Consider the following 122182-nt stretch of genomic DNA (forward strand, 5'->3'; position numbering starts at 1 on the left):
AGTTGCCAGGGAACAGCCACCAACAATCAAAATGTCAATGGCAAGGACAATAACTCCAAAAAAAATTAACGATCAACTCTGAATTGTTATAGGGTTAATGAGCACAAAATACTATACTATCTGTGCAATTAGACTTTAAAATTGGTTAGGACTATTAAACTTTCTAGAACCCCAAACGTTTCCGTCTATTTTAATCCATGTCCAAATACAAATGCCGATGCGGTAGTCAGTGGACATGCGCATACATTGCACTTCCGAGGCGAGAACGCGTGGGAGCGAGAAGTCGAGAGTGCGAGAACACGGGAAAATACTTAAAGGCGAGAAGGCGTGGGAGCAAGAAGTCGTGGATCTTCAAAGGCGAGAAGGCGGGGGAGCGAGAAGTCGAGGACGAGAGTGCTAGAACGGGAGGATTTTCAAAGTCGAGAACGCGAGGAGGCGAGATCTCTTGCATTCTTGCCCTGTTTCCACGCGTTCTCGCACTCGACTTCTCGCTTCCTCCCGTTTTCGCGACGACAAGTCGAGATTATGAAATGGCCGCAATAGGCTTCTATAATTCATTAGGCGAGCCGTAGATATTCAATTTGCCCTCCTGTTTTTATGTAGTGTGATATTTCCGTGTCTTTGGTACAGTGTGCTTCAGCGCCGCCATTTCGAAAATGAACCTCCATATCTTTAGACAAGCTACGCGAATAATCGTTAAATTGATAACTTTTACTGGAACGCTCTATCGATTTGTAAAGGTTTCACATTCATCACCATACACACAAGTATGCCTTATTCCGTTTAGTAATAAAACATCTCACCGTTTTATAAACGTAAACATTGTTGTCTTTAACGCGTCTCCCTCCCTAGGGTGGGTGGATTGCCGAATGGTTAGAACATGCGCGCTGTATCATAAGGTCTATCATTAAGTCAACTGGCGTGGTTTCGAATCCCCCGTTGTACGTGGCAAGGAGTGGGGTCGCCTGTCCAACCTCGTGGATTTTCTCTCCGGGTTGGTCCCGAAATGACCTAGTTTGTGTCGAGTGGACGTTAAACCCCATCTCTCGCTCCTTCCGAAATTTCAAACGCCCTTGAACTTACCCTTATATCATTGAGCAATGTATTAATTTCGATTTTTTTTTCAAATATTTAATTTAAACAACTACGGAATTGGATTAATTCATATGTGATTTGATAATATTAAAAAATATTCATAAACTTATTGGTGTAAGCAGCACTTCCTGTAAAGCGGTAAAACGACACAGGAAGGAAGATAAACATGCAGTATTTATTTTTTGACGTACATTATCACAATTGTCGACATATCAGGCGGTGGATCTTAAACATGCATTATGCAAGAGCTAAATCTGCCTATTGCAGGTATTTCTTTAGGCTTCAAATGTTATCAAAATTATTAATTAGACATTAACTTATCCAGACCATAATAAACTCTCGTTAGCCTACGATATTTAATGGATTTGAATACATTTTGTGATGGATAATTTAACGCAGAATTGGATAATCGCACCAAAATTAGTAATGACGTTCCAGACTAAAATGGAAACTCTAATTTTCTCGGTTCAGAGTGAAACAATTTGAAATTTTTAGCATATTCTGTTTGCATTATCTATATTTTAACTATACTAATCAGCAAAAGAAACGTCAGGTTGGTATGTTACTCTGAATAGACGCATTGCATAAAACTTGCCAAATGTTTTATTGTATATTTGTGACCACATCTCCAACTTTACCTGAGCAATAAGGCTCCTTCCCAAATACAGAATTGAACCCAGGAAATGTTCTCAAAAACGCAACCTGGCTTCTGAGATGGTAATGTGTTCTCCATGATTTTCATGTAACTCATGATGCACGTTCTGTTCACCGGGATCGGCCCTATAAAATACACCCCCATACCTGGTTGATTCATTCACAATACAACTTCAGCAGCATGCCACGACTCACGACAGCTCAGAGAAACTCGCCGCTTGGAAGACTCGACGCTGGCCACACTGCCCAAGTCGTTGCCAATCACTTCCAGGTCAATGTTCGGACCATCTACAGGCTTCAGCAACGCTTTCGGGTCATCAACATCACGGATAATCGCCCCCGAACTGGTAGACCAAGGGTTACCACAAGGCGACAAGACCGCCATGTTGTGCAACAGCACGTGCAGAATCCCTGCACACAGGCATCTGAGACAGCACATCAGACAAGGGGAAGATACGCAAGACCCATCAGTACCGATACAGTGCACCGACGTCTCACCAGAGAGAATATCCATTGCCGTGGACCGATCCTCGCCCCTCGCCATAGACGTTCTTTTCTGTAGGTCTATGTAACTTTGTACGCAACTGATAGGGCACGTGGTTAATAAAGTATTGTCATGGCTTCTATCTGACTTGTGCTATTCTGCTGTCCGCGCCTCAAATGGGCTCACAACCTTTCTGACTACTACAATGGCATAACGAAACATGGTGGCTGGTTATCAACTATTTCTGATTGCAGTAAGATACATTTTAAACACATAGTTGTCGTTATTTATCTGTGTGAGCGTCGTTTAGTCGTATTCGACTACCGGCGAATGTTCGAGAAGCGTGTTGACATTTCTGAAAGTCTGACGTCATTCAATATTTTTTCCGCCGTTCTATTTCTGCATATTTGTATGTTCAGTAGTGATAGTATCCTCTAAAATGGCAGAATCGGATAATCCTGTCGAAGGGGGAAAATAATGATCAACGTGGTCCAGTTGTCAATGTTCCACCCATAGGCGTACGAGCCAGGGGGGCAGGGGGGGGGGGGGGCAGCTGCCCCCCTAATTTCGGGCAAGCTGACTTTTCGGGCAGAAGGGTAAAGTGAATAAAATTGTTTTATTTCATCTACTTGGCAAAATAAAGTGCCCGAAATCTAATAAAACATTAATTTTACGGGCTGGAATAGCAGTAAAACGCGTTTGCGGCCGTCAAATATTCCAAAATTTTCTTCGGGGGTCCATAAAAGGTCAGTTCTGCTGCTTCACTTCTCGAAGAAAACCGGCGCCGCTGTCTGTAAACCTGAAATTTTTTCGAGCATTTCTAGTTTTTCTTCCCTAACTGTCATTGAGCCCTAATAAAACACTAATTTTACTTTTCTTTTAATTGAATACCACAAATTTGTACTGAGTTGACTATGGATTAAAACATTTTGTCTGGAGCCACTCTACTTTGTGCGATTATTATTTGCGAATGCAGCTGCAACGTTCTGATTGGATGGTTGGAATTCAGAATGGGATTTCGGTTACAAAACCATTGACTACTTTTGGAGTTGCTTACACGGGCTAGAATAGCCGAAAACGCATTTGCGGTGGTTAGGCCCCGAGGGTGACTCCCCATACCCCGCGACGATTGATTGGTTGTTTGGAATTCGGGTCAGCCAGGTAGGCTATATTGGACCAAATTGAAGTTGCTGTATGCACAGACTGGAATAGCAGGAAAACGCGTATGCGGCTGTTAAATTTTCAAAATTTTCTCCAAACGGTCCCGTCTCCGTGGACTGTAAACGATTGATCTTTTGATTGGAATTCGAGTCAGCCATCTTAATTAGGCTATATTAGACCACTTTGAAGTTGCTTTGTTGACTGGCCGAAATAGCAGAAAATTATGTTTGCAGCCGTCAAATATTCAAGAATTTTCTTGGGGGGGGGGGGGGGGAGGGGGTACAATACAGGGGGAGCTCTCTGCTTCTTCGCCTCTCGAGGAAGATTGGCGCCACTGTCTGTACACCCGAAATTTTTTCGGGCATTTCGGGTTCTGCCCCCCTAACTGTCATCGAGCCCGTACGCCTATGGTTCCACCGCCGTCAAAATTGTTTTAAGGAGATAACTCAGTTGAGAATTGGAAGTTATATAAACAAACATGATCAAATTACCCAATCGTTGCAGGTTTACAACACCTGTCTGAAGAATATAAGAAAGCACTTTTTTTCTGCATAACTTAGGCAGAGAAGCACTGCTAATCTACAACTCATTTGAATATACTCCAAATGAAAATCAAAACAGTATAGCTGTTATTCTGAGAAAGTTTGATGAGCATATTATTGGTTTGAATAATGAAACTTATGAGCGATTTGTGTTCAACAATAGAAACCAGGAATCTGGCGAGTCAATAGACAATTATATAACTGTGTTAAAAAGTCTCATGAAATCTTGTAACTTTTGTAATTGTTTATCTGATAGTCTTCTTAGTGACAGGATTGTTTTTGGCGTGCTCGATAAAAAATATGCGTAAACGTTTATTACAAGAGAACAATCTCACACTTAGATCATGTATTGACATCTGTAGAGGTCAAGAAGCCTCAAGTCAACACATGAAAACTATTTCTGATGTTGCAGCATTAGAGATTAATAAAGTGTAGGATGGATCCACTAAACCAAAATTACCATCTAAACAAAAGTCATCTCATTCTAATCTCAAAGAAAATTCTTCAAGACATAACTTTCCGATCAAATGATAATGAACCTTACCAAAATTAATTACAACATTATGTTTTTGTAAAAAAATCTAAACCTAATATGATATGAGGTGACAATCTTGGTACTATATAAAATACAACATCAAACATGAACATTATCAATAATTAATTCTAACAAAACTTTTCCAGTGATAGGAATCTTTATATCATTTGCAGTAAAAACATGTTTTCTTATATCAGATGACAGCGTTTACATCATTAATAGTGACAGGTATATAATTTCCAAGCAGATTACCAACAGTGGAAATTTCACCAATCATTTCCACATTTTCACAATCTCTGGCAACCGGGGAACTATTGACAATCTTCGCGTTTTCCGATTTCCTTTTACTTGATCTGTCTCGACAGTGACGAGAAATATGATTAAGTCCACCACAGTATGACATGTGACATCTTCTCGTACATTGTTATTGCCGTCTTCAATTCTTCCCCGTCCCTGTGTGAGTCTATAACATGTCTTAGCTGAATGTCCGACCCTGTCAAAGATTTGACATATGACCTGTCCTTTACGCTCAAAAAATCGAACAGCATCAATATGATTAGACCGCGACTGCGACATTTCCTCCACTTGTGACTTTAAAGTTGACACTTGTGACGCCAACTCCCTGTAGCCTGAGACTGCAACAGAGCTGGGTCGAGACTGACGACTCGTACACAAGACGCGCCTGTTGGACTGCAGCACTAATCGTTTGGGGCCGACTTTGAATCACAGGCGCCCTAAGAATAGGGTTCAAACCTTGTTCAGATTTGTTGAGTCGCGAGCACATGAAATTTATGTCAAAAATCTAAGTTTCTAAGTTCTCTTGATCTCGCATGGTTCGACACAATATCTGTTGTTCAATCAACCATGAACTAGCTGTGTGTCTCGCAATAAAATGTTCCATAAAATGGTGATAGAGACGAGCAGAATTTAATTTCACCTGTTCCGGCAAATCCATTGAACCACAGCAGCGCTTCTCCCCAGAGTAACAACATTATTGCAGCATCGATTCTTTCATTTCGGATACTTTGTAAAACGGCCTCGAATCGGTTCAGCCACATTCGAGCATCTTCATTTGGCGTTCCAACAAAAACAAAACAAAAAACCAAAAAAAACCCAAACAAACTCTCAATCTTTATATTTCCACCGGTAGTCATTTTGTTATCACTCAAACCAGCGGTGGCCTCACAAAAAATAGCAAAATTTATGAAACCTTCGGGTTTCCACCATAACCTTCGGCATTTCCACCATAACGGAATTTCCACCATAACCATCGGCATTTCCACATAACCTTCGGCATTTCCACCATATGTTACGACCACAGGGTTCTATCCACAGGGCCCACACTTTCGTAACTCGTAGGGATGTTACAGGTTTACTGGAACCAGAGAATAATGATATAAAACATGATAACAGTTCATCCCCATCTTTATTAGCGTTTACTCCACGTGCTCCCCAAAATACAAGAGACTTGATAACCTCGACTAACAAGGGAGGTTACTACAATAATAGACTTAGGTAATCAAACCAATATATTCACACCGCGTTAATATTTAAAGGAGAGCGAACCATAACAATAAATGTAAACCAGAACTAAACTATACAAGGCGTGTCGACTTGACTTCGCTACAGTACCTATTGTTCTTCAATCTTAGGTCAAAGACAAACTAAATGAATTAGTTAAGTCTGGTGTTTTAGGTATTCAAGAATCACTAACACCCTGGAACAGTAAGATGCTGATTGAAACACAGAAATCTGGAGAACTTTGTGTTTGTTTAGATCCTCGTCCTGTGAATAAGGCTCTGTTACGTGAAAGATGTCAACTTCCTGTGCTTGATGACGTTTTACATCAATTATCTTCTGGTGATCAACCTTCTGGTGAAAATTGGTTCGAGTATTTTCCAAGTTAGATTTCTCTAACGGATGCTGGCATTGTGCCTTGGATGAAGAAACAAGTCTTCTGACAACATTCCAGACCCAATATGGTCGTTATACGTGGTTAAGGTTACCTTTTGGTACTAACGTTAGTTTTGAAATCTTCCAGAAACGTTTAACTACTGCGTTAGCTGGTTTAACTGGTATTTCAAACATTGCTGATGACATTGTAGTATATGGTCAGTTCGAACCTGATGAAGCTGCTAATTCTAATCATGCCAGAAATCTTAAGAATCTTTTATTAAGATGTCGTAAAATAAACATTCAGATCAACAAAAACAAGTGTGATTTTCGTAAATCTGAAATTACATTCCTAGGTCATGTTATATCTAGTGATGGTGTCATGGTCTATCCTTTGAAAGTGAGAGTCATAACTGAAAAAGTCAGACGTTATTGTGGTCTTATAAACTATCTGTCAAGATTTCTGCCAGTGTTGTCTGAAGTCATTGAACCTATTCGCAAACTTATGCATATAGACGATTCCTGAAATTGGTCAACAGATCAAGACCAAGCTTTTGCTCAACTGACACATTTAGTCACTACAACTCCTGTGTTAGCATATTTTAACCCATAACAATGTGATGCTAGTCTGCATGGCATTGGAAGTGTTCTACTGCAGCATGGAAAATCAATCGCTTATGCAAGTCGGTCGTTAACTGAAACTGAAGTTCGATACGCACAAATCGAAAAAGAAATGTTTGCGATAGTATACTCCCTTGAAAAATGTCACCAGTATACATTCGGACGGTTAACACGCGTTATTTCTGATAATCGACCATTAGAATCGATCGTGAAAAAGCCTATGTCTCAAGTACCTCGTTGTTTACGGGGTATACTCTTGCGTGCTACAGCTTATTCAAAGTTTCGTATCTAAAAGGTTCTGATATGCTTATCGCAGATCTTCTATCACGATCATTTTAAATGACCCCTCTGAAAGTGAAAGTAGTAACTTTGAATCTGTTAATACCACTGATTACCTTCCTATGAGACCTGAAAGATTCAACAAAATCGTTGAAGCTACCAAAAATGATAATGTGTTACAATTATTGTCTGATATTACCTTAATTGACTGACCTTCTGAGAAATCTCAGTTACCTTAAGAACTTTATCCATATTTTAGTTTTCGAGATGAACTTACTGTTGAAGATGGCGTAATTTACAAAGGCAACTGTGTATTCATTCCTGTAATTCTCAGATCTGAATTTAAGAAACAAGCGCATATGTCACACATTGGTATTAATGGCTGTCTAAGGAGAGCTCGAGAATGTGTGTTCTGGCCTGGTATGTCCAGCGATATTAAACAACTTGTATCATCATGTGAAATTTGTCATCAATACGAAATCTCACAGCAAAAAGAAACTCTTATTAGTCACAAGATACCTTTTCGCACATGGCAAAAAGTAGGAGTAGATCTGTTTGAACTTGATGAACTCAGTTACTTAATTACGACTGATTATTATAGTAATTTCTTCGAAATACACCGTCTTGTGAATACTAGAACATCTGCAGTCATCTGTAATACCATGCGAGCTGGTTTCTGACAATGGTCCCCAGTTTTCGCCGTTCGAATTTAAATAAACATTTTTCTAAACTTTGTGATTTTGTGCACACAACAAACAGTCCTTACAATAGTCCCCCAAACGGAAAAATTGAAAGTTCGGTTAAAATAACCATACTTTTAATACGTAAAGCCAAAGACTCTAATGATGATCAATATACTGCGCTACTTGATTTACGTAATACTCCTGCTCAACGTTTTCTCAACCGTCGTACTCGCGGTTTACTACCCGTGAATTCGTCTATGTTGCAACCTACTATTAGTTCACATCGTGATTTTTGTTGAGTTACAGAATCAAAAACAAAGACAAGCTAAATATTATAATCGTTCTGCCAAGGATCTTTCAGTATTACATTCAGGCGATGTAGTTCGTATTAAACCCTTTCGCTTAGGTGATAATTTGAAACAAAAGGCAACGGGTTCAACGTGTAAAAGGTAATTTCCCGGCTATAAATGACCATAAATTATTACTTTCACAGATGAACATCCGAATCGTGTATCTATATTTAGCAAGTTAACTAAGTGCACCCTAAACCTTCCTGTAATGTGAACAGTAAGTTGTTGACACATTAGTGATTAATTCATCACAATTCCAAAACACTACGAGAAGGTTTAGAGTCTGTACACAGTCTATACATCAGTATCTGGTGTGTCCACCGCGAGTGTTAATAACAGCAGCGCAGCTTCTGTACATGGAGTGAACCAGACGATTGATGAACGCCATTGGCACCTGGAACCAAAGTCTCAGAAAAGCCTGGCGCAATTCATCGGCTGTGTTTGGTCTCGGTACGACGTTATTAAGTCTCCTCTGATTTTCATCCCAAAGATGTTCAATCGGGTTTAAGTCCTGACTAATGGCTTGCCAGTGCATAAAGTTGACACTGTTCTGCTGTATTAAGTCCCGAGTAACTCTGGCGGTGTGGGCACGGGCGTTGTCATGCTGGAAACCGTTGTTTCGATGAAGTGCGAAATGTGGTATGACGTGGAGTCTGAGAGCTTGATCGATTTAGCGCACTGCTGTGATGCCGCCTCCTCTCCCTGGACCAAGATCTTAGAACGCCACAGGACCCACTCCCTGGTTCAGGCCGATTCCACCCCAAACTATAATGCTTGGACCTCCCCAGGAGTCTCGTTCCATGACACACTGGTCAAAATAACGCTGGCCAAGTCGACGCTATATTCTGGTCCTGCCATCTGCAGTTGATACGCAATACCGACTCTCATCTGTGAACAGAACAGTTCTCCATTGCCCGTGTCTCCAGTTCTGGTGTTGTTGGGCAAACGGTAGACGTTCACGTCGATGGCAAGGGGTGAGGATCGGTCCACGGTAAAGTCTACGGCAGTGGATGTTCTCTCTGGTGAGACTTCGGTGCACTGTATCGGTACTGATGGGTCTTCCGTGTGTTCCCACTGTCTGACGTGCTGTCTCAGATGCCTGTGTGAAGGGATTCTACACGTGCTATCGCACAAATTGGCGGTCTTGTCGCCTTGTGGTAATCATTGGTCTACCAGTTCGGGGGCGATCATCCGTGGTGTTGGTGGCCAGCCTCGAGTCTTCCAAGCGCCTGGTTCCTCTGAGCTGTCGTAAGTCGTTGCATGCTGCTGATGTTGTAGTGTGAATGATTCAACCAGGTATGGGGGTATATTTTACAGGGCTGATCCCGGTGAAAAACACGTGCAGCATTAGTTATATGAAAATCATGGAGAACACATTACCATCTCAGAAGTCAGATTGCGTTTTTGAGAACATTTCCTGGGTTCAACTCTGTGTTTGGGAAGTGGCCTTATTGCTCAGGTAAAGCTGGAGATGTGGTCACAAATATACAATAAAAACATTTGGCAAGTTTTATGCAATGCGTCTATTCAGAGTAACATACCAACCTGACGTTTCTTTTGCTGCTTAGTATAGAACACCATACAAAGTAGTTATCAATCATATTATACTATACGAACGGTTGATGTTCGACGGTTATTATTGTTGTCAAAGAATCGAGTTTTGTGTTGTTTTTTGCACCTTTTAAGAAGCCTGCGTTATAGTTCATGGCCGCTGCTATCAGCCAATTGAAACAAAAGGCAACGGGTTCAACGTGTAAAAGGGAATTTCCCGGCTATAAATGACCATAAATTATTACTTTCACAGATTAACATCCGAACCGTGTATCTATATTTAGCAAGTTAAATAAGTGCGCTGTCGTTCATCGCCCAGCTATAAAAATGACAAATTTATTTATAAGCAAATAAAAATGAATTGCTGAAACTGTTTATCACGGATTCTGTTTCATATTAAATTAGAAAGGGATTAAATAAACAAAACAAAAACATAAGTTTAGTTTTCAGCGCATTAAAATTAATGCTAATATTAAGTACTACAAAACCTGTCCTGAAATTTGAATATTTACTCAGCAAGAAATACCGAAATATCCCATTAAGTTTAAGGAACAAATATCAGAATTTCGTTTTGAAGCGATTATTAGGTATTTTTTTTTATTCTGAACTGAGATAATGGAGACGGGATTTATTCTGGATAAATTTCAAAGAGATTGTATGTAACTTCAGTAAAACTTCAGTTGATACTGTTTTGGACATGGTCGATATTATTTAAATGTTATATAAATTATTATGTAGACATTTAATTCACATGACAAACCCACATAAACTCTCTTTAGACACAAAGAAATAATATACATCAAACTATTTGCTGTTAGGCTGTATTAAAAAATTTCAAAATTATTGCAGAATCGGATTTAAAGACAATAAAGAATATAGAATTTTGTACCCATTTTAATACGAGCATATATTATACCATTGAAGCTGTAATTTTATGTTTTCTCGACCGCTGATGATAAGAAAGTGTAGTACAGGGTTGTTCAGGACGATAAGATAAACTTTTGTGGTTGCTACGCTGAGAAGATGGGTGCCCAATGGTTTAACTTGTGCGCTTAGATCATATTGTGTAGTATTGAGTCAAGTGGCATGGTCTAGATTCTCAGCGTGTACGTGACAATGAGTAGGGTCGCCTGTCCAGCCTCGTAGGGGATCTTCGGTTTCTTCCAATTGATAAAGCCTCGAAAGCGAATTATTGAAATAAAATTAAACTCTCTCTCTCCTGAACAGCCACCGTGCTGACCTATGTCTCTGTACGCATCAATCCTTTTCAAAGGTCTCTATGTTAAAATTATAATATTTGAAATGTCTTTAGCCAGTTCTATAACATTGTCCTTTAATGTCCGGTGCGAATTATTACTTATCCATACTGCATTTTAAGTCATCAAGATTAGTGTTGACGTATAGCTCGGGTTATCGTCCTATCTGAACGACTGCACTCTCTTCTAGTCAAGACCCTCCGTCATGCACCACTGCCATGAAAGATCCTGAGTAACATTCCGCAACAAGCACAATATGACGCATGGTATTTGATCAAATACAGATGCAATTAAAGTAAATCGCTCGTATGCCTTGCTCCATTTTTACCATTTCCCACTTAGTCCCATTATTGAATGACCATTTTAAATTCGTAAATGCGTTACTATTATAATAAAATCGAATGTGTATACTGAGACGAAATGAGGGCGCACAACTGTTTTGTCAAGAAGTACTGGCAAGATATAAATGCAGATGAAATGTAAATTTAGACTGGGCATTTGCCGACACAAGAAATGACAATAACAACTGAACTTTACAGTGAAACGTTCAAAAGACAACAATGGTTCATGATTAGACCACCTAGCATACAATCCACCAGGTCGTAGTCGGTTACATACAGGGTCAGCACTGATGAGCCCTCGCAGTTTCACTAGTACGGGAAGCCGGTAGCGTGCGATCTTGGCGGACACGGTCCTGAAAATCCCCATTCTGTCGCATAGAGGAGGAGATAAGCCGCTCAAAGACTGATTGTGGTATACTTCTCCAATCTCATCCCAGTGCATCTGTTATGGGTTTTGGCACAATGGCGCGTTCTCAATGTTCAGGAGTCAACACTGGATAATACTGTTCTTGTGCTTACCACACAGCTTAACCTGAATAAAAATCGCTAAAATATATCTCTTTAATCTAGGCTAAAATTATCAATTAAAAATAATCGCATCAAAATTGTAAAATGATAGATAATTTTATAATAGATATATATAGCCTAACCTTTTCACAGAAAAGTTGACTTGAAATAGTTGACGTTTGTGAAACCAACCCACGTGCTGACATTTAGCCTAAATAAGAAAATGGTATTGACGATTTTATGATAGATAGAAATATCTTTATTCACATAATTACTCATTTAATGATAAAAGTTAAAGGGATTTCTTAACATATGCGAATGGCGAGTCTGAGAATGTAAGTCCCTTGTTCTTTCTCTTTTGGAATGCTTTTTTCTGGGTGTTCAGGTTTGAGGAAGAACGCATGGAAGATTGGTCCTGTCCTCTCCTTCCTTCTATCTCCCCCCTCCTTTCTTTCTCTTTTCTTTTTTCCTTTTTTCTTTATAGGCTTAGGCCCACCTGTCATGGACAGGTGGACAGGTGGGCCCAGTCCGGCACTGGGTGGCTGTTCGGGAGAGGGAGAAGGAGAGAGAGAGAGAGAGAGAGAGAGAGAGAGGGGGGGCGCCATTTCTGGACTAAAATATCAATTGGATAGACCCTACGAGGTTGGACAGGCGACCCTACTCATTGTCATGTACAAGCTTGGAATCTAGACCATGCCTGTTGACTCAATAACACACAGTGGTCTAAGCGCACGAGTTAAACCATTGGGCACCCATCTTCTAGGCGTAGCAACCAAAACTGGATTATTTATCTTATCGTCCTGAACAACCCTGTACTACACTTTCTTATCATCAGCGGTTGAGAAAACATAAAATTACAGCTTCAATGGTATAATATATACTCGTATTAAAATGGGTACAAAATTCTATATTCTTTATTGTCTTTAAATCCGATTCTGCAATAATTTTGAAATTTTTTAATACAGCCTAACAGCAAATAGTTTGATGTATATTATTTCCTTATGTGTCAGCGGCTGAGAAAACATAAAATTACAGCTTCAACGGCATAATATACTCTTAAAAAAAGTAGGGGATATTTAGAAACAATATAAAACTGCGGAAATGCACTCCTGTTTTGATTAGAGGTGACCAGTGTATGTGAATAACAGGCCAATTGACTACATATGAACATAAACAGTTCCTATGGGCGGCTTATCTGACGGCCCCATTTCACTCGCAAAGGTATACACTGTCAAAAGTGAAAATGGACGTTTTGTCTTAATAATGAGTAATTGTTCCACCAATCCTCAGACATTCAGCAATTCGTCGTGGCATGGTCCTAATCAACCGTCAAAGCACGATTTGGGGCAATCTGACCCACTCCTCTTGTAGTGCCACGGCCAATTCTGGCAGTGTTGTCGGTTGACGTTGACATCGACAAACACGTCTCCCGATCATGTCCCAGGCATGCTCTATAGGGGAAAAGTCAGGACTCATGGCTGACCAAAGCATATGGACAATATGGTGACGTTGGAGGTAGTCATTCACGACACGAGCGCGGTGGGCACGGGCATTATCATCTTGAAAGATGAAACGTCAACCTCCACGTTGAACAAAGGGCAGAACTATCGGTGCCAGGATGTGGTCACGGTAGTACACACCAGTGACCCTTCCTTGAACAATATGCAAGTCCGTTTTGCCAGTCATGGTGATTCCTCCTCACACCATAACAGACCGACGCTCATTTGCACCCCTCCAAACGCGAGCACGCCTATCGGTGAAATCCAGAGTAAATCTTGACTCATCTGAGAACATTACACGCGCCCATCGACGATTACCCCAATTTCTACGCTGCCTACACCATTGATGCCTGTTTGTCATGTGATGGCGAGTTAATGGAGGCACAATAAGCGGTCGTCGCGCATGCAAATGAGCTACATGTAGTCGATTTCTAATCGTCTGGGGTGTAACTCGAATTTCTGTTACTTGGTACAAGTTTACAGAAAGCTGATTAGCCGTTTCTCCTCGATTTCGCAGGACCTGTGTACGGATGTATCGATCCTGGGCTTGTGTAGTGGCCCTAGGACGACCTGAACGACGTCTATCATCAGCATTGTGTGTTTGTTGGTACCGGTCCCACAATCTGCTGATCACAGACTGTGACACATTAAGCATGTCGGCTACTGCTCGCTGTGTAGAACCCATTTGAAGCATGCCAATAGCACGTAGACGTTCGTCATGTTGAAGACGTCTCATTGCAAATTAAACGTAACACACCAATGCAAAGATACGTTAAACAGTATATCGTATGCAAGAACCGATAGGAAAGCAAACATGGATAGGATAAACCAACACGCGGTAGTTTTCATCAACCCTTCCTTGAAGTGTCACATTTGACAATGAACCCCTCCCATGTGTATGGATGGCGCTATTGCGTGTCGCACGAGCAGCTCAGTGGTTCTGTTGGGGCGATAAGTTCTTCACCTGTGAACATACTCTCAAAGCATGTCAAGTGTCCATGACTATTTATCATATCACAACCTGCATCGGTATTTACATTTCAATATCCCCTACTTTTTTTTAAAATGAGTACCATAAATCTGAAAAACGTTGATGTCCTAACAAAATTCTATATTCTTTATTGCCTTTAAATCCGATTCTGCAATAATTCTGATTTTGTTTTTGTTTTTACTGAAGTTACATACAATCTCTTTGAAACAGAATCCGTGATAAGCAGTTTCAGCAATTCATTTTTATTTGCTTATAAATAAATTTTTCATTTTTTATAGCTGGGGGATGAATTACAGCGCACTTATTTAACTTGCTAAATATAGATACACTGTTCGAATGTTAATCTGTGAAAGTAATAATTTATGGTCATTTATAGCCGGGAAATTCCCTTTTACACGTTGAACCCGTTGCCTTTTGTTTCAATTGGCTGATAGCAGCGGCCATGAACTATGACGCAGGCTTCGTAAAAGGTGCATAAAGCAACACAAAACTGATATCTTGAGTGACAGATTGCCCCAGAGAAAATAAACTCGACTCTTTGACAACAATAATAACCGTCGAACATCAACCGTTCATATAGTAAAATATGATTGATAACTACTTCGTATGGTGTTCTATTTTAGTACTCTTCGCGTGTAATGTGTTGCTTTTTAAATGTAAAGGGCAGGGCGAGAGAGAGAGAGAGAGAGAGAGAGAGAGAGATGCGGTTTAACGTCCACTCGACACAAACTAGGTCATTTCAGGACTAACATATGGTTCAATTTTATTTCAATAATTCGCTTGCGCGTAGGGGTCTTTAGCAGTGGGGGGAAACCCACGAGGTTGGACAGGCGACCCTACTCCTTGTCACGTACAACCGGGGATTCGAAACCACTCAATCATGACAGGCAGTATGATACAGCACGCACGTGCTGACCATTCGGTCATGGCAGGGTAAAGTGTCTTTAGCAGGAATTAAACCGGGGGACGCGCAGAAAACCCACGAGGTCGGACAGGCGACCCTACTCCTTGTCACGTACAAGCGGGGATTCGAAACCAAGCCACTAGACTCAATGAAAGACCTTCTGATCCAACGCACACGCGTTAACCATTCGACCAACCCAACCCCCAAATTTTGCCCAGACTGTGGCGCTACGGCCTACACTTATATCGAATTCCACTTGCCAAGGGTTCTTTTACGTGCACGCCAATATATATACGGGACCTCGGCTTTCCGTCTCAATCGAACGACTGCTATACGCTGGCCCTTACCAGAACTTCTGTCCTGCACCACTGACAAGGGGGAACCACGCCAGAAAATCCTAATGAATTAAAATTTCTCGGTCAACAACGGGATCGATCGAACACTTGTATTAGTTTTCAACGAATTCCATAATAACCCACAAATGATCTGCCCATTGTTATTAAACGAGGCCAATCCTCTAACGGCAACATTTACTAAATTGGCCGTCAAGGAAGACTAGACGACATTTTCCTTGAAGCCAAGCTGAAAAATCCCGAGCAACGTTCTTGGCCAACATCGGGATCGAACCCGGTACCTGTTGGTTTGTGAGCATACATTTTTGTTTATAAATAATGTCTATATAAAACTGAAGATATAAAACATATAAAATAACGAAGTCTCCCTAATGCTGGTCTTGCACAGTTTCGCAAATTGTGGAGCTTGGCAGTTGGAATTCGATATAAGTGTAGGTCGTAGTGCCACAGTCTGGGCAAAATTTGGGGTTGGGTGGCCGAATGGTTAACGCGTGTGCGTTAGATCAGATTCGAAGGTCTGTCATTGAGTCAAGTGGCGTGGTTTCGAATCTCCGCTTGTACGTGACAAGGAGTAGGGTCACCTGTCCAACCTTGTGGGTTTTCTACGGATCCCCCGGTTTAATTCATCCCACTCCTAAAGACCCCTACGCACAAGAGAATAATGGAAATAAAACTGAACCATGTTTTAGTTCCGAAATGACCTACTTTGTTCCGAGTGGACGTCAACCCCCATTTCTCTCTCTCTCTCTGGACAAAATGTTCCTTATGGCACACCGTATGGCGTATGCCCGTCTTCGTTATCTCACTCATTTCATTTATTTATCTAAATGTTCACATCTTATTGCCATACTATACGTGTTGTAAATATTTATTTTACGAAGTATCACTAGTCTCTCTTGCGTCAATGAAGTCGTGTTAAAATTTCTGTATTGCGAGGTATGTTAATTGTAGATTTAATAGTACGACAATACCAACAAAACAACTTGGGTACACTATAAAAGTCACGCACTGAATCGGTCTGCTATATCACTTCGTTGGAAGAGGACGTTAAATAAAGCTATTTCACACACACTCAGTCTATTTAGGACAAGTTAATTAGAACCTTAAACCGCCCCACCATTTCCTTCCCTTGTCATTTAGTTACTGAATGACTCAATCCATAGCTCTATTTATCGAATCTACTACTTCATAACGAGCTTTCTCAACAAAGCATTAAACTAACACTTCAAATATAATTTTAAATACCTGCTTCAAAATCTGCAGACCTTTTATATTCAAACATCAAGTTTTAAGTCTAAGCTTATGTTATGGCTATGACATTTACATTATTCCACCAAACTAAACTGTATTTCTTTTTTGTACAGTGCTTGAACCGAGGACCCCATCTCTGGCTGTACCCGTCCTAAAATTGTAATGGATGTGCTCGAGAAAATTTTAAAACAGATAAAACAAAGAGAGAGAAAAATGTTTTGTTTTTTTTTGTTATTTCATTAATTCACTAAAGTCCACCCGACACAAACTATGTCATTTCGCGACTAACATGTGGTTCAATTTGATCTCAATAATTCGCTTGCGTGTAGGGGTCTTTAGCAGTGGAAGGAATCCGGGGATCGAGAGAAAATCCATGAGGTTGGACAGGCGACACTGCTATGTGTCACGTACAAACGGAAAACACCCATCTATTGTCCATGTTTAACCGAAACTAATTAATAACATGCCTATTAATGTCAGAAACTTCCAAATAATTTCATAATAACCAATTTCTCCTGTACCAGACATTTAATGGTGCTAATGATTCTGTGCAGTGTTTAATGATGAAAATAACTATAATAATTATTGGCAGTTTTATCCAATTCAAATCAACATGGTTCCCAGGATGTTCAACGGAGAACTTGCGATTGGATCGTAGCTACTTAAACTTGCCTAAAGCCTAGCTCACAATCCGTACGTGCTACTACGGGCAGTCTACGGGGGGAATTTTAGTAAATTTTACGCATCACTTGCGTGTGATCGTCACTGAAGAAGATCGCCTACTGGCCGTAGAGACTTTTGGTCCTGCACAAACCAAATTTTCGCCCGGCTTCTTGCGGCTGCACTGCGAACTACCAAATCCTACGACCCGTGCGTGTCAAAACATGTACAACGGGTTGTGAGTTGGATGTATGTTTTCTTGAGACGTACCACCACGAAAGAAAGTGAATTTAGAATAACTTTACAATAACCATTTTTTTAACAGGAAATTTAATGGAGCTATTTATTTTATAAAATTGACAATATAATGATTATCGCGTTACTATGAATGTTGAAAAAATTGGTGATTAACTCTACCCGTGCAACGTGTGGTAACACATTAGTTAATAAATAGTATGAATTCCTTTTAACAAGGACGGACAGGGGGACAGAGGTTTTTTCCCCGTGACTGTAAATGGTGCCTTTTAGAGCATGTCCTCAGTAGCAAACCTCCAGAGATAGCAAACCTTATGCTTCTCGCTTAAGCGAAAATTTAGCGTGGGCCGATACTTTTTCGACAAGGATTCAGTTGGACGGTTCCTGAAAATACAGGGCGAGTGTAACGTGACCTACGTTCGGAGCTGAACTACCAGAAGAGATGCCGTCGACACAACGCGTTTGTGTGTACGCGTACAAGCAATTCCTAGCAGACTGGTAGGACATTTTGTGATTCCGCGACAGGAGGTTAAGGCCGACCTCTGACTCAGTCGCTCAACCAACGGGCAGCGAGACGTCAGACGCAGAGAATACAACTGTGTTGAAAGGATTCCTCGCCGCATCAAGACCTATTTTCATTCCGTTTGTTTGAAAGCTCAATCAATTAAACCCGCGAAAACACGCCCCAAGAAAAATGCCTCCAGGACAAGAGACACGTGGTTTCACAGTGGTAATGCGAAAGCCTTGTTTTAATATTGCTCAAGATAACTGGCTTTTAAGTTCACATGAAGTATAGTTATACGTGTGACCCCACATCATATTGTTTGCCAATATAACGCATTAATTATGGCGTCTATAACACATGCATTGTTTACTTTGTACGTAGTAATATAAACTGGTCCATGCAGAATTTGGGCCTTTTAGTCATTTTACGCCTCCGGGTAATATTTTATGTATCCATTTACACTAAATGGGAAGTATTGTTTTCATCCAGATATACCCCAAACACCTTTATTATTTAAACCAAAATATTGATTTAAAATTTAATGTTCAGAAGAAAAAAAAAGTTCATATCGAGGACTGATGTCCTCCACATCAGTGCTACCTTTAGCTGATACGGTTAAACATGTAGATCAAGGTTGGCATTCGTTGTTTGATTCACGGTTATGAACGAACTGACCTATTCTGCCGCAGTGCAACCAATACAGCTGTCATAAGCACACATGTTCTTAAATAATTAGCTGACAACATTTGTCATAAACTTAAAGCTATTTCATAAATTCACTTTAAAAAAAAAAAAAAAAAAAAAAAAACATTCTTAACATTTTCCTGGTTTATTTGAACTGATACACCTTTTAACGTGAATTAGTTCATAGTGGCAAGCGAATTATTGAGATCAAATTGAACCACATATGTTAGTCGCGAAATGACATAGTTTGTGTCGGGTGGACTTTAGTGAATTAATGAAATAACAAAAAAAAAAACAAAACATTTTTCTCTCTCTTTGTTTTATCTGTTTTAAATTTTTCTCGAGCACATCCATTACAATTTTAGGACGGGTACAGCCAGAGATGGGGTCCTCGGTTCAAGCACTGTACAAAAAAGAAATACAGTTTAGTTTGGTGGAATAATGTAAATGTCATAGCCATAACATAAGCTTAGACTTAAAACTTGATGTTTGAATATAAAAGGTCTTCAGATTTTGAAGCAGGTATTGAAAATTATATTTGAAGTGTTAGTTTAATGCTTTGTTGAGAAAGCTCGTTATGAAGTAGTAGATTCGATAAATAGAGCTATTTAATTAACTTGTCCTAAATAGACTGAGTGTGTGTGAAATAGCTTAATTTAACGTCCTCTTCCAACGAAGTGATATAGCAGACCGATTCAGTGCGTGACTTTTATAGTGTACCCAAGTTGTTTTGTTGGTATTGTCGTACTATTAAATCTACAATTAACACACCTCGCAATACAGAAATTTTAACACGACTTCATTGACGCAAGAGAGACTAGTGATACTTCGTAAAATAAATATTTACAACACGTATAGTATGGCAATAAGATGTGAACATTTAGATAAATAAATGAAATGAGTGAGATAACGAAGACGGGCATACGCCATACGGTGTGCCATAAGGAACATTTTGTCCAGAGAGAGAGAGAGAAATGGGGGTTGACGTCCACTCGGAACAAAGTAGGTCATTTCGGAACTAAAACATGGTTCAGTTTTATTTCCATTATTCTCTTGTGCGTAGGGGTCTTTAGCAGTGGGATGAATTAAACCGGGGGATCCGTAGAAAACCCACAAGGTTGGACAGGTGACCCTACTCCTTGTCACGTACAAGCGGAGATTCGAAACCACGCCACTTGACTCAATGACAGACCTTCGAATCTGATCTAACGCACACGCGTTAACCATTCGGCCACCCAACCCCAAATTTTGCCCAGACTGTGGCACTACGACCTACACTTATATCGAATTCCAACTGCCAAGCTCCACAATTTGCGAAACTGTGCAAGACCAGCATTAGGGAGACTTCGTTATTTTATATGTTTTATATCTTCAGTTTTATATAGACATTATTTATAAACAAAAATGTATGCTCACAAACCAACAGGTACCGGGTTCGATCCCGATGTTGGCCAAGAACGTTGCTCGGGATTTTTCAGCTTGGCTTCAAGGAAAATGTCGTCTAGTCTTCCTTGACGGCCAATTTAGTAAATGTTGCCGTTAGAGGATTGGCCTCGTTTAATAACAATGGGCAGATCATTTGTGGGTTATTATGGAATTCGTTGAAAACTAATACAAGTGTTCGATCGATCCCGTTGTTGACCGAGAAATTTTAATTCATTAGGATTTTCTGGCGTGGTTCCCCCTTGTCAGTGGTGCAGGACAGAAGTTCTGGTAAGGGCCAGCGTATAGCCAGTCGTTCGATTGAGACGGAAAGCCGAGGTCCCGTATATATATTGGCGTGCACGTAAAAGAACCCTTGGCAGGTGGAATTCGATATAAGTGTAGGCCGTAGCGCCACAGTCTGGGCAAAATTTGGGGGTTGGGTTGGTCGAATGGTTAACGCGTGTGCGTTGGATCAGAAGGTCTTTCATTGAATCAAGTGGCTTGGTTTCGAATCCCCGCTTGTACGTGACAAGGAGTAGGGTCGCCTGTCCGACCTCGTGGGTTTTCTGCGCGTCCCCCGGTTTAATTCCTGCTAAAGACACTTTACCCTGCCATGACCGAATGGTCAGCACGTGCGTGCTGTATCATACTGCCTGTCATTGAGTGGTTTCGAATCCCCGGTTGTACGTGACAAGGAGTAGGGTCGCCTGTCCAACCTCGTGGGTTTCCCCCCACTGCTAAAGACCCCTACGCGCAAGCGAATTATTGAAATAAAATTGAACCATATGTTAGTCCTGAAATGACCTAAGTTGTGTCGAGTCGACGTTAAACCGCATCTCTCTCTCTCTCTCTCTCTCTCTCTCTCTCGCCCTGCCCTTTACATTAGGTACAGCTATGAAAGTTGTCACAGAAAAAAATATAGCTCCTTTCCTAGTGGATATTGATCCTATTAAATTGACCAAGGTATTTATATTAATTCAGATTAATAATCAAATTGATGAAATAGATTTACTGTATTGCATCACATACACTATTGTTGGATCACTTGGAAAAATTCACAATTGAAAAAAAAATGTGTGCAAATATCACTTGCTTTTCTCCCATTACATGTAAAACTGTCTTCAACTGCAAAGTGAAAAAATAAAATTGAACAAAAATCATTAATTGCATATAAAATTTACTTTCTTCCAGATTCAAGAATGTTGTACTAATGCTGTACTGTTAAATGCTAAAGGTGAACCCCGAGGTGGAGGAGCAGCAGCTGCACCCAAAATGTCTGAACCAAAAGTTGTTAAACCCAATAGTGCTAAAGTTACCAAGGTATTATTTGTTACTAATGTTGGAAATAGAATTTCTAATAAAAATCTAAAATTCTGGTTTTATTAGTTGAAATCAAATATGACATCTTTGAATTGGGTTAAGGTATTGAATTGAAAGTGATGCTAAAGCTGGATAGTTTACATTCAAACTAAAAAAATTGAAGTGAGATGGACATTTTAAATTTCAAACTAAGTCAAATAGGTCTAGTAGTTATTTTACGGTAAAATAGATGTACGGAATACAAAATGGCATTACCAAGAGAAAATGTTTGAAATTGCTTTTACAGAACATTTCAGATCCAATATTAATTCCACTATATTATTTATATCTTTCAATGAAGCAGACGAGAAGATACAGGGTTTGTTTTAATACATCTGTGTATTTCTAGAAGCAGTGTGTTCATATTTTCATTTAAAGCTTAATGTTCACATATTGTATTGTGCCAGTGTTATAGATGTGTTATATGTATAAGGCTATTGAATTTAATATTAACTGGGTGGGGTCGAACACAATGTTTTGTAGAACCTCTCCCCTGTTCCCCCATCTACGAATTAATATGTATTTTATTCACACCTCCAGCAATAGAATTGTAAATAATAACAGAGCATTTTTTTCAAAATTTCCATAACCCAACCACCAAATCATTTTATAAAATGACGATCCCATGTACCCAGTTAATTTTAAATTGCCTTTGATATTGTGGTTTATTTGTTAGATATTTTACTGAAGAAAATATAGAATCCAGATAAGAAAAATCCAGCATTCTAGCTGTGTCATCAAAGATCTGGACATTGCAGTTATAAGAGAACAATTGCTGTAACTGATTTGTTAAGAAAGTGCATAAATTTGAATTTTTGACATACAACATTTAGGCTAACAGAAATGACATCATCTCTGCGATCATTCAATTTCCTACCTGACTACTGGAAGTTCTGTATGTTAAATTTTGGATCAAGATTTTTAGTGGAATGAGATAAAGCAAAACTTTCTGTATTTTCTTTGGTAAAATATTGTAAGCATATACATGGTTTTCTTTCACATTTGTTTATTTATTTGTTGTGTTTTCAGCCTCCAGAATCTAAACCACCAGTACGTACTCTTTATGTTCTTTAGTTATTTTTGTAAAATATTATATTGCAATCTGATTAAAACACAGATCCTATTTCGTTTCGTTTTTATAGTTCAAAATTTCATTTAACTTGTCTTTACTACACTTTTATCTGGAAGAGTTGTTATCATAATCATTGACGTATTCAGAATAATGTGAGCTATTAGCCAATGAAACGGTCGGTTACGGCAAGCTTTAGGCGTGATTTGCATGCAACTGTGGGTAATCCACTAGTAACACATCAATGCTGATTGGTTAATCAAATGTCTGACGTCATAGGGTCAAAAGCCGCTCGTATGACCTCTTACGCGACCTATCGCTACAACCGGCCAGATCTTCATGTAGTGTAGGCCATCGAAAGTATAAAAAAAACGAAACGAAATATAGATCTGTATTTTAATCAGATTGATTATATTGTGTATCTCACAAATGAAATCTGTGGATCACTGACAGCAATTTAGTTATTGTGCTTATATGTGTTCACTGCCATACAGTGGAAGTAAAGAAGAAGTTATCGAAAATGCATTATCTGTAAGTTTTATATGTGTAGTTCTATTTTAAAGTAATTGATACAGCAAAGAGTACATACTGTCTACTATCAATTTTGTGCTCTGGTTTTAATGCTTGATACCTTTTACCTTTAACTGGTGCTTTCTTTTTACCTCCCTGTAGATAATATTATTATATATATCTTTTATTAAGAATTGCATGTGAAATTTATCTGTAAACTTTTATCAGAAAGAAGTGGACAGGGGGTTGAATATCCACTCAACAGGACTAAGCACGCGGACTCAAATCACTTTCATTTTCTCTTATCTAGTGACAGTCAATTCATTTTTTGAATTGTCAGATATCCTTCCACATTCACATATAACAACTTTTGGTCTTTGAAGGAATTATTAGTGGGCAGAAATTCGCCAGTGTATATGTTATCACTTGTCACTCCAGTCAGTTATATAGAAGGATAACTTGTGTTTTCCTTTTGCGTTCGTCACTTCCGTTTTTTTTAATCATCATAACGCATCTATCGTAGAAATGATCTCTGTATTGTCATTTAAATCCCCCATGTCATTTCATTTCAAATGTTTCAATTATTGAAGATGGAGGAAATAAGCTTTATCTTAGTTCTAGAATTAACAACTATCATAGAATTTAGAAATACATGAGTAAGTGCTAGTGGACGTGTGTATAAATAAAGGTTATATCTACTATGTGTTACTTACAGCACTAGGTTTAGAAGCCGGTTTAGAGCCGGTGTCAGACTAGTGAAAATACAAAACAACATTACATAAGTGCATTATAACATAAAATAGGTGACCCATTAGCATTTGATAAATCTACATGATGTATCAATAAGTATAATTCCTGTCTAACTTTGACTGCTTATAGTCTACTGGCTAATCCTATAGTTTGTTTCACCTCCTTTTTCCTACTTCCTGTTTAAATAAATACATTTTAGTCGGTTTAGAATGAATTTTGTTCCAGGTTAATTTTGCTGTAAATTTTACACAGTAAATCAAACCATTGTTAACCAATCGTTATTTGGCACATAAAATGCTGTTCTGTTCAGTCCAACAGAGCTGGTATTGGAAGTTAAAAAAAGGGGGGGGTACATGAGTTGCTAATGATGGTTTCAGATAGGCTTGTTAATTAGATGTGCCAACATCTATAAGGATTCAAGAATAATAATTTAAAAATAACTGTATGGCAGTGAACACATATAAGCACAATAACTAAATTGCTGTCAGTGATCCACAGATTTCATTTGTGAGATACACAATATAATCAATCTGATTAAAATACAGATCTATATTTCGTTTCGTTTTTTTTTATACTTTCGATGGCCTACACTACATGAAGATCTGGCCGGTTGTAGCGATAGGTCGCGTAAGAGGTCATACGAGCGGCTTTTGACCCTATGACGTCAGACATTTGATTAACCAATCAGCATTGATGTGTTACTAGTGGATTACCCACAGTTGCATGCAAATCACGCCTAAAGCTTGCCGTAACCGACCGTTTCATTGGCTAATAGCTCACATTATTCTGAATACGTCAATGATTATGATAACAACTCTTCCAGATAAAAGTGTAGTAAAGACAAGTTAAATGAAATTTTGAACTATAAAAACGAAACGAAATAGGATCTGTGTTTTAATCAGATTGCAATAGAATATTTTACAAAAATAACTAAAGAACATAAAGAGTACGTACTGGTGGTTTAGATTCTGGAGGCTGAAAACACAACAAATAAATAAACAAATGTGAAAGAAAACCATGTATATGCTTACAATATTTTACCAAAGAAAATACAGAAAGTTTTGCTTTATCTCATTCCACTAAAAATCTTGATCCAAAATTTAACATACAGAACTTCCAGTAGTCAGGTAGGAAATTGAATGATCGCAGAGATGATGTCATTTCTGTTAGCCTAAATGTTGTATGTCAAAAATTCAAATTTATGTACTTTCTTAACAAATCAGTTACAGCAATTGTTCTCTTATAACTACAATGTCCAGATCTTTGATGACACAGCTAGAATGCTGGATTTTTCTTATCTGGATTCTATATTTTTTACAGTAAAATATCTAACAAATAAACCACAATATCAAAGGCAATTTAAAATTAACTGGGTACATGGGATCGTCATTTTATAAAATGATTTGGTGGTTGGGTTATGGAAATTTTGAAAAAAAAATGCTCTGTTATTATTTACAATTCTATTGCTGGAGGGTGAATAAAATACATATTAATTCGTAGATGGGGGAATAGGGGAGAGGTTCTACAAAACATTGTGTTCGACCCCACCCAGTTAATATTAAATTCAGTAGCCTTATACATATAACACATCTATAACACTGGCACCATACAATATGTGAACATTAAGCTTTAAATGAAAATATGAACACACTGCTTCTAGAAATACACAGATGTATTAAAACAAACCCCGTATCTTCTCGTCTGCTTCATTGAAAGATATAATAATATAGTGGAATTAATATTGGATCTGAAATGTTCTGTAAAAGCAATTTCAAACATTTTCTCTTGGCAATGTCATTTTGTATTCCGTACATCTATTTTACCGTAAAATAACTACTAGACCTAATTTGACTTAGTTTGAAATTTAAAATGTCCATCCCACTTCAATTTTTTTAGTTTGAATGTAAACTATCCAGCTTTAGCATCACTTTCAATTCAATACCTTAACCCAATTCAAAGATGTCATATTTGATTTCAACTAATAAAACCAGAATTTTAGATTTTTATTAGAAATTCTATTTCCAACATTAGTAACAAATAATACCTTGGTAACTTTAGCACTATTGGGTTTAACAACTTTTGGTTCAGACATTTTGGGTGCAGCTGCTGCTCCTCCACCTCGGGGTTCACCTTTAGCATTTAACAGTACAGCATTAGTACAACATTCTTGAATCTGGAAGAAAGTAAATTTTATATGCAATTAATGATTTTTGTTCAATTTTATTTTTTCACTTTGCAGTTGAAGACAGTTTTACATGTAATGGGAGAAAAGCAAGTGATATTTGCACACATTTTTTTTTCAATTGTGAATTTTTCCAAGTGATCCAACAATAGTGTATGTGATGCAATACAGTAAATCTATTTCATCAATTTGATTATTAATCTGAATTAATATAAATACCTTGGTCAATTTAATAGGATCAATATCCACTAGGAAAGGAGCTATATTTTTTTCTGTGACAACTTTCATAGCTGTACCTAATGCTTGAAATGATGCTTCTCTCACTTCCCCTGTAGTATCATTTACAGTCTGGAAATACAATTACTTATTATTTCCTATCTTTACAAAATTCAATAACAATAGAAAGGCATATACAGAAATGAATTAGGGTTTAACATCCTACTTTTATGCACCGACTGGGCTAATGAAGATGGGCATACACCATGCAGTATGCTATAAGGGATGGAAATATTGCCCAGACAGTGGAGCTGTTGCTTACTCTTATACCGAATTTCAATTGTCAAGGGGTTTTGGTTTTTTTTACGTTAACACCAATGTGTACATGGGACCTCGGTTTTTTTTTGTATACAATCGAACAATAAATTTTGAATGTGTGTAAACGAACGGTAAACAAAATTGTACATAGGTTTTACTGTCTAAAATAATTTCAAAATAAATTCCCCCACATCATTAATTTTCCTGTCCGTCCCAGCAATTACATAGAGCACATGCAACATTAACTTACAAACTCTGTGAAACAACATGAACTAACTAAATGTCAAACCCCATAAACAGCTTCCAACAAATTTTCTATATTTCAGCAAAGTCTAAAAGTTTATTAAATAATAGAAAGATAGTTATTTTACCTTTAGTAAACTGGTGCAAAATATTTTTAACATCTTTTTGGGTAGACTAGATTGAGTACATCTACAGAAACAACGACCTAGTAATAATGCTGTCTCAGCTCGAATTTGTGGATTTTTATTTTCTAATGCAGCCACAGCATGTTCAGTCATCACCTCTAAATTAGTCTGGAATTAATCAAATTAATAAACTTAAAAATGAAGTTTAACATACTACTTTTCTGCTGCGACTGGGCTACAACTAATGAAGACGGGCATACACCATACAGTATTTTTGAGGAAATTTTGCCTGGAAAGCTGCACTACAGCCTACTTTTATATAGAAATCCAAGTACCAAGGGTTCTTTTACGTGCAGGACGATGTGTACACGTGATGGTTTTTTTGTTCAATCTGAACAACTATATGTTGTCACTGTGCTGCATCACCGACAAGGGGGAACCATGCCAGAACATCCCGATGAACTTCTAGGCCAACACAGGATATAATTATTTGAATTCTGATAGCCACACTATGCTAAAGTGTTCTATAGATATAAGATAAATACTTACGGTAAGATACACAGCATCACTAGCTTCTCTTAAAGCTGCTACTACTGTTGGTTTCTTCTCTTTAAATTTATCTATTATAGTTGACATACTCTATATTTAATAAATATTTCATTCTTTTAAAATATATGATCTACATTATAAACATTGTATTTTAAACTTTAAAGAACAGCTAATAGCAGCAATTTAATTTTCAGCTATATTCTCAATATCTTACTGAGCAATACAAAGTAAAATCATCATTTTTGAGAAATAATGTCTAATGCAAATCTCCATCAATTAGTTCGTTAGTTACTGAATAAAATTGAAAGTAATAAAATAGTGATTGTCATTAGAATACATTTTATGTCATTTGAAAAGCATATAACCAAATCAAGGCAGTCCTTCATCCACTAATAGACTGTGACCCCTGCAAAAAATCATTTACTCGTCGACTGTGACCCCCAAAAACTTTAAAATTTAATTTATTCTCACATTAGCTGCATATGGTGCAAACTTTTTTCGAAGACCTTTAGCAATACCAGCTAGGCATTTTCCTGCAAGGGCTACCAACATAACATTGGTATCTTTAGCAATAACCTGAAACATAAAACAATGTTGTTAAATTTGAATATAGTGTTGTCCTTTGTGATTAGTATATTTTCCTCAACGATATCAAAGTGTTTCAACGGTACGTAGTTTCAGTTTGTTTGACTGGGCAACAAATATAAATAGGTGTTAAATATATTTCACCAAAAACAACGAAATTAAAATTATAATATAAAGTATGATAGCTGTTATATAATGATAAATTATTGAATAAATTGTCTTGTGACCATCGAGTATTGGTATCCATCCGATAGTCCTACTCAAATGTCCCCATTTATTCACTATAGTCACTAACACTGTAACCCGGGTATCATTTAATCTTGTGTATTTAGCACTAATTTCTTTCACATTCATTTAATATCAAATCTTTGTTTAAAAATTTGCAAAAATCATTTAAAATCATCCAAAATCATCTAATTTGTACTTGTGTCCAATTTAAAGCTGACTGATTAATTTTGATATTGAGTGTCCAATTTATAAGTGACAAAATTTGTTACTGTAAGTCAAAACACGCAAAATTGACATTTTTCAACCTATAATTATGAAATTAATAAAAAGATCAGGTACATAAAATTATATCAAACCAAACAATAAGATATCGGCTTTCAAAATCAGTTAAAATATTACAAAAGATTAAATAGGGACTATTTGAGATTAAGTTAAATAAAGGTTACAAATTAAAAAAAACAACAAACCAGCGGCTGCCAGGCAGGATACGCCCACATTTTCGAGAGATGGATAGAGAACAAGCTAAAAACACGATTTTTCGTACAATCAGGGGCCACAATTCAGGAAGTTACGGTCCAATATTCGCGAATATCGAAAGGAACTGAGATCTTTGGGTTATAAACTTACATTTCAAGTTTCAACAAAATCGGATAAAAATTGTGACCTCTATAGGGTCCACAACCTTGATATACCATATTTTTACGCTATTTGAGAACGAACGGCGGCCATTTTGTCTGTCAATTTTGGGCCGATTTTCACGAAATTCGAACTCGGCCATCCTTAGGGTGTAACGGTGATATAATAAAACGTTTTTTTAAATCGGATAAAAATTATGACCTCTATAGGGTCCACAAGCTAAAAACGTGATTTTTTGTACAATCAGGGGCCATAATTCAGGAAGTTACGGTCTGATATGCGCGAATATCGAAATGAACAGAGATCTTTGGGTTATCAACTTACATTTCAAGTTTCAACAAAATCGGATAAAAATTGTGACCTCTATAGTGTCCACAAGCTAAAAATGTGATTTTTCGTACAAACAGGGGCCATAATCCATGAAGTTTCGATCCGATACATGCCAATATCGAAAGCAGCCGAGATATTTTGGAGATAAACCTATATTTCAAGTTTCGTCAAAATCGGATAAGAATTGTGACCTGTAGAGTGTCCACAAACAATTGTGGACGGACGGACAGGGGCGACGGCATAATACGTCCACATGAAAATGTGGGCGTATAAAAACACTTTCTTCCAACGCGAGCAATGGAGTTGTGACACCTATTTGAATGGACCTTTTATTACCTTTAGAACACATTTGAGTAATGGAGCAAAATCTCCATTTTCGATCTTAGGATTATCAGCAAGCCTCTGTAAAGCTTCTAAAGCTTCTTTTCTTTCTTGCCATTTCTTGGCTTCCTACAATAAAAAAACAACAAAAAAACAGATATTAACACTTATGGCATATTTTATTATAAAGTGTACCAGTGGGTATTAAACAAACGTAACAGTTTTTTTTTTTTTTTAGAAAAAGGAAAGAACTATTAAATATTTTTTCTTATCTTCAAAATCAGCACATAAAAAAAACCATATAAAATACTTAACAGCAGGTTTATTGATGCATTTTTTGATTAAAATAAATTACAAATATTTTAAGATAGACATTTTTCCCATCATTTCCAAGATTTTAGAATATTTTGAAATAACATTTATTTTAATTTGTTTTTGCATAATTATAATGGTTAGTGTGTCTTCTTTAAAACAGACATAAAAATATACTGATGAGAAAAAAACGATCTGAAAATTGATTTGTTCAAACCTCAGTTAAAAATTGACTGGTTTGTCCATCCACTACATATATTTGTCTTGTCTTGTCACAATTGTGGACGGACGGACAGACAGGGGCGACGGCATAATACGTCCACATGAAAATGAGGACGTATAAATACTAAATAGTATATATCCTTCAATAACATTAGCACATGCTTTTAAAATAATGTTTTGTACGATTTTAAAGTTAAAGCTTGCTCCATTGCGTATAAAAACAATAATTCCAGTTATTTATAAAATGTCCATGTCTGTCCTTATGTAACATTAACAAAATTTGCATTTTCAGTAAATGTCTGAATTTTAGGATATCAAAATATATGATTTTATATTAATCGTACATTCTTATTAATATGCTTTATTTTTCATATAAAACTGTCAGTGACTAATTACATTAACACTATATAGAAATTTTCTTCAAATTGTAGAGCTAATGTTACAAATTTGCCAATGCACTTAAGAGCGTGTCCGCGAGAAAACCATGCAGAAGGTGCTAAGGCTTCAATCACAGATTTTGACCAAATTTGGTTTATAAGTTGGGATAGTCCCAAAACACATAAATGTGCAATATCAGATAAATCTTTCAAATCCTGCCTGAGAAAACTGAAAAAATATTTTTCATATGGTGAAATTACCAAAATCTGTCTTTTCTCAAATACCAACTTTGGCAAGTCCTTACACCTTTACTATACGTAGCAGAGAGACCAAACTCACACAGTTTGTAGATGACTCACTGCTGTTACCACAAAATTAACTTCAGACGATTCTGGCGAACGAGATCTACATATAGGGACTATATGTATCAAAGCCTGTCTAAATTCCCCATTTTTCGTCACCCAAAGTTTGACGCCCTATAGCTACTTCTTTCCTGGGGTGGGTTTAAAAAATTTATGCTCACGTGAACAAGCAACCTCACAACATTTGATACAAAAAATAAAAATGACCGGAATCGACTTGACAAAAACTAGGTAAAGGAAACAATAACCCATGAAATTAACCTTTAATTTCCCTATTTTGGAGATATTTAACCGTAGCAGATAAAAAAAACCTAACAATTTATTTTCCTTTTCATTCATATGGTGTTTACTACCAGCCCTAAAATACATTAGTATCTGTTTTATAAAAATGTCTTGAAAAAAAAAATACTTTCAAAGGCCTCTAATCGTTCATGGCTCATCTGGCGCCAACGGGAATTGGCTTCTGCAGTTGTCCAGTTGTGCTCAATTGCCGATTGATAGTTCATAATTTCGATTGTCAAGTACCATTGCACGATAAGAAACAAATTTCTGCCATATTATCGGTAAACGTAGATATGGCGGGTATTGTATAACCTGTAAGACATTTCACTTATATTGGCGACTCAAAGTGTATCGATAGATGGTTCAATTGGAAAATAATTGGAAAATAATGATCGCGACGCAAACAGATAAAACATCCCCCTTTCTTCGCCAACAAATCCCTTCTGGCTTGAATATAAGTAATATTCTTACAGGAGTTGAATGCATGTCGTCTATGACAGTAAGTACAAGTTGGTAGGGATTGATTGATTATAAATAGGGCTGCAGACGTAGAATAGTTATTATTCGGAGGTTTGCGCAGGTTTGTGAACTGGCGACGTCTCTCCTTTGCTGACAATTCATGTTTGATGAGTCCAATCAAATGATCCAGATTCCAATCCTCTTCAGATATTTCCCGGCTAATAATTAGTAGCAATTCACGTGCCAATGTGTGGGTAATTATGTTTGACAACACCAAGTGTCCTCAGGCTCCTAACATTGGCTTCAATAGTGTCAAACAATTGACGAATATCTCTCAGATTGTTCATATCTGTAACCGGGTGCAATTCATCAAAATGTTCATATGGCGATTTACAATCTGCGGGCGGTTACCATATCGTCTCTGCAAAATAAAAATTGCTTCAGAATGATTAAGAGAAGTCAAAGGAAATCCGGATACGGCTAAATTTAAGTAGTTAAACTTATCGATATCTGAAAGATTTTAAATATGATGGATGGCTGTAGTAAATGAATCCCAGAATGTCTGTCACTTGGGTGGATCTTCTCGAAACTTCTTTGAGTCTAGTTTGGATAAAATTATGTGGATTGACTGATTAAAGTATGAGACTGATGCAGGTGTGAGGTTGACTGGTGTCAAGTTTACGGCTACAGGGTTAGCACTAAAAGATGGTGGGTTTACAGTTGATTGGGCTGTGGAATTTTGGGTTGTATCTTGCTTGTCAACTGGATCATGGGTGGATGAAGTAGATTGGTTACTTGAATTAGTTGACATTGGATCGATTCCAATAACTGGATGTGTAACAAGGTTGGCCTGGTCTTGCTGACTGTCTGGTAATGGGTGTTGGGCTAGGCAACTTCAATAATTCGAGCATAGTCTGTAGTCTAATTGACATTAATTCAACATTTTCCTTTAGTCCCACTGACTGTTCTATCTCATGCTCTATTTCTGCCTAATCTTTAAAATTCAAAACTTGATCTCCGAAATTCATATATGTCTGTAATTTACCATGACTTGTTTGGTTTGGGATAAATTAATGACATGTTCGCAAATCTCATCTTGCTTGAATCGGGAAATCGGGATACTCAACAGCCGATCTGCTCTCGACAAGGAATTATTGACAGATAAACGATAACCCGAACGTTGCTTTAAAATCCTTCTTTGTGTGTGTGTGGGGGGGGGGGGGGGCGTGATGTTTGGTTTGTTTGTCGAATCCATTTGTGACTCGACTGTGTGTGAAAATTGAACATTTAGTTATCGGTTTGTTCAGCAAAGTCAAAAATAGAAGAAACTTACCAAGTTTTGTGGATTTCTTTGGATTTTTCCGTGAGTTACATTAGAATCGGTTCGTTTCGTCGGACCATGTAGGATATTTACCTTATATTGGATAAAATAGCACGTGGATTTTATGACTTTATTTAATGGCTGACACTTTTACAACTACTCATCTATCGGATCTTTTCTAATTATATAGAATTTTAGTAGTGACATTCGCGACTATAACTTTGGGACAAGACCGATTTTGAAAGACTAGAGAGCAACAGTACCGGCAGCAACCGGAGATTGATTTTCAAAGACTAGAGAGCAACAGTACTGGCAGCAACCGGAGACGACAGAAAACGAAAAATAAACAATACAATAATATTTAATTCACCGACATAATCCACTCAACATCTAAGCCATTCGGTGGCCAAGAGAGTTTTTTATGGGCTTGTTATGGGAATGAAAGACTAAATATTAGTTTATATAACATGAATTCAGAAAAAAAGACCTGCAATAGGTAGATTTAGCGCTTACTTAATGTCGCTTTAATTGAGTTTCATAAACTCGTTACACATGGAAACTGCAAAGACTGAATATCCTGTTAATTATTTATCTCCACACTATAATCCATCTTAAAAAGAGACATTATATACATGTAATATAACATTTTTAAAAACAAAAAAAACAGCTTTTGAGATATCCCAAGGTCTAAAACAATATTTTACCACATAAAAAAAATAAATATGCAACCATATGATAAAGAATTGTTTTGTTTTAAAAATGACATGACAGTCAACACTAGCTGCGTTTGATTTACTAGTTGTTGTCACCCGTTTTATTTATTTGTATGTCAGTATTTTATTTTTCCTGAGTTAAGTGAACCTAAATAATAATATGTCTTGGTCTACACATTCTTAAGGAATCAGGTTAAAGAGTGCATATCCTTGCTTTTGAGTATTAATGATAGCAGAAAAGATTGATAGACAGAATTATGCGTGACAATAAGGTCAGAATAAAAATAAACCCAACAAATTTTAAAGTACCGGTATGTAAGATTCTTATTTATTGCAATACTAAGAATAAAATATATCATTAAACCTTCAAATACTATAATAATGCAGAAATATGTATTTATTATTGTTCACACTCTTGTATGCTATATCGGGTAAGCCCCCCCCCCCTCCCCAAAAATAATTTTTTTTAAAAAACAAAAAAAAACAAAAAAAAAAAACAACAAAAAACAAACAAAGACCCCCCCCATCCCCCCCCATCCCCCCCCCCCCCAAAAAAAAAAAAACCCAAAACAAAACAAAAAAACAAACGTTGAAGACTATGAGGTTCTGGCCGACCGAGACCATATCCAGAGTTGTAAATATTCCTACATTACAGACAATGGTCGCTCTTTGGAAACCCTTTTTACAAACTTGCTGGTTGTTGGTCTGTAAACATAAATACGAACCGTATCCGTCCGAAGGTCATCGTAACACATGGTTGACATTGATTTTAGAACTAGTACTGTCGACTATACTGATGGTGGGCTATATTCTCTTGTGATGCTATATTCACTAAAAGACGAAGTGTCATAATTAAAGATACATTATGGGAGATAAGATAAAGAGATGGCAGTTCTCGCTATAATAGTTAAAAACTAGATAGTGTAAAGGTAATTTGCTGAAAATTTCAGTCAAATTGATCCACTACGAGCCGAGATGGAAGCGGGTGAAATTTTTGCATAGTCTCGGTCATCATTACTAAAATCATTAATATAAACAGCAGTCTCGATTATCCACTTTTTCTGATTTAATTATCAACGGCCGTTAGCGGCATATATGAATCTAATCCGGCCTACATCGAAGGCTAACCTTGACATCGAGAGTTTATTATAGTCTGGATAAGTTAATTAATGTCTAATTGATAATTTAGAGAACATTTCAGGCCTAAAGAAAGACTTGTAATAAGCAGATTTTGCTCTTGCATAATGCATGTTTAATCCAGCGGTATAGATTTCACGAAACTTGAAATATAAGTCTAGCCACCAAAGATCTCGGTTCCTTTTATGGATTATGGCCCCTGAATGTATTCGCGCATATCGGATCTTAATTTTCTGGATTATGGCCCCTAATTGTATACGAAAAATCGCGTTTTTAGCTTGTGGTCCCTATCCAAATGACACTTTTTATCCGATTTAAAAAAAACAACGTTCGATCGTATGGTATATCAATGTTCTATCTAGATTGTTTATGTTTATTAGGTAGTTTACTTTATATAGCGTTTCACATAGTACAAAAAGTTAAAGCCATTTATAATGTCTAGTATTGCAGCTGCTAGAGAATCTTACACACATTTGACATTCATTTTGTTTCCAGGTGTTGTGGTGTTGTAGTCCAAAATATAAATTTCTTGGATTATGAAAAGTGACGCCGAAAGAGTATAACAATCCTCTAAATGTCCGAGGGCAACCCACTGCGAATGACTATTTAATGGGAACTGGCTACACCTCAAAACTTTATTCAAGGGAATCGTCATGAAACATCTGACTTGTATGCCATCCACAATGCAATTCAACCATTGGCATATTGAAGCACACACCCTGAAACAAACAAAATTAGCGAGTCTTTCAATGGTGGTCTGACAGAAGTGCTGAGCTGACGATTCTGTCAGAAACACCAATCAGACTGAACTAAGAGCATGGGACCCCCCCCCCCCCCAAACCCCCCCCCCCAAAAAAAAAACACCACCTATCCACCAACAAAATCAGAAGTCTTGATATGCCTGTAACGTCTCTATTCAGACCATTAGTCCAAGGTTATTATAACCGTGCAAATTATAGTATTTATATGTTATAATTGATATTTCAGATAACATTCAAGAAATCTTAAAAGTGAAAGTCTTTAAGTTGAATTCCCTATCGATTTAAACTCCCAAGACAAGAATTATTATTGGTTTTGGTACTAGTCCTGTAATTGTATTTATATCATTATTATTACTCTTGTAATATCTGAAGGACCATCCCGTCGGCATGATAATTTCTTAATTCAAGACGGTACGATTTGTACTTTGGATTTAGCATGGTTGGAAATAAATAAATAAATACCATGGTTGGGGGCTAAAATTTCTACTTTTAGCAAATGACTGGGTTCTTTTTGAGCGAGATGTTATTCATTACAATTATATATAAGAAAAATTAAATATTATAGCCCACTCCTATGAATCGATGAAATAATACTATGGAATGTGGCATGCATTGTTTTTTTTCAATGGCAACTATTGTTCAATGTTAATGTCGCTGACAGTCATTTACAAAGGCAGCGCTGGATGGTTTTGACCACATCTTTAAGCAACGACCGCGAGTCTTACAACTTCTACCCGTTGCTATAGATTGGTCTAACATTCCCGAACTTATAAGAACGTTATCCCCTGTCCAATCAGAGGTCATGTCAGAAACACATTCAAATCAAACATGGCGACCTCCACTGAAACCTTGGCATTGAACAAACTCGGAACTTTGCAACTCGACTATCACGGGTATACATTTTAGCTGGAAAGCGGGATATTTTCTGTCTAGGAATCTGAGAGGTCCCCAGCTGGGTCAGTAGCCAATCTAAATTAATGACGAAATATGCAGAATATTACGTGAAGGGCTTTATAAGATGTACGGAGTTAAAACCGTCAATTCAATTCATCATATAATATTTGTAAATCCTGAACGGAATTGAACCATTGTTGGACTGATATTTTCTTCAGAGATTCGTCTTTCACGATATTGTAGTTTGCAAGTAAGTTGCGACAGTGATTCATCATAAGGTCTGTCATTGAACCAACTGGTGTGGTTTGTTTCGATTCCCCGGTTGTACGTGACAAGGAGTAAGGTCGCTGTACCACCTAGTTTGTGTCGAGTGGACGTTAAACCCCATATCTCTCTCCCTCTCTCTCTCTCTCTTGCGACAGTGATTCATATGATAACACGTTTGACAACAAGTTAAAGGTTATATCATACAGACATATTACATCTTTCAGAATTCTTTTTATTGCTTTTTTTTAATGGAACGCGTTCGTGGTCTTTAATGGATTATTTAAGGCTGCTTAGTTCTTATTGAAATGACACAGTGGTGGATCCCTGTGAAGCCCCCCCCCCCCTTAACCGTAAATAACAGTAAAGGGCATAAATATCTGTCTGTGAAACGCGTAAATCTGAGCCTTTTTGTTGGTTGATGAAGTTGAATGATATATTCGGGCCCATGTATTCATTAAATCTTCATTAAAAAACCCCGATTATTCCAAATTTTCTCGGAGGGAAAACGACGTTTTAGCATTCCTAACAAATTGTTGATTTCAAATCATGTCTATATTATTTATTGTTGTTTTTTAGTGGCGATATACTATGCTGTAACAGACGATATATCAACTGTAGCACCATAGGTCTTTTGTCTGACGCCACATCCTACACTACGACCCATGCATCTTTTCTTACTACATATTTCTGTAGCCTTGTGATCGTCTAGAATTTGTCTCTAGCTGTCTTTTTTACTTCTGATTCACGTTGTGTATTTACTTCTTACAGTTCTCTTACTGTTTTCATAAGACGTTTGTCTTACCAGGAATAACAATAAACAGTTCGCTTCTACATTTTATATAGCATAGCCGAATACATATATTTATACAAGCATAATATATAACAATACTAGCTAAAACCATTTCTCCACCCTAGCCAGCCTCGCGGCTGTCTAAGAACTCAGATGGAAGCTCTCTGGAATCTAATGGAAGTCTGACTTACAGGGTTCCACGGTTTCTTTTAAAGGTATATGAATAGCATGCACAATAAAGCGTGATCATGGCCCTGAACTTGTGTAATTAACAAAATGATTGGTTACTTTAAGTCAAATGATGCAATTAGAATAATTCCACTCCCGTGTAATTCTGGTGGTAAATTATTGACACGTTTAGGCTAAATTGATCTTTTTTATATAACAATATGTCAATTACAGACTAAGTTGATTTAGTACAATTCTACATATGTGAGAATCTACCAACTTGCCAAAGATATTAATTAATGAAATATACTGCCTTCATTAATTTCAAGAGCAAAAATTCTAGCAATATTATTACACAACCTCGCGTACGGTCCAGTTGACGAAGAGTTGTGGAACGCGACTTTGAGAAGCTGTGATTTGGAACTCGAATATCCATACCAAGAATCGAATACAACAACACTAGAAATGCCAAGAAAGCATAGGAAAAATACAGTCAGTGCATTACCTACCAGGTATACCTTTGATAAACTAGTGTTGCCATAAAAATGATAGTTCATATAAACCAAAATCATATAGTAAAGCAAAAATGAATTAAAAAAAAATACTATATATGGTTTGTGCGTAGATCACAAAGAAGATCTTTAAAATTATATCTGGAGTAGAAGTTGTTTATGGTGCAAAGTGACCTACATATATATATATATATATTCACGATCCGGGTGACTGAATGGTTTACAATCTGTCATTGAGTCAAGTGGCGTGATTTCAATCAGAAGTTTGTACTAGACAAGGAGTAAGGTCGCTCGTGGGGTTTCCCCGGGTCCCCCAGCACTCCCCTTCCACTGCTAAAGACTACTACGCGGAAGCAAATTATTGAAAAAAGATTATGCCATGTTAGTCCCGGAATGACATAGTTTGTATCGAGTGAACTGTGTATCCCCTCTATCTCTCTCCGAAATGACCTAGTGTGAACACGTTAGTCTTGCTCTCTCTCCCTCTCTTGTAAGTAGAACGTAACAAATATACCAATAAAATATAAACACACCCGGAAATGTTAAACAGGTTAAAACCGGGAACTATATTTTTATGCACACGATCGCATAAAAAAATGAGCATAACAAAACAAAAAGAAACCATTAATTATCCAATTTTCACACTAAATTTTCGGTATTAATACCAACAATCTACAAAATTTAACCACAATTTATCAAGAAACTGTACGTACCAGTAGGCTGTTTGCTGCAGAGAGGTAAGCAAGGATTTATGGTTGTATTATGTATTATTACACTACAGTATGCTACATGTATATTTTAAATGTTTTATTTGTTATATTTGAATTTGGTTATTGTAAAAGAATATTTTCATTTGCATATCAATCTGGTTAAAACACAGGTCCTATTTCGTTTCGTTTTTATAGTTTAAAATTTCGTTTTACTTGTCTTTACTACACTTGGATCTGGAAGAGTTGGTAGGCCTTCGAAAGTATAAAAATACGAAACGAAATATAGATCTGTATTTTAATGAGATTGTTTGAATATGTTCTTTCTTTCTGCTGTAATCTAAGTAGCAGATATCACACTGATCAACAGTGAATATTCGCTAGGCCACTACAATCACTGAGAGGGATAACATTGGTGCGGGCTGTATATAATTAGCTCGCAATATTAACATTTTTCCTTCTGCAAATTAAATTCTAGAAAATGTTTTTGAAGTATTAGTAAAAACAATAAAGATGTTCGAAGTATATCCGGATAAAAATTATTTTCTATTTAGTGAAAATGGGTATAAAAAATGAGTAAAAGGCACCATTCTGTCCGGACTAGTTCACGTTGTAGTAAACATTGCACGCGCTATCGACCAATGATCGACGTCATGTGCGTCACACGTAGAATGCATATGAACCTTATAGAGGTCAGTCATCTTACACAGAGTTATAAGAAGAAGGCCTTCGCAATACCTCTGTGAAAGAGATTGAGCAGATACTATTCAGGCCTTGTTTTTTGCAATTTTGCTTAAACCCCCAGGGACAGAGCCACGCCCATTTTTTGCATTTATCGTCTACAGGTTGCAATTCTGAATAGATCATCTTGGAACATTGCATATTTATTCCTTACACCGTAAAAACAGAAATGCCCCGACCCCCTTGGACATTGACACACCCACTTTTTGTTAATATTTTGTCTGTAATGATGGCAAAACAAACCCAACGCCTAGCCTTCTTTGCCTCTTGTCATATTACAGCCATTTCATATTTCATTCTCTTCGTTTTAATTAGTACTATATCAATCAAAGCAGGATTGTGGACGTATATTGCAGCGTTAGCGATGCTCTTGTTTAATTATTCCACTTTAAATGATGTACTCATTTTTTCTGAGCCACCCGATATAAGAGAAAGTTTGTCTATTTGCTAATGGGAAACATTTTTTCCATGGTGTTATTTGTTATGCATATGAAATTGACATTTAATGATTATTGTTTTATTATGGATGTTAGGAAAAACATTTTCCATGCGTGCATCGCCGGATGACTAAGCTATTTGTATAGGCCTATAATACCCCTCAAAATTGTTAAATCTTTTCATTGTTTTTTACCTAAAACGAAGTATCTTAAGGGGGGCATTGTATAAGATTAAAATAAAGAATCCGTTTGCTATCAAATTTAAAAAAAAATAGTTAAACGAATATATTAAAAGTTTAAATTAAATTCGCCTACTATATTCTTAGTGAAGTTATGACTAACTACTCTTATCGGGTATCTGACAGAAGATGGATTATGTTTGTCTTAAATTTGTATTATTTTTATTTCAAATAATACTCTTAATATGAATAGAAAGCTGTATATAAATAACTCTATTGTTAGGCTCGTTGTCGGTAGTCTTCGTGATTGACGTCACGTATTTTCGGAAAATTTCGGCTGCGTTTGACGGCGGACATTTCCTATCCACTCAATATCTAAGCCATCCGATGCTTTAGAGGGTTGGCATGTAAATAATACTATATATAGCATTTGAAGCAAGAAAAAACCCCAAAAAACCAACAAAACGTCATGCAATAACTATAGAGTTCAGTCATTCTGTGATACACTGTACCAAACCTATGGAATTCATTACCTTGACCATGCTCATCTTTTTTCGACTACTATGTTTTAATCTTGTGATAGTAGAGAGCTGAATACGCCTTGGGCATATCCTTTGATGGATTTATCCTTTGATGGATTTGTGCGCAATATAAGAGCCCACTATTAATATAAAATACGTAGGGCCTAGCGACCCAATTAGAGTAAGTATAGTCTACAGGATACATATATATATAAAGCTAGAGATTGTGTTACACTTTCATAAATTATGTTACTATATAAGTTTTATCGCTGTATTAAACGATCAATCTAAAGATCCAATACAGCACAAACAAAAACTTCCCACGTATGAATAGTTAGGTCGTGTGAACTAAGTTTTTGTTTGATATAAGTTCTTTACTATGAGCATCGTTTTTTTACTGATGAACCAAATTGCGATTTTTTCCTTTTCTCCTCCATTCCCGTAGTTCTTGCTGCAAAATGTCACTGCATGTCTGTAAAATTACGCTGATTAGTGTACGGGAAGAGAAAATGACAAGAAACGAAATCGTGTTTTATTAAGAAATATACAATAATAATAGGTCGACGTAACTTATGTCAATTTAATAGCGACGTGAAGTCTTGGACTGTTTGTTATTCGCCGGCGTATTTCCCTATAAAAGTGCCTTTATTATATTACTAAATCCATATCTGGTGAATAACGAACAACAAACTAGCTCGTTATTCGCCAATATGAAACAGCTCGTTATTCAGATCAAAAAATAGCTTGTTAGAATCTAATAATTTCCCCAAGACTTTGAAGTGTTATAATAAACCAATTAGGCCCATGAAAAGTCACTCCCGGCGTATTCCCTATATAAAAGCGCCTGTATTATATTACAAATTCCATATCTGGTGAATAACGAATAACAAATTAGTTCATTATTCGCCAATAAGAAACAGCTCGTTTTTTCGGTAGAACGACAGCTTGTTAGAATCTATTTCCAAAGACTTAAAGTGTTATAAACAACAATTAGGCTCATAAAAAAACACTCCCGGCGTATTCCCTATAAAAGCGCCTGTATTATATTACTAATTCTATATCTTGTCCAAGCTGGTGGGTTTTCTCCGGGTCCTCCGGTTTCCCCCCACTGCTAATTTTGAAAATAAAATTAAACCATATGTTATTCCCGAAATGACCTAGTTTGTCTCGAGTGGACGTTAAACCCAACTTCTCTATGTCCCTCGCTCTATATATCTTGTGAATAACGAACACCGAACCACGAACAACAAGGGGGATCACGTGGTTAAGTGGGTAAGACGCTGGCTCGCTAGCCTGGAGGTCGGGTGTTCGATCCCTGCATTGGCCGAGAAAGTTCATCCAGATTTTCCGGCGTGGTTCCCCCTTGTCAGTGATGCAGGACGGAGGACCTGACAAGGACAGATGTCTAGTCGTTCGGATGGGACGAAAAAAAACCGTTGGTCCTGTGTACACATTGGCGTGCACGTAAAAGACCCCTTGACAGTTGGAATTCGATATAGGAGTATGCCGCAGTGCCGCTGTCCGGGCAAAATTTCCCTCATAGCACACGAACGGCGTATGCCCGTCTTCATTAGCCCAGTTCGGAGCAGAACAGTAGGACGTTAAACCCCATTTCATTTCATTTCATTTCACGAACAACAAGCCAACTTCATGTCATTTGTCAATTTGATAATATTTTTTTTGTTATGTTATATATATGTTATATACATGTAGACTATTTATGATTTTTACATTGAAAAATTGAAATATATACATCGATTATTGTATGACATTGGCAATCTCGGCTCCCAGATTGAATATCGCCTGATGTATCCTTTCGCTGGTCGCTTCACAAAGATCCAAGATGGCCACTCAACCTTGCGTTTCTTCAGAAATTTCGCGTATTTCCTGGTAATTCATCAAATCGACTTTTTCGAATGAACTTTTGGTGTCAAGATGTGGAAAATGTTCCAAGGATCATTAATCATTAATATGTAACTCATGCGACGAACCGGTGGCTAATTGTCGAGAGATCGGCAGAATTTCATTCAAACAAGTTCAGTCAATCAGGAGTCACGGGTGGGGGGGGGGGTGTCTTAAGAATCGGATTTAGGATGATCAATGGCCGGCGCGATTCCTAAGGGAGAGACATGAACGGTAGACCTCTCTCTCACCCCCCCCCTCTCTCTCTCTCTCTATGGCTATGGGCCCGAGATTACGACGTGGGCTCATTAACTAGAAGGTACCGGGTTTTATCCCAGTGTTGGCCATGAAAATTACTGCGAGTCAACAGAAGACTGTTCTCGGATCATCGGATCTTGCGATTGTATATTTTAAAAACAAGCACCACAAGTGTATAATTATAAATCTGTTTTGTTTCAGTATAATAGTGTCATTGAATAAGACGATTTGGTGTCTAGAAGAAAGTTATAGATTAAATTAGATAAGGTAAGAAATGTTTGACTGCAGATTCTGAGCGTGATAGAGGTTAAAGTTTTTAACAGGGTTAGGTATAAAGCACTGAGGTTTGGCAGATGAACCATAGATATTCGGCCTAACCCGATCTTGCGTTCCGAAGTTATCACCCTTTTCCGGAAACCTAGAATACGCGATGGAGGCTAGATATTAACGGGGTTTTTTTGTTTGTTTTTTTCCCCGAAAACCTAGAAAACTCGATGGAGGCTAGAACTGTTAATGTTTTTTTTTTTTTTTTTTTTTTTAAAACTCTGGTGTGAAGCATCGGGATCAGCGTTTTGTGAATTTCTCTACCGAAGTTGCCATCCTCCGCGCCCCATTTAGGTAAGCCTCTTAACTCGAGAAAGGCTATTGTTTTTAATGGATTGTTTTCGAATTTGAAGTGAAGCATGTGTGTGGGTGAAACATTGGGATCGGAGAGGATGAACCCCTATGATTTGTAACATATTCGAGTTTTCTAGTCTAGAGATATAATTGTGTTTCCATAAAAAGCTTGTGAACTCGATACAGATTTTATGAAAGCATACCGGATTCTTATCATTTTTGTCTATGGCAACTGTTTATGGCTATGGCTATCTGTTTTCGAGACATAGCTGCTGTGTGGGTTTATCTTTTCTTTGCTGTTTTGTGCTAAAACTTTGCGACAAGATACATGGGTTATCTCTTTACTATTGGCCTTTGGTTGTTATATCATTTTAACCCATTTGTATTAAAGCATTATCTATGAAATATGGGAACTCTCCTTAAAATATGTTATTATGTAATAACAGGATACCCTATAAAATACATACACGTGTTACAAAAAAAACCCAGCATTTGTTATGCTTACATAAATAATCAAAAATAGCAGGTATACACACACTCCTTTTACAATCCAACAATGAACTACCACAAAATCGAACGTCACAGAATACTATAAACGTGTCAAACTTTAGACACAAATAAAACAAAAGACAGTCATCACTGGCTTACTGAACCGTTAAAGTAATATATGTCAACATACCTTTGTATAGGACATGTATAATTAAGCTCAGGGTATATATAAGCTAAATTAACTGTATCTCCGTATCTTGTCTACGATATCACCTTTTGTGGAAGTGGACGTAAAACTCCAGAAACGAACGAACGAACGTATCTCCGTATTCACCATTCTTTAGAGAGAGAGAGGGAGAGAAATGGGGTTTAACGTCCACTCGACACAAACTAGGTCATTTCAAGATTATGGTTTAATTTTATTTCGTTAATTCGCAATCGCGCAGGGGTCTTTAGCAATGGAACGAAACCGGAGGACCCGGAGAAAACCCACGAGGTTGGACAGGCGACCCTAATCCTTGACACGTACAATCGGAGAAACGAAACCGCGCCAGTTGACTCAATGACAGACTTTATGATACAGCGCGCACACGCTAACCATTCAGCCATCCCCCCTCCCTCCCGCCTCCCTCCCCCAACATTCTTTAGACTCGAAATGTGAGCTTATAACAGGAAAGTGGTTTGCATTATAACAAGATGTCGCTCGGAAGGGGTTGGGGTGCGGGGGGGGGGGGGGTCGTGGAGTAAATAACAATCTGCATTACTATCCCTACGGTTCCAGGGTGTTCTCTCCCAAGAAAGTCTGGGCTGTCTGTGAGGAGCATGCTAGGGTCAATTTGCATAAAACCCAATTTCTATACCATTAGGTAGCCAGGGAGTTCTCTCCCAAGAAATGTTGGGATGTGTGAACGTCGATTTGTAGCATATCTGAGCCACTGTATAAGTTTGATATTGGTTGACCAATATGATTATGAGGTAATGATGATCAGAATCAACCAATAGCGTTGAAATGAAACCACATGTGAGAGAGGTTAAAGCCCATTAGGTCATTTCGGGACTAACATGGTACAACCTTATTTTAACTGTTGTTCACTTGTGCACGGGGTGTTTAGCAGTTGGGGGCGGAGTACCCAGAGAAAAGCGGAGTACCCAGAGAAACCCCACGTGGTTAGTCAAGCTACCCTATTACTTGTCACGTACACGTGTGGTTTCGGCATGGGACACTGGATCGAAACAGCAGAACTATAAAGGACAAAGGCTGAAAAACAAAAGGTAATTTGTATGGTGGCTGATAATGGTCAAGTAAAGTCTCAACCGTTTCATAACCTGGCAACACAGCAGTATCCGAGCTGATAACATATTCTGTTATCAATTGACCGCCTTTCTACAAGTCACAGAGAGAGAGAGAGAGAGAGAGGAGAGAGAGAGAGAGAGAGAGTTCAATTCTATTTCAATAATTTGCTTGAGCGTACGGGTCTTTAGCAGTAGGGGGAAACCGGAAGACCCGGAGAAAACCAAATAGGTTCGACAGGCGACCCTACTCCTTGTCACGTACAAGCGGGGAATCGATACCACGACGCTTGACTCAATGACAAACCTTATGATCCAACGCACACGCGTTAATCATTCGACTACCCAAACAAGATCTTAAAAGCACAAAACGTCGACAATTACTTACTTTAAATACGTTGTAATGAATAATAGTATAAATGATTTATTAAAGATTTAGATAAAGAGCTGATACGTCTTGCTATAATAGTTAAAAAAAAATAGATACCGAAAGGGGAATTTATTCACAAATTAGGTCAAATTACTTTATTTTGAGCGAAGTTATCAGCGTTAGAAGTTTTGATGAGAATTTTCATTGTGACGATAATAAATTAAGTCTGAATAAGCTAAACCTCTAGCTCAATATTTTCCACAATAAAATCGAAATAAATAAATAAAAAACCCGACTCTCATTCAATTTGAACAGTTCACGTATTTCACCGAACATAATATTGTTTTAAGAGCATGTCTGTGAGATGGGTTAGTACCCAGATACACCCCCACAAAATATTAGATTGATTCAGTTGATACCGACCTAAAAAATTGGAAAAAACATTTTTTAATAGAAAAAAGGCAAAAAATGGGCAATTTTGGAACCAAATTTGGATGATGTTCCGTTTATCAATACTCCAGATGAAGTACATGTATGGACATCTTTACATATTTAATATATTCCATTTAGTCTCTAGCAAGGATGATTTAGACACGAGAGAAACAGAGTAAAATGAGAGTCCACTGGTCACAAACTAGGTAATTTGAGGACTAACATAATTATGGTGATGCATATCTATGGATATCTTTACAAAGTTAATATATTCCATTCAGCCGTTAGCAAGGGTGATTTTGACTTAAGAACGAGAAATGGGGTTTAAGGTCCACTCGACATAAACTAGGTCATTTTGGGACTAATATATGGTAAGTTTTACTTCAATAATAATATGCTTGTGCGAAAATAGACATTCCATGACGTTGGACAAACAACCTTACACCATGTCACCTGCAAGCTGTCACGCCACTTAACTCAATGACAGACCTTATGATCTAAAACATAGATGTGTTAGACCACGAAAAAGTTTCATGAATCTCCAATGCACTTTACACAGAATAAATCATCTTATATGAATATAATATGGTAATGAAAGGTGAAATATGATACACGATTCAGAGTGAGCATATTTCAGCTCTTGGGTAAAAGATCACTAGGCTGTCAATGGCATCTTCCGTATGTTCCGTGGAAAACCGGACAACCGATAGTTCTTGAGTGGTAAAGAACCATCTCTGCTAAGTCCGTAATCACAAACCGTTAGTCACACGTGGCTTGAAGGGTTGAAGTGTTTCTGGGGGATGTACATGTTCACTCTTGTAACAGGTTTTAAGGACGAGGGGATTGTAAATGATCCAGTGATATTAAGTCGTAGTCCCACGATCAACAAGATGACTGCACAACAAGCATAGGATTCGTGGGTTCGCGTACCCAGTCACCCGCTGTGTATCACCTTTTCTACCAACGTCCCTTGTGCCAAATAGGTTCTTTTTGTCAAAAATATTTTGCGAATCAGACAAGCTTATTCACATCTGTATTTAGGAGACGATCATTGTATAGAAACATTTGTAAGTTTTCACGGAGAGGCACTGGAAATCGGGAGGCTACCATAATTCCATATTGAAATACCTGAAGGAGAAGAGGACATACGCCAAAAACAAACCAAAATAGTATTCTGGGGTCCAAAAACTTGAAGGAAGGCCAGAAGGCCTTACACGCAAACATAGGAATCTAATTGCGCACTTCTGCTTGAACGTAGGTATATGTAGGAGGTTGGCACATGCGGTCAACATTATCCAGGAGTACTATAAATCCTGTTCTGATCTATGCCATCTTCCCTTTCAGAGATTTCAATATCAGACATTAAATGTTCCTACATGAACACTTCTGAATGTTTTTTCATATGGTTCTTCTTTACAGTAGATATATCAAGTTTATGATAGTCAATCAATCTATTCGATGATCTGCTCCTAAATACAAATCTTAATAACCGTTGTCTGATCCCTGCAAAAGCATACACGACTTACGACCCTCGTCTATGAATATCAAGCGAGTGTGAAAGACAGATTTTGTCACAGAAATATTATGATTTTAAACAAAATGACCTATTTGAGGCACCTTCAAATAACGAAACATTAATGGTGATGACTAGTATAGTCATTTGAAGATGATATTTGGCCATTGCTGAAAAGGCGCTGCTTTGGTTAAACTGTGCTAATGTAAAAGCTTGCCATGCCAGCCCATACATTTATGCACTTCCATGCTACTATCTACTGAATACAGATGAGAATAAGCGTTGCATGATCCTGCAAAATTATACACCAGCTACGCCCTTTCCTGCGATAACCGGAAACGTCCGATTTCGTCACAAAAACTTCATGAGTTTTAACCATAACAGCATATTTGGCACGAGGAACGTTCAAGTAAAACAATATGGTACTAATGTTGATAATCAACGGTCATTTGAACTCTTGAAGATAGTAGTCGGTCATCAGTGAAAAGACGAATTTCGTGGAAAATACCGTTTTTACACATTTTCAGAATATTACAGCACTCTAGTGGGTTGGGTTTCGGTCAGATTTTTTCTTCTGGCATTTACTTTGAGAAATGCCCTTAACAACCACACCAAACAATTCTATACACGTTTTAGAATGGCATAGTTTTATTATTATAGGCTGTATAATTATAATGATTTTATCCTAACATCCAACTAAGGCACCGGCTCGCTGACCTGAAGCGCTCGGGTTCGCTCCCTTGTTGGTCGAGAAAGTTCATCTGGATTTTCCGGCGTGGTTTCCCCTTGTCAGTGGTGCTTGCAGGGTGGTAGACTTAGAACGGAAAAGCGTCTAGTCGTCGTAAGGGTCTAAAAGTCGAGGTCCCGTATACACGATGGCGCGTCCGACGTAGATTAGGCCCAAATAATATTCATAATTTTCAATAAAACATTTGTAGTCATATTTCTTTTTTAAATGAATTGTTAACTGAATGCTTTTATATTGTAAATAAGCCCATATTTTAAAGTCGTTTGGTCGAGACACCACTGCGCCCATGATTACAAAGAGTAGAAAGGGCTAGAAAGGACGAATGGTCTTACACATTTTAATTGACAATGGAAATGCATTTCTTACAACAGAGAAGACCGAGTTTGCGTGCTTTCGCTTTTCATGGGGCAAATGACGAAAACTCTTACCGAAAGAAATTCGGATCGTTTTTCTGCCCGAACGGTCCTAGTGTTCGACCCTGCCCCCCCCCCCCCCCCCCCACACACACACACACCCTCCCTGACTCAAACACACACCTTCCATTTTAAGTTTATAATCTTCGATTTGTCAAGGTCAAAATATGACATTTGTTACCAAGTAAATCATTATTTTTTTTCCAATTTTAAGTCTTTAAGCTCATGTTTTTCCCTGTTATTCACTTAACATTTCTTATAAGAAATAATGATGTGGATTTGTAACTCTATGCTCTAATGGTGGTTTCGTGTAATAATAACAGATTATTATTTTGTTTACACTGTTTCTCTTTGAAACTTCAACAAAATAGAAAGTCTCGTTCGTCAGCTTTTCAGTTTAGAACCCAAGAGTTCTTTCTTGTCATTATGAATTGCATTTATACAGAGAGCGTAGTGGGAAAGCAAAATCAATACTAATCAGTTGTTAGCCAAATATGGAACTTCTTGAGAAATGTAAAAATAAACCATGTAATTATCTAAACGAAACGTGTCCGGACAATTAACTCTGCAGATGTATTCTCTAATATTCTAAGAAAGTACACAATGGTGTAAGATTCCTTTAGAAGCCCGTAATACAAGTGAACATTACCTACATACATATAATGTGCTGTAGCGCAGGTAAATCAAGGTAAATTCTTCATTCACGACGTCAAAGCGACCTATATTACCACGCGTTCATTGGCTGATCATCTCAACGTATTAACCAATCATATTTGCTGCTGTAAACGAGGAAGAAAATTAGCCCAAGCGTTTTTTAAAAAAATGTTGTTTTATTTATAATGTCTGTACATCAGAATGGGGTCGGTTTATATCACACACACACACATATATATATACACATATATATACATATTATATACGTTTTAATGGCTGAACGATCTCTATCCCATTCATCATAATACAGCCCATGCTTACAGCTAGAATTTGACATCGTATTCTTCAGATGACTTGAATTAAAGAGTATGGAAAAATAATAATTGTATCCATATTTTTGTAATTTAACTAATTAGACAAGAGAGTGGTAGACAAGTAGTCGGCTAATGATAAACACGAACAGGTAAGACTTGTAAGCTATACTTTAACCTTTTAGTTTCGTTTTTTATTTTAATTTTCAATGTATTTTTGACTATTCGTGGGGTGCAAAAAGCCGAGTTGCGTAACGCGTTATGAAATAGCCTTGAACTGGGTTTCTCATTTTTATAGAGTTAAAACTGAACACGATGGTACCCTATTTATGTTTGCTTAATATTTTAAGCGGGAAAAAAAGAAAACTTTTGACAGCTTGGGTTTGACAAGTCGTGTCGTTTCGATAAGTATCTTCTTGTGACAACGATAAAAGGATGCGTTTTGAAACATAGTGCCTCTGCATAATAACTAGTTATTGCTGTCCCATATTATTGTTTCTATTTTTTGTATTTATGTTGTTTATTGTTTTGCCACTAACCAAGTTGACCATATTATATCGTATGGGAAACAAGGCGATTTACTGATTAGTATTTATTGAAACGAACAGACACTATATTTCGCGATTTTAATGTATGGTTGCCGATATTAAAATTTTATCGGATCCACCAAGCAGCCTTATTTTTTTCTTTTTTTTTTTGTTAGTAAGTTGATGATTATGATATAAATGCACTACTACCCCACTTCCCGAACACCATTATCTTTTGGAAAATGACGTAAAGCTACTGGGACAGTCACCAAAACTAACATAACGTATCCAACTATCTTGCTACATGTACTTAGTTAAAAGGCCCCACAAAGTTCGCGTTGTTGTGTACGACGGAGGATCTGTCGGGGAACGTCGTCTAGTCGTTCGGATGAAAAGAAAAACTGGGACCCCGTGTACACACTGGCGTGCACATAAAAGTATCTTTGACAGTTAGAATTTGAAATTTGAAATACGAGTAGTCCGTATCGCTGCTGTCCAGGCAAAATTCCCCCTCATAGCACACTGTGTGGCGTAAGCCCGATTTCAATAGCCCAGACGATGCAGAAAAGTAGGATGTTAAAACCCATTTCATTTCGTTTCGGGATTGCGATTTGATTCGATACCTACAGAGTTTGACAAGAATCTAACAGACAAAAGCACCCCTATATGCTGATTTGTTTGTTTTACTTTCCTATTTCTTGATTAGGACTATATTTTTTTAAAAAAGTAAATAGTTTTTACACTTGTGGTGGATATTAATTATGATAAAACACCTTATCTCAAAAATATAGATTACAAAATATCTGAGTCACTCAATATTGGGATGATGTTTATCTTCTATCGAAATACACGGTTTTAATAGGCTTAAAATGATTTATTTTCATATTCTTACCACGTGAAATGTCCAATATGGCGTATTCCATTAAATTTCAAAAGGGCCGGAGAAGAATTTTGTACAGTTGAGGTAGTTGAGTTTACTGTTTTCATTCAAATTAAAGATCTATGGCGATAGGGTATCCATCTTACAGGGCCTTAAATATACATTGTCCAGAAAGTATTTATCGGGTGGTTATTTTCAATAAAAGTATGGCAAATTTAGTATATATGGAAAGTATAGACGCCCATTTTACTAGAAAAATACTGGATTACCCGAAAATCGCCCAAAAAATGTCAGGATATCACGAAATGGCAACCCGACGGCTTATTGTATGCTAGCTTCACTGAGGGAGCGGTTGTTATTTCCTGATCGAATGGTTAGGCGGTTTTGGGAACACTGAGGGGTATAAACGTGTAACAGACGGCGGAACAAAAGATTTGACGGAAAATAATTCAAGAATTTACTTAGGACTCAATAGGTATGGTAAATGGACAGTAAGTAATGACAAATATATTCTGAAAAAACCCGGATCCTCCCTCAATCAAATTAGGTGACAAACATGGCTTCAAAAACAATTTTTTTTATTGCCTGGGGTATCTCGAGAGAATACAAAGTTTTGAGAGGGATTTGAAGCCAATTTTTGATCAATTTATTAGTTTGAATATATTTTTAGTCGAAATATATCACCAAATCACACAGTTTGTTACCGGGAAGGTATCTTTAAATGGAAAGACTATAAATTCTCTTTCATCCTTCTTTTCTGCTGGGGGGTTGGATGGCCGAATGGTTAGCACGTGCGCACGCTGTATCACACGGTCTGCCATTGAGTCAACTGGCGGGTTTCGATTCCCCGGTTGTACGTGACAAGGAGTAGGGTCGCCTGTCCAACCTCGTGGGTTTTCTCCGGGTACTCCGGTTTCCTCCCACTGCTAAAGACCCCTACGCGCAAGCGAATTATTGAAATGAAAAATTGAACCATGTGTTAGTCCCGAAATGACCTAGTTTGTGTCGAGTGGACGTTAAACCCCATTTCTTTCTCTCTCTCTTTCTTTTCTGCTGTAAGCGGGATAATGAAGACGTGCATGCGCCACGTAGTGTGCCGAATGGTTAGCACGTGCGCGCGTTGTATCAAACGGTCTGTCATTGAGTCAACTGGCTGGTTGACAAGGAGTAGGGTCGCCTGTCCAACCTCGTGGGTTTTCTCCGGGTCTTCCGGTTTCCTCCCACTGCTAAAGACCCCTACGCGCAAGCGAATTATTGAAATAAAAAATTGAACCTTGTGTTAGTCCCAAAATGACCTAGTTTGTGTCTTTCTTTTCTGTTGTAAGCGGGATAATGAAGACGTGCATGCGCCACGTAGTGTGCTAGGAGGGATATTTCTTTCTCGGACAGCAATTGAATTCCAGTTGTATAGTGATGTATTTCGTGCATGAACGTCAAAGAGTATACGAGACCGGGTTTTTCGTACTATTGGGAACGATTGGACGCTATTCCTTGTCAGAACTTCCAGGGGAAACCACGCTAGAAAACCGCAGACTTTCTCGACCAACATCGGCATCGAACCCCGGACCTCCCTGTTAGTAACTCGTTGTTATTCTTCTATTAAAGCAACAAATGCTTCAGAGCACTTCTTTGCGCAATTAATATTTTGGCTAAATATGATTTAGTAATAGGCGAGTGTTTACTGGCGTAAATCTTACGACCGGGTATAAATTTTTACGCGCTATTCCGAAATAACTTTTCAGAATGCGATATCTCGACAACTAATTAATTTATAAATCACAAAATTTCATATATCTCCCCATTTACCTTTAGAATTTAAGCTAAACAACTTATGGGCTGTATTTCTCTTTAGGCCCCCCCCCCCCACACCCACACACACACAGTCACACAAACACACACACATACATACAAAACACAGCCTACCTTAATGTATGACATTCTCCACCTCATCGACCCCTCTCTTTTATGTCTGGCAGATTTTTTTTTTATCATTTCTGTCTCTTTTATGTGCCTACTTAAAATATCATTTGCCCATGTGTTACATACATACATTATGTTGTTTAGAATTTATTATGGAATCGTAAAAATAATCACGGAGAATTATTAACTGGATGATTATAATATAACATGTGTGATGTAAGTAAGTCGTCGACTTTTGTAGAGACTCTAGGTGAGTGTGTCCTCTGAATTATATAAGATATAGATATCCAAAAAAATAGTAATATTTGGATGGAATAATCTATATTTAAATAACTTTTACATTAGTGTCAAGATCTTTCGGCCTTACGGCGTCTTCAGGGCTAATATCACTAAATTTATAATGGTTAATTAGGGTTTCACACTGCGTAGCTTGTGTGAAACACTATTGTTTTTGTTAAAATTATTATTAGGGTTTCACACTGCGTAGCTTGTGTGAAACACTATTGTTTTTGTTAAAATTATTATTAGGGTTTCACACTGCGTAGCTTGTGTGAAACACTATTGTTTTTGTTAAAATTATTATTCTTATTATTATTATTCTTCTTTTGTTTTGAGTAGATCTCAGCAACTGATTGTCGAATCGTTACGATTTCTTCGGTTTTATCGGAAAAGTGGGTGTGACTTAGAGGATAAAGCTATTTTGAACGTTCTGCGACAATGCGAAATGTCCGAAATCACCGAAGCTATCGTTTTTAGAAATATTGCAGTAATTTTAACAATAATCATTGGATTTTAACTTTCGATGCATTTTGGCATAGCCGGAGACGGGGCACATAGCTACGCTACTTTTGATTTTTGATTTTCGGCAAATCTTCGCAGATATTAGGCGCTAAATTTAGAAAATTTAAATTTTTACAAAAAACTTTTTTATTTATGAATATTTTTTAATCGTGTTTTACACAAATATAACGAGTCCTCTGACTTGGGCAAAAATGTGAAAATTTTTTGTCTCGGTAATTTTCCTTGGCCCCCATTGGCTAATTCAGTTTTTCAGTCCTAGATTAATTATTTATTGTTCGATTTGTATAAAACAAAGTTCATATGCCCCGTTGTCTCAATTGTCATTTTTTTTGTTACCAATAGTGTTATCTGTCGGCACCGGAAGTGGCGTAAATTGACAAAAAACTACAATTTTGACAGTTAGGTACCATTTTTCGAAAGCAAATATTATTTTTTTCAAATCTGGTATAACTGAAATTGTGCGCCCTTTAAAGGCGCACAAAATGTTGGGACCATTTTTTTTAATTTCGATTCCGTTTTCGGGCTATTTCGATTAAAGGGTGAAAAAAGGTGTAAAATTAAGCTATTTACAACCCATTCAGCGTTTTCATATTTTAAAATATTACTTCGTAACTTTCATAAACTCGTAGCAATAATCTATACGGAGAGAATGTATGTGAAAATTAATTTGTAATATGCGCAGTTGCCGAGAAATGGGCAATTTTGCATGAGTCACTTTTTACGCTAGTTTGCCTGTAAAAGAGTCAATTATTATTCGATTTTCATAAAAGTGACACCATTTGATGTGTAATGTCAATTTTAACTAGGTCAAACCAATTTAACATTTTCAATATCACCGGAAATGACGTAATTTGGGCAAAAATTGTATTTATAGCCTTCGAAACCAGTAATTTATTCAAATGAGTCATATTTGTTATTTGTTTAAAATTTTGATATTTGATTCAAATCAACTAATACAATGAACCCTTACGATCATATAGATATCACAAAATGGTTTCTAACTTGTTCAGTTGCGGAGAAATAGGCAATTTTCAACAGGTCACTTTTTAAGGTTTTTTTGTCAAAAAAAGTGTCAATTATTATTCGATTTTCATGAAATTTTCACTGTGTGATACATAATGCCATTTACGATATCATACAAGTAATTTAAGATTTTCATTATCACCGGAAGTAACGTCATTTTGGCAAAAACTGTATTTTTAGCCTTCAAAACAGATATTTTATTCAAATGAATCAGATTTGTAATGTTTTTAAAATTATGATATTTGATTCCAATCAACAAATAGAATGAACTCATTCGATCATACAGATACCTCAAAATGGTTTCTAACTTGTACGGTTGCAGAGAAATAGGCGATTTTCTACAAGTCATTTTTCAAGGTTTTTGGTCTATAAAGGTGGCAATTATTATAGGATTTACATAAAATTTTCAACATGTGATGATGCTATTTCTGATTTCATAAACCAATTTAACATTTTCATTATCACCGGAAGTAATGTAATTTTGACAGGATCACTGACATGTAGCAAATGAATTGATTGCTGGATTTGGTTGTTTCTGCGTCCATTTTATTTCATGTGTGCAATGCTTATGTGGAAACCTGTTTAACGGTTTCATTGGTACCGGAAGTGACATAAGTTCAAGGGTAACGTGGCACCGGTGAAACCCGTCATTACTGCTTCGCAGTTCTAGTTCTTATTATTATTATTATTCTTCTTTTGTTTTGAGTAGATCTCAGCAACTACTTGTCGCATCGTTACGATTTCTTCGGTTTTACTGGGAAAGTGGGTGTGACTTAGAGGATAAAGCTATTTTGAACGTTCTGCGACAATGCGAAATGTCCGAAATCACCGAAGTTATCGTTTTTACAAATATTGCGGTAATTTTAACAATAATCATGGGATTTTAACTTTCGATACATTTTGGCATAGCTGGAGACAGGGCACATAGCTGCGCTACTTTTGATTTTTGATTTTCGGCAAATCTTCGCAGATATTAGGCGCTAAATTTAGAAAATTTAAATTTTTACAAAAAACTTTTTTATTTATGAATATTTTTTAGTCGTGTTTTACACAAATATAACGAGCCCTCTGACTTGGGCAAAAATGTGAAAATTTTTTGTCTCGGTAATTTTCCTTGGCCCCCATTGGCTAATTCAGTTTTTCAGTCCTAGATTAATTATTTATTGTTCGATTTGTATAAAACAAAGTTCATATGCTCCGTTGTCTCAATTGTCATTTTTTTTGTTACCAATAGTGTTATCTGTCGGCACCGGAAGTGGCGTAAATTGACAAAAAACTACAATTTTGACAGTTAGGTACCATTTTTCGAAAGCAAATATTATTGTTTTCAAATCTGGTATAACTGAAATTGTGCGCCCTTTAAAGGCGCACAAAATGTTGGGACCAGTTTTTTTAATTTCGATTCCGTTTTCGGGCTATTTCGATTAAAAGGTGAAAAAAGGTGTAAAATTAAGCTATTTACAACCCATCCAGCGTTTTCATATTTTAAAATATTACTTCGTAACTTTCATAAACTCGTAGCAATAATCTATACGGAGAGAATGTATGTGAAAATTAATTTGTAATATGCGCAGTTGCCGAGAAATGGGCAATTTTGCATGAGTCACTTTTTACGCTAGTTTGCCTGTAAAAGAGTCAATTATTATTCGATTTTCATAAAAGTGACACCATTTGATGTGTAATGTCAATTTTAACTAGGTCAAACCAAATTAACCCTTTCAATATCACCGGAAATGACGTAATTTGGGCAAAAATTGTATTTATAGCCTTCGAAACCAGTAATTTATTCAAATGAGTCATATTTGTTATTTGTTTAAAATTTTGATATTTGATTCAAATCAACTAATACAATGACCCCTTACGATCATATAGATATCACAAAATGGTTTCTAACTTGTTCAGTTGCGGAGAAATAAGCAATTTTCAACAGGTCACTTTTTAAGGTTTTTTGTCAATAAAAGTCTCAATTATTATTCGATTTTCATGAAATTTTCACTGTGTGATACATAATGCCATTTACGATTTCATACAAGTAATTTCAGATTTTCATTATCACCGGAAGTAACGTCATTTTGGCAAAAACTGTATTTTTAGCCTTCAAAACAGATATTTTATTCAAATGAATCAGATTTGTAATGTTTTTAAAATTATGATATTTGATTCCAATCAACAAATAGAATGAACTCCTTCGATCATACAGATACCTCAAAATGGTTTCTAACTTGTACGGTTGCAGAGAAATAGGCGATTTTCTACAAGTCATTTTTCAAGGTTTTTGGTCTATAAAGGTGGCAATTATTATAGGATTTACATAAAATTTTCACCATGTGATCATGCTATTTCTGATTTCATAAACCAATTTAACATTTTCATTATCACCGGAAGTAATGTAATTTTGACAGGATCACTGACATGTAGCAAATGAATTGATTGCTGGATTTGGTTGTTTCTGCGTCCATTTTATTTCATGTGTGCAATGCTTATGTGGAAACCTGTTTAACGGTTTCATTGGTACCGGAAGTGACATAAGTTCAAGGGTAACGTGGCACCGGTGAAACCCGTCATTACTGCTTCGCAGTTCTAGTTCTTATTATTATTATTCTTCTTTTGTTTTGAGTAGATCTCAGCAATTGATTGTCGGATCGTTACGATTTCTTCGGTTTTAGCGGAAAAGTGGGTGTGACTTAGAGGATAAAGCTATTTTGAACGTTCTGCGACAATGCGAAATGTCCGAAATCACCGAAGCTATCGTTTTTAGAAATATTGCAGTAATTTTAACAATAATCATTGGATTTTAACTTTCGATGCATTTTGGCATAGCCGGAGACGGGGCACATAGCTACGCTACTTTTGATTTATAATTTTCGGCAAATCTTCGCAGATATTAGGCGCTAAATTTAGAAAATTTAAATTTTTACAAAAAACTTTTTTATTTATGAATATTTTTTGGTCGTGTTTTACACAAATATAACGAGTCCTCTGACTTGGGCAAAAATGTGAAAAAATATTGTCTCGGTAATTTTCCTTGGCCCCCATTGGCTAATTCAGTTTTTCAGTCCTAGATTAATTATTTATTGTTCGATTTGTATAAAACAAAGTTCATATGCTCCGTTGTCTCAATTGCCATTTTTTTTGTTACCAATAGTGTTATCTGTCGGCACCGGAAGTGGCGTAAATTGACAAAAAACTACAATTTTGACAGTTAGGTACCATTTTTCGAAAGCAAATTTTTTTTTTTCAAATCTGGTATAACTGAAATTGTGCGCTCTTTAAAGGCGCACAAAATGTTGGGACCAGTTTTTTTAATTTCGATTCCGTTTTCGGGCTATTTCGATTAAAAGGTGAAAAAAGGTGTAAAATTAAGCTATTTACAACCCATCCAGCGTTTTCATATTTTAAAATATTACTTCGTAACTTTCATAAACTCGTAGCAATAATCTATACGGAGAGAATGTATGTGAAAATTAATTTGTAATATGCGCAGTTGCCGAGAAATGGGCAATTTTGCATGAGTCACTTTTTACGCTAGTTTGCCTGTAAAAGAGTCAATTATTATTCGATTTTCATAAAAGTGACACCATTTGATGTGTAATGTCAATTTTAACTAGGTCAAACCAATTTAACATTTTCAATATCACCGGAAATGACGTAATTTGGGCAAAAATTGTATTTATAGCCTTCGAAACCAGTAATTTATTCAAATGAGTCATATTTGTTATTTGTTTAAAATTGTGATATTTGATTCAAATCAACTAATACAATGAACCCTTACGATCATATAGATATCACAAAATGGTTTCTAACTTGTTCAGTTGCGGAGAAATAGGCAATTTTCAACAGGTCACTTTTTAAGGTTTTTTGTCAATAAAAGTGTCAATTATTATTCGATTTTCATGAAATTTTCACTGTGTGATACATAATGCCATTTACGATTTCATACAAGTAATTTAAGATTTTCATTATCACCTGAAGTAACGTCATTTTGGCAAAAACTGTATTTTTAGCCTTCAAAACAGATATTTTATTCAAATGAATCAGATTTGTAATGTTTTTAAAATTATGATATTTGATTCCAATCAACAAATAGAATGAACTCATTCGATCATACAGATACCTCAAAATGGTTTCTAACTTGTACGGTTGCAGAGAAATAGGCGATTTTCTACAAGTCATTTTTCAAGGTTTTTGGTCTATAAAGGTGGCAATTATTATAGGATTTACATAAAATTTTCACCATGTGATGATGCTATTTCTTATTTCATAAACCAATTTAACATTTTCATTATCACCGGAAGTAATGTAATTTTGACAGGATCACTGACATGTAGCAAATGAATTGATTGCTGGATTTGGTTGTTTCTGCGTCCATTTTATTTCATGTGTGCAATGCTTATGTGGAAACCTGTTTAACGGTTTCATTGGTACCGGAAGTGACATAAGTTCAAGGGTAACGTGGCACCAGTGAAACCCGTCATTACTGCTTCGCAGTTCTAGTTCTTATTATTATTATTCTTCTTTTGTTTTGAGTAGATCTCAGCAACTGATTGTCGGATCGTTACGATTTCTTCGGTTTTATCGGAAAAGTGGGTGTGACTTAGAGGATAAAGCTATTTTGAACGTTCTGCGACAATGCGAAATGTCCGAAATCACCGAAGCTATCGTTTTTAGAAATATTGCAGTAATTTTAACAATAATCATTGGATTTTAACTTTCGATGCATTTTGGCATAGCCGGAGACGGGGCACATAGCTACGCTACTTTTGATTTTTGATTTTCGGCAAATCTTCGCAGATATTAGGCGCTAAATTTAGAAAATTTAAATTTTTACAAAAAACTTTTTTATTTATGAATATTTTTTAATCGTGTTTTACACAAATATAACGAGTCCTCTGACTTGGGCAAAAATGTGAAAATTTTTTGTCTCGGTAATTTTCCTTGGCCCCCATTGGCTAATTCAGTTTTTCAGTCCTAGATTAATTATTTATTGTTCGATTTGTATAAAACAAAGTTCATATGCCCCGTTGTCTCAATTGTCATTTTTTTTGTTACCAATAGTGTTATCTGTCGGCACCGGAAGTGGCGTAAATTGACAAAAAACTACAATTTTGACAGTTAGGTACCATTTTTCGAAAGCAAATATTATTTTGTTCAAATCTGGTATAACTGAAATTGTGCGCCCTTTAAAGGCGCACAAAATGTTGGGACCATTTTTTTTAATTTCGATTCCGTTTTCGGGCTATTTCGATTAAAAGGTGAAAAAAGGTGTAAAATTAAGCTATTTACAACCCATTCAGCGTTTTCATATTTTAAAATATTACTTCGTAACTTTCATAAACTCGTAGCAATAATCTATACGGAGAGAATGTATGTGAAAATTAATTTGTAATATGCGCAGTTGCCGAGAAATGGGCAATTTTGCATGAGTCACTTTTTACGCTAGTTTGCCTGTAAAAGAGTCAATTATTATTCGATTTTCATAAAAGTGACACCATTTGATGTGTAATGTCAATTTTAACTAGGTCAAACCAATTTAACATTTTCAATATCACCGGAAATGACGTAATTTGGGCAAAAATTGTATTTATAGCCTTCGAAACCAGTAATTTATTCAAATGAGTCATATTTGTTATTTGTTTAAAATTTTGATATTTGATTCAAATCAACTAATACAATGAACCCTTACGATCATATAGATATCACAAAATGGTTTCTAACTTGTTCAGTTGCGGAGAAATAGGCAATTTTCAACAGGTCACTTTTTAAGGTTTTTTTGTCAAAAAAAGTGTCAATTATTATTCGATTTTCATGAAATTTTCACTGTGTGATACATAATGCCATTTACGATATCATACAAGTAATTTAAGATTTTCATTATCACCGGAAGTAACGTCATTTTGGCAAAAACTGTATTTTTAGCCTTCAAAACAGATATTTTATTCAAATGAATCAGATTTGTAATGTTTTTAAAATTATGATATTTGATTCCAATCAACAAATAGAATGAACTCATTCGATCATACAGATACCTCAAAATGGTTTCTAACTTGTACGGTTGCAGAGAAATAGGCGATTTTCTACAAGTCATTTTTCAAGGTTTTTGGTCTATAAAGGTGGCAATTATTATAGGATTTACATAAAATTTTCAACATGTGATGATGCTATTTCTGATTTCATAAACCAATTTAACATTTTCATTATCACCGGAAGTAATGTAATTTTGACAGGATCACTGACATGTAGCAAATGAATTGATTGCTGGATTTGGTTGTTTCTGCGTCCATTTTATTTCATGTGTGCAATGCTTATGTGGAAACCTGTTTAACGGTTTCATTGGTACCGGAAGTGACATAAGTTCAAGGGTAACGTGGCACCGGTGAAACCCGTCATTACTGCTTCGCAGTTCTAGTTTGTTATAATTATTGTTTTTTGGGGTATGAATTATATCTTCTAGCAATAATGCGCTCTTTATATGGGTTTAAATAACGACGGTGTTGCCATTCAGATTTTGAGATTAAAGTGACATTTCATTTACTGATGGTTTTGTTTCTTCTCCCGCATTTTGATCCAGGCCAAAACATTAGATTATAAACACTGAAAAATTGTAGATTGCCCAGTTTTGTGAGATGTGCTTAGTAATTAATACAGTAAAGTGTCAATCCTTGCCAGAATATTATATTTTTTAATGATTACTAGACCAGCTTACCCAATACTACCCAATACCACCCAATACTAATTAAATACTACCAAATGTCACCACATACTACCACATAATTTTACAATAATGAGGTAGTAATGTGGTGGTGTTTGGTAGTATTGGGTAAATCGTCCCGCCCCATTGCTAAGATTATTGTAATTTTAATGCAAAGCATATGTTTGGCAAATTATTGTGTGAACAATGTAAAAATAAAAACAGGGCGTTATACCCCTTTCATTGAAAGACAACGTAAGTACAGATACGGGTCCATCTGGCGTTCAGTTTATTGCAGATCAAAAAATGATTTTTATTTTTTATCAAAAGAATTATGTGTTGATATGGTTTTTACGATGTACAATACAAGCAATTCACACTTACATATATTGATACTTCTTTATTTTCACAATGTAGGAACACACATTAAAAGTTATTACATCTATAATTCTAACAACCAATACATCCCACAGGAACATAAAATATCATAACAGATTGTAGATACGGCCATCGTCCTAATTCACGTGGTTTCGAATCGCCGGTTGTACGTGACAAGGAGTAGGGTCGCCTGTCCAACCTCGTGGGTTTTCTCCGGGTCCTCCGGTTTCCTCCCACTGCTAAAGACCCCTACGCGCAAGCGAATTATTGAAATAAAATTAAACCATATGTTAGTCCCGAAATGACCTAGTTTGTGTCGAGTGGACGTTAAACCCCATCTCACTCTCTCTCTCTCTCTGTCTCTCTCTCACAATTTTATTTCAATAATTCGCTTGCGCGTAAGGGCCTTTAGCAGTTGGCGGAAGCCAGGGGACCCGGAGAAAACCCGTGATATTAGACAGGCAGCCCTACTCTTTCTTTGTCAAGTACACGCGGGGAATCGAAACCACACCACTTGACTCAATGACTGACCTTATGATACAACGAGCACGCGCTGAACATTCGCCCCCCCCCCCCAACCTCAAAACCTCCACACCATTTGAGACAGCGTGGGGTTTTATAGTTCTTTTTAGCTCGTAAAGTTTCATATTATTTTGTTCTTGTAATTTCGTTTTGAGTTGGAAAAGCGAGTTCTCAAGGGTGAATGAACCCTCCCCCACCCCACCCCAAACACACCTTATAGAAAAAAGGACCCAAAATGTTTTTAATATACTTGCTGCCAATTTTCAGCTGATTTATTATGAATAGATTGAGTTTAGATTAGAACGTGCGATAAACGTTGGTGAAATAAAATCTAGCATGAGATCAATGTTGATGGTGTCTTATAGTTGTTGATAACCCAGATTTCAAACAAGGAAGTAATGTTCTCATTATTATATATAATAGTGATTCCATAGGTTAAATATGGCAGCAATCATCGTCATATTTCAAACTAGACCTATCCCACCAACCACACCACATCATGTCATTTTTTTTATATACGAAACGATATTATCCAGCCTCCGGCTCATAGAGCAATATAATAGGTTTTAATGGAGGCTAATTTTTTAGTGGATGGTCTGTTGGAGAGATAGAAAAAAGAGAGAGAGATAGCAGGGGAGTACATTATAGATGGGCAGTCGATGCTGCTCCCCGTCAAGTGCAAGCGTGGAATCGAATTCAAAACGATCCTGCCCTTAGTCACGTACCGGTGTTGTTCCCACGCGCAGTAGGATCGGGTTAATGACGTCTGTATTGACATTGGGAATACGATTTGCAGTAGATAAATGTCCAGTAAATGGGACAAATGTTAAATTCAGAATCGATCATATGATTCGACGAAGCAGCAGGAGAAGTGTCTAGTTTATCGAATAGTCATCCCAGAGTACTTACGTAAAAAGACTTAATGCACCAGAAGGCTAGAGCAGTCAGAAATAATGACTGAAAAGCGCTCTTGAGATATCAATATAGTCACAAGAAGATGCCTTGTGTATTGTAAGAGCTAAATCTGCCTATTGTAGCAATGAGAGGAAGCCGGGGGTCCAGAGACATGCGATCTCACTCCCACGTACAACCGCGCCACGTGACTCAATTGCTGACCTATAATATAAAGGGGCATTAGCGGTTTAAAATAAGTGGTTGATTTGTCGTGATTTGACTACCAGTTTACATTGTTAATGAATGCTCATATTAGATTAAGTGTGTAATATTTAGACCACATTGTCACTACATTACTGAGTTATACATGTTTTAACTTTTAATACTCAAAGAACAATACCGTTTACAGGGGCGGATCTAGGAATTTTGAAAAAGGGGGGCGCCGCAAAATGAGGGCACTGACCGCGGAGACGGGGCACGCCGCTGAGAGGGGATATTTTTTTTAGGAGGGGTCCCCCCAAGGAAATTATCCGTCATTTCCTTGCATCTGTAGCCATTCCAAGACCTATTTCGCAGATATTTTCGTCTAAGTAAACGTTCGGAAATCGTTGAAAAAGAGTCTTAAAATCGAGCAAAAAAGCCAGTTGAACATGCGACTCGAAAATTGTCAAGGCGAGCGAGGCATTATGATGGGAAAAAAGACGAATCTATTCCCTAGCCACCTCACTATTTAAGCCTTGTAACTTGTATTTTGTACTGTCCACACATGAAACAATGCTACATCAAGTTGCACTCATGCGCGTCGGTGATGGGCATGAGTGTATACGCCGCCGATTCCACAAGATGTCTGTCTATAGTCACTCTATAGGATTAGGGCACCGTCAGCGAAACAACAAGAATTCGTTTGCAAGTGGAAGCATTAATTAGACCAGACTGGTGTGTTTGAATCGATGGTTTGAGTCATTTGGGATCCCTGCAACGGGTTGGGAACGGACATATTTGGGTCTGAGAAGGGCACTTTCAGCAATAAAAAAGGGCACTGTCGAAAATTAGGGGGGAGGGCGCGCCCCTCCTTAAATCCGCCTCTGGTTTAGGTTTTCGACAACTAGATAAGCCATAGGTTATTTGTAAATGGTATTATACAAAATTAATTATTTATTTTCGGGGCCCCTAGCTGTGACTCAGTGGGTTTTCCCCTGTCAGTGTTGTAAGATAGGGGACCTGGCGAATAAAAACCACTAGTTCGGATGGTACGAAAATCAGAACAAAACACCGCTGGCCGGTGACAAAATGTCCTTCTTAACATACTGCATGGCCTATTTTCTTGGTGAGATTGGCACTGTGCCTTCGGCTAATTGAAGCCTTCTAAATGCCTCAGAGACCCAGTCGAGTTGTGCCTTCGAATTATTACAAAAAAAATCATATCAAATACTTGTTTGCAACCTAAAAAGGCCCTACGAGACACGCGCTCAAGCAACTGACGAGTCAAGACGATTATATCGATTTTAAATTCTGTTTATAGCGAAGGTGTTGAGGGTTATGTAACAAGGGACGCAACCCATCTATAACTAAGGATAGCAAAAATATCTGTTAAAAAAATATGGTAAACTTACCATGTAGCATTTAATCAGAGGACACCAATAATATTGTGATTTTATTGTGAAATAACAATGATGGTAGACCCAAAACAATAGACTGTATTTCTCACGGTTAGGATATTTTCAAGAAATGTTGTAATATATACCATAATATTCTAAATATATACACCATAGTATACTGGTTTATTGTGTTTAAAAGGGCTGGCGTCGATTCAAGTTACCGTACGTGGTTTCGATCCAGAGCTTGCACCGGGCCCGTATCTAGACACCATTAAGCGGGGGGGGGGGGGGCATTACCTTTCGGTAGGGGGGCGAACATTTTGAGGAAATTTTCGGAAAGGTCATTCTAACAGACTGTTGTAATCATCATGTTATGTAGTTACCTAGGCGTCTAATAAGCATTTTAAAATAAGTATTCAAACAAAAAAAAATCGTGATTTTTTAAATTTATTTAAAACTATTTTAGATTAGTACAAAAAAATGGTTTATAAAGTAATGAGATACCGTGGGATTAATATGCGCATAGTCGCCTGAATTATACCTCCTCCTGCTTAGGGAAGCGTAGTTTTTTTAGGTTAATATAAGGAACTGTGTATACTTTAATGATTGTTAGCAATTTCTGAGCGGGGGGGGGGGGGGCGAGCATTTCACGCGGGGGGGCATGCCCCCCCGCGCCCCCTGTAGATACGGGCCCGGCTTGCACGTGCCCACCCACCCCTCCCGCAATGCGAATACTTGAAATAGAGCTATACCATATTTTAGTCCGGAAATGACTTAATTTGTTTTGAGTGTCTGATCAATTATTATTCAACTCTTTAGCACATTTCAAATTGTTGTCATGTCAAGCAATGTCAGTTTACGCGTAAATGTTTTAACACTTACTTGGAGTTATATCCCTTGGGTTTTATTACGAGCTTCTTAAAATCATTGATGTACAATGTTTATGGGGTTAAACGAACTATTTTAGCTGTAATCTTTAGTGATTAATGTAACTGACGCAATATATGACATTTACTGTAAACGTAGTTGGCCAATCAGTTTTATTTTCCTCGATTTAACGTTTGCTGCCTATTTTTAAGAGCTTTCGTTCATTTTATATACTATTCAAAAAAAGTAGGGGATATTTGATTTTTAAGTGTTATTAAAGTCACCTAATGAAACTGACGAAGAAACAAATGACAAAATGAAATGAAGTTCACATTCATCGATTTATTCCAAATGATCGTTAGACTAAGTAAGGCACAGACTGACCATTATAAGGGTAAAATGATACCCGGGGTCAAACAGCAAAGTTACCACAGCATCACAACCAAGTCAGTAACGGGTAAATCCTCCTCTGTTTGCCAAACAAGCATTGATCCGACGTGGTATACTCCTAATGAGACGTCTAAGGTCATTTTGGTTCAGATTGTCCCATTCCTGTTGCAACGCAGCAGCAAGTTCTTGGACATTGGCAGGACGTTGTTGACGTTGACGTAACCTCTGTCCAAGCATGTCCCAGACATGCTCGATGGGGGAGAGATCGGGACTCAGTGCTGGCCAAGGTAATGTGGTGATGTTCTGTTGTTGGAGGTAACCTGTAACGATCCTGGCCCTGTGACATCTTGCGTTGTCATCCTGGAAGATGAAACGGCGGCCATGACGTCGTGCGAACGGCACAACATGGACTGCCAAGATGTTGTCCCGGTAGTACTGGCCTGTAACACGCCCTGCAACAACATGTAAAGCCGTTCTTCCAGCAACAGTGATGCCTCCCCACACCATAACAGAACCACCCCCAAATCGATCATGTCTGATGACGTTAACGTCTTGGAAGCGCTCGTTTCGACGACGCCACACCCACCTACGTCTGTCCGAAAAATCAACAGTGAACCTTGACTCATCTGAAAACATCACATTGCTCCAGCGTCGATTATCCCAGTGTTGACGATCCCTACACCAACGACGTCTTGCCTGAATGTGATGATCTCTCAAACAAGGGATCACGCGAGGACGTCGGACGCGAAGGTGACCCCTATGCAGTCGATTCCGAATCGTCTGGCCACTCACTCTCACACCAGTGTCTGTTTGAAGACGAGCGCTGATCTGATTTGCTGTGATGACTCGATTTCTCAAGGCCAAGGTACGGATAAATCGATCCTGGGCTTGAGTTGTCGCCCTTGGTCGACCTGAGCGTGGTCTGTCCTGTACAGATTGTGTATCACGGTATCTGGACCATAGCTTGCTTATGACAGACTGAGAAACATTCATCGTCCGCGCCACAACCGCCTGTGTTGTGCCGATCTGTAGCATGCCAAGGGCACGTAACCTTTCATTTTGGGTAAGCCGACGCATATCAAAATTTGTTTTCTGGTCACTAAAACAATTAAACTGATGTTTCCACCCTGGAATTCAATGCCACAATGACTGTAACATTCAAAGTCAGAGTCGTGCAAATCTTGGGTTGGACCCCCATGATGATCCCAAGCATCACCTGCATTCCATGCGGTAGCTATTGGTGCGTTTGGGCGTCACATGTAACTGGAAATGTTTCTTCTGTTAGGTTCTATAGTGACTTTTTTCGTAGTCATTTGCATATTTTAGTATTATGCCCCCAAAATCAAATATCCCCTACTTTTTTTGAATAGTATAATACATGTATACAACTGGAAAAACCCGAGGAACTTCCACCCTGGATCTCCTTTTTAGCGAGCCAGCGACTTACTCATTGAACTACTGTGCGAGCACCCCAGAGAATTTTGCATATTTTTGAGCGCATTTTTTGGCTCTAAAAAGTGCTCAAATTCTATTTCCCATTGCCGAATTAAATTTTGCGTCTTCGACTATCCTGTGGTGGAAAGCTTCCTAATGAAACAAATATTTATCATTCTATATCTTTTAAAATCATTCTAATTATTTGAGATTTTAAGCCCCATTTTCTGTTAAAATTGTTTATAAGTATATTGTAAATAGAAGCACCCTTTCGAAGTTAAGAGTGAAGCACCTGAGGAAATTCTGCTGTTTTGAACTCGGTTTGCTCTAAAAATTGCTCAAATTCTATTCCCCATTGATAACTCATATTTCGTACCTTCCTCGCCTCATGGAAGGCTTCCGAAGGAACCATAAATTTATCATTCTGTGGTCAATATTATTTTGGCCCCTGGTGAAATATAAACCCCCAGGTCACATCGCCAATGCTAAGCATGTCTCATAAAAGTGTGTCTTGGGTCGTTGCCTAAATCCACCAAGCGTTAAAAAGGCCGACGAATTCAAACTCAGTGTCACTGACTTTTGACAATCTTTCTACTCATTGGCTGGATTCTTATCTTTTTAAAGTACATACCATAATGATGACGCGAGTGTTTATTCGATCATTGGCTATAGCTTACAATACAGATACAAAAATATATATGCAGATCCGTTTGTATTGTAGTGTACAACAAAACCTTTCTCAAATGTTTAGATATACAAAACACAAAATCGATTCCGGAACCATTACAATACAAAATCAAAGTATAAGGCCGTATATAAAAAAATCACCCCCTAATGAATTGAAACGTGATGTAAGTTCAATAGCATGGGAACGGTGCTTTAGGTCTGAAATGATTGGTCAAAGTTACGTCCTGTTAACGACTTTTGTAGTCGATATACATATATATATGATATATCGATTATATATTGGTGGTGTTCGTGTATACTATACACGAAACTATCGAATTTACGTGACAGCGCGATCTTATATTAAATGTTTTATAATGCAAATATTTCACTCCGAAATAATAATAAAACAAGAGTTTTAAGAACCGTGTAATCCAGTGGATGTGATACATGCAGTGAATTATTTATGTTAAAAAAGGTCAGTTATATTATTAGTTCTAACTTATTTATTTAATATATAGGATGTATTATTTAAGTATTATTTTACCCGTGGATGTTTGACAGAACTATTATTTTCTCGAAATTTTGTATTTTCTAACTTTCTTTTGCCCATTTTCTTTAAATGAAGATACCGTATATCTGTCCTTCCCAATAATAATGGACTCTTTCATTCGCTAGTTCCATCCACGTGCACTTATATATCTGTCCGTCCCAATAATAATGGACTGTTTTACTCGCTAGTTCCATCCACGTGCTTTAAAAAATCAGTAAGTGCTAAGAACATTGTTAACTAGACAAGTTAAGGGGCTTGACACTTAGTTATTTGTCCAACCTCGTGGAGTTTCTCCGGGTACTCCGGTTTCCTCCCACTGCTTAAGACCCTACGCGCAAGTGAATTTTTGAAATAAAATTGAACCATATGTTAGTCCCGAAATGACCTAGTTAGATGTTAAATCCCATTTCTCTCTGTCTCTGTACCTAGTTATTTGGATAGTACAAAAACGAGGCCCACTAGTGTAGAACCCTTGATAGTTGGAATTGGGGTAGACAGTCTACTCCACCCCCCAATAACATACACATCGTCATACAAATGCGTCGTAAATTGTGCTGACTAGACGTTAAACTATGTTCCATTCAGAAGTGGTAAACAGCTGACAAAAGATGGCTAGAAGAATGTAAGTAGAAGATTAAGCCTAGCTTTACCATGACAACTACTTTTGATATCAACAGCCAATATGTTTGAACACTCGTCAAGTCAATGCTCGTATAGGTTTATTTAAATCCAGTGTAAAAAAGGTCACTTATTTAAAAACTCATTTGGAATATTGGAAGCAATTGCAATCGAATGGTTTTATGGAATCAAAGCCTCTGATACAAAATGACACCTTTGCCATTGTCGTAAGAATTGAGTGGTGTCTCATAACAATTTTTCGAACGTGTGCCACTGTAATAGTAATATCAGTTTAGTCAGAATCTCTCTATAACAAAGACATCTTAAAATTTAAAATAGGTCCCCAGTTTAATGGGTACGGGTTATGTACTATAAAAACTCTTTAAGAAAATTAATCTGACTATAAGGCGATAGTAGATGTAACTCGTTTACTCTGTCTTTCTTCTAAATAACAAGAAGATTTGTTTTGACCAAATTCCGTGCTTTATTCGCCATTAGGAAAACTATCTAAAATAGCAAATAAATAACTTCCGGGTTGCCCGTGAGTTTCCTCTTTGACACTTGAGTTTATAATTATATAGTACTAGAAACTCTTATATTGTGACGAATCCTACGTGGTCTCTCAAATAAGATAAAGAGCATTAACCTTAATAAATTTTCCAATGGAATCGTGGCGTTAGGAATCGAGTTTATTTCTTTCTCATTGCTTCCTCTTGTCAAAGCGTTGTAAAACTATAACCCCATTGGTTAGATAAAGAAGGTGTAATCACAGCATGAAATGTAATAGCACGACACAAAACAAATGAATCAATGAATGGAATAGGGTTTAACGTCCTACTGTGCTATGAGCGAAATTTTGTCCGTACAGCAATTGGATTCCAACTGTCAAGGGTTCTTTTACGTGCACACCGACGTGTACACGGGACCTCGATTTTTCACCCCACCGAACGACAAATCACTACTTGTATGTGATATTAATGTTATTGGAATCCATTTATGCCATACCTGATAGAAAAATAATTTAGAACGATATTGATATCCTAAGATATGTTCGCTAGTTTGGGAGTCATCTGAATACCCATCGGTGTTACCATCAGGGCCCGTGGGGGGGGGGGGCTGGGACACATGTCCAGGGGTCCAGAGCCTGGCTGAGTTGCTTGTCCCGGGACCCACAGTGCCCTGTCGCGGGCCCCGGTACCCACAGAACACAAAATAAGTCATTTCGAGACTGGTTATGGAGAACGAGAAGCCGGAGAAAACACAGTAGGTTGGAAATAAACTGAAATATACGGGTCAACGTCCTACTTTTATGCTCCACAAAAACAAACACAGGGTTAGGCCGGTGACCCTACAAGTATAGGATAGAAACCACTCATTGGTAGACTTTAAGATCAAAGGCGCAAGTCATAATATATCAACCCCACCTCTCAGTTTTAGATATTAGTTATGATGCGTGGGACATATTATTGAGTAAAATCACAGTATAGACTAATATAGGATATAGATTATATTACTTTCTTAGTTCATTTTTACCTAAATATTCATTTAAATAGACTGTTCTGTGACATTTTTATTAGTTTCACTCGGTGCAGTTTACATGGGTTAGGCAAAATAATAATATATGTGTTAGTGGGGAGATTATATGTATTATAGAATTCTTCTCTAACGAATTAATGTCACATATTTTACTTACGTCTTTTGTTAGCATCTTTTAATTACTTTCTTTAAACAATCATTTTTTGTTTTCTTTCTTTTCATAAGACGTGACATACACAATTAAACAAACATAAAGCTGAGTAGCCAATATACTTATTGTTCGTGTCTTAGGTATTTCAACCTATTCTTTTGTTCTAAGGTTTATTTAATGCACATCGCAAAAAAATGTTAAAATATTTGTTCAGTCGGCAAGCCTGTTAAATGTTAAATTTTGATTTATTTTTTTAACAGTCGTTGGAAATATTATATTGTAGGTAAATATATCCTAGATTCCACAAATAAATAGGAACTCACATTTTTTTTTAAATATTCAATATTATGACGCCTACTGTATGTAGGCTACAGTAAAACACATTAAATGAGCCTTTAAAGTAGCTATATTATTTTATAAAAAAACACACTCGATCTATACATGGAGTTAACGAAAGAGAGGGAAAGAAATGGGGATTTTTAACGTCCACTCGACACAAACAAGGTCATTTGGGGACTAACATATAGTTAATTTTCATTTCAATAATCCGCTTGCGCGTAGGGGTCTTTAGCAGTGGGAGGAAAAAGGAGGACCCGGAGAAAACCCACGAGGTTGGACAGGCGACCCTACTCCTTGTCACATACAACCAGGAAATCGAAACCACGCCAGTAGACTTATGATACAATGCACACGCGCTAACCATTCGCCCCCCCCCCCCCCAATTTAGTTAAAACATATTATGATTATCTACAAACTTTTTTAATTCTTATATTACAAACCTCAACATATCTCAAAACTAAAATACAATTTTTGAAAACTAACTTTTATTGGTTGGCTACCAAAAAATCAACAAGAACAAAAAAACACATTATGTTTGTTTACAGTAAGTGACGTTATTGAGACATTATTCATGAAAAATATGGCTGCTACTCCTGGTGTCTTCCAATTGAAGGACTGGAAATCGAGACTTCGTTTATTATCGTGGCAATGGTACTTTAAAATCGGGAATAATATTATATTATGAACAGTCAAACGGTCAATCTTTGGGCTATTTTGACAAAACTTCAAACATTCAAAACGTCACTCAGAATAAAGTAATTTGACTGAACATTTTAAATATATTATTCATTGTTCATTATCTATATTTGAACTATGATATATAAATGAAATGGGGTTTAACGTCCTATTGTTCTGCTTCTACTGGGCTAATGAAGACGGGCATACGCCATATAGTGTGCTATGAGGGAAATTTTGCCCGGGCAGCGGGAACTATGATATAGCAAGAACGACCAGTTCTTTATCTAAACCTCACATAATGCATATTTAAACTGTTAAAATGTCTTAATTAATATGCATTATTCTATTAGCATGATTAATGGCGACAAATTGTTCTAATTGCATAGACTTTTTGCCACTTTAGCAAAACATAAAGTTGGTGCACAGAATAGATTTATTTCATTTGATGCAAAAGAAATAGATTGATATAAAGACAAAAAAGTAATCGTAAATATCATTTTAATTAATTATGTGAATGAATGAAAACTGGTTTGGTTGATCTTATATCAAGCTGTTAAAAGATTACGTGAAAAGCACATTTGTCTATGCTATGTTACATTTTCTCCAATCTTAACACTGTCTTTGATATAAGAAGAAAATTGTACATCAAAAGGCCATTTCCCGAAGCACCCCACTGAGTGACCTCAACGTATAAAAATTCAATATGTAAAACAGTAAATTTGTTGTTGATATGGTAAGTCTAGGCTGCGCCTTGGCATAAGGTTAAATTGTTGTTTTTTATTTTTAAATTATTAAATTAAGATAGTCGAATGGCGGCTTTAGTTGCATGATCACATTCGGTCTTCAGTTATCTATCGGCTAACAAATTCTCCATATCATCGTCATCAACACCACAATCGTTTTGAACATACGTCGTATAATGTATGAATGGCGTAGACTTAAATCTAGCATAATTTCGGCATATCTCGAGCTTCGTGTCCCCCCCCCCCCCTACAATACCAAACTTCTACCACTATTCCATTGATGCTTTTCATTCTTTAACCGTAGGTCAGTTCAGTGTACGAAAGATATACCCAGAATATTTCATTGCCTTAAAATTGGTAGAACTCTCTGACTTCTATATGTTTTGTGGGGATGACAATTTGTCTTCGTTCAAAATTTGACCTCTATAGATAAAACCAGTGCTGAGATATAACAGATTTTGCGTTCCACTGTCCACCCATACAGTAAGGTAAATATAAAACAAAAAATAATAAATAAGTAGATTTCCGCTCAATCTTTGGAAACAAAATTTTTTTTCGCATAGAACTATGCCAATTATACACTGTCACATATTGTACTGCGCCGAGGTGCTACCTTGTCAAATTATACACACAATTTTATCATAGCTTCATCTTGCCAACTTAATATTGTGTTTAAAGCGACTGATCGCCATTTGCAGCAGTTCTGATTCCCTTGCATATTTGTTTGAAAATATGATTTCCCATATGGGTTAGGGCCTTGTAAACTGACTCTTTAACAAAAGCCCCGTGTTAGCTTTTATGTCCCCATGATAGAGGTTATAAATTTAGCCTCCCGAAACCGAGCGAGAAAAACGTGTTGCTGTTTACCTCCTTAAAGGCCGATTAATTTCGTTATTAGGCCTATTATCCCCTTCTAAGGCGGTAATAATAATCGGGTGGATAAATAGGACGGCAAACGTCAAATGGACAGATAGCCTGTGGGGGTGGGGGGGCTGAATGGTTAGCACGTGCGCGCTGTACCATAAAGTCTGTCATTGAGTCAACTGGCGTTGTTTCGAATCCCCGGTTGTACGTGGCAAGGAGTAGGGTCGCATGTCCAAGATCGTGGGTTTTCTCCTGTCCTCCGGTTTCCTCCCACTGCTAAAGACCCCTACGTTCAAGCGAATTATTGAAATAAAATTAAACCATGTGTTAGTTACGAAATGTCCTAGTTTGTGTCGTGTGGACGTTAAACCCCATTTCTCTCTCTCTCATTCCAATGTGACTACACTGTAACTTTAATTCCTTTACAAATAATATTTTGGGAAGTCAATCCATTAATAAGCAAATGGTACCGAAGTTTGCAATAAATTTATAAATACAACATGGGTTATGTGCAAGACAGTGGAGAAAATGGGCGTAGTAGAAAAGTAACACTTAGTGAAATCTTACAGAACAAAAGAGTCGTATTCACACCTTAAATCCGAGACTTCTTAATGACCCAAATCAAGACAACAATAAGTGAGTCAGATGGAGAATAATAGAAAAACAATAGAAAAGTCGTCTTGTTTCTACTTGTATTGCCTGACGACTTGTAAGACACGAGAGCTCAGGCAGGGGACATCACCCCGTCAACAGTCGACCCCGCTTTGACTCATTGACGTTTTTTCCCGCTCGTACGTGACGAGCCCGTGATTGAAGGCATTAATGGCGTCGTCGCGTTAAGATCTAACCCATACCAAACACTTGTTACTGGCTACCTGTGGATTGTAACTGAAACATCCACACCAATGTCTTCTGTTAAATATTACAGCTTTATTTTGTTTGTTGTTGCATGTATTAGTTGTAATGGATGTGGGTGAGTGTTTAACTTTTCTATTTTATTGGAAAACGGACAGTTTAAAATAACTGCGATTCTTTTTTCATCACTAATGTAAAAATAAGTTTTAACTCATCTGTGTAAGTGTTTTTGTGTGTTTTTTCTTAATTGAATTTAAAATATTTTAAATTACAATGGACTTAAATATATGTTTCAAAACAAACTAAAACCATTTCAAATATTTTGGAGCTTCTCATATTATGTGTAAAAATGTTGGTAACGCTCTTTTTATAAAATGTATTGTTGATAAAAATTTAAAATGCTCAAACTTCTACAGATCATTGAAAAAACAGATTTTAAAATGACAGCAATTCATCAAACTTATTTCGCAATCTATGTCTTATGATAATGATGTGTCGAAATAAGGACATCATTTATTTACAGAAAATAGTCATCTTTTATTTTTTCAAAACATTAATATATAATGGTCCTGAATTCGTGTACCTTAAATAATATCCGGTTACCATAATAAACTTGTCATCATTTTCAACCCCCAAGAAAGTTTTAGTAGGCTATTTAATTATAAAAGGAGCGTGAAATGTCTAAATATCATCCGTAATTTATATGATTGTGAGTCGACGATTGCAATGGCATGCACACAAAATCGGCGTAACCCCATGTTTATCAGTCACATATAAATGAAATAAACTTTTTACTTTTACTTTTATTTAATGCTAATGCAAATTTGAGCCATTATTGGTCTTTTGTTCAAGATTTTTTAGAGGGCTTCCATCGTGATTGAAATGTGTGTGTTAATAATGTGTTGAATATACATGTATATAAGTCCCTTAAATGTTTGTCTCGGTACAAAAGCAATGGAAGGTCTTGTTTTGCTACGTTAATTTTGTTTTATGATGATGATGATAATGTTAATGATGATGGTGATGTATGCATAATTTATTATAATTGTATAACACAACACAGTTCTATGGATAACAATCTCTTTATTATACACACGACGTTTCGACAAGATTTCACTGATAACGAACAGTGAAATCTTATCAGTGAAATCGTGTCGAAACGTCGTGTAATATAGTGATGGTTATCCATAGAACCGCGTTGTTATATATTATATTCAATCGCTACATGCCATTCAAAGATTTTATAAATATTGAATGGTTGTACAAGTAGCGGAATTATTATTGCATATTATGATTTTGGTATATTCATGAGCTAAAGTCAAGGACATTAACCCTAGATAATATAAATCCGGTTTACATTCATTGTTCTGTGGTTCGGTTCACGGAGTTAAAAGTATGTATTTTTAACCTCTATCCACTGGACCAAATCTAGGTAAATCCAGCTAAAATACATTCATAGCTCAAAGATCAGGAGGATACATGAGATAGCTCTCCAAAACAGTTCTTCGATATTTGAAGCGAACCCACAATGATGTAAGTATTATTGTTAGGATTGAAATGAGTTAAGGATTGCCTGTTATAATAATTTATCTCTTAATACATTTACAGGATGATTATATATGACCCCCGAATCCTCATGGTCACAAATACAATTTTCTTTTAAATGGAACTGTTACGAAGATTAAAATATTTCGTTAAAAGCTAGATCCATTTTCGCAAATATCAAATAATATTGCCAAATACGTAAATATTAAAAAGCTGCTGTATATTAAACTGTGTGACGTTGTTTGCATAATCTAATGTCATTGGCGATAATATATTTCTACTGGTGACTTTGTACGATGTTAGATATTGTTTCCATTTAAAACATTGCATTAACATATTAAGAACTGAACACTACTCTTGTTCTTCTTGGGATCGACGCTCTGCGAAAAGAAAAACCGTAGACTCTGTCAATTCAAGTACGATCGACATGTTGAAAAATTGGTATAGCGTCACATTTCCAAGATGGCGGCGTCACATTTCCTGCTCCATAACATAGTACTATATTTCCTTTAGACCCGACTTCTAAACAGAAAACATAAGGTCTTACTAATATGCGCACATTACTCATTTGTATTATAATGTAACCGATGCCACTGATTTAAATGGAAATACTTTTGATTTTTTTTTTTACCATCTCTATTTTCAGAATACTGAAACAGCTCTTGAGACTAATTCACAAAATCTTTAACTAAAATATTTAAGGGTGTAGCATTTTTCGTGGTTGAGTGTTAAAATCTTAGTACACATGTAAGCTCTTTAAAATATTTTAATTTTAGTTTTTGTGAGGAATCCATCTGTTATTGCTAACAAATCTTCTATATTTGGTGTTCTACAAGGTTCAACATTAGGACCAATATTATTTAGCGTCTGTGCAAACCTTTGCGGGGAAATGGTCAGTAGTAATATCAAATTCGGCACCAACTTTACAGGGATGATACATGGTCATTTGAATGTGATGGGTTTGATATATCGAAATCAAACACGACACTGGATGCCAAACCATTTCTGAATCAATACAAAACTAAATATTATCTGTTAGGTTCGATGCAGATATTTTGTTATTAACTTTTGTTTCGGCATGTAAAATCCTTGTTTTTAGTCATTTTAGCACACGTGTATTTTGGATTAATGAATGAACGCACATTGTAAAACAAAATTTGTGCCATATGGTAGCAAGTGTTTGAATATTGATTGTACTACTGAGATATATATGGTTGTGTTAGGTACAGAAGAGTAAAATATATAATGAATTTTTTATCGAACATCAATTGCAATGTTTTGGATTATATTTTGGGGGCGGATATAGGTTACATTAGGCGATTTATTCAGGGTTTATTTTTCATTCAAGTAGTATGATAATCTATGACGTCAAACTTGAGAATCTCATTAGACATTTATTTATTACTTGAGAAAAAATACATTACTATCATAACCAGAGCCGGGCGGATTGCTTTTTGTTTTTATTTTCAATCTTCGTGATTTCTTAATCAGGGTTTATAAAAAGGAGGAATAGAAATTATATCGTTTAGTTCCCAATCTTGAGATATTATGTCAGGTATAGTATTTGGAAACGTTTTCATTGACAGAATTGATATTATCCATCTATGTCGTGTGTCTATCCTCGTTTTGACACTGCTTAAGCTTTATCGTAACAGTGCAATATGTCATAACCGAAGCAAGTTATGTTTCTATACAATCAACAGCCATTGAATTGAAAGAAATTGGAGATGCTAATTGTAGGCCGGTTGGGGAGGTTCGGAAATTTCCAGAGTCCACAGTGGTTGTTTTATATAAATGAGTATTTTGGAAAATACTAACTCTAACCCTTTGTAGAAGCCTGAATTTGTATCCAAGTTACCCTTTATTCCTTGTAAAAGGGTTTGGGCTAAGGTTAGTATTCCATAAAATACTCATAAGCGGCCACTGTGGACCCCGAAATTTTTGGAACCTCTCCAACCAACCTAAAATCAGCATCTCTCGAAAGAAATGTATAGATCGGGATAACTGTGAAGATAAACGATCATCGAATTTTAGGAAAATGATTTATTGGCATTCCGAAATACAGACCTAAACGTTTTCAGTTTTGTTTTCTAAGCAATGATTGCGCAGATACTTAAAGGAGCTAATTCACTAATATTTGAGACCTAGAAATTGACACAAATGGGTGGCAATGCATATAATAATGCAATATGAAATATGAATGTATATTAACTGATTTACATTCCATCGTTTATGTTTTTAATCTAATTTCTAATCATTTATGTCAATCGAATGGTAATCTCTAGTGTCTGGTTATTCGAGTCTACGCAGAGAGTATTTTTGGCGCATTCTCTCCAGATAAGAATATGGCGTCACCGTTTGGCACGACTTGTGGAATATGTCAAGCCTCGTTCTTCGAGTCCCTTGTTACAAATGTTGATTTAAATTGACAATTAATTCGTGTTTTCAATGTCGAAGACTTTGAATGATACTGAGTTAGAGACTTAGCTACTTTAAGTGAAGATATGCGTCAATTATTACGATATTTTAGTCCAAATAGACATAATATATATAAAAAAAAAACCCGCTGACCATTGGGCTGCTTACTGTTAACTCTCTATCGAATACCCAACAAAATCTACCCACTGTTAGACTAATAAGATTTATGCAATTTAGTTGCCCGTTAAGTTAAAGATCAGTGGTATATTTTTTAAACTAAGTTTCGCCGGTAGGATTTTGACAAATATATACACGCTACATTAAGAGAATGCATCCACTAGCTGCTGAATTATTTAACTGCTATAAAACTTAGTCTGACCCATAATTACAAACTGAAACTACTGCATAAAACAATCTTACAGTAGTTTTGTAAGAAAATAAAGACACGCTGACATTACAATAAAAATTTTTATCGCAACATAAGAAATACAGAAATTGCTGAATTAATTATCAAAAGGAAAATATCAATTTTCTTGTGAAATATAAACGAATTGGTTTATTAAACACGTCTTTGTGCGCCTGACACATAACAAGGTGCGACTTTGATCCAAGGGAGCAACTTGTGGTTGAAATCCCGTGGTCAGCGTTCTGCTTTATGACGTCATTTTCCATTTGATTGGGTGGTGTTGTTTTTTGTTGGTTTTTTTTTTTTGGGGGGGGGGGGGTCTGGAGTCCTGTAAATGTTATAAATGGTTGTTATTTAGGTCATATTGGAGTAATGCCACCGATAATTTGAGTAAAATCTTTTTACAGAACTGGTATTCAAATTCTTTGTTTGAGTGTTTCCCCTTAAATAATCGGTTATTTTTCGCTGATGTATAGGCAGACCCCAAATCAGCTCTTGCAAAAGCTATTTAAAACTCAATTTTGCACTGTCACCAAATTTACATAACAATTATAAAAAGGTAAACATCAAATTGTGAGAGCAGTACACAGTATATTAGATCTACGGGTTTTTTAAACAAGTAAAGGAGTTATCTTTTTTTTTTGCCACAGAAAACGTGTATTTGATATTACGTTACGTAAGTTTATCCGGGCCAAAGTTATTTTAAACATCCTGCTGTAACACGTCTTTCAACTTGCTTTTTACATACATGTATGATCTATTTTGCTGTTTCATTGCTCGTACGTCATCAGTCATCAGTAATGATTTAATCAAATATAACGTAAATGATTTTACAATGATACGAATTTAAAATTGATTTGATGCATGATTAACGATAAACAACTTATTTTATAAATAACATATGCTATTTTCAGGTTGTATTTTTTTATTTTTTCATTTTTTTTTTTTAATTTAAAAAAAAAAAAAAAAATACAGCCAGCACATTTAAAAGTTCAACAGCAGATTATCTTGCTTCATTCACGATGCAAGTTCTAGATTCTAAATTAGACTATTAGTTTACTTCTCATAACTTTGCCTGCGATATCCCTCGAGAGCGGACGTTAAAACTGTTCAGCCACAGTCTCGGCATATTCAGATGACTCACATAATAAAAAAATGGATGCTTAAAGAGCTGCTTTTGAAATTTTGTAAAGTTGAGAAAAAGCACAGGTTTCGATATGTGGCATCAAGTAATGGTTGGTGTTGTACACGAGACAGTATGGGCTTACTCTTCCTAGCTAGAACACCTGGAGAAGTTCACATGGCTAGCAAAAATAATTTGGCTTGGTGAATCTTTTGATTACTTATTTTGTAAAATTGCCAAATTGTAATTTCTTTAAGGTGTAAGACAACTATAAACTAATATCTACTTTGTAACACCATATCTATTATTATGTTATGCACGCATCAATAGAAAAATCAGTTTAATTTTTATCATCTTTCTAAAAATTAACATTTTTTTAGCGTGATATTTATAGCACAAACTTTCGTTATAAATAATATGTTTTTTGTAGTGAAGTTTCTCCATTTCATGTACTAGATTGCCTTTTGACCAATCCTTTAATTTCTTATAAAAGGCAGGTTTCGCCGACCAATCAGATTTAAGGTCAGAAAATACCACTCATGTCATGTGTTCTTTTTCATATATTATCATATTAACAGGCCATAAATAATGACATAATTCTTTTAACATGACACTATTGTATTATGATGCTCGTGACGATATACGGCAGCGCAAGATTAACGTTAAATAAAGTCAAATTAAGGATTAAGAGTTAAAGTGGACCATTTGCATCAATGGTATACGGGAGGTTGAAGTATCATTATATTTAGTGGGGTTTAAAGTTTAGGATTGAGCTGGCGACGTTCAGTCGCTTTCGGCTCTTACTTAAAACAATGGGAGTCCATATTACGTGACGAAGAGATATTCCTTGGATCTTTTTCCACGCCGCTTATGTTCTTTACAATGAAGGTGAATTATCTTTTGCTTAAAGACAACAGTTATACAACAGGACAAGACATTGTATAGTGTCTATTAAGAAACTAATAAAATGTAGCTTTATTTCATAAACCTAATCCTTGTTTATTATCCCTACAATACAATATATTTATCTATAAGGTTAGCCAAGGTGTCGGGAAATTGAGAAACAGGGAAACCTTTTTTTTAATCTCATGACGTTGCGGGTAGGGTATTGAATGGTTTCAGTCTATCTCTGCGGGTTTTGTTTCCGGAGCATCACTGTTAGGAACCACGCAAGATATCTTTACGAAACTTTCTACACCATTAACTCATTATAGTAGGTATGCCTTTAGCAAATTCAAAAATTACCAGTTTAATAACTTTTGTGATTTCCACAGAAAATTCTTTGACATAGTTTTTGTGCAAGAGTCATTCATCTTGTTTGAATCATATTTTGTTAATTCCGATGGGATCCAAAGGGAGTTTGGTTACGCGAGAGCTAGATAAATATATTTAACGTTTAATCGACATAAACTATGCCATTTCGTTACTAACATATGGTTCAATTTTATTTCAATAATTCGCTTGGGTGTAGGGGTCTTAAGCCGTGAAAGGAGGATCCGGAAAAAACAGCCACTCCTTATCAAGTTGGGGGTGGATGGCCGAATGATTAGCGCGTGCACGATGTATACTAAGGTCTGTCATTGAGTCAACTGGCGTGGTTTCGATTCCCCGGTTGTACGTGACAAGGAGTAGGGTCGCCTGTCCAACCTCGTGGGTTTCCTGCGGCTCCTCCGGTTTCCTCCCACTGCAAGCGAATTAATTATTGAAATGAAAAAATGAACCATATGTTGGTCCCGAAATGACATAGTTTGTGTCGAGTGGGCGTTAAACCCCATTTCTCCTCCCCCCATAATCTAAAGCGTTAAACCATTCGGCCACCCAGGACTTGATAAGCTTGACTTGCTTCCACTTATGGATCAGATCACTTCAACCTGATCGAACCTGGACGGAAGTTCTCAATTAACTTTACCAAGATTACAAATTTTTGTATTGCTTTCAATTTGATGTTGATGTTATAAAATGTTGTAGGAACATGAACCTTACAAGAGCAACACGTTAAAAAATACTTTCTTGGCATTTAGAATTGTCACTTTCTCAGTGGGCTTGAAATCTGGCATTTAGATGGCCTTTTGTAAGTTAGAGCAACAAAGGTGACTTTTATTTCTGATTATAATTTTCTGGTGACTAGACTGCTACATGGTCAGCATCAAGTCGCTAGAATAAGAATGAGAAAGTGAAATGTAAAGCTGCCAATGTACTGAATGTTTAGCACGAAACATGGCGGCTTAAATACGAAATTTTGGCTATTTAGCACGTACACAATATTGCAGTAAGGCGAACAACAGCCAGAGCACGATTGTCGTAATTCAGCAGGTTAAACGGTGCGATATTCATATCATTAATACACTTGTCCCTCAAAAAATCTCAAATTTAAGCTTAAAAAAAAGATACATCCATTGTTTGATAATCAGTTAATAACAGTATGTAAAATACCTGTAATAAATGGTATTACACAACGTGGTATCTTTGTGAATATATATAACTGACTTTTTGTACATAGCTTCACTTGTACAAAGGCTTGAAACTATAAAATATTTTAATAAATCAGACCTTTCATGGTCCAAGAGTTAAAATTTGTGCTATGGTATTAACTCGACCAATTTCATGATTTGAAGTTTTAGTGAATTAGCCCCCTGTGTTAGATAATTTGAAATTTGCTTTAATGACGGGTGTTGTGGACGAAGGAGGACGTCCATGCCGCTTCTGTTTGAGAGCTTTATATGACTAACAACTGCTTTTGTGTGGATTATATGAATCCAACAGCGATTGAATATTCAACATATCGTTGGCAATAAGCTTAAGGACAAAAAGAACAACTATTCTTACCAAGGGAAAACACCTTTGAAGTAGTGGTTATTGTTATCATAAAACAAGATATTAAATTCATATTGATTTTTACTGTTAAAAAATAAATAAGGAAGTTTATATTTTATCTATATAACCCTTCATACCGATACTGCACTCTGATTCTGACTTGTTACAAGAGAAATAAATAGAAATGACACCCACTCAATCGTGTTCGTTATATCGAGTTTCTACAAGGAAGGACGCCCTTTAGCTTTAATAAAACAATATTTCTTTAAAGAATAATTATATTTTGTAAGATTAGCCTAAGTTCGTCTTTACAGCCTCAAACTTCCTTCTGTTTTAAGCTATCATTCGAACTAATATTTTATTGTAAACTTACAGTTTGGGGAGGGAGAACAAAAGCGTAGGTTAAAGGTTTGTTACGTTGAAAAATACGACGGATAGGTAATACTTACTACTACTCTTTTGAGCAAAACGTTCCAAAATATTGCTCCGTCTGTGATACAAAGCGTTCAGAAAGTAAAAGGGAATACCTATGATGATCGGCGTCCATTTAAAAGGAATTAAAGCATGTAGCTTATTCTGATCCCTTGAAAGATACCGATAACGTATTAAGACAGTTGTGGCAATCACTAGGCCGTGTTTATCTGAATCTTGTCTGAAACAGATATCAAAATGAAAACTGGTTACTTTTGTTTTGTGGACACACGATTTTAAATCAGTTAAATGGAAAGTAAATGAAAGCATCGTTTGCGTGAATAAGTTCAATAAATTGCATCACGTTGTTAATGGTATAAAAGGTAAATACAATTTTTGAAAATAAAAGATTGTATGAAATGTACTTTTAAGTCACAAACACATTTTTAATCCATTTTGCGGAGACAATAGTGAGTACGTTTATGTAGATTATGTAGATAGCTTTTTTTATGAATTTCATAAGGAAAACTCATACTGTGACAATAATTTTAATATATCTAATTATAGAATATTTTATTTCTACATGGTTATATTTAGTCATTGGGGATCAAAATATTTTCAGTTAATTGAAAGATATCCGGTCACTGCCATCATCGTATAATAAACTTAAACATAGTTCTTTTGTTCACTTTGTAACGATACAGAAGAGAGAGAAAAAAAAGAATTCTTCCATTGGACTTTGTATTTTGACGATTGACCTTTTTTTATATAATCGATTGTGGTTGATATTTAGACCAGGGGAACTGAGCTTCGCGCGCTACCCATCTTGTTGTTCTTCTTCTTCATTAAAGGCGGCGCTCTTCGAAAAACGTACTAAGGATTGTTGATAATAATATGGGGTCACAATTTCAAGATGGCGACGACGATGTCATGCTCGGTTTCTGACCCATATAATACTACCGTTCTTGTTATTATAATTCCAAACAAAGGTTCGTTTTTCAAGTTCTCATATTCCAGAATATGTACTTAACAGAATAGAAAACACAAACGCCTTTAAAAGGATTATGTTGCTGAAGCTGTAATAAATAAAGAACAAAATGACAGTCATGGTGTTTACATCATTAAAATGGTCTCCAATAATCTGACAATAATGGAATTGATGCTTGAATAAAAGAAGAAAGTTCAGATTTTGTAGACACGAATTGACCTTTATTTGTTTATATACGTGTCAAAAAGAGTATTGTAATCCGAAATATCTGATCGCTCAAAGGTCTCTGATAGATTCCCTGACCAAACAGGGCGACCCAGGGGGCGGGGATGGTAAGATCAGTGCCGTCGGAACCGGAGTTTAGAAAATGTACATTGCCCCATTTTGGAACGCTACATGATACGCTGACAGCTCCAGCCAACAAAAGGAGATATTTATGATTAATTAATGAAAGGCGATCCCAATTAAACAAAGAAATATAAAGTTCACTGCTCAGTGGGATAACTTCTATTTTTAATTTTGTGTGTGGTTTAATTTTTCAATATGGCTATAAGTAGTGTTTTGTATACTTTTTGGGGGGTGAAAAAAATTGAGCAAATTTAGTTTGAGTTCATTTTTTTTTGTCTAAAACTACAAAGGGTGTGTGGTATAAATTACTTTTGTCAGACGTTACATATAAAGAACATAATGCACAGTGCATGTGTCCTTACATTATAGTAAACTTTTACATACATGAGCATTTAATAATAATACGGGAGTTACAGGTAGCTTCCTATACAAGCATTTGAAATTTGTTTTAATGCCATGTTTGTTCTGATTAAGTGGAGATGTTCACATACCTAAGTTTTGTTGAATTTGTGTGTTCAAAACTATGTCACTTCTGGGTTTGCAGAAAACAGATTGATAATCTCTTCTATGTTTCCCACTTGCAGACTAGCTATGTTCGATTCACGAATACCATTTTCAAAAAAGGGTCTATTCAAATGCAATCTGATCTAAATTTCGTTTCGTTTCTTTATTCTTTCGACGATCTCTACTTCAAATTTATCATATGGTCGGTTTTTGTGAATGGTTCATACACGGGTTATGTTGGGAAACCGCCTAATAAACGAATCCCAGAATTCCTTGCACACCTCGCAAAAAAGATTGACAAAACAGAACATAGCATTGGCTCAGCCGCCAGATCAAATGAGAATGTGGTTCATTTTAAAACTCTCCCATACGCTACTGTTATGGAGACAAATGAAACTAAATTTGAACTATACAAACGAAACTAGGATAGAATGTCCTGCCTCTGCATGAAAATCAGTTACATATTCTCTTGAAAGGGCAAGCGCTGCATGATTTAATTCGAATCCCCCATTAATTGCGAAATAATGAAAGGTTTGTCGAAACTGTTGCTATATAATTAGGATGTTGTAGGCTTCGTTGAATTCGAGACAATTAAACATATAGCCTACATACGACGCTATGTTGCTTTGTCTATTTTGAGATGGCAACTCTATGTAAGTAGTACTGATTCAATTTTAGATAATCGGGAAGCGCAGACAAAATATCAGGAAGTAAACAAAATATTAATCACGTGATCAGATGAGAAATGACCCACTTATATCATATCAATTTATTCTGATCACGTCTGAGATATATATATATATATATATATATATATATATATATATATATATAAGGAGCTTTAGCATCGCCTAATAAAATATCAGTCAAACGAGTGAGGTACTGTTTAATTCAAGGCGAGTTTCATTAGATTGATGTCATAAACAACAGAAAAAAAAACCCCAAATATAACCAGTAGGCAACCATTAAGGCCACAGTGGATATGATCAACGATTTTATATAGATAAAAAAACAGAAGTGTTGTAGTTACACATATAACATTAGGGATCCAGTGTAATCCTTAAAGAAGAATATAATTGAAATACATTATATCCTCGATCCTAAATGTATATCCATCGATTGGATACATATCCCACCTGAAAAGAGATAATGATATATATATATTTGCTAAAAAAAGCTAAACCATTTTATCTTTCGAGATATTTCAAACGGACCTTTTTAATGTAGCCGCCAAATATGAGGTATACTCCTTGTAGAGCAATACATGGGCGAGCGCTGCTGTAAAGTGTGAGTAACTCAAGCACTTAGACAGCAACGTCAGACTCTGAGGTTGACGCCCTGTAATATTTTGTTTAGCTTATTGTGGCAATCTGAGCCTAATTTTCACGATCATTCCAAAATAATAAAAAAAACATAACACAACACAGTTCTATGGATAACAATCACTGTGTTGTGTTATATTATGTTCAATCGCTAAATGCCATTGAAAGATTATAAAAAAAACAACATCAGGTTTTCCGATAAGAATGTTTAGAGAGTCGTACACGTAAACCAATTATGATCCAGGAAGCCAATCTTTAATATATAATCCATTAAAAACGTTGTTTTATTATTGGAGTTCTATGTGGATAATGTCAACAAGTCGTTGGTGTACCTTTGACGACCGTGCTATTAGCTACCAAACATTTGTACGTACACGCGTTCGAGCGTTCGGACTTCGAACCGATGGAGCTAGAAAAATAACCCATCAAGGTGTAACTTCCGATCATATGACACATATCTTTAATACTAATGGTAAAAACTTTCAGATTGTCATTTATCATTTACATAATTTTCGATAGATTTTGTAAAGAAGGGATTGGTTACATCAGATTAAGATCATATATGGTAAAAGAGGAGTAAGGTGAAGTTATCGTATGACCAATGTTGAGGCCAGCCTTTCAAAAATATATATTTTGGAACACGCCTTCTATCTTGAACAGTTATAATTCCTGTCAAAATCGACAAACTACTGTTAGTAAACAGAAGGCTCTAAATTTGTGTAGGTGGTCTATAGTATATATATGTATGTATGTATATATGTATATAAACCGTGTCAAACGAGAATAGTGTCCTTTGTTTTTGTTTGAACGCATAAATTACACACTTAGTATGCAGACTTGACAGAGTTGGCTTGACGTAATGCATTAAGACCCATCAAATATATCATACCTTCATGGGGTTCAAGCAGCTCCATTGGCCATAAATCTAGGCCACCGTGATGCAATGAAGTTCTCAGGCTTTTCATTGGGTAACTGGAAAACCTTTTAGACAAACATTTTCTTCTTGACGTTGCCTGTTTTTGAGCCAGTAGAACTTCTTTCCCGCTGTCATCCACTCGCGTGGTGTATATTTTTAGAATAAAAAAACATTCCTCAAAGTATACATTATGAAAATGGCTGAAATAAGGTATATATATAAACTTTGTTGATTAAAAGAAACCCATATAGAAATTTACTGCTATGGATAAAGGTCATTATCTAAAATCTGTTCAATTTTGTGAGTATAATATGCTTGTATAAGAGTATCGTGCACAAATTGCTGACATTTATATTTAATCGAAAAGCGCAAACTAAATATAAAAGTTAAATTGTGAATTATGCCGCGGCAATCACATGAATTTATTTTATGTGCAAAATTTTACAGTTTCATTTTAGCTTTGTATAATCTTCACACGAAAGGTGGTATCTTAAGTTCTATGAAGGGAACACCTGCCTCGCGTACGAGACCCGGCGACATCTTACAGCTAAATGGGTTGTCATTCGGGACTTGTGATCAGATGGTTATCTCGGATCAGTGATATAATAGTACCAAACGTGTTGACTATGATGAAAGTGTAGATCCTAGATGGTTAGTGACATGTAACCAAATGTCCGGGTTGATGATTTGGTCCGTTCCACCTGGAATGGTTACAGACAGATTTCCAATCATTTCTATCAAATTGTCAATCCAAATCTGTGAAATCATCAAGTACTGATACAGGTCAGGTCACTAGGGTCTAGTCATTCACCCTGGCTATGGGTAGTTATTTCTGGTATAAGAATGATAAAGCGACAAGTTTCGCGTCTTGGTTCACTGACTTGACGTAGGATACAGTATCTTTATTTTAAAGCCTAGTCCAATTCACAGTTAAAATGGTTTGTTTATTCAACTAAGTTGAGATATTAGGTATATTACAGTCAGTGTATGAAACAACTTGGCATAATCGTGTTTACAAATATTAATATTATATCCGTGGGTTCTTGTGGAGTTTGAACCTAGCTTATCTTCTTGGACATTGCACCCGATTTCTACAGTTTGGTTGATTTTGTCGGCACGCTTTTTGTGGGGATTATCTGCACTTTCACTGAAAATATTAAGACACAGGAGTTTGGGAGTTTTGTTTCGGTGAGTCTAATGCTGAAAATCGTGTGTTGGGATGAATGGAGACAGCGGGGATAACAGCGCGTTAGCAATTTGATTAGCATTAAAGGCCCAAGGTCCTGTGCAAGAAAGAAACTGCAGTTTGCGGACTCCGACAAAAATGAAAAATAGTTAGCCAAAAGGTAATACAGAAAGCTATGTGTAGTAAAAATATTTGTAGATGTTCTCAATTTTTGAAAGAAGTTGTCTAGAAGGTCACGAATCTGTGAAGTATGTATAACCCACAAAATCAATACTCAAAATTTATGTAATTTTTCATTAAAATTAAAATTTTTTAATGTCGTGAAAAGTAAGCCAATAGGTATAATAATTTTATACCAGGAGATTCTTAATCGCATTTTTTAAAAAACTACTTAAATAATAAATGATATCTTTTGTGATGCGACGAAATAGCGAGTTCCCGTCGGCATGCACGTAAAACAACCCCTGGCTTTTTGAATTCGCTATACAAGTAGGCCAACTAAGAGCAGGCCGTCTTCATTAGCTCAATCGTTACAGAGAACTGTAGGACGTTAAACCCCATTTCATTTCAATACTTTAGAGCAGGAGATGGTACTGTCCGTTTGTACTTTCGTATATAATGCCATTCACCATAGGAATATATTTTCTATTAAAATTTCGTAACTTCACTAAAGTATTTATGGCGATAAACGGGGGAATGCGTGATTTCAGATAATTATTTTCATAAAAGAATTAATTATACTTTGCCCGTGGTTTAGATTGATAAGTTTCTATGTAAATATACAATCTTTTTAAGTACGTTATAAATAAAAAACCATCAATAGAAAATTGACTCATCGCGTATTAAAGGTTTCACACGTGAAAGGCATTGGCCAATAGAACAAAGCTCTTTTACATCCGTATAGTCATGCTATAATGCCCTTTAACAATATTTTATAAAACTAGTGTGTGACATGCAGCCTTGTGTGTATTAACTTTCATCGAAGCTACTAACAGTTCCATTTAACAATTATATGGGTAATATGTGAAGGTTATTGAAGCAATGCATGGATTATGATAGACGAGGAAAGCGAACCTTGGTTAACACCCTTTCAGAAAGGTATTATACATAGACTCAACATACTTTGTAAATCATATATATATATATAAATATATATATTATTCAATTTTGTGTAATTGTGATATTGATTCCTAAAGTGTAAAGCACAGTTTTGTGATAAGAAAATGACTTATTTATATTCACTTCATCAGTTGCAGATATGCATTTGTGGCATATAGCTCTGTAGTCTTAATGACAAATATATATAGTTACGCTTCAAAGTTAAAAATGTCCTGTCCCTATACATATTATTATGCAGAAGAATATACGAAGTTGTAGGTTGTAATGAAACGTGACTCTGTTCAACAGTACTGTCCGGTTTATATACATTGATTAAAACACTGACTGGTGACAATGATGTTTGGTGTTTATAGGATCTAAAACCGTATGCAATTTATTAATCTCCTGTCTTATAATTCATAAATTTATTTGAATGAACTATTTTGATTATTTTCGGAACTTCTGACTATTATTGAACTAAGTAAACTGGTCCTTGTCGTGGGATTATTTATTTTGTTTCAATGAGCATGGTTTAAATTTACCTTATTATTAGTGAAGACATTATATGTGTGTGAGTTAGTTGTATTTTACGTCCGCTTCCACCGAGGTGATATCGCAGACAACACATTATAATATACAGATATGTATTTTTATACTCCCACATTTTCATGTGGACATATATTGTTGTCGCCCCTATCTGTCCGTGTGTCCGGACGTCCGTTCAAATTTTGTTTGTGGACACTCTACAGGTTACAATTTTTATCCTATTTGGACGTAACTTCAATTATAGGTTTATATCCCACAGATCTCGGCTCCGTTCGATGTTGTCATGCATCGGGCCATAATTTCATGGATTATAGCCCCTGATTGTACCAAAAATCATGTTTTTAGCATGTGGACACTAGGTCACAATTTTTAACCGATTTTGACGAAACTTAAAATACATGTATATGTTTATAACCCACAGACCTCGGTTCCTGTCGCTATTAGCGCATATGCGATCATAGGTTCCTGGATTATGGCACCTGACTGTACGGAAAATTACGCTTTTAGCTTATGGAACCTCTAGAGGTCACAATGTTTATTTAATTTTAAAAACCGTTCAAATATATTACCATTACATCGTAATGATTGTTGAGTTTGAATTTCGTGAAAATTAGACTGAAAATGCCCGCCAAAATGGCCGCACCTTGTACGCAAAGAGTGCAAAAGTGTGCGATACCAAGAATGCGGACCTTCTAGAGGTCACAACTTTTATCTAATTTTGATGAAACTTAAAATATATCGGTTCCTTTCGATATTGAAGCATGTCGGACCGTAACATCCTGGATTATGGCTCCTGAATGTACGTAAAATCGACCTTTTTTAGCTTGTTCCCTGTTCATCTCTTACAGAATGTGAGCGCATCTTGCATGGCAAACGCTTGTTTCTTAATTGATGGGTAACACTATTATGATGAATGGTTTCGTAAATAGGTTAATATATTTTCTTTCGTATTATCAGTAATAATATTGGTATTTGATAATGACAGGCTACAATCAGTCATTAACCATTTTGTCGAACTATCTACCTACGCAATTAAACATTTTGTATTTAAATAACAATTTTTATTTATGTTTTGGTTATGTGTTTTATCGGGTTTTATTTTCTACTTTGACATTTGCATTAATAAATATTTTCACTTTTAAATTCTGAAGTCAAAATCTTAGTGTATATAGCGGACATTTTTAGAAATTTAGCATTGAACAGGAAGTTGGTTAACAAAGTTTCACAGTGTCTAAATTTTATTTACTCAGTTGTTTAAATATTCAATTTTTTTATTTTTTTTATTTTTTAGAACTGAAATTGCGACTTTTGTCAACGACTGGCAACACCCGACCATTGAGCGAAGAGCCACTTGAAAACACCATGCCTTCAGCCAGTCCCCTCTATAATGTAAGTATATTCTCTTCAAGCCAAATAGTCGTTTGAGTTTTTGTTTTGTATTTTTTTTATACAAAAAACCTACTCTAAAAAGTGTTAGGATTCCAAACTTCCTAGTTGTATAATAATGGGTCTGACTATCCAATCGGTATTCAAACTTTTGGAATGAATGCATATTTTGTAAATGGGGATACTTGTGGAAAACTGAGAAGACCTGAGTAGAATACTTCAACTTTTGTAAACAGTAGTCAAACATAACTTCCTCGTTCCAAATTGTTGATTGGTTGATTAGAAAGGAGGCGGACGTAACCTCGAGGTCCAACACACATATCCCCATTCTTGGAATGGTGCTCGTCTTTGACCGCATTGTGATTCTGGTGACAACTTTAGTATTGCCTTTGTCAATATTGAAATGTGGTAACATATACATGTAGGCCTACTAGAGATACCGGAGTGGGCAGAGAAGAATCTGCGGGGTTTTTGAAGTCGGGTTCCCATTTGCATGTGGTTCTAACAAGGAAAGTGTCTAGTTTCGTGTGCAGATCCCTTTATAGTTGGAATATGAAGAAGTGTAGGCGGAAACGCATTGCCCACCATAAGTCCATTTCATTCGGTTATGTATACCTTTAATCAATACATATTATCTTCCCTGACCACTCAACTGACGAAATGAGACGGGGAATTAGAATATTGCAGAAATATTTATATTGTTAATTATAATACAGTTGTGGAAGTCACACTAGTGTGATCAACCATTCTAAATATAAGAATATTGTTCCGTTTCCCTTTGCACAGTATACAATAAGCATTCAGTTTTCCTTAAATATACGTCTAATAACAGGAAAGTAACAAGGGGTCTAAATTGATTTAGGTAGTCACGATTGATTTCCCACACCCAAATTTATTCTATTTCATACCCACATTCAGCGCTGAAGCATTATGCCGACCGTCCGTCAACAGTTAGCCTGTTAACAGATTTTTTTAGGATCAAATTAGGTGTGAAGCATGAGTGGATGAACTCTATCGATATTCAACATTTCGCTACCTTTCCGCTAAGTTATAGTTATACCTCCTTGAGAGGACGAACTCTATTGATCTTAAGCATTCTACGTCGTTTCATTCCTGAGTATAGACGTCTTGCTGAAAAATGCTACAGTTTTTGACAGATTCTTCTCAAATATGGTGCGAAGCATTTGGCTCACGAGAGGTAGATTCCTGTGGATTTTCTGTGTTCCACGATCTTCTGTTCCTGTGTTACAGAGGCCCTCCCCACCACCAACCTTTAGCCAAAAAATGCTACAGTCTGTGACAGACATTTTTTAAATTTGGTGCGAAACATTGAACGAACCCCATTGATTTTCTGCGTTCCGCGATCGTCTGTTCCAGAGTAATGTCCCCATTTTCGAAAACCGCGAGCTACAGTTTATAACGGATTTTATCAAGCTTGCGAACACGATAGAGATCGGATATCCTGAAGGCGTCAAAGCTCCTTATCAAATTTGGTCACCATCCAAGTTTTACTTTCGGATAAGCTACTGTCCATAGCTATCTGTTGCGTGGTCATATTTCGATGCTTTGTTTGACTCTCTTCATTATATTCTTTCGCGTTTATATATTTCATTATATCTATTTTGCCATTACAAGACATTTATATAGACCATTTTCTCGCTTAATTTTCTTTTGTTTTTTTAAACAAGGATGAAATAGTTGTCGCGTTGGCTAATTATATCAAATAATAGTTTCGGAAGTAAAATGATATTTAAATACGAATTATTTGTATATGCAATAAAATGACTAATCCTGGCTAGGAAGTTTACACACAAATCGAATATTGGACTATTGGGGGAATTTTTGTGGTAAATTGCTCTATTGCTATACTTTATATGATGGGTGTATAATAGTCATATATTTGCACAGAGCTCTAGGTGTTGAGAGTTGTATTCTTTTGTAGGAAAGTTTCAAGAGTAAGCTTCACAAAAGCTATGTGTTGTTACACTATTCGAAATTCCGGTTATCTACACATTTTAGATATATTAAGCCGCAGAATATGTTAATGGTGTGGTGAAAATGTAGCATATAAATCATAAAGCAATTTTTTTTTTAGCTAAATAGATCTATTTTTCAAAAAGATGCTTGATGCACTAAGGGTGTAGACATGCCCAATTTTTACTTTTATTTTATTTTAAATTTTCAGTTTTCCGGTATAAATAATGAGATAGATTGTCCATACAGAATTCCGTCCATCGAGGCTCAGAACGATACTCGATATTCTTCCAATAATTACGATTCTCTCCAATCATTAAGTGCCATGGCTGACCAAAGCTTTAACGGAATATTTTCACCAAACTCGCCAAGTTATTCTTCACATATCCCAGTGACGTCATACAGCAGCAGCACACAGAGTGTCACGTCATCTCCATCGCCATACTTCACCACATCAGAATATAATTGCATGTATAATAATAATCTACCCAATCAGCGACGATCTTGTGAAGGGTCCTCCAATGACAGTCCTTTCCAGACAGTTTTGTCCAAAAAGGGATTCCATGGCTCCAGAGATGATGTGTTTAACGGTATGTTGAATTTATTAATTACTTGGTGAAGGACACTTAGTTACGAAAAAGAAAGCAAGATTATTTATTCCTCTAAGATCCATAAAGATGGCGGTTTGAAATCAACTTTAAATGGCACGACTTCTTCAGAAAGTATTACAATAAGTTTCTTGTAATATTTATTTTAGTACGGTTTCTCACATATCCAGTAAATATATTTTACTATTAAAATAGTATGCGAGCCCTGGCCTTCTTAAAGATTGACAATATTTGTTTGTGTTAGATGTTTTGACTTAGTTTGGGGTGTACAATTTTGTTTCCGGAGCATATCTCATATACCGCTAAAGATATCTTTATGAAAGTTTGTACAAGCATCAACCTATAACAGTAGTTGTGCCTTTTGTCATTGAGGAATTTCTTGGATTTATATTTGTTGTGTTTTCATGAAAATAAATTTCACTTAGTTTTTGGTGTACAATTTTGTTTCCGGAGCGTAGGGCCTATCTCATAAACCATTCATGATATCTTCACGAAACTTTGTACAAACATCAATCTATTATAGTAGTTGTGCCTTTTGTTGATTTGGGATTTCTGGGATTTAATAATTTTTGTGTTTTGGCTTAGTTTTTGGTATATAATTATTATTCTATAGCATATAGCAGAAACTGTTCAAGATACATTTTTAACACTTTTGCATTTATCAACCTATTGTTTTATTTTCTGATGTTCGTCCTTCCGTCCCGAGCATATTTCATTATCCGTTCAAGAAATCTTTTTGAAACTTTGTACAAACATCAACCTATTATAGTCTTTTATTTTCTGATTTATAAGCTTAATGTTTAACATACAGCAGCTGATTGAGGTAGACAAAGGTTGTTGTGCAAACCTTACAGGGAGTAGCGACTGCCTTGCTGAGCTACTATGATCAGAGTATGAATCTTCTGACTAGTCCCATTGATATCCCATGTGTTGCAATACGAGATTAATCTGATATATGTTTATATTGATTACCAATAACATAAAGAAGTTGTTTTTCCTTATGCCGTCTAAACAAATTCAAGGGCGCGGGTTGTTGATGACTGGTCATCTTTCTTATTTTCAGAACAAGATCAGTTGTTAAGTTGGACACGGAAACACCCAGAGAACTGGAGTTCGGAAGAGGTTCTAGATTGGCTCATTTATACAGGCCAAGAAAAGGGCCTCAACATGTCTGAATTACGGGCAGAAGCATTCCAGAACTTATGTGGAATAGAACTTTGTCGACTAAGTGTCGAAGAATTCATTAATCTGGAACCCAAATATGGCAAATCTCTGTATGAAATGCTGAAGCATCTATTAACTGGACGTAAGTATAAAGTTTAATTGAAAACAAAAATTACAACTAATACGGTAAATCGAACAGAAGCGCACGGTGGTTTCCCCCTCTGTAAGGGACGCAGGGTGAATGGTCTAGTGAGGAATAAGCGTCATGTCATTCGAATGGGATAATAATCCAAGTCCCGGGTACACAGTTCGAATTAGACGAAGAGTAGGCGGAAATGCCGCTTTTTGGGCAAAATGTCTCCCATATGGCATATGATCGTCCTCGTTAGACCGGTTGTTACATACGTTAAGTCGTAATGTCGGAGTTTATGAATAGACGTTATATGTATAATGTGTTTATTGCTGGGCAGTACCGTTGTTTATAATCTCATAATCTATTGGACCAGCAGACTTATGATTAATGACGTCATTACTACACAAGATTTTCAAAACCGGAAAGGATATTCCTTTACAATTTAAAATTTTTTCCAGAACTGACAACAATCCGTCAGTAAGTTGCCCAAATTGTTTTATGATGCTTATGCAATATTTTCCTGTTTTATCAGTGTCGTTCCAAAAGCCAGTTGATATTACTGCAGATTATCAAGAATTGTCACCTTACAATAACGGTAATAACAACCTCACATCATCTCCCGTTAGAAGCCATTTTGGTAGTCCTGCTTATCACACCATGACAAACAGGAAACAGGAACACTCAAATTATAACGGTATGTATATTATTATGTCAAGGTTTGTCGTTAAATATAGAAGTTAAGACCTTCCTTATGACGCTGTTTACGCCTATTCAAGGAAATCGACCGCGGTAATCTGACTACCCTAATTCTTGGAAATATCTACCAATTCCTTAACGAGAAGTAGGCATGTCATTTTCGATATTTTGTTCATTTCGGGGTGTTTAAACATGAGAACAATGTTGCTTTTAGCAAAAATAAAGCATTATACATGTGGAAATTCAAAGATATATTAATGTCAAAGCATACATATTAATGTCAAAGCATAAATATTAATGTCAAACCATACATAATAATGTCAAACCATACATTAATATCAAAGCATACATATTAATATCAAATGGCATATATAAATGTCAAATGGGATGTGTGGTATGTCAGAATAATTACTCCATTTCATTATTCCTACAGGTTATAATAGTAATACCGATGTTTACTGGAAAACTGAGCGACAAGAACCAATGCCTTGTGACGTTATTGATATTGGTCCCTATGATTTTGATGTCAATGATCACCCGGCAGTACCTCAACCAACCGGTAAGTTCTTTTTCAATACCTAACAAATAATACCTAGTGAGCAATTATGAAATAACCAGTATACCGTACAAGAAAGGAAGATTGTGCCAGAATAACATCAAAATTTACATTCGTGACAAACGATGCAGTACCGGGCTAGAATCTTCACGCTGACCCTCAATGAAATTGCTGATTGAAAAAGAAAAATTAAACCATATTTAGTTGCTATACAAATGATTAGCATCGGTTTATTACACATATGTACATACGTTAAATATATTTAACTGATCGCATGTTTTCATAATTACTTTCTGTTTACAGTAGACCCATGCAGTCCAGAATTTGACGCTTTTATGTCCGGTTATCCCAACACAGCACCGGTTAGGACTGCTTGCTGTTTCCCAGGCAGCACATATCCACAGGCATTGCCTAGGAGACGACCCGGTCGCCCTAGGAACAAGAGTTTACCCGGAGACGAAGAGTCCAGGCCACATAAAGACAAAAAGGGTATGACCATCGTTTATGTTTTCATTCTTTTTCCTTATCCAACCATTTATCTAAATCTTACATAATGTATCATTAAATAAAATTATTATAGTTATTTTCTGCCTAAATTGATAATGCCTCTTTGAGAAAGAGGCACGCTTATTGACGTCATATTTATATTCAGGCATCTATTTATCTATTTTTACAGCAAAGAATCAACATTTGTGGGAATTCATTTACGACTGCTTGATTAATCCTGCCTACAATCCACAATTTCTCCGATGGGAAAACCAAAGAGAGGGTGTCTTTAGATTCGTCCAATCCGAAGCCGTAGCACAACTGTGGGGCGGTTTCAAAAACAATGAGAATATGACGTATGAAAAACTTAGCCGGGCAATGAGGTAAATTACTAGACATTTAATACCACATTATACTTATTTGAATTTAACTTTAAAATATTATTTTTGCTGTTCAATTACTCAAATGGTGAACGTTGAATATCTGTTTAATTCCATTTAGTATTTACAAATTACTGCTGCCGATATAAACTAAACCAGCGCCACCTATTAGTATTGGTAAAATCTTTTGATGGGCCTCGTTTAAATCCGATTGAATTCATTCCAGGAGACTATCTACCATTGATATTTTTTTATGTAAATGTTAGATACTCACTTTCCGTTAAGCAGTGGCAAATTAGATATTGTTCCCAAAATATGTAAATGGCATCAGCGTCTTTAAGCAATACCACCATTAGATAATTATAGCTCACCCCTTGTGTTACAATGAACGGTGTATGAGAAATCCCGGGTCCATAAATAGCAGACTCATGGCTTCGAGTATCGATGGGTGAAAAAAAGAACACAAAAACGATATTAATGGTACGAACTCTCATGTGCATGTCACATGCTTTATTCGGGACTACACTTATCTACCAGCCACCTTTCACAGATGAAGGGAGTTTTTTCCAACACCTTGTCTAAGTTTTTTGTAAAATGAAAATATTTCGATTTTTATTTTTTCAGACATTATTATAAACGAGGCTTATTAGAAAGAGTAGAGGGAAGAAGATTAGTGTATAAATTTTCTCGCAAGGCCCTGGATCGCGCGCGTGAAAAACGTCACATAACCTTGTGAGAAACGTCACAGTTTTAAAAGAGCGTTTGTTTATATTTAACAGTGTCAATGTGATAGTGATTGAAAACACCAAATGAAGCTCAAAACAGGGACACTGACACCGAACTTTAATATTTTGGGCAGCTATGTGTGGTGTGGTCGTGTGGTGTCGAATGTTTTGTCAGGTGTTAAGTTTAGATACTTGTTTCCACACGCGCACTTCAATCGGAATTAGAACTTTATCGAACGAGTCCGACAATAGTGCTAAAATACCCCCGTGATATCTTACACACCCCCTGTGATGTAATTCGTAAAGCTCTTATTGGAAATATCAGCAGCAAATGAATTGAGACTGTTCTGGTTATGCAGAAAATAGTTGTCTTGTCCAGAAATGACGAAGAATATAAAATATGGTTAATAAAAAGAAGAAAATGGAAATGGTCAAAAATGTAAAAAAAAAACAAAAACAAAGCTAAAATAAAGATGACAAGAACAAGAGTGTAGATGGTTTAAATAAAACAAAATGTCGATGTTTAAACGAAGTACAGAATGCGAATGACTTGTGTGACAAGATAACAAACTCGAAGCTGAGAAATGTGGCTTTCTAACATGACTGTTTACTGCTGGTTTACGAAAATGCGATTTTTCTTTGTTTTTTAAATTGTTATTCTGGATTTGTTATCCAGAGGCACGCTGCTGAGTCAAAAACATCGTCGCTAGTCATATTTTGTAAATAAATGTGTGTGCGCTGTATGTTTTGTATATATATTTAACTTATTAAAATTTAGCACTAGTATACTAGAAAAAAGAATCTAACAATCGTTGATAGGATCCGATGACTAAAAAAACACACAGATGATAGCTGATATTCCTTCACATTTGCACTATATCAGTTTTGCCGAATTTTTGGCGACTTGTTTTGTCGTTAATTCACACAATTTTAGTGTCACCATCGACAGACGCCATTTTAAGTGTCATCGTACATGTACCATCGACCGACGCCATTTTAGTGCCATCGTACATGTACCATTGACAGACGCCTTGTAGTGTCATCGAACCATCGACAGATGTGCAACGATCACATAAAGCACGATGACGTAAGAGTTATACATTAAATAGTTTATTTAGACCAACGCAAGTTGTTCGAATTACATGAACATTTCTACAAAATTAAAAAAAACCAACTCAATATAAAGACAAGATGTTTTCCTATTACATGCATGGAAATCTTTCATGTGTGTACTGTTGGTTACGTTTATAATTTATAATACAGTTCTATTTATTTAATATAAGCAAAGAAACGCGTTATTTATTTTCAAAGAAATTGATCACTGGGATATATGTGTGCCTTCTATAGGTAGACAATAAGTAACTTAAAATTAATATTACAAGCTTGGATAGAGTTATCTGTGACAGAAATTGATAATACAAAGTTAATAAATTATATAAATATATTTTGCTATATATCTAAGACTGGAAATAGTATCCGCCATGACAGTTTTATACGCTGCAATAATCAACTAAAGATGCACTACGTAACAGTTAAATCTGCCTTCAGGCTTTAAATGTTATATAAATTATTTAGACATTTATTCACATGACGGATGGATTAGATGTTGAATGGATTAGAACATTCGAGCTATTGAACTGTTATAGCAAGGGCGGCCAACACTTTATGTTAATCTTACATAATGCATCTTTAATACCAATTAAGATGGTTTTAATATCAGATCTGTCATTGAAAATGACCAATTGTTATAATTATATCGTTACTTGTATGGTTATCTGTATTCTGTGTTTTAAAGAATTGGCGCTAAATTCACATTCGCTGATAATTCCAATGTGAGATTCACAATTTGACCAGAAACTTAAGAATAAGTATAGTTTCGATCCAAACAAATATCACTTAACAACACAGCTTTCCGTTATTGCATTAATCTGATTAAATCTTACCCTAATTTTTATTAGATTTTGTATTGTATTATGTAAAAATCATTAAGACAGTTCAACCAAACCAAATACTAACCTAGTATTAATTACATATAATTACGTCCGTTATATTCTTGCCAAAATCAAATTGATAAGTATCTAATTATGTTAAAGAAAAAGACAAATGAATTTGCCCACTGAGTTATGTGTATACGTGCTGTGTCACACCTGACCCACATCTTTATATTGGATATACCTGAAATTGAAAAGGGAGATAAATCATTCTATGTAATTTACCACATATCTCTTTCATTTATAAATATGTTTGTTACCACGTGTGTCTGAATTTATTAGTTACATTTGCTTTATTCATAAACTAAATATCTAAAGTGTATCAAAATGCCAAAATGATATTTAATAAAAGTATGTTTAACATGAAAGAGAATTTAGATTTAAAGAATGGGCCAAACTGAAAAATGTTCTGGACATATATGAAGTTTGATGAGATGAAAATTTGAATTTCGGACATTACCAGATTACTAAGAATAATTCCTTGCTATAAATCAGGAATTCTAGTCATTAATCATGCGGTTATTATTATTATAATTATCTAGTCTTCAATGTCATCTCAGAACAAACTTTAGATTAGGAACATCTCTTTAGGTTTATTGTGTTTAGTGGGATGAGATGGGGAGGAGACCCACACAGTAAAAGTTGTAATTAAATGCAGTTATCGGATTTGTTAAAATTTGGAACCTGTGTATTGTTGAAAATAACGCTTGATATGACGATTTAACACCAAATTAATAAAGTAGTAGATTAGATATGTACTAATAAATCATCATATAATTGTAATATTTTGTGACAAAATCAATTTAGGACTTAACGTTCAACTCGATCTCAAAGCTAGTGAATTTGACAAAATTTAACTCTATTTAAACAAGTCATTCCATTTATAGAAATTTAATAATTTGTAAAGAAGACATTTAATTTGATTATCTCAGAACTAATATTTTATAATATTTGTATGAATGATGTTTGCCGCTTTAAAAGACAACGATTCTCTTCCAGTAGACTTACTATAAAAACAGAAGGTAGCTGTCCTTGTTTTGTTTTTAAGAATTAAGGTCTTGTGAATTGTTTTGTTTTTAAGAATTAACATCGTTTTAAGCTATTGTAAACTTTATGCATATTTTTCACAGTATTTATTATTTGTCTAAGATTATAATATTCCAAAGCCTCTCCATGACTAGAACTTTGCATAATTATTCACAATGCATTTTAACTTTCTGTATTGTAACGCTGAGGTAAGTCAGGATTGTGCTGAACGCAGTACTGATGTTTAGATGGTGTTCACAATTTTGGATATGACACAGTTAATATTATATACGGCTATTATTGCACCTTGTATTGTTAAAATCTTTGAACATCAGGAATTTTTAAGAGTGGATCTTTGTTCAACAAGATTTAAGAACACAATGGACTTTAAAAACATTATTAGTCGGTTGGAATAGGCTGATAAATATCGACATTCACTGTGCGACATCATGCGACATTGTCACCAGTCTGTGGCTAATTCTGATAAAATTTCGGAATTAAGCCGACAAAAAATCGCAGATCATACTAAAGGTCACCGAACTTCCCCATAGAATCCCAAAAATATATTTTAAAAGATCTGAATAAAGCTAAATCATTCCTTTATATATTTTAATAATGTCATATATTTGTTTTATAAAAAAAATCACCTGAAATCGTTTACCTTGCCAAACGCCCACTTCCACCTTGCTTGTACAGTGCTTGTGTTATTGTGTATTTATTTATTATTGATTGTTTTGTTTATGAGTGTCTGTGTTTATTTGTTTATCTATGGTGCTGTTAGGTTTAAGGTACACTTAATTATTGTAATTAGAGAGAGAAATACATAATTCAAAGAAATATACTAAGTAAATTATATTATATATTATTTTTGAAAGAAAAAGGTAATTTATTATTGTTACAAAGAGTTTTTTTATACATACAAGTAGTATTGATACATTCCTTAAAATGTATATTTTATTTTCAAAATTCCAATTAAATGAGAATTTGTCAATATAATAAATTAATAATAATAATCAGCAGAGGATATTGTTGGGGTTGTTTGTTTTTTGTTGGTTTTTTTTTTTTTTTTGGGGGGGGGGGGTGTCCCACACGTTATTAAATGACGCCATGTTAATATCAAAATATCAACTCATTTATTATGGCTTCCTGTTAGAAGTTTACACAGAAGGAATTAACTTTGAAATGCAATCCTTAACCATTCGCTCGATCCGATATTGAAATAAAATTGGATTTAACCTCCTACAATTCTAGGGGGTTGGAAGGCCGAATGGTTAGCACGTGCGCGCTGTATCATAAGGCCTGTCATTCAGTCAAACTATCGTGGTTTCGAATCCACAGGTTTTACGTGACAAAGAGTAGGGTCGCCTGTCCAACTTCGTGGGTTTTCTCCGAGTCCTCCGGTTTTCTTCCACTGCTAAAGACCCATACGCGCAAGCGAATTATTGAAATAAAATTAAACCATATGTTAGTCCTGAAATGAAATAGTTTGTGTCGAGTGGACGTTAAACCACATTTCTCTCTCTCTCTCATACAATTCGGCACCAACTTGTCTAATGAAGACGGCCAAACGCCATGTAGTGTGGCTATGGGGGACATGTTGCCTGGACCTACTTATATTTCGTATTCCAACTATTAAGGGTTCTTTTACGTGCACGCTAACGTCAACACAGAACCGAACGATTGTAGTTTGTTCCTTGTCAGCCCACAAGGATCGAACCCTGGACCTTCAGCTTAGCGAGCCAGCGCCTTATACACCGGGCCACCGCTGCACCCTTAGCTCTGGTATCGTCGGGCTGTGGAGAACGCTAGATCGAAGACAGTCGGAAATTATTATGATTATTACAGCATATTTATAGTGCGCCCTTTCATATAACATGTTCAGGGGCACTTTACAAAAGTGATTAAGTAATCATAAAAAAACCCAACAAGATTATGGGCATGTTAACAGTTGTATACAGAGTCAGTTAAAAGCTCGTTTAAAAGAGCCAAACCTGTATTCTGTAGCACCTATAGAAATTGACACAAATGGGTCGAAACGTATAAATATGAATGTATATAAACTGGTCATTACAAATTTACTTAATTCATGCCTTAAGCTTAATAACAAATATTCGGTTTTATCATTATTCAATTTTAGAAAAATATTTGAAATCTGTTTTCTAATGTCACTAATATGTTTCTCTAGTTGCAGTATTGCCGCTGTCCGGGCAAAATTTCCCTCATAGCGCACTGTATGGCGTATGCCCGTCTTCATTAGCCCAGTTCGGAGCAGAACAGTAGGACGTTAAACCCCATTTTATTTCATTTCATATTGACATGGATATAAGCGGCTCAATTCGTCAAGTCGGATTTACCAGACGAATCAACGTCACCGAGAATATCTTTTATTTGTGGAAATATATCTCTTCAAAATTATAATAATGTACTTAAAAAGAAATGACCTAGTTTATGTTGAGTGGGCTTAAACTCCATTTCTCTCTGTATAGAACTGATGTTAAAATGGTATTGTCCACTCTTAAATGTCTAAATAATCTGGAGCACCGATATATTACATAAGAAATGATATCATTCGAAACGAAATCAAATTTTATAAACTTTATGATCCAATGGAAATTAATACTATTCCGGGCTCAGAACTTTGTGCAGAGACCCCACCGAACACATGTTCAAGCTATGATTTAATTTTAGTCCCGTTTATTAAAGATACATTATGGGAGATTTGATAAAGAGTTGGCATTCTCACTATAATAGTTAAAAACTAGATAATGTAAAGGGAATTTCCACTCTGAACCGAAAATCTAGCGATTGAATTTTGGGCATAGCCTCGATCATCATTACTAAAGTCGGTACGATAAAACAGTCTCGATTATCCAATTTTTGATTTAATCATGAATGAGCGTTGAGAGCAGCAGATCGGATTATAATCCAGTAAATATCGTAAGCTAGCGATGACATCGAGTTGATTATGGACTGAATAAGTTAATTAATAATTTAGATAACATTTTAGGCCTAAAGAAAGACCTGCAATTGGTAGATTTAGCTCTTGCATAATGTATGTTTAATTCTTTGGAGTTATTAATGTTTTCTTCTATTTTCGGCGAATATATTGCATTCCTTCCATACCCTGCTCCTCGCACATCTTTAAGAGATTATCATATGTTTCTTCTGTTAGTTCTATACCTAAATTCTTAGCTAATGCTTTAACTTTCTCATAAACTGAAATAGAAATAAAATTTATTAAAGATACATTATGGAAGATTAGATAAAGAGCTGGCAGTTCTCGCTATAATAGTTAAAAATTAGATAATGTAAAGGGTAATGTGCTCAAAATTTCTGTCAAATTGCTCCACTCTGAACCAAGATATTAGCCTATGAATTTTAGGCCTGGCTCAATCGTCATTTTTGGATTAAATCATGATTGAGCGTTGAGCAGCAAATCGGCTGCAAATCAAGAGAAAATCCGACACATAAATTGGTATTGAGAGTTGATATGGTCTTTTCGTGTTAATAAACGTCCAATTAAAAGCTCATATATAACATTTCAGGCCCAAAAGAAAGATCTGCAATAAACAGATTTAGCTCTTGCATTATGTATGTTTAAACATTCGGTGTATTGCATAGGCATAGGAGCCCGGAGCCGGAAGCCGGGAGCGGGGAGGCGGGAGGCGGTGGGGGGGGGGGTCTGCCCCCGCCAAGAAAAAAAAATTATTCGGTGAACCGTCCATTTTTCGGGCAATGTATGATTTCCGTCTTTCGAGCGTAAACATCAAAGAATGAGATCATATAATTGTATAATTGTTAATTGAAATCGCTAGAGTTGTAAGTTTTGAATACTATAATAATACCTAAGATCTTGCGCAATGTAACATTTGTGGAAAACTCGTTTTAATTACAGAGTTACCCTGCTGAAATCCACCATAGTGATAAGTACCTATATCCTAGAATTGAAAGGGGGTGGGGATGGGGATATTCAACGGTAGTATCTCTGGTATCATATTATTTCCGAGGGACGTTGGCCAGAGAAGTTAATTGGGTAATTAAGACGACTTTCTACAATCTATAATCCATTCACATAAAATGGTTCGGTTTGATAATAAAATCTGTTTAATATTGCCCCCTCGGGTAATGAAATCTGGAACCTGAAATTGTTCGCAGTACGCTAAATGTGTTTGCGCTACCTAATTTATATGATAAATATTTCTTTATAAAGGGATATAACTTTTATTAATAATCGGATGCAGACCACTAATAGTATTTTATTCATTTTAAAATTCGAATATTTCTGGTTTCTTGGCCCAATTTTTTCGTATGGACTGAACGCTCTGCACCAGAGTCGGAGCAAAAGTTGGACATGCCTTTTTCCAACGCTTGTATGAGGTTGACAATTAAAATTTTGAGATAAAAATATTTAGAGTAGCGTACTAAAAAAAATAAAGTAACTATCCGCCACGCTGGCGGAAATGTAAAATTTAAAGGAAAATATTGATGTCAATCATTGTCACATGATAGAACTAGTTAAACACTTTACAAATATAATTCTAGCACAATGATTATTGCTACAATAGATGCGTAATAAAGACTTCAAGGGAAAGAAGTGACGAAAGCAAAAGGAAAATTATAACTGACTGGAGTCGACGAGTGATAACAGATACACGGGCGAATTTCTGCTCAATAACAATTCCTTCGAAGACCAAAAGTTGTTACATGAGACTATGGGAGGATATCTGGCACTAGATAAGAAATGAAATGCATGGGGTTTATCGTCCTACTTCTCTGCTCCGACTGGGCTAATGAACACGGATCACTAAATAAGAGAAACGAAAAAAAAAAAAATAAATAAAGAAAAAGTCCCTGCATTGCCATGTTTTTATTAAGTATAGAATGTACGAACTATTTCTATTTTTCTCGTTTTCTCTTATCTAGTGACATTCAATTACTCTTTTGAATTATCAGATATCCTCTCACAGTCTCGCATAACAACTTTTGGTCTCTGAAGGAATTATTAGCGGGCAAAAATTCGCCCGTGTATCTGTTATCACTCGTCACTCCAGTCAGTTTTACAGAAGGATAACTCGTGTTTTCCTTTTGCTTTCGTCACTTCCGTTTATTGAAATCTTCATTACGCATCTATCGTAATTAAAATTATATTTGGAAACGTGTTTAACCAGTTCTATCACATGTGATAATGACTTACACACATATTGTCCTTTAAGTCCTCTTATTCGATTCTAGATCAAAAGTTAACAACAATTTAAGGCCCCGACAAAGAGGATAAAATGGAGAGGGGGAGAGAGTTATTATCGGGGAAAGTTTGGTGGTCTGCATCCATGTACGGGTAGTAAACCTTTAAAAACAAAGCTGGAAAATTAGGAATGAAGAAACTACGTTTCAATTTTACATCTAAGGGATTTTGAATTCCCAGTTTTACTCACACTTACAGTGATAGTTTGTAAATATTGATATTAATATACATGTACTGACATTCCAGGTATGTCTTTTTGGTTCAATACTGGACCTACTGATGAACTTGATACTAAAATTTGACTTCTAATAGTTGTAACGAAAGAGCGGTAAACATTTGTTTAACATTTGGCGCTGCTAATAAATTTTAATCTAATCAGAGTGCATTAATTATGTGAACATCGTCTATTTTTACAGCTAATAATGTACAGCTAATCAGAGTGCATTAACCATGTGAACATCATAGAAAGAGCAGTAATTACGCAGTGGAGTTGTTTTACAGCTAATATTGTACAGCTAATTTTATAAGTAATAAGGTTGACCTCGGAATTAGGTTCAACATTCTACATTTTTTTTAACCAACTACCAAGGGTTCTTTTACATGTATTCCACTGTGTACACGGAGATTGACCCCGGGACCTCCTGGTTAGTGAGTTAGTGCCTTACAAATCCACCACAACTTCCAGGTTCGACTCTGTCTACCCGATTAGATTTTATTACATACTTCGATAAGGTATTTGTTGAGTAATAAAACCTTCTAGTAGTTTATCGAGGGCTGGCCGTCCTTACCGCATGGTACAAATATTATCACCACTAGAAGCAACAAATTTCAGAACAAGCCAGAACTCATACCAAAATGGCCGCTTTATACAAATGGGTATTTAGGGGAATACTAACCCGAACCCTAAACCTAACCCTTTTAAGAGAAGTAAAAACTAAATTAGACCCAAGTTCAGTCTTTTAAAAAGTTTTAGGGTTAGGGTTCGGGTTAGTTATCCCCAAAATTCTCATTTATATAAAGCACCCAAACCTCGATAAACTACTAAAAGGTTTTATTTGTACCGTGCGGTAAGTACGGCCAGCCCTCGATAAACTACTAGAAGGTTTTATTACTCAACAAATTAAATACTTTCTCGAAGTATGTAATAAAATCTAATCGGGTGAAAGATCAGTAATTGCGTGGTTGATAATTGACCAAAGAGCAGCGTGGTTGCCATTTGACACTATCATTAAAATTAGATCATGTACACGACCCTAAAATTTGACTTTTTACTTACTTGGGTCTTTGTCCTCTATAAAACATTTACAGCAAATGTCAGTCCAACCACAACATATTCTCCTTACACAACTTAAAACAAATGGACAAGTCGTAGCACACCAACATCGACAACACATCAATATAAGCATCAAGAATGCTCCTAGAAATATACATCTTATTGTCACCTTCTTCCAATTCCTGGACAATTTCTGAGATAATGTAAGCTCACTATCGTCTACCTTCTAAAACAAAAGTCATTGAACAAATTTTAAGGATGCATTATGTAAGATTTACATAAAGAGCTGACAGTTCTCGCCATAGTAGTTAAAAAATAGATAATGAAAGTTAGTTTGAAGAACAGTGTAGTGTCGATTGGCATTGCTACCGTTGTTACGGTAATAACAAATTTTCGATTATCAATTTTGTAATTAAATTAATACCTGGTAATCGTGTTTAAATCCTTTGAAAATCAAAACCACCCGATGACCTAGAAAGTGGATGATGGGCTTGGCATGTCTTACATAATGTATCTTTAAGTGAATGATATTATGGTATTCGTGATATTGAATCGGATAATTCGTTTCAACATAATGACGTAAACACTTTTCATTTCATTTCACTAAATAAAAAGATAAATAAATTACGTCATAATCATCCATTAATTCTGCCTCATCTTTCCATTCACCATAATCTGAATTAAGAATTCGCCGACTGCGATCGATTTTTGACTTAACATTTTCTGCTGCACGTGCCTTCTTTTCATTATAAGATAGTTGGTCCGTTCTTCGATTTGTTTTGTGGACAACTTCTGAAATTTACAAAATAAATGTAAGCTTAGTTACATTTATTTCACATACAAGTAGGCTATAAAATTTAGCATACTTCGAGGGTTAAACTTACTATAGAAATGTGTAAGCCAATTAGTATTAAAGTAGCTAAGTCTCTAACTCAATATCATTCAAAGTCTTCGACATTGGAAACACTAATTATTTGTCAATTTAAATCAACATTGATGTTGTGATCTTACCGGGAAAAGATGAGCTTCTGATATCCAATATTTAAGACAAAATCAATATTTTACCATTAATACACGAATCGTGTACCATAATGCGTTTCAGCGCCATTTGTAACAAGGGACTCGAAGAACGAGGCTAGGTATATTCCACAAGTCATGTCAAACGGTCACGTCACATTCTTATCTGGAGAGCATGCGGAATTAATACTATTTGTGTAGACTGGAATAACCAGAAACTAGCGATTGCCATTCGATTGAGACTTCGGACGTATTTCGACGAACATAACTGATTTGAAATTAGAGTAAAAACGGAAACAATTGAATGTAAATCAGTTTATATACATTCATATCAAATTATTATATGCGTTGCGACCCATTTGTGTCAATTTCTAGGTTCAGAACATTAGCGATTTAGCTCCTTTAACATAACATCTCTTCTAGCATAATTAGATTGTCTGTTAAATTTAGATCCCCTCAACTTACTTTTATCAGTAGGACGTTAAACCCCATTTCATTTCATTTCATCTTTAATCAGTAGGCTATTGGAGTCATATTAAACAAGGGGGATAATCAAACTCAGGGGCACGCAAATAATAAAAAAAGTTGTTCTTTTATTGTCTCCAATATCAGCTCCGCTCAGCCGACGAATGTTTAATGGCGTGCCCTCAGGGACCAATGATCTATCTAATATTAAATAGGCTAGTACCCTAATAAGACTGTCGCACCTAAAAAATTAGACTGTGAGTGTGAGATAAAAGTTGGAGAAGCGGTTATTTGGCCCTGCATTTGATTATTCTCTTTTCTTTTATATGAATTAGAAATAATACTAAAGAGATTTTCGGTTTTACAAAAGTATGGAAGCCGATAAGTAGGCCTACCATTTCGTTCCCACGTGCCTCGACGTTTACTACTGGGGTGCGAAGCCAAGAACTGAAGAAGCCAAGACAAATGACCCAACTTACCTGACATAAAATACAAATCTAAATATAAACATGTACAGCAAACTATTATTATAAAAATTTTGACATTTCTCATGATCATCACATCTTCCTTTGGGCCTTTTTAAAATTAATTACATCTTACAGTCTGAATCTACCTGCATATTTTTTTGTACACATGTGGCAAAACCTGACAAAAGGACGCATGGCAACAATACAGGAAATGACGTCAAAATAGCAGTGACGTAACTACAGTCTGACGTCGTAACATAATGGCACTCGGCAAACCTCGGCAGATTCCGGTACTGGAATCTATTGAGGTTTGCCGAGTAAACATAATGGGTGTAGTTCTAGGAGAACGCTAGATCGAATCATCATTTTGTTAAACTTAAACTTTAAGAACGGTCTTTGGTTGTATAAACACCTAGAATGTTCTATGGTAGTCTAAATTGTCTGAGTAGAGCAGATGTGTTTGCTGTCAAATATAAAACCTTCATAATTAAGTTTCTCAATGTTAAATAATTTCGCTTTTTTCCAAATTGATTTTAATTTAGATCTAAATAATTGTGTGCTTAAATCTGTTTAAAAAATATGTGACGTCATTGATTAGATGCGTCATAGAAATATTTCTCTGAGACGCGTAATCTCGCTTGGGCAAGTTAACATAATTATGTGCATTGCTAGTTTTGCCCAGTGTATCCGGTTCCGGTAAGCATTTTTCTCCGTCCACGGCACTGATCTATATCACTGATCTATATATATAATAATTATATACATCAGTGATCTATATAGATCAGTGGTCCACGGCAGCCAGCTGATATGCGCATGCGCTATACTATTGGCAGAAATTGATGACATCACCCACTGTTTGACGTCTACTCGCTCATACGTCACTCTTTTTCTGACTTACCTGCTGTTTTTGTGGGTAAATTCATAGTTTGAGATTTTAAAATATTAGTACTACGACTTGTCTACTACGAATGCGTTAGTCAGTAGAAAACGAGGGAATAGTTCTTTCATTTCTGGAGTTTTACTTCCACCGAAGGTGATGTCGAAGACAAGTTGTCTTATTTTCATTTTATTATCTTAGCGCACGCGCAGTGGTCTTTCCTGTGGGAGGAAACCGGAGTAGTACCCGGAGTAGATGATAACCCCCCTGTTGTAATTGGTAATTGTGATATATTTTCATCTTATGCTGCTCGTAATATTGGCGCAATCATTGATAGTTTTATGCTTATGATTGCTAAAGTAAATAATATTTTTAAATTGTGCTATTTTCATATCAGAAATATAGGTAAAATACGTAAATTTGTAACTGTAGAGGTCACTAGGTCACTTGTTAATTCTCTGGTCACTTCTCGATTAGATAACTTTAATTCACTTTTAGTTGGTTTACCTTTAAAGCTATAGATAAATTACAAAGAGTACAAAATACTGCAGCTAGACTTGTTGCTTTAACTAAGAAATGTGACCACATAACTCCTTTTTATATAATTTACACAGGTTACCTGTTAAATATCGAATTGATTTTAAAATTTTATTACTTACTTTTAAATGTTTAAATAATTTAGCTCCTGTTTACCTCTCAGATCTTTTAGAACTTTATACACCTGGCCGAACATTACGTACATCACATAAACTACTTTGAAAGCCAAAAGCTTTTCAACTAGTCTCTTATGGTCAGCGCTCTTTTATATATAGCACCGTTTTATAGAATAATCTACCATTTAGTTTAAGATGTTGTACATCTCTATATTCTTTTAAAAAATAACTTTTAGAGAGTCACTGAGGACAATATAATTTGATTTCCTTTGGCTGGATATCCACTTTACGGCCTTTTTGATCGCGTACAATGGACACAATATTGATATCACCATGAAGGACTTTAATATCACTTCAATCCCGTTTTAATACCAAAGCCCATGAACACACTGTTTTCTAAAATGTGTTTTATATATGTACCTCTATCACGACGACTCTTATTACATATTGATGAAGCACAAATCTAATGAACAAAGAGAACGTCTTCCGGTTCTCAACCCGCTCAGCAAGGTCTTGCTCTAGATCGGCTAACTTAAGGAATCGTTACGTCGACAATGGGCCAGTCCAGCCGTGCCGAGTTCTTTTCTTTTATATCCCCGATATCTCGTCCACAACAAGGTATTATTTAATTGATTGCTTAAATGCGCCCAATATATGCAGAGAATTAGCCAAATTAAGAATTATGTAAACCAGAATTGAAAACCGTGTCTAATACAGTTTATGGAATGAAACCCGGCCTGGATTCTAAATGCATTTTATTTACGAGAGCTGTTTAGGTCTGACTGCTGTCATATTCATATTAAATTAATTTATTTTTCAAAAGTTGTCTGTTGGTAGGTAATGCAGAACAGTTCAAATTTCAATGCCAGCATGAGTATAAAAGACAAGTTTTGAAATTGATTATAAAATCTTTTCGGACACATCTGGGTATGGATACGAACGATATCCATTTGACTTGAAGCCATATTATAATGCCAATACAGACAGGGTAATACTGCTGTAATTAGTCAAGGTAATACGGCCGCTTGTCTACTGAATATAATTAAAAGATATTCATCATTGTCATTATATCTTTGACGTCGCTCGAGATTCAAATGTACACTGTAACAAAAATTTCCGTGAAAAAACGTAAAAAATTCCGGAAACAAAAATTACCAGGAAAATTTTATCCGCATTTGTTTCTCCTGTAATTTACAGAAATTCCCTCAATTAACATAAATTCCATTTTCAAATACAGAAAAAAAAATCCTGGTTAATTTTGTTTCCTGACCATGAAGATGATAAAAATTTCATTGAATTAACCATTGACTTCATACGCGTGCGTGAAATAGCTTTATTTAATGTCTGCTTCTACCGAAGTGATATCGCAGATAATCTTTAAACGTAACCTCTTCGCTAATATAAGAATTGAGAGCAAGGTATCACAAACCGCTACTCTTCGGTGGTTGGAGGCTTTCAGATGTAAGTTTGTGGTATTACCAATTCGCAGGTATGTAGACTCTGCCGTAGAGACAAACCGACTTACACTGACCAACCGGTTGTACTATCCGGACTTAAGCGTGCTTGATTACCAGATATCACTACCTTAACACACGCAGCGTTAAAACATATTTTTACATATTTATGAAAATACTTACAATCTGATTACTGTATGATGAATAACAATACACTTTATAGATCTTATAAATAATGGAAATTAGATATACATGTCAATTAATATACAAAACGTTATAAAATATGATTCTTCATATTATGGTTAATAAATTGAAATGAATACTATAACATGATGATTATTAGGAACCATTATATATGTATACAATTACTTATCGTTGCACAGTTTATCCCGTAAAATAACAGAATTAAGTCCATTACAGAACGCAATAAAACATTTTATCCCTAAATTTCACGGAACTTCCTTGTCATTCTACCGTTTATTCCGTAAACTAACAGAATTAAGTCCATTATAGAAGAGAATAAAACATTTTATCCCTAAATTTCACGGAAATTTCCTGTTTAATACTGAATATTCCACAGAAATACATAAAACACGTAATTTGAAGAAATAATTCACACTATTAACACAATTTCTCAAAAAATCCATCAATTAACAGAAAAAAAGTGTTAAATTACGGAATTCGGCCACATAAAAAATGGATATTTTTTACAGTGTACACTGTAACAAAAATTTCCGTGAAAAAACGTAAAAAATTCCGGAAACAAAAATTACCAGGAAAATTTTATTCGTATTTGTTTTTCCTGTAATTTACAGAAATTCCTTCAATTAACATAAATTCCATTTTCAAATTCAGAAAAAAAAATCCTGGTAAATTTTCTTTCCTGAGCATGAAGATGATAAAAATTTCATTGAATTAACCATTGACTTTATACCCGTGCGTCAAATAGCTTTATCTAACGTTCGCTTCCACCGAAGTGATATCGCAGATAATCTTTAACCATAACCTCTTTTCGCTAATTTATGAATCGAGAGCAAGGTATCACAACCCGCCACTCGTTGGAGGCTTTCAGTGGTAGACTCTGCTGTAGAGACAACCTGACTTACACTGGCCAACGGGTTGTACTATCTGGATTTAAGCCTGCTTGATTACCAGATATTACAACCTTACCACACGAGGCATTAAAACATATTTTTACATATTTATGAAAATACTTACAATCTGATTTCCGTATGATGAATAACAATACACTTTATAGATCTTATAAATAATGGAAATTAGATATACATTTCAATTAATATACCAAACGTGACAAAATATGATTCTTCATATTATGGTTAATCCATTGAAATGAATACTATAACATGATCATTATTATAAATGATTATATATGTATATGATTACTTATCGTTGTACCGCTTATCCCATAAAATAACAGAATTAAGTCCATTACAGAACGGAATAAAACATTTTATCCCTAAATTTCACGGAACTTCCTTGTCATTCCACCGTTTATTCCGTAAAATAACAGGATTAAGTCCATTATAGAAGGGAATAAAACATTTTATCCCTAAATTTCACGGAAAGTTCCTGTTAAATACTGAATATTCCACAGAAATATATAAAACACGTAATTTGAAGAAATAATTCATGCTTTTAACACAATTTTACCAAAAAATCCTTCGATTAACAGAAAAAAGGTGTTAAACTACGGAATTCGGCCACATCAAAAATGGATATTTTTTACAGTGTAGTCTCATTTATATAAAAATAAACCAATTATACACGTGCCAAAGAAACCGTATGTGGACATTGGTCTACATTCTCTTAGACCAGCGGGTGTATCTATAGCGGTTCAGTCGAATCTAACGGAACAATAGGACAGAGCCACCGTTGTTAACAAAAAAGAAAAATGAAAAAAGTTAATTTCTTCATGTTGATATAATTTTTAAATGTATTTAAAAGGGCTTTTGACCCGTTTAATACGTAGATTACACAGAGCTATTTTAATTTCTAATTACATGTAATTTTATCTAGATAACAATTTTCATTTATATATTTTATAAAGTATGCTCTTTGTTATCTCGTGTTATTGTGTAAATGTAATATTGTCTTATTCTATAATATGCCTTTGTAAATCGAACATGAGCACATTTATGTGGCAGTATTGCACTATAGAAATGTGTAGTAATAATAATAATAATAGAATACCCAGGTCTCCCATCCTGAATTGCTGTGTCGATTACGATGTTGTCCAATACACACTATAACCCGGGTATCATTTAATTTTGTGTATCTAGCACTAATTTCTTTCACGTTTCACATCAAACATCAAATTCGTAAAAATTAAAAATCATTAATTAAATTCACCCCAAAATCATCTAATTTGCACTTTTGTCAAGTTTAAAGCTGAATGATTAATTTTGATAATGAGTGTCTCATATATCGATCACTATTAAAAAATAAACAACCCATTTGATTATTGATGTATAATGATTAATTTTTGAACATTGGTCAGGAAATTAAACGCTTGTAAATTGGACACTCATTATCAAAATTGAATGGTCAGCTTTAAACTGGACAAAAGTACAAATTAGATGATTTTGGGTGATTTCGAACTATATTCACCTAAGAATGATCCCAATTGTTTTTGGTGCATGCCCGACCCCAAGGGGCAGAGTCACGCCCATTTCTTGTATTTGTTTGTTTGTCGTCTACAGGCCGGATTTCTTAACGTATCATCTTGAAACTTTGCTTACTTATTCTTTGTACCCAAAGGAGCATCCTATCGTTTAGAGGTGCATGCTCTACCCCCAGGAACAGAGCCACGCCCATTTTCTTTTTTGTTTGTGTGTGTGTATGTGTGTATCACCTGTAACAGGCCACAATTCTTAACAGATCCTTTTGAAACTTTGCATACCTATTCCTTATACCCTAAGGATGATCCCTATTGTTTTTGGTGAATGCCCGATCCCCAGGAACAGAGCAACGCCCATTTTTTCTGTGTGTGTGTTGCCTTACAGGACACAATTCTTAATGGATCGTCTTGGAACTTGGCATATATATTCCTTATAGTCCTTATAACACAACAACTTTGATTTTAGAACCGACGTTTCTTCTATTGGTGCATGGACAGTTACATCCGTTGTGTTACTGTTTAAATACAAATCAAATAGGGAGCTCTGTTGATCTGCACATATCACGAGATAATATTCTACAGCACCTGATATCATTTTTGGTTGTCTTTTTGGAAATATATGAAACATGCTGCTTTTTCCATTCTTTGTAATAGATTATAAATTTAACATGTAATCCCATATTACTAACCTTGCAAATGTTATACCAATAGCACTGTCAGCAAATCTGTAAAGAAAAGGATGTCCTATAATTAGATTGTATGTATCTTTGTGCGGTTTGGGAAATAAGATCATTTAAATAATTATAAATTTCACTAAATGACAATTACACCTATCGCTTTGTGTGTTCGGGGTTGGCAGCTACGCTATGGCTGTCACGGGGGTGAATTTCGGGGTATAAGAGCAGCTAGAGTCGGTCAGTAACATTGGCTGGTCGCCTTGCACTTCTGGGGTTATACGGCTTCCGGTGGAGGGGGGGTGCTATACCTGTGCAAGCCTAGAAAACAGCTAGCAATCAATAATAATAATAATACTGATAAGAATACGTAAAGCCCCCTCCTCCTACCCATGCATTGTGATATCTGTTTTTATAAACTGTGAACAAGGCAGTCCATAAAGAATCTGTAATTCCATGTTTATTATATTATTTATAAGGGTTTTGAGCGGTTGGTGATAGGAGGGAGGGGTATGGCGATAGGGGAGGGGGTATTTAATATACTCGTACATATACTAAATTTTCTAGTGTGCGAACCTAGTGCAAAACTAATTTATAAATGTATTTCCTGGTTAACTTATAGTACGACATGGGATGACTCGACATAACGTGGATACATCTATTTATAAACTCTTTACAACATACACGTTTAGATTCCTAGAAATGCAAGTAAATGGTACTTGGAACATAATACACCTTTAGAACTTTTTTTTAAAGTTACAATTTCATATTTTCTAAGAAAGTCAAAACATAATTATGTCTATGTATTTTGCTCAATAGGTTGTCAACTCACTATTATACGATCATAGGTTATCTTTCTCACACTTAAAAATCTTCACACCGGAAATAATAACACAATTACCTCCCATTTCATTTACCTTCCTTGTTTTCCTATTCCCCACCATGGAATAGCTATATCATCAAACGTTTGAATTTGATATTTTTGCCAATTTCTCAACTGGCAATAGTGAATTATAGGATCAATAGGATTATTCTTTAACAAGGTAGGGCTGTTTATAGATACCATCTATTTTAGGGCTTTATTTTAATACATTTTAAAAATAGAACTTAAAAATATGAAATTGTAACTTTAAGCATTTATAAAAGGTTTGTATTTATTTGTGGGACTTTCCCTAGAAATGCAATTAAATGGCCGATTCCTAGAAAAGGTACTTGCGACATAATACAACTCTTTTTAAAACCTTTATAAAGGGTTTTTATTTATTTTGTGGGGAGTGGGGATTTCCCCGAGTTTGCAAAATTACCACAAAAAGGATGTTGAACGATTTCATTTGATATTGTATAGGTGTGTATTTTTTTCTTTTTAATATACTTAAGTGTTGGTCTGATGATGTCAACGCGGAGAATCGAGGTCAAGTGGATCTTCTCGCGGTGCATAATCATTATCTCCACCGGTCGTGTCATCAGGGAAAACCTTTTCATCTATGTATAGGCCAGCCTAAGGACGGCAAGTATTGATTTTGGTGCATGATTCCCCACCAGCCTTTTCGGCCGTGCCACACCCACTTCTTGTTAATATTTTGTCTGTAAATTAACAGATTTTGATCCAATTCGGAATGATCCATCATAGGGTCGTACCTATTTATATTGATCTATGTTCAACCCCCAAGGGCAGAGCCAAGTCCAGTTTTTGACTACAGGCTGGAATTTAGAATGGACCATCTTGGAACTTGGCATATTTATTCTCTGCAAGGATAGCAACTATTTATTTTGGTACATGTCCTGACCCCCAGGTGTGTGGTACCACACCCACTTTTTTGTCTGTAAATATTATAATGAACAGATTTTGTTCAAATTCAGTATATCAATCATTTCAATAACAGGGTGGTGCCTATTTATATTGTTCCAAATCCAACCCCCAGGGGCAGAGCCACGCCCAATTTTTGTATTTATCATCTACAGGCTGCAATTCTGAATGGATCATCTGAGAACTTTGAATATGTATTCCTTATACCGTAAAGATAGCAACTATTTATTTTGATGCATGCCCTAACCCCCTGGGGCCGTGTCATACCCATTTTTTTTTGTCAATATTTAGTCTCTAAATTTGGCGAAACAAACCCAACGCCTAGCCTTCTTTGTCTCTAATATTATTACAGTCATTGCAGCTATTTCATATTTCATATTTCATATTTCATTCTCTTCATTTTAAAAAAGTACCATTCTGCAATGGAAGCATATTGTGGACGTATATTGCAGCGTTAGCAATGCTCTAGTTACACAAAGATTTGATACTAAACGAAAGTAAAAGAAATTCGTTATACTAAAGATACACAAGATTAAATGATACACGGGTTACAGTGACAATACCCCGGCATTTTAGTGTCGGATTTTCCCTTGTCAGCGGTGCCTCCGAGCTTTACTGGGTGACAGTGACATTTGGAATTTAATGTAATGTCGACAAAAAACCCACTGTTTGGACACGACTTCCCTCATAGCCCGGTTGGTGGAGAAAAGTAGGAAGTTGTCAGAGGTAACGAACATGGGGCTGAAGGGGATTGTGGTTATATTTGTATAGAGGAGATAAACCCTTAACTCAATCGTTTCAATAATAATATTCGAAATTAAAAACACGAATAAGAATTTAATATTGGTCTATTTCATTGAATGTTGATGTTGTGAAGATGGAGTCGTAATATCCAATATTTAAGACACAATAACCAGTACACAAGTAATGTGTTCTATCGTTTCGGAGAGCAATTTATAATGAACAAAGCAAAATATATCCTGGAAGACAATGCGAAAGTAATTAGTAATGGCTGATTCATGAACGACAAAATAATAATAAAAAATACGTGTATCGACTAAGCAGGCGTAAACGATTCAATTTGAAGAGAGAGGGAGAGAGAGAGAGAGAGGGGAATGGGTTAAACGTCCGCTCGACACAAGCTAGGATTTAAGGACTAACATATGATTCAATTTTATTTCAATAAACCTTATGATGCAACGCGCAGGCGCTAACCATTCGGCAATTCAACCCCCAACCCCCAATTTGAATATAAATCACTTTATATTATCGGTATACAATGAATTCAACTTTCATTTCACAATGAATTCAACTTTCATTTTATTATGCGCCGTAGAATAGGCTAAATACAAAAAATAAAATAAAAACTTAAGATTTGACTAGAAATACTTACAAATTATTATATTTCCATACATTCGCCATGTAAAATGAGAATCAGTAAAATTATTAGAGAATATCTGAAACACATCTTGACAGCTTAAGATATCTGCCTCGAATGATAAAAAGACAATAAGTAACCATAGTTATATTACAGAAGTCAATAAGCATAACGTACTTTTATTATGACGTCACAATGCATGGACTTCCTGCAAAATTGAAAAACAATTTTTATTTCTTCATATTTTTGTTAAATTTTAATGATCAATTGTACTTTAATTACATTTGATGAATGATTATATTCTTTTCTGACCATGTCATAAACAAGTTTATCATTGAAGTAAAGGGCATATTTATTACCCGTTTCTCAAAATAGTCAGTGGCAGAGTGATAAATGTCTTAGAGGATTTCATTTTTTTCTGGTATGATTGTTTAACAATAATTTGATTTGTTCCCACTGATATTGATAAAACCGTATTCTATTGCATAGCATTACTATCACAATTGTTCATCTCTCTTTAGTCTCCAAATTATATTTTTTTAAGTGTTCTAAATATGAACTCTTAAAGCAACAATAGTTTTATTCGTTTACTCAATAAAGATTATCCCCCTTTAGTCTTCAATAATAAAATTGTGTCAAAATAAGATGTAATAGTTAAAATAAACTATTGGTGTTACATTCCGTGAAAGAATTTGGATTTGTTAAGAAGAAAAAAAAGTAGTGTAATTTTTGGGGTTGGGTTGTTTTTTTTAAACCATGTGATATTATCTCCCTTTAGTCTTCAAATGATAGTCTTCAAATAATAACTAAAGACTGGAACTATCCTTGAGCCCTTCCTCTTTAATTGTTATTGGTAACCTTAGTGTATGTTGTTAATTCCTAAGATATTATTTTATTATAAATACCGATTCTAGGTTCACCCCGTTTCCAGGACAGTTACTCTGCTTGTCGGACGTGCTGTTCTCCGTTTAATGTTTTCCGGTAATAAATAATCCCAAGTGACTCAAGGATAGTTTCAGTCTTTAGTTATTATCGAAGATTTTCACTGTTACAACAGACTTTATATAAGATATCAAATTTAAAATGAATTAGTATTATAGTGGCTGAAAACGTTCATTAAGAGCGTTGTATTTACAGATGTAATTTGGGAGAACAGCGAGAGAGTGGAGAGCGAGAAAAATGGGGTTTAACGTCCACTCAACACAAACTAGGTCATGTCAGGACTAACATATGGTTGAATTTTATTTCAATAATTCGCTTGTGCGTAGGGATCTTTAGCAATGGGAGGAAACCGGGGAGCCCGGAGAAAACGAACGAGGATGGACAGGCGACCCTACGCATAGCCACGTGCAACCGGGGGTCGAAACCACGCCACTCGGCAAACCTCGGCAGATTCCGTAACCCTACATCTAGCTAGATGTAGGGTACTGGAATCTGCTGAGGTTTGCCGAGTGGAAACCACGCTAGTTGACTCAATGACAGACCTTATGATACAACGCTAACCATTGGGCCACCCACCTAGAAGGATATGATTTACATCAGCCGTCAATGCTTGACAACACAACCAGACCAGTGCCTTCCTCATCACTAATATATGTAATTATAATTCTACGGCTTCACGTTGGTCATGTAAATAAAAATAAAGCAGTTTTATGTTTATAAAATGCTCTTCTGGTAAACACAGTACGAGATTTGAGCAATTAATTGTATAAAACAATATATGTTTCGCAAAAATATAGCTTTTCGAGCAGGTGTGGACTGAGAATGGGAAAGAAATGAAATGAAATGGGGTTTAACGTCCTACTGTTCTGCTCCGAACTGGGCTAATGAAGACGGGCATAGCCATACAGTGTGCTATAAGCGAAAGTTTGCCTGGACAGCGGCACTACGGCCTACTCTTATAACGAATTCCAACTGTCAAGGAATCTTTTACGTACACGCCAATGTGTACACGGTTTTTCTTCCCATCCGAACAACTATAGACAGCTGTGCTTGTCAGGCCCTCCGTCCTGCATCACTAAGAAGGGGGAACCACGCCGAAAAATCTGAATGAACTTTCTCGGCCAATGCAGGGATCGAACACCCGACCTCCAGACTAGCGAGCCAGCGTCTTACCCGCTTAGCCACGGGAAAGAAGTTAATATTGTCATCTAGTTTGGTGGTCCATTTTAGTTTTGAATTTACTTCTTTTTTACGCTTAACTTGTATATAAGCTTGAACATAGAACATAGGGTATTCTCTAAAGCACCACTTACAGATGGATTTTCAAAAAAATGTATCCACCCCCTCCCCCGCACCTAATGCCGCTAGAGTAGAGACCCTTAAAGGGACAATAACACTATTGCTGGCTTGACAGCTCCAGACAATATAATATGGCCTTATTCTAAGTACTTTAGTGTCCTACCGTTGTGTAAATTATCCATTAAATCCTATTTTACTTGTCCAAAGGGTTCAAAAATATTTTTAAATCCAAGTCACATTTGAAAAGCATTACGTCAGGC

The 122182-nt window shown here is 36.1% G+C and overlaps 1 protein-coding gene and 2 long non-coding RNA genes across 7 annotated transcripts; 2 read left to right on the forward strand and 1 right to left on the reverse strand.

Moving 5' to 3' along the window:
* Positions 1 to 21364: 21364 nt before the first annotated feature.
* On the forward strand, positions 21365 to 22888 carry LOC130013267 (uncharacterized). Its single transcript, XR_008788661.1, has 3 exons — positions 21365 to 21442; positions 21671 to 21799; positions 22868 to 22888. It is a non-coding gene; the product is annotated as an uncharacterized LOC130013267 (long non-coding RNA).
* A 1258-nt stretch (positions 22889 to 24146) lies between these two features.
* On the reverse strand, positions 24147 to 29992 carry LOC126824806 (uncharacterized). Its single transcript, XR_007681635.2, has 8 exons — positions 29916 to 29992; positions 28272 to 28376; positions 27801 to 27890; positions 27255 to 27419; positions 26569 to 26697; positions 26212 to 26340; positions 25122 to 25142; positions 24147 to 24169 (listed from the first exon to the last, which is right to left on the reverse strand). It is a non-coding gene; the product is annotated as an uncharacterized LOC126824806 (long non-coding RNA).
* Positions 29993 to 50194: 20202 nt separating this feature from the next.
* Positions 50195 to 99552, forward strand: LOC126824802 (ETS-related transcription factor Elf-3). 5 transcript variants are annotated; one of them, XM_050554190.2, is made up of 9 exons: positions 50195 to 50213; positions 91903 to 92000; positions 94183 to 94561; positions 95643 to 95885; positions 96409 to 96570; positions 97006 to 97131; positions 97432 to 97617; positions 97805 to 97997; positions 98619 to 99552. In XM_050554190.2, the coding sequence occupies exons 2-9, from the start codon at positions 91974 to 91976 to the stop codon at positions 98728 to 98730; spliced, it is 1428 nt and encodes a 475-aa protein (XP_050410147.1). In that variant the 5' UTR covers positions 50195 to 50213; positions 91903 to 91973; the 3' UTR covers positions 98731 to 99552. The 5 variants fall into 5 exon arrangements, with proteins under 5 accessions (XP_050410147.1, XP_055957854.1, XP_050410145.1 ...); XM_056101879.1 differs by lacking the exon at positions 50195 to 50213 and adding an exon at positions 69109 to 69127; XM_050554188.2 differs by lacking the exon at positions 50195 to 50213 and adding an exon at positions 74966 to 75104.
* Positions 99553 to 122182: the final 22630 nt, after the last annotated feature.

Source organism: Patella vulgata, chromosome 6 (genome assembly GCF_932274485.2).
Source record: "Patella vulgata chromosome 6, xgPatVulg1.2, whole genome shotgun sequence".
Taxonomy (NCBI): Eukaryota; Metazoa; Mollusca; class Gastropoda; family Patellidae; genus Patella; species Patella vulgata.

Excerpts from the sequence above, each read along its gene's own strand:
- LOC126824802 (XM_050554187.2), top strand. The coding sequence starts at position 90,020 with ATGATAGACGAGGAAAGCGAACCTTGGTTAACACCCTTTCAGAAAG. Across the intron at positions 90,066-91,902 it reads GTTAACACCCTTTCAGAAAG|AACTGAAATTGCGACTTTTG; the intron begins GTATTATACATA and ends TTTATTTTTTAG. Across the intron at positions 96,571-97,005 it reads GGAACACTCAAATTATAACG|GTTATAATAGTAATACCGAT; the intron begins GTATGTATATTA and ends TTATTCCTACAG.